Source organism: Contarinia nasturtii, unplaced genomic scaffold (assembly GCF_009176525.2).
Source record: "Contarinia nasturtii isolate CC-2019 unplaced genomic scaffold, AAFC_CNas_1.1 Cnas_scaffold_220, whole genome shotgun sequence".
Classification (NCBI taxonomy): domain Eukaryota; kingdom Metazoa; phylum Arthropoda; class Insecta; order Diptera; family Cecidomyiidae; genus Contarinia; species Contarinia nasturtii.
The window spans coordinates 3,303,653-3,446,960 of NW_022197577.1; the positions used below are offsets into that span (position 1 = coordinate 3,303,653).

The following is a 143,308-nucleotide window of genomic DNA, read 5'->3' on the forward strand; positions in this document are numbered from 1 at the left end:
TTACATTTCATATTTTTCCGACAATAGGTTAACACCTGAAAACAAACAAAGAATTCAATTAGAATTGTGTTAATAACATATTATTTTTGTTCTCAATGTTTTTAGATTGATTGAAAAACGATAAAATTTTGCGAAAATAAGATTTAATTTTCAGTACCGATCTTCCCCATGCAATAAATGCTCTATTACTACTTTTTTGTGTGTAGATACTACAATATCTTCCATCTATGGAAAGCATTATTAATTGATAGAAATTAATAAACACTTTTACTCATTTTAAATTGAGCACTTTCTATTTTGTTCGGTTTGCATTGCTCTATTGACACATGCGGGGGAGCGACGTATGGTTGTCTATTTTTTCTTTTTGAATTGTTTATGACGCCAACATGTGTGATCTCGTTGGCTCAGCATTTAAAATGCGGGGTCAAAAACACCGATACACACACACAAATCCAATGGAAGCATATCACAGAGAGAAAATTTACACTAATACACTTACAGAATCTGTATATTTTTTGACATTTTACAAATTCTGTAGAATCAACACAGAAACACTATACATAATCTGTATAATTTACTATTGTTGTCAGCGCAACTCAGATAATTGCCAGATGCGTTGACAGATGAAACAATAGCGAATTATACAGATTCTGTATAGTGTCTCTGTATTGATTCTACAGAATTTGTAAAATGTCAAAAATTGTACAGATTCTGTAAGTGTATTAGTGTAAATTTTCTCTCTGTGATGAATTTTCTATTACAGAATTCATTTATCAGGTCTTTAGATTTTATAAAAGAAATTCAGTTCCTCTTGAACCACCAAAGCGAATTGTTCTCAATTTTCGTGGAGAGTATTTTTAAATTTTCGAATTCAAATTTTCAATTTTGAGTGATCTAAATCCATTCGAGTCGATCCAGTTTTATTTTGATATCATTGAATCCGTGCGATATGAATTCCGAAAGATTAATTAATTGTGGTGTTGAGTTGTGTGAAAAGGAGAAAAATTACTGGTATGTTTGCCATCGGGAAACTGGTGATCGGTGCGCAACGAAGCTATTTCGCGTGGTTGGACCCATTGCTGACCGAGGTAAGTAATTTCAATAATTTAACCAGTGTAAAAAATGTTATTTGTATTGAAAATTCGGTATATTGGTGCATAGTGTATTTTCACATATAAAAAATGCGTAATTTCGATACATAACATTTTCATAAAAAATAAAAAAAAAAATTGAAAAAATTGCTTGACCAATCGTGAAATAATATCGAAAAAATAAAATATTTATAGATTGATTTTTTACTTTTTAATTAATTACTCGGGTAATTTCTGACCGATTTTGATGATTTAATTTTTATTTTTATTGGAAAAATAAAAAATGCGCCCAAAATGACATATTTGACAGCAGCCATGTTCCCTATGTGGCAATTGTTCAAAGTTTTTTTCTGATATCTTCCCAAATTTTGCACGAATTGAAGTCGTTTTCATGTCTTTGTGATTAGAAAAATATTATAAATCGATTAAAGAAGAAATTTTACCTCAGTTTGGTCTTTTAAATTTGAAAAACTATTTTATTTGATCTTGTATGTTATAGCGTATGGAGTCTATGTGTTTACGTAGTTAAGTATGAAAAATATCTTTAGGGCCACGATTTTTTGGTTGTGTACTCATAATTTTGCTACATAATTTTTTTTCAAAATTTATTGTTTCAATTAAGTGTAGATGAAGTGTAGATAAGCGTACAACATTTTGTTTCAAAGTATACCTGGAATTTTTTTTCAAAAAAACGACCTCTTTTTTGGGGTCTTCATAATTTTGCCCGAGGTAGCAATTTTCTAAATCCAACATTTTATGTAACGTATTATGGTCTTAAAAAAGTGTACATTAAATTTTGTCTTCATATACGATATAAGTATAAAACACTTCTTTCGAAGTTCTCACTGTGACGCAATACTGTAAATCTGGAAATGTTCTGATATGAATTTTCAGTGACGCGTTCGTTCATATACATACAAAATATTAATATTGCGTTCAGATTCGGTTTTCTCGTGCCAAAAATGAAATTTTTTGTTTGTTATTCCTTTTTAAATTTGGTCATATTTTCCCCAAGAAAAATATTTAATTTTCGGGAAATTATGGCCAAAAACCCCAAAAACCCGAGGAGACTATTTCCAATTCGGTTTGGACGTAGTTTCCCGGGGAAAATATTACCAAACTGATGGAGAATTTATATCCAAAACTGAATGGATATAATTTCCCCAGACATTTTTTTAAAAATTTGGGAAATTATGACCGAAATTTGGGGAAATTGTAACCGGGGAAGATATGCCCTGTAGCCGTTACTTACCAGTAAATATCCCCAGTGGACAATTTTTTTTTCAAAATTCCTATTGAGTGTGGTAGAGGGGTCCAAAATAACACGTTTTTGGGTGTTAAATGCGATGAACTATATTTCGTAAACAACTCAAAATATTCGATCACTCTCTTCGGCAAAGTTATAGCCCATAATGAGACGGAAAAAAATGTCACCACAGTGGAGGTCAATGACTCCACCTTCAGGGGTTAAAATGACCTCAAAGGTTTATTTAAAACATACCAAGTGGATTTTGACCCTCTAAAGGTCAAATGGGGTCATATGTTAGTTCCCATGAAAGTTGCGCCTATCCATGTGCTATCCACTGACATATTGCTTTGACCCCCCAGGAAGCCCCAATTCGGAGAGCACGGGTCGACATTTTTGAAAAAAAAAAAAAATAAAAATCCTCAAAATGGGGACACATGCCCCCCGATCCCAAAATTGACCCCATATTTGGATTCTCCATAAAAAATTACCCTTGGGACACCTTACCTTCGACCACCCTCCGACCAACCCTTGTACCCCCAATCGGGTCGAAAAGTGAAAAAAATCGATTTTTCAAGTTTCAACCCCGATTTTGACCATAATTCTGGTCGACAAGACAGCAACAGAATGAAAATATTTTTTGGCTTTGGATGTGTCAATATTAAAATGAAAATTTTGAGATTTTGTATGAAACCCGATGCTCTGATTGACAAATGAGTTCTGAAAGTTTTGCGGCGATTCATGGTGCTTTAGTAAATTGGGCATGCGGAATTCAAAAATACATGAATTTTGAACAAATATATTGACGGAAGCATATGTTTTGGATGACTTGTTTGAAAATCGATGGGCGAAAAAAAATTTCGTTGCAACTTTTTTTTCTAAAAAATCAAAAGTGCATTTTTGTGATGGGCCTATCTTATAGAGCTCCTCTAATACTATCTACAACAATACTAAAACCAATTCACTTTCATACAAATTTATTGGAAAAAATTCATTCGAAAAATTCCGAACTTTAAATCGAGCGGGGTGAAAATGAGAAGGGTGTCGGCCAAAGTGCCAGAACAAAAGTTGCTACTCTCGACCAGGTCTACAAAAGCCGCACTAGCCGTTTTTTTAATTTTCAAAAACTAAAAATCGATACACCCTAATGTGCAGTATTGTGTCACATTGGGAACTTCGAAAGAAGTGTTTTGTACGTATTTTTCACAAAGGAAAGAGATTTGAATAATATTGTTTTACGAAACGAAAATTATTAAAGAATTATTTTTGGCTTTCGTATTTATAATAGACACCAGGTGGACCCACTTTCTGTGTGTGTTCCAAAAATTGAAGTTTAATATATAGTTTCAGGCGATATAATGATGGTGTTTATAGAGATTTCTCGATATTTATTCTATTTTATTTTATTCCAACACTTTATTGATAAATATTAATGAGATCCTTTTGGAAAAATTGACAAAATTCTTTAGAAAAATTTAGTTTTTCATATTTTTTCCAGGATTTCTATAGAAAATAATGGTTTTAAGTATAAAAACGTTTTGACAATTGGGGTAAAGATTAATCGATTGCACTCCCACGGTCAATATATTTGTAGGGTGAAATTGAATCGATTATTTGCTCTAACTCGATGTTTTTATACCCCCAGTGGTGACGATAAACGAGGATTTTGTGTTGAATGTACGCATATCGAACGGAAAGGCGTATTGTTATCGCTGCACGGAGAAATTGGGCCACTATGGACCCAATAATATGATAACATTCAACGATGTGCGTAACGTGCTGTTTTACCCCGTCCAATTTGCAAATGCAGGGGATGTATTGGCCAACGCATGGCGTGATTTATATTTGCACGAGTATAAGTCAGTTGAAGAGATGAATTTGTTAGCCGTAACAGACGGCGAAGAGAAATGTGAGGAGAGTAATGAAGCTGAAGTTGGTCCAGCATGCGAAGAGGGACAGACCACGATGGAATTCGATGCACCACTTGATCTGAGCGTCGGAAAGGAAGTCGGGAACGAAGAGATGATTGATTTTGTGCAAAAATGGGTCGTCGAGGTTAACAACTCAGTATTTGGGCAAACCGTATCCCCAGGTGTAACTGGGAAGATTAATGAAGAGGCAGGTACTTCGACTGAAGTTGCTATTGGAAGAGGAGGTACTCCCGAAGATTCTTTGTGTCAGGAAATAGATGAAATTTTTAATGATTGCTCAACATTGCTGCCAATATTAGACGATTCAGTTCCCATTTTGACTCTAACCCAATATTGGACTTCTGATAACTTCTCGAATCGAGCATTAAGTCCCCCAAGTTACAGTCCAAGCACTCCAGGATATATCAGATGCCCGACTCCATGGCTTCCAGGAGAAACGGATCCTCAAAACTATCCGACAAATTCCGAAACTTCTCCGGATTCCAACCAGGCTGTAAAGGGGTCTGATAATGAGGGGGATCTACTGAACCCAATGAACGAGATTGAAACGGTTGATCTAGAGGACTATGAGGAGGAAACTGATTCCGTCATTATCATTTATGATAGTGACGTTGCCACATCCAAGGCGGCATCTGTCTGTTCTCAAAATTCTCAGGAAAATGAGAAGTCGGAATTGGCAAACGGGGCCCAATTGAATCGTGTTCTGGACACCCTAGGGAATACTTTCTCTGATAATAGTCTCATAATTTCTACCATCCCCAAAGGCTATACTAGAGAAATTCCAAGTATTGTGACGAAAGAATCGCAACAAGTTTATGAGGCATTTGGCATGTATTTGATTCCTGAGTATCAATTCGAAGATGAGTATGCCACCATGGGTATCTCACCCGTATTGGCTGCTAAGCGTCGTTTGAATTTTAATAATATTTTTATTCATTAATCGAAACAGATTTGTCATTTTTCTTCTCTTTATTTAAGAAAAAATACTCATGTTCTTTTTATGGTGAATGGTTTTAATAAAGAAAATTTTGTCAAAAGAATCTCGTATGTGTGTATTTTTTTTCTTTTTTTTTGAATTTTCTGTAGGTTTTTCTTTTAGCGATATGTTAGGTTATACCTTAAGGTACGTTGTCCGTAGAATCATAATGATAGGCTATTTCGCCGTAGATAGTTCATGTAGTAGAGTAATGTACTCGACCTGACATGGAGCAAGGGTATGGCATGCTATGTAAAATGATGGCGAACTAAAACCTTTCAAATTTGTCGGAATAAACCTTATAATTCTATGAACAAAATTGCACAAATATGAGATAGTCAATACGAAATTTGTATTTCAGATTCTATCCGATAGATGGCGTTACGGTTTGGCACGTCGCCATGTCTCTCATATACGTGCCATTCACTTGACATGGAGTCTTCGTATAGATTTGAAGAATTTTTCGATTGGAGACAGGAAGTGTTCCAAGAAAGGGCTATACGAATTAGAAGACTCCATGGGCCGAAATCGAAATTTCTATATAAGGCTTGAATAGCCAAATTTTGTTTTTCCTTGTGATTCTCAATTTCGTCATCAGTTATAATTACTAAGTTTGATTTAAAATAACGTAGTTATTCGCCATAATGGCTTTTAACCTGAAATTAAACCAAAGTAACTATGAGAGCTTATAATTTATTACTATCCTTTAAATATAACTAAAATATTATTTCTCATAGTACGTGTTCTTGTTTTAAATGAGGGGATTCTGTAATTCCCTGCTGATAATAATTAATATTGGGACTAAAACTTAATAACGGGATTTTTTAAAATGAAAAATGAAGGTTTATTTAAAGGAAAATGTAAAATATATTTTATTCAAAGTACTGTCCATCACTACTTAGCCACTACTTTTTCCCATCTTTCTGGTAGCATACGGATTCCGCGTCGAAAGAACTCCTCGTCTTTTGAGGCTATCCATCCATCGACCCAATTTTTGACTTCTTCGAAAGAACGGAAGTGCTGCTCAGCCAGGCCATGCGTCATCGATCGAAACAGGTGGGCTATATGGGCTTTGTACATTATTCAAAAGGGTAGGAAACGGTGTCGGTTTTCTCCCATTTGGATTTTAATTTAATGTTTGTTTTATAAGCACAGGTTATAATGATATGACCGGTTCACCTTTCTCTTTTACATTAAACGAAACCAAAAAAGGTGTGTTTTGAATGTACTGCGGAAGAAGCTGAATGTGTTCAAATTAGGTGCGAATTTTTTTTCTCCTCATTTGTGCAGCAAAAAAACGGTGTAACATTTACGCTTCGTAAAATCAGTTGAAAGACTTTTATGAGAGCTTTTTGTTTTGGCCAATGGGCTCCAAGTCCATTGTGATTCGTATTTAAACGATTTGCAACATTTGAAAAGAATGTCGATTTAATTACTGTTTGAATTTGCGTCACTGAAATGTTTGACAAAAAGATGATTGAATTAAAAAGCGGATTGTGACGACCACAAACATATTTCAACATTCTCATAAAGACGTCTCTTCAGTCAACCGTTAAAAGTTAAGGTTTCATGAAAAATGGTTCAGTTGGCGAAAGGTTTTTTTTGTCCGATAAATATGTGAACTTTGATGCGTCAATGGTATGAAAATTTAATTTGATTTTTTCCACATCACACGTATTTGCTACAAAATTCAGTCACACGTGAAAAAGTGATTTAATTTCACGAGAAATTCGGTAGAATATTCAGATTATTTGATTAAGGTCACCCATTCAAAAAACACAAATATTCATGCTTCCAATGAACAATCAACAATTATCTTATAATACTTAAGCAATTGTTTTTGTTTTGTTTCTTTCGACAACACACACTTACAGTTACGTGGTGAAAAATTTAAAGCTGTCATCGATCGAATTAAAATTGACGCTTGTTTTTCTATACTTCGACATAAATACATTGTTTGAATAGACAATGTTTTCAATGTGTGAAACGGGGGCGGAAGAAAACAAAAATTCGATATGCCAAATTGAATTTTCATTCAATATTTTTGAGGATCAATTATATCATTTTCCAATAAAGATTATTATAAATAAATTAGAGAATTTTTCAATCTTTTTTCCCTCTCAATAATGATCAACGCACATTGAATTTCATCCGATTAATTTTATGTGACACAAATGTTATTAAATTAAAAGTGCTTACCTTTCTGCCAATTTTTTTGCTGCTGCTATGAAAGTTAACTTAATATTATTTCGTTTGGTGTTTGATGAGTCGTTTATCGAGTTTGACTCCTTTTTGGATCACACGCAATAAATGTCACTTTCAAAATATGTACCAAACGTTTTGAAACGAAAATTTGCTCACAAGAAATCAAATGGAAAAGTTAAGTAATCAAACGGAAAATAATACGTTTGAAAAGAAAAAATCTCAATTTCGATTAACTTTTTGTTTTCGTTCTTAAATTGTATTTGTTTATACAAGTCACTAGTTCTAATGAAATTTGGTATGAATTTGAATTCACGTGCGAAATTCGGTAAATTCAAACAAAAAAAACGAGGACGAACAATTTAGAGTTGTTGGTTTTTTCAAGGCGCTGTTGATATACTGAATGCTGAACATCAGTCGCTCGAAAAGCTTGCCGCTCACGCAATAGCCTTTTTCATCCACGCTCACCCACATGCGGTGTGTGTTACACGTTTAAGGGGAAAATGCTTTCACTTGCGTTTTTTTTGTTATCATTTTTGTAGTCTGCACCGAACATACCAAACAGAAATGTTAAACGTTAAGCTCTCGGTTTCATGGTGTATCGCGACGAAATCGGAGATTTACAAACTCTTAACGATTGAATCAACAGATGCCTTTTGCACATGAACACGGTCGGACGCACGAATCGTTACGCTCTTCAGGATACCTAATGTTATACAATATGATTATTATTTGAATATTTGACGACACGTCATTTTGCGAGACGTATGTTCAGTTTGAATGCGAAAATTCAGTGAGTTTTAATTAAATTGAAACTAGCTAATAGTCATCGATATTTATTTATTAAAATGTTTACATTGATTCATTATAATACATTTCTTGTCCCACCGCTTTTTTCGGTATATTTAGTTTCTCAAGCGCACATTCTCAATAAATAAATAAATAAATAAATAAATAATAAATAATTTTTGCTTTCAAACTTGACTATAATTGCTCTTAAACAAAATTCTTACATATTAAATGACAAATCGATTTGGTCTTAGTTCATGTTCGTAGATATTATCTGGAATAACATTATGAAATTTTGACTCTGATGTTTCACGGTCCCAATCACTGCCGCCATACTTCTTCAACGGAACATGAACAATTTCAACTTTTGAATCATTGTTTTGGTGGCTGTTTGATAAAAAAAATTTCAATCCAAGTATGAGCGAGGCCAACAATGACATTTTACTAAACACAAATGCGGCACTCGACAATATAGTGACGACCTTGACGAACATCGGAAACATTATCATTTTCGTGATGAACAAACCAATTATGACCGGATACAACCATTTGTACTTCTTCTTTTTTCCGCCGCCAAACTTTGGAAACTTTCCCCCGACATACTTCTTCCGACCTGTATTAATAAACACATGTTGATTTTTTTTTTGTAAACGAAAAAAAAAGTATTTAATATATGAATTTTGTAACACACGGTGTACTTAATAACTGAAATCATCACAATCTGTTCATGAAAAGAGAAAACGGTAATCCAATGTTTACACCATATGCTGTAATGTTTCGGAAAATTTCCGAAAGAAAAATGTAAATTCGCATCGTTTTTTTGATATGTCATTAAACTCGAACGGCTCAATCAACGTTTTGTGCGCTTGATATTGATGACAACACATGAAAAATGAGCCAATTTGAATGAATCGCCACCTGACTTTGTCAATGATGTCTAGAAGATAGACCGATGGAATTTAATCTATACTTCACATATTCCGACATTTTCAACGTCAGACTTATATAGTCAATTCGAAGGCGACCCTGAACCAATTGAGCGAAAATGAAATCGAACAAAAAACACACACACACACATTTGCACAAACATCACGACCGAGAGATGCAGAAAAAGAGACATAAAAGGAGATAAGCTGGTTCACCTGTTTCCACCTCAGTTAATGCGTCACCACCCGAATCGCTGCTCGTTCGAAATGTTGAAACATCAATAGCATCGTTTGGTTTTGGCATTTTCATACCATTGTCAAATGCAGTCACATTTATCGCTGATGTTCGAATGTGATTACCGACCTCATTGACTTTGTTATTATTGTTGTTACTATCGAAATAAGCGGTTCGTCTGTCGTCTGTTTGTGATTTAACTTCATTTATCATTGACACACTATTGTCCACCACATAACAGTCAACATATTTTGTAAAAATCGAAATTGTCAATAGCAAATAAAGTGGCGAGAACATGGTATTTTTTTATTTTTTTATTTCACAAACGACCAAATTTGTGTGCATGCAGCACAGGCACGAACCGAAAACCAAATTCTATTGAATTTAATCAGTTTTATTATTTTATTTATGACCGTTGTTAATTCGAGAGTAATCCGATTCTATGGTTATCGCCAATCGAGATGGCACACACTCTTTGATAAATAAATAAAAAAAAGTTTCTTCTTTTTTCCTAATAATAAATTTATTAACAACGAACGGAATCACACACAAAATCGAAATTCATTCGATTAATTCACGAAGAGTTGATTTGAATGACACAAAGACTCCAAACTGAATGACAATGGAATACATAGATCAATGGCTTATATATCAGCTACTGGAGAGGAAAATGTGGGTGAAATGAGCGCATATATTGCAAAGAAAATTCAAAATGCATATCTAGAGTAATCAACGCTTCACTTGTGCCAATGAAAAATAACAAACGAACGCACAACGTATACCACAATTTCTTTGATGTGAATGGATACACTTACAATGGGACTAACATTTTCGCTACTTTCTTCCCCATTCGTTTGATAATGTGATATTTCTCTATTATTTTTCTCTTTTTTTTTTTTGTTTCTCTTTGTCAAATCGTTTTTGGATCACTAAGCAAACTAATTGATTGTCTTCTCCATCATAATTCCTATTTTTTTTTTCTGTTCGTTTGCTCGAATATTCTTGTGATTGCACATTTTTAGTTCAATTGATATACAAATACAATGGGCACATACAGTTATGAATTGATCGTGGTACGCATCGGGTTTCATTTGCTGCCGACACGAATGTCAACTACACATCGTTTCTATTTCGATGTTTTTTTTAATTAATTGCTTCGTTGCAGACCATAAGTTATTGTAACTGAACAACAACAACAATTCTTTTGAAAAATGATATTTTTGTTCTGTTTTATTCGCCATTGATCTGTGTGATTCAATACGAATTTTGTGCGACTCACGCTGCATTTCGAAGCCATTGTGTCTTTTTCTAACGGCAAAATCATGCATTTCTTTGCAAATTTTCTTTTATTGATTTCATCGAAGTCGTCGTCGTCTTTGTCGTCATCGTCATGTTATTCTACATTTCTCTTTTTGTAAATAGTGTGACGTCTATTTCAATTTCATTACTTTCGCCATATATTTGCAAGTGGTTTTTTCATTATACTAATTTTTGTGTGTGTGTTCACGGTGTTCACAAACTATAATCTCGGTTTTTGAATTAACTTCACCGATGTTCTCTTGCCTGTAATTTGTGGTAACTTGTTGAACATTATGATTTATAATATTACACACTTAATATGCTTCATTTAAAATAAATGGACGACATACGCCGCACCCCATTGTTTGACATCGCTTACATTAAAGTTTCTCGATTTTCATTATATGGAAGTTGAATGATGATGGTTTTCTTACCACCCACCATCAAACTTAAACATATTAATGGACGGAAAACGATGTAAATAGTTTATTGTTTGTGTTGATGCCAACAACGGCTGAATCTCAATGAGCAAACAAAGTATCGTCTTCATCTTATTCAAGCGAGTATATTCAACAAAGATTGAGCAGGTAAAGCCAAGAAGCATCAACATACGATTTGTGCTCAGCATTGTACTTGTTACGTCGTGCATGAATACAAATTGTAGTGCTTCTTTATTTCAGAGAGAACTTCATTTATTTTGTGAACATTAGGATGTTGATGAAAATCATTTGGCTCAATAGCGATATAGTCAATGCTTTTAATGTTGTCAAATATGAACAGGCAACATCAGCAATGCTATTGTTTTTGTCAGTTTTTCTAGGCATTTCTGTTGCAAACAGCAGAAACAAGCCAAATGATACAAATATGGTGATGAAGCGAATTTTCTTTTCAGATGCAATTTTGCACAAGAATCAAGAAAAGTCGGAAAATAGCAGATTCATTTGGTTGCTTTGCAATTCGAAAACAGAAGATTCATTAATGGCCACTGAATGAACAACGCACATCTCAGGTCCGTGTCCGTGATGAATGGTGGAGGTATGTTGAAGTGCAAAACAAACTCTCTTTTCAAGACAAAAGTTTCAAGTGTCGTATGACAAGTGTATGCTAGGATGCTGATGTTCACTTCCCCAATGGGAGACTGAAGCATGAAAACAAATAGTTTGAGCACCCCTCTCCCAAGCAGAAATTTGTTACCTCCTTCCCCCAACCAGAACATATTGCGGTTCTGATGTACCATGTGAATGACTTGTTTTCAAATACTTTTCCAAAAACCAAGAAGTGGAATCATTCCATCGAATGATAATAATAACAATAATCGATATGAAACTCTTACGCGGAGAAATTCTACCGCATAGCGTTAAACTTTGAGTCAGCTTTTTTGTTATTTATTATTCAAGCAGATCATTTATCTTTTTAATAAATTATATAAAATAATATTTAGGTACACAAAAATTATTTTTCTTTAAATCTACTTCTTAAATATGATGGAAAGGCATGGAAACTTGTCGACTTGAAATGTGTGTGTGTGGGGATAAAGTGTCCTAATTTCCTTTCGTTGAATATGATTTCTTCGTGTATGCTTTGTTGAAAAATCCGTAAAACATGTAGAATATCAAAACCACATTTGGCACGTATATCGCCATCAATAGCTTTGGCACTTCACAGCCGCGTACCAATGCGAGCGCGCATTGTATGAGGATAATTGTAAATTGAATCTATCACAATTGAAAGAGAGAGAGAGAGAGAGAGAGAGAGAGAGAGAGAGAGAGAGAATTAAATTGAACCGAACCAAAAATGATGAAAAAAGTACAAACCATTTGAATGAGTGTAATGTTTTTCTTTATGCCTTCCAATTTTCGTTGAACTTCCGGTCCAAACAAAGCGGCGAAATAATAACTATACATGATAACATGCACCTAAAAAGAAACAAAGAACTTATCATCATAAGCCGAAAACAAAATGAAAATCATAATTTACCGATGAATTGATGACCACACTGAATAAGACCATGCCACCTGTGCAAAAAGGAAATAAAAAAAAAACGAATGAATGCCATTGACATAATGCAAATAGCATATCTTTTGCATTGTATTATCATTTCATTTTCATAATAAGAAACCGACCTGCTGTGTATTTGACGAGAATCCATGCTAATGTTGCTGTGCTGACATGATGATATACCTAATAATATATAAATAATTTATATCGGATTTACCAACAAATATGTATTTGTTTTTTTTAAAATGATTTACATGCAATTTTGAGACTTGATTTTGTTTCTTTCGCAATACAAAGAATACAGTTTCCACAAGTTCGGCCAATTTTAGCAAGAATGTTTGGTATGTATATGTCAGCGCTGTGGTTGCTTTCAGACTGTTTTTATAGTCGACACTTTGACATTTCCAGAATTTTATGACATTAAATTCATTGGATACTAGGCCGATTATTATATAACAACAAACCGCAACTTGAGCCAAGTTATAGCAAGCCAATAGCCATTTCAGGTTGTATGCCTTTCGATTTTCCATGTAACTGTAATGATGAACAAAAAGGAGAAGAAGAAAAAAAAGGAACAGAATTACAAAGTCATTCGCTGAGGAAACAATAATCATATGACCTCTAGAAATGACCTAAAAATGAATATGTGGAATGTCGAATTTCGGAATTCCGAGCGGGCCATTTATATTATTCCCACTTGGAAACAAATATTGATCAAGATGACAGTTAACTATTTCAATGCACGCAAATTTCCGATCGAATACAAATGAATTTAATCGAAATGAAAGAATGCCTTTTCAAAGGCAGACAAAAAATTATTCGCTATTTTTTTTTGTCTTTCAATGTGCCGGTTTCTATTTTTAGACATAATATAATCGAAATCGACATCAAATTTTAATAGATATCGCAAAACAAATTAATGCCCTTTTCCCGGTCACTTTTTTTTCTTCGTATCAACTTGAAATATATAGTGCATTGGCATTATACGATTAATTATTGGTCACATTAACCATGACTACGTTCCCATTGAACCAAATGCATAAATCAATTTAAATCAGCCAATCGTATGAAGTTCATTACTTGTGTCCGAATACATTTTCAACGGCCCAAGTTCGGAAATAGTCAGTCATTTTATTTTTGTTCGTTTTGATACGATATGGTTTGACTAATTTATTTTATACATTCAAAACATGACAAAGAATACAAAAGTAAGAAATAATTAATCTTTTTTTTTGTCGTAATTTGTATACAATAGCAACTCATTTAAATATATTACCAATATAGACGAAGTTAAATGTTTGTATGCAGTGGTCACACAATTTCAAAAGTTCATCCGTTCACCGAAAAAAAAATCAATAGTGATGAGCTGACCCAACGGAAAACGTAACTGTTTCGTACACATTTCACTCATGTTGTTGATATTATGATTAATTTGTAATTTGACTGTTAAATCGATTTAATTGACCATTTATTTGATTGTTTGCATATAATTTTTTTTTCGCCAGGGTTTCGAAGACCAATTGACAAACTCATCGAGAAAAATGCTCATTCAGAACAATCGTACCCTTGTCTCTTGTCAAAAAACATATTCAAAACAAAAATCAACCTCATACCAGACTGACTCCATTTTAAAATAACATGCAAGCTATTCCATAATATGCAGTAACGATGTATGCTTATAATGTGAATCTCACATTTGCTTGAAAAAGTTTTGAAAAACGTGCCTCAATTCATTTTTGATATACCACCCATACAAAAAAAACTTCATTTGTTGCCACACGATGAATGGCTTCGTATTCGTATTTGCAGTTCTTTATCAAAATTATAAATTCTCCATTAACGACACCCTAGAGGGGTCTTGGCCTGAACCACTAATTTTGAGATTTTTTTTTTTGAAGTGAAAACTTATTTCAAGTCTTCGATTTTCCTGGGATTTGTTCATGATTTATATTTTCCATGATCTAGATCTCTGAATTGTATTTGCTTAAATGAATTCTTCAGAAAAGGAAGGAATGTCCCAAAAAAATGTATATGAGGATGCCCTTAATGAATTTATTGGATTAATTTTGTAGGAAAACTGCACGTTGGGCAGGAGAAGAAGATATTTTATATTTATATATTTTGAATTTTCTTTATTGAGATACGTCATCATTTTTAGTACTTATTTTCCTATCGTATTGAGAATCAAACGTAATGCCTCGTGCATTCATGCCAATTGCATTGCATGTTAAATGTCACAAGTTCACCGTTCAAATGAACCTATTATCCGAAATAATGTTATGTGGTTGAGTGTATCCACACCGTGATGCATAAATGAATTAATAATAAACGAATAAAACCATCACACTCTTCCATGGCTAAATTTAACGAAATGAAAATACATTGTAACTTACGCCGGTCCAAATCTGTATATAATTAATAAGTATGTTGTTAAAATGGCAATCAAAGGTAACGGACTACTCATCAGCGGCCAATTGGTGACCCGTGAATCTGTTTTATTTTTTGTAAAAGTATTTATCCTTTGTTTTAAATAAATCCTGTTACATACTTCAATGCTACTATAAATGTGTGTATATAAAAAATGGACATTAATCACCTCCGTTCCATAAAAAATCATAGTTAACGCCACTCATAGTTTGCTGCTCCATTTTTCAAACTAGTTGAACACAGTATTTTCACGAAAAAAAAAAATGAAAGAAAAATAAACAAAATACGTAGTCGTAAGGAATATGTGTCAAGAAAATGAGGAAAAATTGTTCGATATGAAAACGATTTCAGTGTTGGTTTTGGTTGTCGAAGAGAATCACATACTCCAACTGTAAAATGATAACTGAAATATTTAAACGGCTTTAATACATTTCCTAAACACTTTCCTTTTTGTTTTGTGGAAACTTATCGCACCAATTCTCTTGACACCCAATCACAAACTACCGAGTATTGTTCTTGAAACGGCGATATTTAATTTATTTTTAATTTACCGCTGCCCCTTCGACGTGTGTAGTTTGCATTTGTTGAATGTAATTTGCGGTGTATACAATGAATTTTCGAATGATTACAAAGTACACACATTTGTATGTATTTTATGGAAAATAAAAAAATACGAATCACATGATAATTGAGTGATACTCGTACTGTGTGTGTGTGTTTTGCAGTTGACGTTTGATAAGCTTTGGATTAGGCAATTTGAATTTGAAAATCAGTTTTATATTCGGACGAACTTTGGAAAAAAAAGGTCTAGCTCAAGCGAGCGCAACGCACTCAAAAATTGTGCACATATTGCCACACATGACATTCAATGCATTCGCGATATGAATTAATATTTTGAATTCGATTATTTTCGCAATGAAATTACCACACAAATAAATTGGAATGAATAAAATTTGTTATTTGAAACCAGAAATTGGTAACTTTATACCACCAACGCCCAGAGTGCATACATTTTTGATCACCAGTATTTTTGATTAATCACATTTGGCATCAATGTTGATATGATTATCGATTGCCGTAACTAAAAAGTGATAATTCCATTCGAGTTCTGTGGAACAAAAAATGTCACCCATCACAATTAGAATCGATACTTATCTATTTCAATGATTGAATTTATATTTAAAACGTTTGAAAAATAATTTATATATAAATATCGGATTAATTAAATATGCACGAAGTCAATTATTGGTAAAAAAAATCACGCAACATAAATTAGTATAATGCTATTTTATTATCATGCAATGTTCAACCAATGGTTCGTATCTTGGATAATCCATCTAACGCTGGTTTTTCGAATTAATATCTGGAATAAAGTACACAGACGAAAGCATTGAAACCTTCACAATTCACCCATATGTGGCGCTAGTTATGGTTATATTTTCAATTTAAACTTCGAAATCTGTTGGATTTTTTGTACAGAAAAATACTGTCCAACTTGCGCAGGAGTTGCAGCTGAATAAACAGAAGCAAGAAAGCGGATTTCAATCGAATCTTTGTGGAGATTATCGAATTAATTTATAACGAATTGCTTGCCTGTTTGTTTCGAGATTTACCTGAAAATGAATCGAATTTGTTTCCCAAAGAAAACGAAAACCAGTAGAATCTTATCTCAATGGAATCTTTATTTCAATTTTATTTACACTTTATTTTCTACCTAGTTTAAGACTTTGATTGGCGCCCGGAAAATAATGGCTAGCTAATGAAGGTTTTTTTATTTGCAAAATTTTCATATATTATATTATTATTATAATTGAAAAATAAAAATCAAATTTTTTATGGGCTTTGTTTTAGTTTGCATTTGGTTTTTACTGCACCTTGAAGATGACGAAGAATGCGGAATGAATTTTTATCTCTTTTAATTTCTAAAACATTTATTACGTCGATTTGTTTGTTTAAATGATTTTGAAAATTCCAAAATTCACGTAAATTGGGTCGTATTGTAAGAAATTTCCATGCCGTTGGTACGACGTGCGAACAGTCGAACTTTTGTAACATTGTACACTGTACAGACTTTGTGCAATCCAAAGATAAATAAACAAATTGTTTTAACTACGATGTATTCATTGTAGGTTTGCCGTTTGAATGTGTTTTTGTTGGATTTAAGGAATGTGAATGAGATACACACACACGCACACTATTTGTTCAAATAAAAAAAGCAAAACAAAAGAAAGAGCAAGTGATTAAAAAGCGAGGAAAAAAACATAGTATGTATTGCTAGATGCTCGGTAATAACTGCGTATTAAAAAAAGCGAAAATCATTCATTAATGATAAGTGGTGTGCTCAAAGAAAGATACCAATACGCACAGTAACCATATCGATTAACTCGATTAATTTTATTGGTGAAAATACACAAAAATGAAATAGAAAAAGAAAATGCATTTCATTTTGAAATTGTTTGGTTTTTCATTTGTTGTGTGTAGTATCATTTCTTTTTCTCTCTTTCCTCCATTCAAGTGTTTTCAGCCAAACGGTATTGGCTTAAAATTCCAATTTGTATGATAGTTTGTACGATTCTCATCATATATATATTTTTTTTCGTTTTGTTTTTGCTACATGCTCATTTCTCTCAAGTACGTGTGTTTTCATTTAATTTACATCTATGGGTGAGTTTAGGGAATGAGGAGATGTATGCGCAAGCGAAAAGATAAATAAAAACGGAAAACGCGTTCACTTTCTAACCAAACAACAACAACAAAAAATTGTATATGAATCCGACACGCACAAAAAGTCTATTGATTATTGTGATTATTATTGTTATTATGCAGACTTGAATTTATTTGGAAGTAAATGAAAAATGAAAATATGCACTCGTTAAAAATGTTTTACATTAAATAAACATTGATCGAAATGGGAATAAGTGATCGATTACTTTTGGCTAACTTGACCCAATTTTAAAGACGTGCTCGCGACATTTTTCTTTTTACTCAACAATTTATTTGGGGTCAATGTAAAACATTTCTCGTATGATTGCGATTGAATATGACGATTTTTTCAGCGAAAATCAACTCGAATGTAGAGAGAAAAAAAATCACGGTTCTGGCGAAATAACTCTAGCAAAAGAGTTATTTTTATAGAAAAAAAGAAGCGAAAAATCGAACAAATAATGACGAAGCGTGACAATATGTCATTGTAATTCAATTGACTCAGGCAGTATTAGAAACTATTGTGTATTTATTTCATGTCAACTTTCGTTGAACATTCACACCAATGAAGAGAAACAGAAATTTGGGCTTCCAGCCGATACATTGTATAAATACACATAAATTTGACTCGAATCAATTACGGACGCATCACAAGCTAAACGAAGTGCAAAATAAGGAGAAGAAGAAAACTATGAAGATGTGTAACAGATAATGATTTCAAAAGTTATTGAAGCTGAGAACCAGACACACTTAACGGAAAAAGTATACACACACCTAACACAGCTGAACAAGCAATTTAATTTTGTTGATGTGCGAAAAATAAGAATAAAATAAACTCAAAAATAAACACCGAAGATCGTACATCAAATATTTATAGAAAATGAATTCCGAAAAAAATTGGTCGATTAAATATCTAAACTTTTTTTATATGCTATTTTATGCACGCAAAAATCAAGTAAGATGGAATTTCGAAAATCTACACAGCCATGATTAGCACGCATATGTTCAATGAAATCGATGAAATATCGATTTTTATTGATATCGAACTCATTTCATATAAGATAAATGAACTTTGTTCATATCCGGTGTAAAATACGTAGAATGATTCATCGACAAGTAGCAATTATACTCGCATAAATTATGTTATTAATAGTCGATTGAAATTGAGCGCAATATATTCATTTTCCTAGTAGTTTTTGATTTGCACAATGGTAAATCAATAAACTGATTGAAAATGCATTTAAATCGGCACCTTTCATTATATTCGGACCAATAATCGGGTGTATCCGTCCGAATTACGTTTTTTTTTATTCAAATGTCATAATCAATCAAACGGCACGTACAAATAATGATATAATTAAGATTAATATTCCGTGTTTGTATGAGACATCGCCAAATCACATTCAGAGTTATGGCATACAAAGTATGAAAATGACAAGAGAGTAAGAGAAGAAAAAAAATGATTGTTGAAGACAATGCAGAGAAATGTGAGCGCTTGGATTATTTCATTCACTATAATATGGAGTCTTAAGAGGTTAGTTGAATGAATAATAACATTGACGTCCGTTCGGTTTTAAGTAATAGCTGTGTACGCAGCATCATGTATCATGCAGAAAAAGCGATAATGTCATTCGCCTTTAATTCCAATAGCTCACGCATTGGCTTTCTTTTGAATGTTGTGGCACTTTTTTCTTCACTTCGTCTCATTTTGGGATTTTTTTTTATTTCAGAAATAAAATCTCTTTTGTTTGCGTACGTATGTTGGGCATTTGTGTAATCATTACTTTTGCTTTCAATTGAACTTTACATTAAAATATGTATATGTATTTCTTTCATTGGGTTTGTTACTTTCTTCATGTAAATCATTCAGCGCGTCCAAAGTAGTGAATTTCTCGGCGCTTGTTGTTTTTTTTCTTCTTCTTTCTTTCTCTGCTATGTGAAGTTCATCGAAGTGCTTTATATTTCGATAGACATACTCGCAATTCACGTACACTTCATACAAATGCGTGCTCAATAAACGCACAAAATATAACAAATGGCCAACAATAACATACAATAAAAAAAAATTCGATTAATTTATTTTTTATTTTTTTTTATTTCTCTCTTCATTTTGTGCCCTTTATCTGCCTAAGCATTCCACAGTAAAACTCAAAACTTACCTCACCAAAATCAGTAACAAGCTGAATGATGGCTATGCATTTAAATGGTGCCGACCAAAAAAACATACAGAACTCGCGCGAAAAATTACACGCATATTAACGCGTTTGCCCATTTCATTTGATCGATCATTCGCTCTCTTTTTCTCTCTAACATTCAACGGAGCTCAATCACGTTTAACAGGCAACACTTATGAATTGCACCGTAAAATTACATGTTTTTTTGTTATTTTCTATTGTAGATGTGTTATTTGAATCGAATCAATCATAGCGCCTGACGTTTTGTACAAAAGTGTACCCAAGATCTGGTCATTTTTTTATCTTTATCACTTACACTTTCGTCTTTGGTCGATGATCTGAATTTAAACAATGTCCGAATAGATGTAATTGAATTTGATAAGCGTCTAATATCGGAATCGCCAAATCACGCGGAATCAACAGCGATTTAACTGCATTTTAACATGAAACCATCATTTTTGGTTTGAGGTGAAAAATCGATAAAAAAAATGGTTTATGAGAGCTTACAAAGGAGGGACCATTGAAAAAAATCATCGCATTTTTGCGGCCAAAATTCCATTGTGATACCAAACGTGTCAATGACTTGCAATAACAAAAACATAATTTCAATTTATTTGTAATCATAAAATGTAATTTTCTCTACGGCTAATAAAGTGGCAAGCGCTAAAAAAAGGTGTAAATCGTCACTTTAAAGCCATTGAAGATACTTTGTATCATCAGAAGGATTTATTGATTAGAAAGTTAGAAATGAAAGAAATAGAACGCTTGTGGCACACGTTTCACGCCCACGCATTCCGATATGCCAACGCATTGTGAATACCATTTTCGAAAAAAAATATCAAAATGTAGAACCACATTGTCATCAATCCAAATGGGCTTTTTCCATCACCACAATCTCGATGACCATTCGAAAATCATGTTCACAGTGCAAGCACCACACAACAATGGACCCAAACCATTTTCAAACGCACGAACCAAATGATAATTTATGGAAATGCGGAATTGTGATAATTACAAAGCGATGCCTCTTTGACGTCATTTCAATTTCGAAATTGAAAGCAACACAATGTTTGGAGTCTGAGCGGTTCCACCATCCATTTTATTGTTGACTTAATGTGCGCGTGATACGAACAACACGGATAACTGTGTGTAATTCACCGAATTCGTGAATATTAACTAAGCAATCAACAACAAAACCATTGCACTCTGGGATTTTTCGTTTTGAAATGTGGCGCTATGCCTTTCATACAATTTTCTCGCTTATGAATGAAATCCGTGATTGTAACCTTTTAAATAAAATACTTTCATAGAATAAGTCATGACAGAGAAAAAACAAAATAAAATTTCCCGCACTTAAGCTTAACCTTGTCCACAAATTGGCGCGGAAATTCCAATTGGCAAGTTGGCATTTTCACAAAATTCATTTTTATTAGCGTTTAATCGAGCCTGAGCTCGATTCCGAATGAAAACAAAATGAAATTCAAATGTAATATAATTTCATAGTTGTTGATGCTTTGATACTATTATTTCAAATAGAAACGGCCGTCTTTCAAAGAAGAAGAAGAAAAGAAATTGAATTGTTGGCAAAACAAATTTAACACACGGATCATCGTTGGATCCCATACGCTCATGAGAGACAAGAGACAAAAAGTGTTTTGCAATCAATCGTGAATTTGACGCATTCACACATATCCGGTTCGGCTGTTCGAGGGCTGTATATAGTGTTTGTATGTGAAAAGGTGTGTTATTCGCATATATTTTGAATTTACCGCTATTACATTATTCACTCATTGCCTTTTCAGTACATAACTATAACGCACAATGCGCAAAACCACAGTCATTATTACTGTCTGGATGTTGAATTTCTATTACGCGATTTCATTTTCTCTTATTCTTCTTCATGTGAGAGACTACCTGAATTTTACCTTTTAGTCATAAAAAAATTTATACCCGCGAGTAGACAAATTCCGTTTGCTATTGTCGATTCGCTTTTCATGCGACCAAAACAAAAAAAAACTGCGTCGCCAATCATAAGCCTATGTTAAGCGAATTGAACTGAATGACCCGCCAAAAGTGAAACACATGAACGGAATTATTAAAAAAAAAAAATGAGAAACTGTACCTTATAATTTCAATTGTGTTGCACATTTTCTCTACATAGAGCAGCCGATAATTGTTTTTCAAAGAAACAATCGTTGTCTTGCTTTACATTTTGTCGTCGTATCGCATCGAAAATTACCAGTCTGCATCGAATTATATTTTAACATATATTGAATCTGTTGTAAAGTAACGATAATTCGCTTGATGTTAGTGTTAAACGGAAGAGTCAACAATTGAACCAAAAGTGTTTTATGATGCATAAACTTTCGTTTTTTTGGTAAATTTTTATCGCTTTAAGATTACATTGAACCGAGATTTTACGTACATGTTTTCTTTTAACGTACGTGCTATTCTAACCGTTATTTAAATCAAAGTTTGTGGTTTTTCGCCGGGTTCGCTTTATGCTTTTCAATATAAATTTTCAATATTCATATTGACACATTTCACTCTGGAAGTGCGAAAAAAAAGACAGACTCAACCATCCAATCTGATTTGACGTCTGTGTCGCGGCGTATCTTACATTTCTCTAGATTTATTGCACGTATATACAAAGTGACTGAATGATTGTAGCACAATTGTAATCTCTTTGCATTGTACTGAATGGTTTATGCCAACACATCGTGCGCACATCGTGCTGTTTATTGTACGAATAAGGAGATGAGAGAAAGTCGACTTATTGAGCAAGTAGACAAAGACTACATCGTGATCGAAACAAGTGAGCCGAAATTATTACCGCAGACTTGCATCGGGTGCGGTATTACGCAATGCAGAGGCGATGACGCACAAACGAACTCATTAAGGAAATCGGCTTTATTTATTTATTTTTCTTATAAAAATAAAATATATATATATCTACGATATAAATAACATATTATGCATGTGAAATCATGAATATTTTTTCCATAACATTCGAGAATGAGATCTAAAAATAGAAAGTAAATTCTTCATTTCCATAAATGTACATTATAATGTGTGTCTTTTTTTTCTCGAATTTTTTTCTTCTTTTATTTAAATTGGTCATTTTTACGCACTCAAATGCCGATCCGGATTGAAAAATTTAAATACTAAATAGCCATAGTGTATGCACATGCACGCACAACCCATCTTCTGCGAAACATGTCGTTAAAATGTTTGTTAGCGTACGGTGAGTATGCCATTGTGTCAATCCGTCTTGCTTGAACGATTACAACGAACGAGAGAAAAAAAGCACACAAACTCAACAATAACAAAGCAAACGAAATGAAACTTGAAACGACGAAAGAGAGAAGAGCGAAAAAAAGCGTATTTGGAATAAGTAGAAGAAAAGAAAAAGAATATGACCAATGGATATAGCCCTGACCTAAATAGAATTTCTCTCATTTAACTATCTTCTGTGGTTAAATTCAAACTGTGATAGGTGTCTATCGCTTTGTTTGTTTGGAATTGAGTACATATCTAGTTTATTTATTGGTTTGTTTTTCCGCGTTTTTCTTTTCTATTTTTGGACAAAAAAAATAAAATCTCTTTCACTGTGTGTGTGTGTGTGTGTGTGTGTGTGTGTGTCATTGAAAAGCAATAAAAAAATGAATGGGCAGCCAAGAACCAAAGAGTGTGAGAAAATGAGAAAATGCATTCGAAACTGGTTCTAATTTCAAGATGAATGCGCAGGCCAGATTGTTTTGCTGATGGTTTTATGTTTCTTTCATATTTTTTTTCTATTTCAAATGACGTCCAAAACCTTTCGACAGCGATAAAGTTAATTGGTATCGCGTTATAAATATATACATTGTGAAATGTATGAAGTAAAATTAAGTTCTTCTCCTTCTTCCTCGAAAATTGCTTTGCATCTATTATCTAGAGATTATTGGACTTCGATCATTACGAGATCTTATGAAATTAAAATTCAATGGCATCTATCAGAAACAGACAGTAAATTTATCACCCAAAAAAACAACAGAAAAAAAACTTTCACCTTAAGAGTTCTTTCCTGCCCATGAAATGTGATGAGAAAGTGTTCGGTGTGTGGTTTTTTTTGAAAATCATCGTTTTACGTAAAAAAGACACGAGGCGGGTTACCTATATTTATTATGAATATATGATTATAATATGGCAAGCGCATCGTCATGTATGCATGATCCATCGAAATGACTTGAATAACTTCTCGAAAAATATAATGTATAGCATTTCATTATGTAATACGATTGAGTGAATCATCATTATCGGGCGTTGTGAACGATATACCATGGGTCTTTAACCGTAAATACTTTTCAGATCTATTTCCGTTTGGTGTTGCAAAAAAAAGAAGCAAAACGACGCGCAATTAAGAACAAACGAAAAAAAACAGCACACAACCAATTCGCTGTGGTTATTCCGTTCGAAAAAATTTTTAGCAACAAAATATAAAGCAAACCATTCATCATGCATTTTCTCTCACCAAGTCTCTGTATATCTCTGTATCACGAATTTCCAGTTGTGTGATTTATGAATTTTTCTAACACACAAAATCCACATCAAAAATTCTTAATGATTAATGAAATTGTGCCGTTGCGTTTCATAAAGTGCACACTGCACACCATCATTGTGTGTAATCGGTTTTTATTTCATATACACATTGTTGTTGTGGAAAATGAATTCTATACTCGCAATCGAAATTGGTGCAGTTTACTGTTTTTTTTTTTGTTTGGTTCTGAATTGAGACCGAACACACGATCAAAATGGAATTGGCCAAATTAATAGGAGAGCTACCATTATTTGTGTGGTCCAACTTAGAAAAGTAAGGTCAATTTGGCCAGCATGTAATTACGCAGAAGCGTATACCGTTGTCTGGGCTCGTTTCATTTTAATTGTTTGCAAGCAATTCAATTCTTCTAATGAATATGTGTCGACATGTGATTAAAGTTTGCATGTTTATCATATGCGCTGAAGAAAAACAAAATGCCAACACAAAAACAAAAGAATCCATTTCGTTTTGTTTTTATCTAAACACTGCACCATATAAAAATGCCAGAAGATAAAAAAAACTGTAGTAATATTATAAAATAAAATTACTTTCTCGTTATTCTTCTTTTATTCGGTATTATAGTTTTTTGTTGTTTGCTGCTTATGCATTGGAAATTGTTCCGAAATGGGGAAAAATTATTGGGATTTGGCGCTGAGAGTGCAAAGATAAAAAGCAAAACAGAGATGAACACAAACGATGAAAAAAAATTAATATACAAATTGCTCGATGATGATTACATATGTTGAATTGAAATGCTTTGCCTTTTGTGCCATTAACATTCGTGGTGCAATGATGTACTGGGCTTAAACTTACGCACAATGCATGTATTAAATTGCGCTCGTGCCTTAAATGTGTATCATGACACGATTTTAAATGTTTATCTTTGCTTTTTTTTCGAACGTTCGTTCGATGGATTTTTAACGCGATTTTTACACACAATTGATTTGCCGAAGAGTTGTACGATTTAATATTTCGTCGGATATAATTGGCCTACGTATCTCGTCTATGGGCAAAGAAAGAGAGTTAATAAAATAGTTTCCGAATGAGTAACAGGTGTGTGACTCAATTCGCATCCAGTAATGGAATTGCCAAAGTAATCTATATGATACTTGTGAAGGAAAAAGAAGAAAAAAATACCAAGTACAATAACAATAATTTCTCAAAGGTGGTTTTTCGGTTTTGACTTAATGGCGTATGACTCGTTGATTTTGTCACCTTCGTTACATTATAATTTAAAGGAGAAATCCAATTGTTGTTTAATCTGTATGTTTGATTTTACTTTCTTTGTGTAATTAAATAAAGAAAATAGTAGCCGCAATCACACACAATAACTCTAACAACAACAACAACGAAAATCCAATGACATTGGGATTGAATCAGATTGGTGTGGCCAACGAACAAGCGCACGTGTACACACCGACCGATCGTCCACGGTTTACACAATTCGAATAAATTTGTTTGCACTGGCCTATGAATGTGAATACGATCGTGTCAACGTAAAAGCGGCAGCGACTGAAGAAATGGAAGATAGCGAAAGAAAGAACGAACGAAAGAAATGCTTGCTTGATGGAGAGATGGTATCATGGAGATGGTGTAGGCCCATTGATGGTATGAAAAATGAATCGTGCGTGATCAGTATAAAAGCCTCAGCAACACCGATCAGTGATCAGAGCATTTGCAAACGTTTAAACGTACAGTTTAACTGAAAATCACACCGTTAACATTTTAAAATCGCCGACCAAGTCGTGTACAATATCTATCTCAACAAAAAAGCAACATAAACAAAAAATCCAAAATCAAAATGAAAGTGTTTGTGGTATTATCAGCTGTTTTGGCTATCGCTTGCGCCGCTCCAGGTGCTAACAGTGTTAACGATGAATCATCATCGTTCCGTAAAATGTTTGCCAATTGTTTGGGAAGTGAAGATACAGTGACATGTTTATCAGTCAAAGGAATTACAGCTTTGAATCGTGCCGCTCGTAGTGCAAGCATCGAAATTTTGCCAGGAGTTTCTTTCAATAGGTAGCGAACAATTTGCTTTCAGAATAAACGACGCTTTAACATTTGTGTTGTCAAAAAAAAAAAAAAAAAAAAACTGAGAAAAAAAATTGTCATTCCATATTTTTTTTTGGTGTGCCTTTTCAAAAGTGTTTAATTTTGTTAATTGCTGAAAATTTTCTATTTCTTCTATTCAGAGATCCAACCGTTTCGGCTCGCAATGCTAAAGCAATTTCGGAAAATGAAATCGTCGACTCACTACCAGCTGAAGAATCGGAACGCAGTGGTCGTCTCTTCGATTTGGCCATGGATTCATTGTCGAACTTTGCTCAATCACATTCGTTGGAAGTGAAATTCCCAAAAGAGACCACACAACATGTTGCACGTGCCATCGAAGAAGGACGTGGTAAATTGAAGAAAGTTGCCGGACCATTGTTGTTGGCTTTTGGTGCAAAATTGATTGCTCTCGTTCCATTGTTCTTGGGTGGTTTGATTTTCTTGGCAATTAAGGCTTTGGTCGTCTCAAAGATTGCATTCATTTTGGCCGCTATTCTTGGTTTCCAAAAATTCGGTGCCGCTGGCAATGGCTTGCTCAGTAAAGTAACCAACGGTGTCAATGGATGGGGACAAGGTGCACAAACAAGTGGATGGTCATCGGGATCAGGTATTTCACAACAATACCCATATGCCAGAAACTATGAAAACGCACAAGATTTGGCCTACAATGCACACGCCGGCGAAATTCCAGCCGCTGAACAATAAACTGTATCGTTGACACACACACGCACAAAATTCCCATTTCATCGTTAGATCATAACAACCGTTTTTATTCACATACAAAAAACGATATGAAGCACGTTGTGAGTAACGAGAAATGGCGAACGAGGAAAAAAACAAAATCTAGTATTTATTTAGATAATCGAGAAAAAAAAAACTACAACAAATACTACAACGACATCAACAAGAAGAAAATACGCAGAAAATAGAATCAATTTTTTTTAGTTTCAAATCATGAAGTAGAAGAAGGTATCCAACTATATCCAAATATGAGGTAAAATACTAGCGTTGCATGTGGATCGCAGCACAACCGATATTTTGAGGTACTGTACATAAACAATCAATATTCGCCGATCCAACGATGCAACGCAAAAACAGTCAAATACCAAAATAATAGAGTTAATAATTTAATTGAATGCAGCTTAAAATGAGAACAAAACTTAATTGGTGTAAAAAAACACATTTACAACAATTCGAAGTAATTTTTCACAGAACTTTTTTTTTCTACAAAATTTGTATTGTTTTAACGTCATCTGAATCTTCTTTTTTTTTTCGTCTAAACAAAAATGTATTTTGAATCGATTATTGTTTTTTTTTACCATAAATTTATTTATTAATTTATTTTAATTATGTGTCATTAAATTATTCAATTATTATTTAAAACGAACCAATATAAAAAAGAGAAAGAAAAAACTAAAAAAATACGCATTTTCATTTAAATACAATTTTCTATACACTTTTCCTCGTCTAGACTGGCTTGAGTGTGGAAAAAAAAAAGGTTCAAGTCTTTGGAAGGAAAATTTTTTGTTGTATTCGGGGTCAGTTCAAGTAAAAGTTTGTTTAATACATTTGGTATTTACATGTCGGTCGACGCATTGTTGGTTTTCATTTGTATTTCTTTGAAATGGTTGGTTTTCATTGTTGTTGGGCGATTCTTCAAGAGAACGCGTGCACAAGTACGTGTATTCAAGATATAAAAGTTTAATGAAGAAAACCAAACTATTAAGCAATGTCCGAAATAAACAGTATAAGCGCAAACAATAGCAAATAAATAACATCGCACATCTTTTGTATGAAAAGTGATCAATGTTGTCTATGCACGACGTGTTGGCTTTTTTTAGGTCTTCAGGTTTTCGAAAAAAAAAAAAAAATAAATAAAACAAACCATTTGAGCGAGAGTAGCGATGAAAAAATCATCCGAGATATGAGCGAATATTGTAAAGTGTCAGAGAGAAAAAATTTAGATACGGTACTGAGCATACAATTGTGGCCACATGAGTCTATAATTGAGTTAACCGACATTTCTCAACGGTAACACACACGAACACACACAAAATGTGATCCAAAACAAACGAGAACAATGTTGAAGAATGCTTTTAATTCACCAAAAACTATGCTATTTATGGATAAAATGTTGAAAATGATGCGGCGCTTACACCACAATTACATCGGACATAATCATTCATTTAAAGTCGTCAATTTTCTCAGGCAGGTCCGGGAAATTTTTGCCGCATATGCCTGCTCATTCATCATTTCATTGCGGAGAATTCGTTGTTTTGTTTCACACACACATATATGTGTGTGTAGTGTGTACGCTTTTTTTCCCATTAGGAAAAGTAATTTTCGAATTGCTTTCGAATGGGCTGGCGCAAGAATACGAAACGGCATACATGCCAAGCCTTATTGTTGACTCACACTCGACTAACAATTAAAATGATAAACAACGGCATTGTGTACAATATTGGCCGCACAATGAATGAATACACACAGCTTGTGCATAAAAGTAATTTTATGGCAGCATAAGTAGAGTATCCGAAGTGATGCATAACAAGTGTAACGTGCATTTAATAAAGTCGCTGCTGCTTAAGAAACAAACAATAAACACATTGGTGGCTCGTTGTTACAGCGCCCGAAAGTTATCATTGAACGACTTTTCTAATACGTGCATTTCTTCGTCGTATGAATTTGAGTCACTGCATGGAATAATGGAATGCATGAAGACAAAAATGAAAAGAGATAGAAAAAAAACGCAATTTCAAACGCAAACCTAACTGCACATACAAACATCAAGTTCGTCACACTGTCTTTGCACCAATAATAACAAGTTGAAATGACATTGAATGTCTGCCGTGGTGGTGCTCATCGCATTGCTTTGCATCGACCATTGTGTCGATTTAAATGCCTTTTATGTAAATAACAGAGTCAGATGCAAAACACGTGACAGACTTTAGCAATTGAATACTGTCTGCAACCACTATCGGTGCACGGTAGTTCAATCAATCCAAATGTTTCATGTGCGAGCGATTTCTGGCTGACACATATATTTGTCTATTGCAAAATTTCAGCACACTATTTTTTTATGCGTGTGCTGGAAATTCTAATCGCATGACAACATTCTAGCCATTGTTTACTTTTATTCAACAAAAATATTGTCGCTATCTTCAAATCCATTCTTCTTCATCGCCGTTTTTTCTTGCAAAACGTAAATTTCTTTTCATTTCTTGTCTGCCAATTTTTTTTATACTTTTTTTTTCGTTCGATTTGCACTAGAGCCCAACAACAGCTTGACTAGTATTGCACGTTTTATTGTATTGTGTTCGTGGAATACTAAAAATCTGATTCAAAAGACAATTAGTTCGCTAATTGGATCACTCATTTTTTTCAATGCTTTGACGCTTTTCGATTCCGGAATATGGAACTCGAAGAAAAACGCGCGTGTTCAATAGCTTAAAGTTCTAATCCCAAACACTCAGGTATATTTTAATGAAACCGAAATCGAATAGGTTTCTAGGTCACAACGTACGTAAACATGTCATCCAACCACGCTTTTATGCAATTTAAAAGAAAGCCACCATTTAAATCAGTCAACTCAAATAGCTTGAAACTTGTTTGGATTTTGGATTTTCTTCTTTTATATTTGGTCGTTAAATTTACATTTTAATGCTATGTTACGTGTATGTATTTAAATTAATCGGAAGCTGAGAGCTTGAGATGAATCGAATCGGATTCAATTTGGGCATGACCGTTTTTCAATTTCCGTAGCATTTGAAACGGTCACACGTGTATGGGTATTATCTGATGTGTCACGTGTATATATGAGCTCATATGAGCTGTTCTAATGATGTAAATGCATTTTGGTATTTATAGCCATTTGGATTTGGTTACATTCGGTTAAATTCGTTTGATATCGAGTTTTGAGATTTGAACTCTCACGGCCTTTCCATATCTCCCGATATACATGAGTAATGTAATTAAAAAAATTCAAATCAATGCCAGATAATGGATTTGGGATGTCAAAGAAAATACAACGGCCCATGAGCCACACTAATTTATGAGAAACAAAACAAAAAATTATACGAAAAGTTGAATTTGTAGAATTTGATAGTCAATATACAAAACGACAACGCACAATTAAAGAGAAATTTGTGCGAATGAGCCAACAAGCCCGAAAAAAGTACACACACCAAATGTGTGTGTGTGTCGATTTTCATGATTATGTCCCGTCATTTTGTGCACATTCACGATTTTTTCTGTAGTTTTTGCTTGTACTTTACGATTTCGTCTCAATTGACTGAATAAGTTACTCTTATAAACAAACAAAACTGTTGTTGGAATCATAGCTGGCTTTGTGCGTTGCCAATAAATAAAACAACCGCCACTTATCTTCTCAGAACTTTCTTTTTCAGTTGCATTGTGTGTGTTGGCATTGGGCGACAATAACGCACGACTCGCGTAACTAATGAACTGTTTTGTTCCATGAATCGGCATTTAATTTTACTGGTGTGTACACTTTTTTATTTCTTCTTTACTTTATCGAGGCATTTGCAATAGAGTTCTCTTCAGTTGTGCATAGTTTTTGGTTTTGTTGACAGCCATCCGTCAATACACCATTTCGATTTGACGCATCCACTTTGCGGTATTTTGAATATATTTGTTTACCGATCCATTGTTTTAAACCACAAAAAAAAAAGAACTCAGCAGCAAAATACAAAAAAAGAAGACCAAAATATATTTTCAATTTCCAAAGCGCGAGATGATATTCATTGCTTTTTATTTCTTTCTTGTGTTAATGTGAGTCTTGAAAATGAAAATGAGTAAACTTTCGCACCTCAAAGAGTAATTGACTTTTGCGTTTGATTGGGTTTTCAAAACTTCGGTTTTGAATTGCTTTGAAACGATGAAAAACTAAAAACAAACGATTCATCACTTTTCAATTTCAGTTTGGGTAAGCTGAATAACAATCGAACGAAATGAGATGAGATTGAAAGTCTAATGATGGTTTGATTAAAAGAATTGGCAGCGACTTGATTTAGGATCTCATTCATTTGATCAAACAAAACTTTTTTGTCGTTTCTTTCTTTCTATCGTTCAATGAAAAACCTATCGACGTCAAAAATCCACTTCAGTATATACGATCGATCAAGAAAACAAGAGCATCACAAATAGAACAACAAGTGTGAAAAAGACGAAGAAGAGAGCAGAAAAAAAATACAACAAAATACAAATATTTTGCAATTGATCAAAGTAAAAGTTTTGCGTGTACCAATTTACACGTATCGAATACAGATCGAAATGAAACATCGCTATGCAATTGAGAGCAACAAACAAAATGGAAGAAACCGTCTTTTTTTGGGGCGGAATATATGCTACATATGTAAATTCAATCGGGCGAACAACAAAAATAGACGGCTCGATATTTAGGTAATGTTGACACTAGATATAACATCGAATTTTAACAAGTGCTCGCTGAATGTGCGTGCACATTTGTGCTCATACATTTACGAAATTTCATGAGATCATTCATTTGTCTTGACACCTTCGGAGCGCGTTTTAGGCTGCGCATCAAGTTTCACTTTAAGTCAATTTTACATTATATATTGCCGTCATTTAGTTTTGTTGCCGATAAATTTTTTTCTGCGCCCATTACTTCTTCCGGATTGACATACCGCGATTTATGTTTATCATGGGAAAGTTCGCGCAAATAGTAGCACATACCAAATGGAATTTTTGCGTCATCACAAGTACACACCTTAACGATTCGTATGTTAAAAAAAATAATGCACATTCCTACAACAATTGAATAGAAAATGAAATTTGGGTTGGTTGCATTTCATCTAAAAGCGATAATGACCCAAGCACGACCAACAAATGTTCCTCGAAAAAAAAAGTGAAAACTTTCTTTGTTACATCATTAGAATGTCCAAATGTGTGGCGGTCAATAAATGCGTTCATCGATTTGAGAAATTTTTTTGTTAATTAATTATCGTATGATTTCATAATTTACATAATCATATGTCGGTGACCACGAACTATGGAGAGATATCAATTTGAATAAAGTAAATAATAAAAATATTTCACATATCTTCAGGCGTCGCACACACGATATAACTTTTTCAAACGAAAGTTTTGGCCGGCATACATTCAGGCGAATTAAACAAAAAAAATTCCAAGAAAATTTATTTCGAATTTGAAAGTCGCCAATTGCGTTTCGCCTGAGAAAGTTCGAAACCATCATTCAAACTTTAAGTTTGAATAACATGTGGAAAACTTCGAAATTGTTACTAGTATCGAAACTACAGCAAATGGTAATTTTTTTTTTAAATTGGGTCTTGAACTGAAGTAGATTATGTAATTCCGACAATGGAAAAAAAGTCCGAAAATTCGAACTGAATAATTGAAGCATTTGTAATTACAAGAGACTTTTAAATGTTCATTGATTTAAATGGAAATGGACTATATATAGCGTAGTTAATAGCATGTAGTCGTGTGTACTGAATAATTGGCCTTGTTTCGTAGTAATCGTAATTCTTTTTGTTTCGACTTTAGTTCTTCTCACAATTACATAGAGTCGTCCACATTTGACTTCATTTGTGAGTTTTGATTGCAAATCAAAAGAAACGTTGAATTATTACTGCCGAATGGTACGACAAGTAATTTGCCAGTCTTTGTGATGTTACTTGTCGATGAGAATTTTTTCTATGAAATTACCAGTCATTCTTCAGAGAAATTATTCGGACAAGCATATGTTTTGAATTCTGAACAAAACGAGTATGATAAATTTAAATAAACGTGAAGGATACAAAAATGGATTAGATGGATCGATTATCAAGAACCAAACAACTTAATTGCGAGAGTCGAGCGCTATCCATATAAATACATTGTGACGTCACACATCTTACACAGAAACGACATCTTTGTAAAACCGACTAACTACAATGTAAAAGTATAGCGAGAGGGGAAGGGAGTAAATAAAAAGGGGAAACAGATACGTTTGATTTACATTGTAGTTAGTCGGTTATTAATAGATGGCGTTTATATAGTGTGCCCTTATTGCGCTTGACTCTCGCTTAATTGCTTCACTTCAAATAGAAAATCGTGTAATTATCATCCTTAATCTGTCAATTGGAATGGAAGCAATACGATAAACCAAATATAATATCAAAGAAAATAGCGATTGCTCAAATCAACCGCAGCTGAATATCCCTGTCAGAGCACATAAATCCATCGCATTCAATTTCCGTAAAAATATTTGAATTGGATTTGTCACAACGTGTCATCATACAAGGATGTGAATAGTCTAGAAGAAAAATAGTCACTGCAAATATCATCGAAAGCGTCAACAGAGCGCCATCTATATAATTGGTTCGGATGTTAAATTTCTTTCTGGGTAGAAGAAGAAAAGGAGCCAAATTCGTTTTGAATTACCCATCGTAACCATTGGACCCAATTCCCCTGAGATGGTGCTCGTTTGAATAGTTTTGAATATTGTCGCCGCCCTTCGATTTAATTAAATGTACTATCTCAAACCGCAAATCATTCGATACACAAACTTATCCGATGCATCAGAATGTGAATTGTAATTGTGATGCGAGTAAATCAAAGAATTGAATGTCATTCGCTATAATTAATTTATGAATACAATCACACATGGTCGCACATAAAATCAATAAACATGCGGTTCGATTTGAAGTGATGGAAAGCATTCAGTTTGTGTTAAGGAATTCATATATGAAACGAGGCTGCATTCTAAAAATCGACTAAATATTCAAGGAGTCACATCAATTATTCAATTCCATTGTTTGTTAGTCTCAAGTTTTGTCCACTCTCTTTCACAAACATGGTCACTTGCATTATTTAATGCAGTTTACTTCAACTTTTTCTTGATAAAACAGTCATATTTTGTCTTTGTCTTTTATAAATATGCCACAAACTATATTTGTGATGACATCATTCGATACATTCAAAATCGCACAACTCATGAACAGTAGAACTCTTTATTGAGATCAACCAATTTATTTCATTTTCATTCCTTTTTCTTCCTTTCATTCGCTAGAAAGTTTCGAAAGTGCATTGGACACATTCATCACATTGTTTGTGCAATGAGAGATTTTATTGGCAAATATTTGCCCACAATCGTTTGATTTATGAATTTTAGAATTCTTAGACATTTCATTTTTATCGAAATGTTCATCTTGCAACGCATTTTAGATTTCTACGTTTCTCTTCCTCTCTATCCGACGAGTCTGTCGTTAGTCAGCAAAGAATAACAAATAAAGCATTTTATAAATATAAATCAGTTTGAGCTGTATGTTTAATATGGTACATAGACAAAACCAAACGAATTGCGGTTAATTAGCATGTGAATATGAAATCTTCACTTTTTACATTTTACAGATCCCAATTAATACTAAACGCATTCTCGGCCCCAATGGAATATAATTATTGTAACTAAATTGAATCGGCGAGAAAATTTATGCAGTCAGATAAATGCATAAGTCAAAACAATTACGTCTTGGTAATCTGAGAAATTTACTTACTCAATGCAATGAAAAGAATGCTCATTTTAGCTTGATATCTGAACTTGGTAATGTACAATTTTATTTAAATAGCGAAACGTTTTAATCGAAAAAGTACTAAATGACTCTCACTGGCTCACGAGAGAGTCATCGATGTATCTAACCAAATTCTGTCATTACTCCTGAAATTATTTGTGGTTGAATCAAGCAGTCTTGCCACAAGTGCAACTAATGCATTCATGAGCGACAACAAAACTTTGAATCGAAAACTGTACCGCAAACCTATGTGCACACACACATACACGCAAACACGATAATTTTCAATACAAAATATTCAATTGCTGTTAATTAACAAAATTTATGGTGCTAGTGAATCAGTCCCAAGTCAGTATAATACGCTTTTCGAAGAGTGTACACGCTCTTCTCACACTCTTCGTATAGTTTTATTCGACTCCCTTCTCACACTCTTCTCACACTCTTCTCACACTTTTGCATGAAACACGTTTATTGCTCCGTAGCTTCAATTTTTTTCTCTAAAAAATTTTCTTTTTTTTCCTTTATAATAAATTTTTCCACTGATGGATAGTTTTTGATTTTGTTTATTTTTGACATTTTGAAAAAAATGAACGTATACAAAAAAAATGAATTTGTAGTTCTGTTGTATTTTGACACAGCTGACGAATGCTATAAACGTCAAAAACGTTCAAATATCAAAATACAAACATTACTTCCACTAGAATGCAGTGACAGCACTGATAGCATTACCAATACCATTACACACTCTCTTCTCACTCAATATACGTGTTTTATGCAAAAGTGTGAGAGGAGAGTGAGAAGAGTGTGAGAAGGGAGTCGAATAAAACTATACGAAGAGTGTGAGAAGAGCGTGTACACTCTTCGAAAAGCGTATTATACTGACTTGGGGTTTAACATTGTTCATACAGCGTTGGTAATAATAATCAGTTTTCGCATCCTTTTAGTTGTTTTTTGTTTTCGAATTTCTAATCGAACATTGGCCTTAGCCGGAAACGAATAATCATATTGACTCGCCAATAAACGTTTATTACGAATAAGATACGATTTCTCCTACTAAACATCAACTCATCAATCAGTCACCACGACTTTGTTGATAAGAAATAATTATAATAACCAAAGATATCATTCCCTTGTGGAAAATTACTGACTGACTAAACAGTTGACTGACTGAACATTTTTGGCTTAAGCCAACTGAGATTGAAGTTATTTTAAGTTGATTTGACTGATTTTTCAATCAATCCTAGTAGAGAAAAATATAACTTCATTCAACTTCAATCGCAGTTGACTATAGAGAAAAAGTCAGTAACCTTTTTTCCAGTTTCCACACGGGTTTGCATTGAACAAAAATTCCATGATAAACATCATCTAATTCATTTAATTCATTCAGATAAACATGATAAGTAAATTCTCCGAATTAGATTTCAACAATTCTGGTAAAAAACCACAAAATTCAGTCTGAATTTCTAAATTTTTCATCCGAAATTCGTCAAAAATAAAACAATGCGGGATTCATTGGAAATTCCCCAAATTAACTCGATTTTCAAAAATGTATTAATCACAAACCCAGAATGTCAAACACTCAAAGTTGCGGAGAATTCCAATCATTATAGAAAAGTTATCATTTATCGTTGATAATTCAATCTCTTGGGGAATTTCAATAAAGATTATTTAGAAGAAAGAAATTTCTCGAGACAATAAAATAATAATACGTTCAAGTACGTTGAAAAAAAAAATATTTATTTCCGACTTCTGTTTTGTCGTTTGTCATTTAATTCCATCATAACAGCAAAAATGTTTACTGATAATATAGCTAATTACAGGCCAAAACCTTAATGAGTTTCATTTCAAATCGAAAATAACAAGCGCTGATGTGACGCAAATGTAAAAATTTATTGCAAAACGAATTCTCTCGATACATAATGTACTACATACACATTCAAATATTAGCTATTTATTTTTAGCACATATTCCACATTCCACATATATGTGTGTGTTTTTGCCATTTACTTTTATCGATTCGATTTAATTATCGATTATTATTAGCTGAGAGAAAACAGCAACTTCGCGTACGTATCCTCCACTCTTTCATTTCGCTGATGGAATTTAAGATTGAAGTGTGGCAAGTGCAAAGGTTTTGTTCATTTGCCATTATCCTTAGCTCGGTGAAGTCGTTAATCATATATTTGCTTGGGCGGAAATGTTATGCCATTTAACGTAGAAACGTGTCATTTCTATCATATTTGAATCATATTCCGATATCACTCAACAAACAAATATAAATAGATGTAATAAACGAAATGATACGTTCCCCGTTTAATTACAATTTGCTCACGAAAATTGTTAAATCCTTTAAGAAGCAAGGTTTTTACGTTGCCCATAAAATCGATTTTCGTTCTGTTCAATGCATATTGGCCAATAGATTTTGAATATGAAAAAATCCTTCATACATTTTTTTTGTGACCCGTTTATCCTTGACGGTATTTACATATATCAGATAATAAAAATAATGGCCGTAAAAATTTACAAACAACAAAAAACAATAATAATCCGTATGGGCGTAAAATTAAAAAAGGTCACACGAAAATACCATTAAAATAAAATTACACGTGTGTCGTTTGCAAATGTGTGTGTAAATGTTTTGATAGTCGAAAAGAAAATGTGTGTCTTTTTTTATTTTCTTTTTACAAAGCACACGAAGCGCAAACGTGTTAAACAGCGTCAAGTAATTTTAATGTGATGTAAATAATTTATATTACATGTGCGTATTAAGATCAGTTCAAGGCTTCACAAATGGGATAAATATCGAATCGATTATTTTAATAACTTTTTTTTCTCTTGACTACATTTAATTAAATGGAATTTTTTTTTGTTAAATGGAATTATCCATGCTCTATTTTTCCATACTTGCTTTTGGTCATTCCGTTGAGAATAAAAATCATTTCTCATTCGATTAACAATATGAATCGTTAAAATAATGCAATAATTGTCCATATTGGTTCATTTCTCTTTCGATGGTTTGTGTCACCGAAAAAATTTATCGTCAATGTTTTTGAAACAAGTAATAAAACAGCAGGCGCATTCTTGGAGCATTTCCTAATTAAATTACGATTGGATTCGTTCGTACCACGCCGTCGTCTGCATGAAATACATTGTATGTTCTTCTTATATAGCGTGATGAAGCGAAAATGAAATGAATCGCTCCAAATTAATCGGACTATGTAATCGATAAGCTATAAAATGAAAATGGTAAAATATCGGGTTCTGGGTGAAAATGCCATGTATAAGAAATTTTTCTTGTTAATGTCTATCTGGTTTGTTATTTCCGTGTGTAAAACGGAGGCAAGAGATTGTCAATGTTTGTTAGTTTTTCGCAATAAAACCTTGCCAAACATTACAACTTCATAGCGAAAAAAAAGAAAGTTTGTTAAGCTTGTAAGCATATTTATCGAAAAATTTCTTTCCGGTTTTTCGTTGGTCGGCAAGTTTACATGTTTTTCAAGAGGAAAATGGTTTTAACGATGGTGAAGAAGAAACCCATTACAAACATGCATGTCTTTGGAATGGTTGTTTTTTTTTTTCGTCTTCTTTGTTGGTTTGTCTTCGTTATCCTTTTACATGTTCCACCGCTCACAGTCGGTCCATTGTGATTCGGTACAATATTTTATTCGAGAAAATATGTGCATGTATATCGGCAGTCGTTGAACGTTAAGACAGTATAAAAGTAATAGGAAAACAGTCAAAGAATGAACAAAAGTAGTAAAAAAAGCAGCGATGAGATAGGGCGCATGCGTGAAATCGCATGACGTCGACCTCTCCGGGTCACACAACATACAAATGCTGCAAACACACACACACACACACACACATACACTAACTATCGTACCAAGTTAACTCAAAGGCATCGAAAAAATCGATATTATTCGTCAAAATACAAATTTTCTACAATGCGGTTGTGTTTTTGTACATTTTGATCCGAGCATTATGTGTATAAATATATACACACATCTGGACTTTAATTTTTCCGTCTTTTTGCGTTTCTGTTGCTGTCATAAAGAAAACTTTACGGACAATTCGAACACCGAAGATAGATGGATGGAAATATTTTATACATTAATATATCGCAGTTTTTTTATACCCTGCGCTATGACGTGGCATTTTTTTTGGATCAATATGAGACATTATTTGACAATTTTTCAATTTCGCAGCAGATAAAAACTTTTTCAACTTCAAACATAAAATCATACAATCAGACTTTGAAATGAAGAATTTGTATTCAGAATATCCGTATTTCACACCATTCATGATTTCAGATAAGATTTTTACAGGGATCGAAAGAAAAATTCTAGTTACATGTTTCGATTTATGCCCATAATTTCCCATTAGAAATTATCCAAAAGACCATTTCCATAAATATTCGGTAGCATCCAGAATATTCTCGATTTGGGCGGCTTGATGAAGTGAAAACAGATAACTGATTATTATTTCCGATTCTGAATCGTGTAGATCGACTTTTGGATGGATAATAATGATGATATTGATTGATAGATATTAGTTTTCATTTGCCGACGTTTTACGCGCTATGCAATCTCAACGCTTAATGGCCATTATTGGAATAAAGTGCTCTCAACATGTAAAACATACGTATTTGTATGTTTTATCATCGTAAACTTAAATATATAGTGGGAACATCACAAGTGGTAGTTTAAGGAAACATACTAGTAGTATACTACTATATTTGAGAGGAATTTATTGCATTCGGGCAGGAAGGGATCGCATTTTGGTTCAGTCATAACAACAGTAATTTTTAATGTACTTAGCTGCTTCTCAACGATGAAATTGATTTTCGCTTTTATCGCTCAAACCGCACACACACAAAATGCTTCGATTTTTTCTTTGAACAAATACTACATAGTTCATAAATTTTGAATGTGCTACCCATAAAGGTACTTATATTCGAATTTCTTATAACCTTTTTTACGTATTTCGAAATGACTTTTTTCGCCTTGTTCCAATTCATTTTGTTTAATTTTAGATAGTAATTTCAATCAGTAGATTACATGTAAACGAAAGAAGAACTTTCATTTAATATGTAGAATGAGGATATTTTTCAAGATGAAGGACTGAAGGTAGATCATAATTAATAAAAAATGAAGAGTCGACATGAAAACATCGAATATCAAAATAATAAGTGTTCCATTCATAAATTCATCATTCCCAACATTGATTTTAAAATCATATTTGGAATGATTCGATTTTAAGACATTCAAATATTTAATAGATGGTTTGTTTTGTTGTGATTTGAGATCTCAAATCTGAAAACCATGACAACTTCCCACATATTGACATAAATAAATCGCTGATATTTTAAACACTGTCCATGGTAAAAATATATCTATTCCTGTTTCTAATTGAATCGAGACATATAATACGAGTTTTAAAATAGATTATTTTATAATTTACTTGTGGGTTGACGACAAACACACGTTTTTGATTCTTCTCAAACCATTTATACCTAAGCAAATTGCATGACTAAGCCCCGATGAATCATTTATTGCGATAATTGAGTTTTTCGTCGCTTATTCACGTCATTATATCATTGACTTGGTATACTTACCCGCTGATAATGCATCAATTCCCAAATGAGCGTTCCGAATCGGCTAATTCATAATTGATTAAAACAATGTCTGGTCATTTTCATATTAATCTTCTTTTATTTTTCGATTTTTGTGTTTATTATATATAAACGAAGATATAAACTAATAAATAAACATGTGGAAATGAGAAAATTATTATTATTTTAATATTCATAGAGAGTTTATTCCATTTGTTTTGATTTAATTTGTTGTTGTTTTAATTTTTTTTATAAAATTTTGCAGAATTTCAAATAAAATTAGTCCATATACAGTAACTTCATCCTATTTTTGTCTAATATTATACAATATTGATCTAGTTTGTTGCAGATACTTGCAATAAATCTATGAGGCTATCAATATTTTTTTCAGTATGTTTACATCAATATGTTGTTGCTGCTGAGGAACTTTATACACATAGCGTTTTGCCGATTTTTTTTTGTTTTCTTAAGTGACGGTTTGAATTTCTTTCGCCTTTTTTGATATTGTATCAAGTAACAAGAGTATAGTAGAACTGTGTTCGTTTTTGTTGTTGTCGAATTGCTTATCGAGTTTGTGTATTTTTTTTAGAGTTCCATTTAGTTATTTGGGACTGACATAAGCATTTCTTTATGCTTGGCAATGTATTCAATCGATAAATTATAATTAGTCTGAAAGATGATAATGAAACAATTTTTGTCTTCTAAAAACTTATTGCAACTTTAATTGTCTCTCTGGTGATAATTTTCAATCCAGAGATATTTAGCCTGTTTATTTTTACGTTGAGTAGCACTCAACCATAGTTTATCAATAGTGGGTTTTTTTAAATAGAAAAAACATAATTTTGAGTTTGTCTCAAAAAATTGTCAATAATAAATTCATATTTGTAAAGCATTTTCTTCTTTTATACACGCATTCAATCACTTATACAATATCGTATCAATTAAATATCAATTTCAAGTTACAATTAGTACAATAAATTATTTCTAGACTAGCATAGACAACATACACAGAATGGGGGAGGACAGAGCTGGGGAGAGGTTTTGGAAACGATAATAAGTCATCGTATTATTATTAATTATTTCTCAATTGCATGTCATAAATAGCAATTTTGTCATCAATTCAATGTTACATCAAAGTGGCTTGAAGGAACCCTTTTCTTGACATTTTTTCTATTTATTTATCGTCATCATCATTACGGTGATTCTTGTGGTCGAATTCTGAAAAAATCCCTTTTCAACAGAATGATGTCAATTTTTTTTATCAATACGAAACAATATGGAATCCAAATCTTATAAGATACGTTATCTACAATGATGATTATTGAAAATTACACTTTTCTCTTTTTGTTTTCAATTTTTTTTCATCAATTTTTTTGTTGTTTCACTATGCCTCTCAAAAACTACTACAATAATGCAAATATGTCAGTTCTCTAATCTCAATTTCTATTATGTAATAATTAAACACTTAAATAAATGTGAATAAAAAAAAATGTTTTCGGTTTATGTGTTTGTTTGTTGATGTTTGTTGTTTTTGTGAATGCTTAGAAGTTGCGGTGATAATTATTGAGATTACTGTACGGAAATGGAAGATGTCTGGTTGGTGAAAGCATGGGATTGTGTTGTTGTGTTGAACTTTGATCCGTTGAATTTGATTGGTTTGATGTTTGATTGTTGCTTGATTCCAAATTTGTGCCAGATGGTCGATCCACTGGGAATGCATTGCGTGCATTGGCCATCGGTGATTGTTGTGCGACCATCGTATGCGATTGATTTACCATTGGAGCCGGCGGTAGCATCGATGAATTAGCGCTGGGCGATAAGGGATTTTGAGCGGTCATCGCTTGGCTTTGTGGCGGCGGCAAAAATGGATATCCACCGCCACCACCACCGCCATTCACAAGATTCACATTTTGCATTCGATTTTTTGGCGATACATTGCTATTGCTGACAATAGTTGCATTGTTATTATTATTATTATTCATCAATTGCTGAAAGTTGTGGAAATCATTGTTGCCTGGAAGATATGTTGACAAATCGGATGTTGGTATCGTTGTCTCCTTGCGACCATCAGCCGTATGTCATTCGCCTGTTGCTGTCACCTTTGTCCAATGCCATGGACTTGTGTATGACGATTGCGAACTACATCGATTTCAAAGAAAAAGAGAGAAAAAAATGCAATTATAAACAACTGAATGTATACACATTTTTGCTACTACTAAAAGTTCGAAAGGTTGTTCCGTTTTATTTTGTTGTTGTGTCCAAACAAATCTTTATTATCGTAAAAAAGAAACAACAAGGTAAAATGCAAATCAAAACTCTTTTGTTTTCATTGAAAATTGAGCCCAAATGCATAGAAAATTGGTGCGGCTTACAATTTCAATATAATAATCGTTTATACCATTGTTATATTTCCGTCCTCAATACATTTCTTTTTCGTCAAAAAGAAGAGAAAAAAAGTTTCGGAGTTGCACCCCAGCAAATGAAATTCTATCATTTGGAAGGTAAAAGGAACATATAGGCAAGTGAGCAATTGTGAGGCAATGAATTGTAGTCGCCCCTCTTTCTTTTCATTTCTCAGCGTTTCCCTTGAATGTTTTGTTTTTGTTCCGAAAAAGGGTAAAGTAGTTTCAACTTTCATATCACGCAACAATTCCTCGTGGTCTGATTAATTACAACCTATTTTCTTTTATTTTTATACTCAAATGTACAGTTACTGACATGCATACAAGTGCACACACAAACAATCATCATTAAGTATTGTTGTGGCGAAAAAAAGATGTATTGATTTCAACATATTCATTTATTAAATGGCGCTTAATTCAAAAATGTGGTTTCGATCCAATTTTACTTTTTTTCCTTATTGAATTTTTATGAATCTTTGGCCAGAAACTCCACGTAATTCGAACGATTTTTAAAATTAAAGACCAAGTGTAGTAAACAATAAATTTCTCTCATATATTTAGTTTGACCTTTGAGTCTAATTGAAGTGTTTATTTCAAAAGAATATCAAATCAAAGATTGTCCTCGAAAACATCTTTTTTTTCCCTTTCAAAAAAACATTGAATTGAACTCATTCTCATAATAAGGAATCCATAATTATGGGATAAACATATGGTTCGATGAATGCACATATTCACATCAATTATAAATGAGTTTGAAACCACGACGTACGGTATTTACTGTTTGTTTTTTTCTTTAACTTGAATATTACCATTAGAATGAGTGACAACGTGACAAAAGGCGACTCCCTGCTGCAGCTAGGTCTATAAATATACATGGCATATTCGTCGATGAATAAGTGCGCATTTGCTAATTAGCAAAGCGTTATGCACCCAGAGGCATATATAAACAATGTTATAAAAATCGAAAATCAACTCGAAATTCGGTTCGCTCGATATATCACTCGATTTTCAATTGAACTATTGACACTATTCGATATTATTTCGTTTCCTTTTTTTTCTATTTTCAAAACATTAAAACAACATTTTATTTTTTCTTCGGTTTTGTCAAGGTCTTGACGTGTGCCAACGATATATACATCTACGTGCGTTTACACGATATTTTCGATCCACCTAATTTATTTTCATGTGTGTGATAATAAAAATAAATGTGTGTGTGTGCAAAATGGGACAGAAAACAGACTGAATAATATTTATGGTGCGGCAAATCAAGGAAAATTTATCGTCTTTGACGGCAAAAAGATTAAAACCATTTCTCGATATTAGTCTGAAGCATTCCAAAACAATGTCATAATTGAATTATTTCTCACGCATTGGTACAAACGAATCTACGTTCAAAGAATAGAAAAAAAATACTTCTCTGCACTATTTGAATCTTCTTTTTTTTCTAGCTATATTGACACAACGATAAAGCATGACGTAGAATGGAATTACATCAATGTAAATGCAAATGCGAAAAACAACTGTTAAATGTAATCGATTGGTATTTTTGTTCATCCGTCACGTCAATTTGTCGACGACAAACAAAGACTAAAAACGCAACCACATCGATATCATTTTATCTAATCTCTCGTACAAGAGCAATTAATAACAATTACCGATAAGTTAAGTCTTAACTGGAGAAACTTTAAATTTGATTCGAAAATTGCGGTGAAATTCATTATTTCATTATGATACGTGAAATTAAAGTAAAATATTGCCGTTGACTTGAAACGATATACATCTTTGAAAATGATTGTCCTTCAATGTCGATTCAATCCTACTTATACATATGCATCGAGGCATGTGCACATACGATTTATATGCAATATTTTTTTTGTCGAACCACAACAATACGCAAGCAATGAGTCAAGAATACGACGACGCATTTCATCTGATTAAAATCTGTGCGCCTTAGACATTTCGCGTATAAATATTAGTGTTTAGCAGTGACGACCTCATAAAAAATGATTCCTTGAATAATTTTCAATGCGCACACGAATGGTTTATGTGGCTGCAATTCGTTGTCGACGTTTTAGCAACAAAAAACAAACAAAACCTTTATTGAAACCACTTCAAAAATAACATACAGCAGCCATGACTATGTGTGAAATGTGTGTACTTGCATCTCTTTCGTCATCGCACACATTGTTGCCTATAAATTAGTTTAAACAACAACAATAACATCATCTCAACTAGTATAATGACATAAACGTCACAACCATTTAATCGATTTCAACATGAAATTCCGAAAAATTTATTACAAAACTCTTCTCTCTCTCCCCCTTTTCGAATTTATTGCATTTATCGATTGTAATGAGCGTTTTTCATAAGTTGGAACTGAAATTTTCACAAAATTATTTTCGTTTGTTTGGCATTGTCTTTATTGTAAATTTCAATTCAAGGACGAAATAAATATAACTAAAAAAATTGCAAGTCATTATATCTATTTCGTATTAAAAATATTTGCCAATATACTACAGTCAAATAGCAAAGCGTACATTAAAAATTGCACGCAATAAGATAGACAAATAGCAAAAATAAAAATATAATGATTTTTGGTAGAAACACCCTCAAATAAAGAAAAGCCCTACACAAAAGAAGATTGTGTGACAATGAAAACCAATGCATAAAAACGGTCAGCTTATACTTTTATCCAATTTACCTACAAAGCGTCCCCCCACTTATCTAGAAATCACTTGAGCACTCAAGTCCCAATGGGATTAGAAAACAAAGAGACTGGATTTCTCAATCTAGCGGAAGAAATACGATGCGTATGTGAATTGTTTTGTTGATTTCTTTGTACAGGTGTTTTTCTCTATATAGCACAGCGTAGCACAGAACCAAGTGTGCGTTTGAATGACGTTCTATTTTTTTCTATTTTTCAAATTGCGAAATCACACGTTTTTCTTTATTTTTCTGCAAGTATATAAAAATATCATGAATTCACTTCATATTCCAATCGAAATGATCAAAAACGCATTTCACAATGTGTAAATTACTTGTGGCGGTTGGAAATCCCATGTGTGAATGTGCACAACTAAATTGAACACTTTTGGGATTTTAATTGGTTTTTTCACTGATTTATCTGCTGTACGAATAGCAACCAATTGCGCGTAAAAGCGTAAACAAGCGAATCACAAAAAAAGTATTATTTTTTTCCGGGTTTTTACTGAAAATAAAGTATAAATTGTCGTTTCTGTTCATAATTTATGATTCGTTAATTATTTTCAACAAATGCAATTCGTCGACAATGGCACGAGCTGAAAAGATGAACTCATTTTCGTGTCTGTGTGTGCGGTTGTTGGTTTTTTTTGCAACTCGTGGCACGTGTGTGTCAAGCGGGAGATAAAAAGAAATCATTCGGATCCGACCATATGTTTCAACATTCAGAACTATAATTTTAATCTTAAATAGAATGTTTCTTCGGAAAAATATCTTCCGTCAGCTATTTTTATACTGATTTTTTTCATTTGTTTTAGAGCGCGTTTAATATTAAATTAAAATACAGATTCAACATTTTTCACGTTGTCTGTTATGGTTTTGTTGTGTGTTTTTAGTGTTTCATTCAAAATAGGTTTGCCGCACTATATTAACATAATTTACATGAGTGTACACATTTTTAGCTCGCGCGAAATAACAGAATCGAAGTGAGATATATGCGGAGATAAATTATTGAGTGAAATCAATCAAAATGGCGCACGAGAGAAAGTCAATCAATCATATACACATGAATTCAGCTTTAAAATTCAGATTTTACGATATGATTTGTTTGAATGCTCTCTCTCTTTCTCTCTCTTCATTCATTTCTCTCTCTTTCTCTCTCTTCATTCCATGACGTTATGGCATTAAGTACGCAAAAAAGCGTAATATTGTTTTCATGCACCATTGCTTAAATATAATAGTTTTGATTCAGCAAATTAATTTCGAATTTTCTAAATTTAAATGACATTTCAAATCGTAAATCTTCTTCATCTGCTCGAAATGTTTAAAAGGTTCGTTCAAAATTAAAAATGACGTAATCGAATTTCGTATGCCTTGACTCTTTGGCAAAAAAAAGTATGCTCTCTTAAATTTGAAGTCATGCTATTTGGAAATTGAAGAATGAAAGAAGTAAAGTTCAATCTTCACGCTAATACTAAAACTTCCCGAAATGAGAAGTATAAAAACGATGAAATAAAGGCCATAGCCAAAACGAATTACAAAACTAAAGACCACTATTAATTAAAGTAAGGAAAAAGTAGAGTGTGCGTGCGCGCTCTCGTACAAGTCGTGAGAAATAATCTTCTAACCTAGCTGTTCTATCTCATCGTTGCTGTTGTTGTTTTATTATAATGTTGGTTCTGTTTGAACGAACAATTTAAACCCATTTTGTTTGCTTTTTTTCACCGAGTTTGACTGTGTACCGCATACTTTCATCATTATCTATGTTCCTTCCATCGCTTTCATTCCAAGATATTTCGTGTTTTATACCAGAATAACCAAGTTTTACTCGAATACCGAGTTACACTATACAATTAATATTTCGGCCAAAAAATGTGCGCTGCCGTATAGTGTTGCTATTTTCTATGTTCAATTTATGGATATCCGATCGTTGGTACAGCCATATCTCAAGCATCGATGCTTTTGTTCACAGTATATACATTTTTTCAATAGTCATTGAAATTTAATGAGGAAGCCGAGAAGCACTTACTAAATGCAAATGTGTATGTATATGAGCTGAATAAAAATCGTTTAAATGGTTTATATGTATTGGTGTGTGTATTGGCGGGTCTTTGATTAATCTACAGTGAGACTTTCAACAAAGGTCAAATGCTAATGCCATTGTATTTGCCTTTTTTTCGTGGCTTTTTTTTTTCTTTGCGCAGCAATCTTTCGGAATGGATTAGAAAATGTTAATGAGAGATAGCAAACCACATGTATTGAACTCCACTAAGAAACACAGAATATTATTATTTATGGATTAACATTTTGAAAAATTTCACAAGCTCATTTTCATTTCAGATGGAAAACGCGCAAAATAATGTATTTTAATACACACTCTCTTGCTCTGTCATCTAGATAAGAACGTTGTGACGTGATCGCTTCTCGTGGAATTGAACACTTTTTGTTTGAAAAATGTTGTAAAGATTCTTATACTATGGAGGAAACAATAAAATTGTATTTATCGGACCATGAATGGGTCTGTGATTGAACTGTTTTTTACGATCGATAATAATTTTAAATCGAAAAGTAGTGTAAGTAGCAATCTATATGGCATCGTTTATGCTGAGCTCCTGGAAGAAAATTAATAATTTATGAAGACATGCTTTGAATATTAAGAGAGGGAAAGAGAGAGAGAGAGAAAAATAGTTATTGTAATAATTCAATCAGATAACCCAATATCACATCCAGATAACAAGAAAAGAACTAATCTCTTTCCACGTGAATGCATCGCAAGATTTATTTTTGTTTTCAACTTCTTTGTCTTCGTATTTTCTCTTCCTCAGCGCGCTTTTGAATTTCATTTCCGCTAGATTATGTCATTTAGCCTTCATTCCGTTCGGTTCTCAACATTCTACATCATTTTGTCATGTTCATTATTTATACGTCGTTCTTTCACACTATTTATTCTTCTCCATATTATTTTCAACCGATAGACGTGTAAGTCTACGGCATTTTCAATGTTCATTTAAATATCTTGTAATATATTTATTCATGAGCAACGCGTCTTCATGAAACAATGTTTCGTTGACATTAATATCAATGTGGCGGAATAATAATATTTGAAAAATGCAACTTTTCAAATTATTCGATTGAAGTAAAAATTTAATTTGACAGAAGTGGAAGGGAGCGACCGAGAATGGTTGGTTTTTTATATTTAATTTTCAATATTTAATCGAAAAAATGTGCCTTTGAGCACCTTTTGAACTCGTTTTCGTTCATTTTCATTTTCGTATCCATTAAGTATGTGTTGAAAACTATGTTCAAATGCATTGACCGCTTAAGAGCAAAGATATTGCCATATGGAAGAGTCACTCTTTAATGTTCAAGTGAATTATTTGCGACTGTCGTCGTATTTCCAACACACTTTGTATTGAATATGAATGTGAAAAAAAAAAATTAAATCAAAATTAGAAAGTCGCCGTGAATTCGCATTTATTTCTATTCGTATATAAACACACATAGACAACTTAAATTACTTTACCGAACACAAACGTGGACAGACAGATAAACAGACATACACAGTGTATAAAACCGCTTGTAATGCAATTCAACTCGAAGGAAGTGCATTAGTGTATCGTAAACAGATTATAATCTGAAACCATTGTTTCAATTAAACCAGAATTTGTTGTGTCTCTTTGAGGTTCATACAGTTGCTTACGTTTTTAATTTTATTTTTTATTATTGCGTAGTTGCGAGTGTGCTGTGTGTAAACTTTAACAAGCTATGCTCATTCGGTGCCTTTTTTCCTCTCTCTCTCTCTCTCTCTCTCTCTCTCTCTCTCTCTCTCGATCACCTCTCTCGCTTTCTATCTCCTTCTATCATGATGTGTCTCTTTCTTTTCTCCCTGTCTGTCTTTGATGTTCATCAGTTTTATATCAATGAATTGCAGTCTGTTGCTGCTTGGGCGTTGTTCATCCCGAAAGATATTTTAATCATCACTGACGGCAAATGGAAGTGAACGGAAAATGTATACTTCAGCAAGATCAGTCTATCTCATCAAACTGTCTTTCTCTTTATCTCCATTCATGCTAAATCACATCAAAAAAATTATCATTTTATGTAAAATGAATCACTGGGATTTTTTGTTTTAATTAAAATTTCCATCGTCTTTTTTATTCCATATTCTCGTTAAGGACAAAACGAAAATGCAGATAAATTTGTGATTGTAATGAAGAATTTCCCAGTTTGTTAAAAAAAATAAAATCTAATGTTGGGATGATTCAAGTGTATCCACATGGAATAAAAATTCACAAAAAAAAAAGTCAGAGCAAACGAATCTGAATTCATTGCATGTAAAAGTTAAATCATTAATACGAACTCTCATTTCCGCTTTAAACAAAATCATGGGATGAAACGATGCTGAAAACGGAGACAATGTGTAATGAGAAAAAAAAACCACACTCACAAAATATAAACAGCATTATCCATTTATGATGTATCAGCTAAAGTGCCTGGAGACGATGACCTCAATCAAGAGAATTAAAAATGCGTGACTTATTTTATCTGATGTGATACAATATGTGTGTGTACCGAGCAACGAAATGAGAACAACTGATTAAAAGTAGTGGCATTAGCCAGAAACTATGCCAAATACTGGCTAATGTAATGATGAAAATAGTGATCGATGTTGTTTTGCACAAAATGTTTGACATCATTATCTACATTTGAGCATTTTTTTGTTTTGTTTTGGTTTGATGTTTCATTCTGTGTGCGGTGTGTCACTTTAAGGTTTTAACGAAAAAACATTCTCAGACTGAAGTATTTTCTTTATTCATAGATATGCCAGCGCCCAACATACTTATTCGAATGCTATTGATTTAACGAAGGCAATTCTAAAAATATATAAAGTGCAATGTGATCGAATTGAAAATCCATTTCATTGACGTCTCTCTTTCATTTGATATTGAATCGAATAAATTTGTGTTGTGTTAAAAAAAAAGAAAAAAAAAAACAAATTCGTGCATCGATTGCGTGCACTCATTCACTCAATCTGCAGCTGTGACACATTTAATACACACGTGCGATTGATATTAAATTTCTTATATAACAAAATACATTAGACAAACACATCAGAGCACGGGTACATGACGAACATAGCACTAAAACTGCCACTAAATCTCATTTTTCATTTATTCACAACAATTTATGAAATTAGTTTTTCATTTAAAGTGCGGTTTCTACATTTTCTATAATTCTAATTTCATTTTCATGATTTATGCATCGCAACATCATCATGACTTCGCATGAACTTTAATAGAATCTCTCTCTTCCACTCACACACACACCGAGAAAGAGAGAGACCATAATTGAATCAAAACACCGTAGATGCATAATTGTGTTAAATTGGATTGAAAGTATCAAACATGTGGACATCCACATATTTTATATAGAAAACCCTGCCCTAGAGGTAGTCGAACCGCATAAGAGACGAAATGAACGTCCTTAATGGAATGTTACTATTTTATACATCGAAATGATTTCGAAATAAAAAAAATTATTGATTTTATACGTATTTTAATAACCATTTAACAATGTTCGGTGAAAATATAATCCATCATTGGCAAGTTTTTCTGAACTTTATTTAAACTGTGTTTTTTTTTAATAAATAACAACATTTGCGCGATTATTGTGCGCTCAAAAGAGAGTACATGAATAAAAATGATTGCCTGTCTGTTGGAATGGACAGTGATAATCATTGCTGAATGAGATTTTGGTGCCGGGTAAAATCCACGCCCAATAATGTATTCGCCTTTAATTACACTCTCTATCTGCAAATGATTCGAACACATTATTGAAAAGATCATTACAATCGTAGATGACCTAATTGGAACCAGAAGACGTAAGAAAGGCTTAAACTGAACATCATTCAGAGTCAATGTGTGCAATTTGCCACTTGACGAAAAAAAGAGTTGTAAATGATGCTTCGCGTATGAGACGCACTTCAGCGAGTGTTGAAATGCAAATGCACATTTCAAATTTATATACATGCGGACTATCAAACGTTATGATTCGATATAAATCACATCAGAGATTCCCTACTTTACGTTTATTCTTTATAGTACAATAGACAAAGAAGGAGAGAAGCAGAGAGAGAGGTAGATCAAACGAATGTTGCATTGACGTTTGTGAGGATTACTGTTGCTGGTTCATGAAAGAAATGTTGAGTTGCACAGTCATTTAATGATCAACCATTTCATTGCAAAAACAATTGCAAGTTACATTGTAGCACACGTTAAACGTTTTATAGTCATTAAACTCCAGCAAATGAATGCGTTTAAGCAAAAAAAGAGTTGATATGTGATTTCAGACACATTTTGACACGGAATACATCAAACGTTTAGCAAAAAACATGCATCGTTTAGTTGGTCATATATTTTCTTTGTTTGTCATTTATTCCTTTTTCTTTCTGCTTCATTCATCATTTTAAAGACACCATATTTTGGACCATATTTGAAAAGATCATTGAAAAAATCAAAAGAAACATTTTAACAAACTAATTTCCATGATAATTCGAAGATTTTACAGTTGAAAACATATATATATATCACTTATTGACCGGAATATTGAATAAATAATTTTTATTGACCCTATTAAGAAGATATACTATTGAAATAAATACGTTGTAATGCGATACTGTCACCACAAACGAAAAAAAACGCACCAGTCAAAAAAAACATGCGAGTTATTATCATGTTAATCGTAAAATTCCCACGTGCTATGACATGGTGAAGCGCGGCAACAATGCAATTAACACCGATCGAACATTTTTACAGTGCGTCATTTGATAACACAAAAATTACCGCAGTCATAAAAATTTGAAACTGGCTTTGACGAGAACCCTTGACGTTTTGATTTTACGTAATCGGTTCCGGGCAACTTCGAATTGCGATATAACAATGGCAAAAAGAGGAGAGCAACAACAACAAATCATAAGCAACGACCAAAATCTCATTTCAATTCGCATGAATTTTTTCGATTTAACTGACACACAACAAATTTATATGCAAATATTTACCAAATTGGTTTAACCTTGCACTGCCGTGAATGAATTTAACAAAGAGAATATATTATATAAAAAAAAATGTCAACATTATTTGAAGTTGATATTGTGTCGCCAATGAAATCAGACAACCGATAAATAGTAAATCATAAATTTGTGCGAGCAAATATTTTGCACCTTAAATCATCGAGTTTCAGTTTGTTTGTTTGTTTTTTGCAATGCGCTTTCAATTACGATTAAAGTACACTTTCAAAAAGTGTGAGTAAAGAATTGTTCATGCATACAGAAATAATAATTGGAAATTTAATTGAATCGATGGAATGTTCATGTTCGTATACATGTTTTAATTTTCAAACAATATTATTTTAGCCATAATTCCATAAAATGAACCGTTAATTTACTAAAAACACTGTACTTTGAATCGATATTTTTTTTCTCGATTTTATTGGAGTGCTGCTGTGTTTGTACACTTAAAAAAAATCAAAATCAAAGCTCTGCTCACCGAATCGTTGACTTCTTTTCGTGTTGCTTGCGATTAAATGCTATCTGAACGCAATATAAATCGAAAACAAAACACAAAATAAAATTGTCACCTATAAAATTATGGAAAGCAGCGCATGAACATTTTGTACTATTGAAATTCATTCAAAAATGTTCTACATTTTTTTTCTACTCTCTTTCTCTCTCTCGCTCTCTATCAACCGTTTCCATTGTTTCATTAAATGAAATTGAGTAAATGTGACTCCGTATCAACAAAAGCAAACGAAATGAATAAAAAAAGCATGTTAACGTACGGCAGTTCGTTTCGATGTAGGTCAAAGTAAATTTGATTTACTCTTTTGTATTATGTGTGTGTGTGTGCATATTGAAAATTTCAAATGTATATGTGCACTAGCTATTCCGAATGAAATTGCATTAGATAAAGTACTGCACTCTCAAAACATATACACACTCTTATTTTCAATGAATTTCATCATGATGACGAGTATCTAAAATATCTAACGGTCATCTTGCTTTAATAAAAAAAAATGAATGATATTTCTCTAAATAGATATTCCAAAGGTAGACTTTTTACTTACTTCAAAACACCGGAATTCATCATCATTTCATCAATTCCATTTGTGGTGCTGCCAATTTCCGGGCTATCATTGCATCGTGCAGCATTACCGGAAAGGAAACGTCTTTGAGCGGCGAGTGGATCGAGTAAATGTAAACCATTTTTAACACGAAGCTTTGGTCGATTTGTATTGCTATTGCTGGTTTGCTGTTGCGAATTCGGTGAGGTAAGATCAAATGATGGAATCGTTGATAACATTTTATTGCTGTTTGCCATTGTTTCATTGCGTTGTGAACGCATTTGTTCCAAGTTTGATTGTTGTAATAAATTCATTAGCGATTTGTTTGACGATTCATTTGATTGATGATGATGGTGCACAGGTAAATTGAGTTGTGAATGTTGGGCGGCATTTTGAAGAAGCAATGTTTGTAGTTGTTGCTGTTGTAAAAGTTGTTCTTTGCGAGCTTTTCTCAATGCGTTTTGGGATGTTGCCGTATTGTTTGCATTGTCCGATGTATTGCCACCACTGCTGCCAGCGCCACCTCCACTACCGCCCATACCAAATTTGTGATGTAAATTGGCCATATTTGAGAAATTGTTGGTCGATGGGAAAAATGGACTTTGGTTCATTGCATTTGCCAATCGTTTTGGTAATGTTGGTGACGGTAAATTGCATGCCGTTCGTTGTTGTTGTTGTGATGCTTCATTTTGGCTGTCTTTTCCAAATGCCGACGATAAAAATGGTTGTGCCGGACTCTTTTGCTGGGTTTGTTGTGTACGATTTTGAAAATTTTGAAAAAATGCACTGGCCGATTTTTGCATTTGTGCTTGCTGCAATAGAGTTTGCTGTTGTCGCAATGCGGCCGCAATATTATCTTGACTTCGTTGCTGCATTTTAGCATCATTGATTGCTTTGCGTTGCACTTCACGAATATTTTGCGCATTCATTTCCATAAGGCGTTGAAATGCGACTTTATTTGCCGTTGCCTCTTGCCACATTGCCAACTCAAGTGGATTATTCAAATTTGGCAATGCATTTGATAAACCAAATTGAGTGGCGGCCGCTGCACCGGCAGCAGCAAATGCATTTGGTTGCATTGGTAAATTTGACATTGACATTGCTTTCAGTAGTTCGGGTGTTATTTGACCCATTTGTGAGAGTTGGCTCAAGTATGGTAGCCAAATCATTTGATTTAAAGCTTCTAGTGTGGCGGAATTTATGTCATTTGCTAACGTGGTTGGATTTCCGGCCGGTGAAACAGCAGTCGTCTCGGTTCGTGCACTAGTTGCTTTCATCGTATTTTTATCATGACTTGATTGAATTGTTTCCGGTAATTTTTCGGTGTGTTTACGATCTTTATGGTGTTGATTTGAATGTTGATGGTCTCTTTGATTTGATGTAGATTTTGTTTGTTGTGATGATGATGTTGCAGCCGTGCTATGTTTATTATTATTCGATGTTAAATTTCGATTTGGATCGGCGTCTTTCATAAATTCACTTTGTTTGCGAATGATGGTCTCCAGTTGGGCAAACGATATCACAAGTATGTCAGGATCTTGTAGTATTGACGGATATGCAAATGCTTCGGGTAGTCGAAGTTCAGGTCTTGTGGTCAATAACAATGGAATTTCACGTGCTGGCGATGCCAATACAGCGTTTAATCGATTTTTTGGCACTAAAATTGGATCGGGCAATTTCCATTCAGGATTATTTATCAATAAACGCAATTGCGTTAGAGGATCTGGATCTTTAGCCGAAGCTGATGATTGACTAGTGTCTTTTGATGTTGCTGTTGCCGCTGCAGCGGCCAATAAACTATTGTTATCAGTACGATGTTCAGTCTTTATGCGTCTTGCCAGCGGTTCACCATTGGCCATCGCCGACAAACGTTGCACTTCTTCCGAACAACTTATGGTTGGACTTGCCGATTTACGATGTTTATGGCCCAAATCAAGCGGTTCCCTTTGTAGCGTTCGCTTTAAAATGCTACGTGAATTATTATTATTATTATTATTAATATTAGTGTTACTATTTGACGTGATATTTGTATTGGATGAACTGTTATTGTCATTGTCATCCTTTGGTATTGGTGATGATAAATCGAAAAAGTCCGATTTAGAATGTAAAACATTTGCCTCGGATGGTTTTGGTGACGGTGATGAAATGTCTAAAAATAGTGAATTTTGTTTTCTATGTTGATGCAATGCCATTATAATGTCTGGTGATGGAGGCACAGCTGGCAGGCCAGAGGGTTGAGGGGATTGAATTGCATCGGAACCTCGTGAAATTGTTCGCGGCGATGCAATGCGCAGGCCTGCTGAAATCTCCTTTGTTTTTTTGAAGCTCAAATCTTTTGGCAATTCATCTTCGCACGAATCAGGAGAAACGACTGTGCAAACGACATCTTTTCCATTTGTATTTTGATTTGATTGCTTTTCAAGTCCTTTCAGTGTCATTGATAATTCTTCGAATGCACTTTGATTGAATGGCACCAAACTATCGCCTTTTGCATTTGAAAATAATGCATCGCTCAATCCTTCAATTTCTCCCGCCTCATTGAATGACAAGCATTTGGTTGACGACGATGATGACGAAGCCATTGTTTCGTTATTCAAACGCGTTAAAATATCGACAACGGGCTGTGAGCTCAGCAATAAATTTGTGTCCACATCATTGTAATCGTCCGATAAACAAATTGAATTTTTCAGATCGTTGTGTTGATTTTCTTCGTCTTCGCCCGATATATTGTTGTCTTTGCAACCACGTTCAACCAGCGAATCAATAAGTTCGGTTCCGCTCATAGTATTATCACCGTTCAAAAGATCGTCGTCGCCACTTTGAATGCGAGCAATTAATTCATGGTACTCACCCAGATCGTGATGCAATTGATTCGAATGTGATTCGTTATCAACGCCAATTTCATGTGGTTCACTCACTTGTATATTTTCAATGTCGTATGAACTCTCATCGAGCAAATCAACACAATCTTCTAAATGTTTTTCAATGCTTAAATTTTCATCAATACTGTTATTATTGTCACTGCACTGAAATTGTGTGGGAGCTGCTGTTGGTGCTGTTGATGCTGCATTTGCAGAATTTCGAGACGCAACACACTGTTTCACTGATAGTTTTGAATCAAATGTCTCAACTGGTGCACTATCTGGGCTCGCAAACGTTTCAATATCGTTGTTTCTGCAACTTGAGATTGTTTCGCTTGTAGTTGATGGCTGCTGCTGTTGCTGTTGCGTGCCTCTCGTCGATTTTATGAATGTATTTGAGAGTTCCACTGCATCATTCGATTGCATTTGTATTGGTCGATGACGATGATGATGGTGATGTGGCTGCAACGATGATGGAGACAGAGAAGGATATTCGACTTGGCTGTAAGGAGACTCTGCTGGCGTTACAATTTCCTTCTTCGTATCAATTTTCTCACAATCGATAGTTGCGGCCAACTCAACATTGCTCACACTTGCGCTCAACGCATCCAAATTCATTTTAGTTTCTGCATCAATTCCATCGTACATCTCACCACTATCACAATCTACTTCTGTGGCTTGTTGTTGTTGTTGTTCAACTGCCACCGAATGCATTTCGGCAACGCTATTGCTCTCCTGTTCGTCGCTAAAATGGTCTCGTTCGGTAAGGAATTGTTGCCGTTGTTCCGCAACGATTTTTAGCCTCAGCCCGTTGCTCTTTTCGTTGGATGTGTTGAATTCGGGTTTTGGCGATCGGGACGACGACGACAACGACGACGATGGTATGGATGATATAGTTGAGAATTTTTTCGTTGCAACGAACGACGATTCCCCATTTTTGCTCAGTCGAATCGTAAATTTGCATTCATTGGCATTTGCATTTCCAGATGCATTTCGTTTCGATGCTACAACCATAGATTTTGGTATTAGTGTCACATGCGCCCTTTGTCCATCCTCACTTATAGCATCATTTTGAGTAGTTTGTTTTGATGATACATCCGAATGTGAACCGAATTGTTCGGTCGTCGTTAACAGCATTTTATCCAATTTCGATTTGTGCTTTTCTTTTTTCTTCTTCTTTTTCTTCTTGTGCTTTTTTCGCGTTGCCAGCGACGACGACGATTCATTTAACAAATGCACTTTGTCGGATGCGGATGTATCCATGCCACTACTATGTTCAGCATTGCTGCTATTATTGCCATCATGCGATTGACGATTTTCATACATGCTATTGAATTTACAATCATTGTTATTCAATGCGGTGCACACATCTTTCTTGATAAAAATTCGATTTTGTGAAAATGGATTCACACGCCAGGTTGAATTTTTATCGCTATCATTTTCTATGTTATTCGCATTTTGATTTAAAATTTTTGTATCCGAATCTTCAAGCCTTTTGACCATGACCTTTGGTAACATTGTCGCCGAAACATTTGTGGCATTTTCATTTGAAACGTCCGTCCTTGGTGTGGCCCGCCATCCGCTGGCCGTTTTTGTTAAACGAATTCGATTCCGTTTGTCATAGTCTTCACATCGAACCTCAACGATTCGCGTATTATCACGTTTAACAAACAAAAAAATCGGATTAATCCTTGATGGCATTTGTGGTGTGGCGGTTGTTGATGATGTTGTTGTTTTTTCTGTAACACTTTCCAGTGCAAGTGATGCATTTTTTGTTGTATTTGATTTTGTTTTCGGTTTTCGGCCAACTTTTGTAACACCACCGCGTCCCTTACCTTTAAGCACTTTTCGTTTTGGTTTTCGTGCGGCTCGTGCATATTGAACACTATAGTAATGTGCCGGTAATGGTGTATAAAGTCTTGCTTTGCATTCATATGTATCTAATGCACTTCGTGTTGTACGTTTTGGCATATCTGAAATGTAATTATTTTGACTTTTTTTATTGCCGGCTTTCCCATTCTGTGGCCGTTGACCAACATTGTTGGTCGATTTTTGACTGTCATTTCGGCTATCTGCACTTTTTTGTTCGACATTTTGGTCGTCAAACGAACCAAAATCGGTGTTATTGCATTGACTATTGGTACTATTCATTAAATCACCACTGTTTTGACACTTTTCATTTTTTATCAAAGACGTATTATTTATGTGCTTTAACTGTCCACCATCCACATTTCTGTCACACTGAACCGTATTACCGTTTGCATTTGTAAAATAACTGCCACCGATACTAACACAAACAGTAGCCATTGCATCGGCGCTGTATGCATTTGCACACTTGCGAAATGCATCGCCATCGTCATCATTCGAACAACGACGATGATGTTCTTGTTTTATCGACATCGACAATTTTGCTGCTGCTTTGCCTTCAATGTGTTGGTCATTTTCTTCTTCTTCTTCATCATCATCGTCGTTGTCGTTGTCGTCGTCATTGTACTCTTCATCGTCTTCACGTTCAGTGCCATTTCGATTCCCATCATAAGTTTTGTACAAAGATAATTCTGTGGCATTTGGTTTAATGTCTGTCAATTGTTCTTCAAATTGACTATCATCATTTGCAATATTCCCGTTTTGATCACTATTCGGATGACTGTTCATCGTTTCAATGTTATTTGTAGCATTTGTGCACGCAGATCCATTGTTTGTTGGATTGGCATGTTTAAGATTGGCTTTAATAAGCGTATTATTGTTGCTCTTTCGTATTGGAATCAAATCAGGAAGTGGAGGTAATGATGACAACGATGGAGATCTCGATTCACCGCTGCATACAGCCGATGATCGCCATGGAACGCCAATGTCGGCGCTCATGTTTCTATTCACCACATCGCACACTTGCTCACTTACAACACGAATACCATACAATGTTCTTGGTAATTCGATTTTTTTTTCTCCAATTAATTTCTTTTGGTTTTCTTTCTTGTTACAAATCACTGAGGTTTTTTCGGAATTTTTTTTTTTCTTTTAAACTTAATTCACGTATGCCGAACGAAATTTTCACCATTCACTCGATATAATTCTTATTGTTTTATATATTTTTTTAGAGCGTGTTCTTTTGTCCACTTTTTTATAAACAGTTTCATGGAATTCTGTTTACCATTCAGTTCGTTTTTGATTTTATCTGAAAGAAATGAAGAGAAAAAAACAATAATTAATTTTCTTGTTTCAAAATAAAAGTCATAAAAACCATTTTACATGATAAAAACAAAGTGTGTTTTGCACTGATTGCGAATTGAGTGTATGGCATTCGTATACATATATCTCATATGATGCTGTTATACATGGGGAAAATCAAGTCGAAATTAAACGACAACCTAGTTGACCTTGTCGCAAAATGATTGAAAATTAGGCTTTTGATTGTTTTTGGATTGATTTTGTGTTACGATGAAACACTCGAAGATAAAAAAAAAGAGCTTGGAGATTGAACAAGGGAAAATGTACATTTCGAAAAAAACCAAATATATTCATTTCACGATAAAAAGCGAAAAATCACAACGACATTGATATGCACAACATTATACATAGACTCTCGCTGGATTAAGTTGTTCCACTATGAATTTTAACTGAATTTTTGTGAACAAAATTGTAAAAGAGCTGTGCATTGCAAATACATACGCGCATAAATGCGTTGAGTACACATTGTAGTTGTAGTTGTAGCCGAGACTTGAATTTACTCGAATCTACTAGCGAGTAAAAAATTAAAAAATTGATTTAGATACTATATAGAGAAAATCGAATCATGTATACGTATTCATACAAATCAACATCAACTGTGCATCGTATGTACTTATATGTATCTCTCTTGTTTACTAAAAACAACCGTCAAAACCGTACAGCGTAAACAACATTCGTGCGCTCACATTCACAATAGCATGTAGCGCGCATCGCGACACAAATAAGAGCCTATCATATGCACAAACACATATTCGATACAATGCTAGTAGAAAAAAAAAACAGCAATCACAAGCGCACGAGATTCTCTCTCTTACACACACACACTCATGCATACACATTTACCCACACACATCCATCGTTGAGCCGAGATCGACATTTAAATCGTTTTTTAATGCTACTACTTTGCTACTGTCAATTTAATATTTCTTTCTATATCTAGATATTTATTATTTTCATGGAACTTTGAGCAAATGTCTGTTCGAAGCAGACATTTGAAAATCAAATAATAGTCCAAACGACACAGCGACTTCGAATGATTTAAAATTGTTTTTGAATTGTTTCTTTTTTCCTTCTCTTCTTCTTCTTCTTCTTCTTCTTCTTATTCGTTGTAAACTTAAAATGGTTAAATTGACGCGATATTTATTTAATTTTTCTTCTCAAATATATTTGGATTTTGTCAACATTAGTATATATACATTTCCAGATGAATTCCTATCAGTGGTACTTGCAATCAATTTGCTTTTTAATTAAAAAAAAATATTCCATTTCAATCGATTGTGGAATTCAATAAAGATAGAAGAAAAAACAATACTCAGCTAGGGTTCTAAGACGATTAATTAAAAAAATACAAAAAACATCCACTCCACTCAGTTGAGTATTGAGAGGAGTCAAAGTCTACGAATGTAATCCAATTGTGTAAATAAGAAAGTATGTATATATTTTTTCTTAGTTTATTGAAAACCATTCGAACAGCCAGCGACTCAATTCAAAAACTTTTAATTTATATTTACATTCGGTTGTGTTCTTCACCATTACATTAAACAACATGTAACTATACGTATGCTCTTTATACGATATTGGAATCACACCTACTCACACTGACGCATATCGAATTGCCCCCGATTTTCAATATTTCTTCTTGCCTTACTCTATAGACATGATATCTATTCACACACACATACACACGTACGGCTAGCATAAAACACCAGCAGAACATCCATAACATTGAAAACATTTAAGCATTGAAATTTCATAGATTGTGCACTCGAAATTGAATCAAATGAAGTAAATACACGTAGGAAGATAGAGGGAAAGGAGAGATAGAGAGAGAGAACAAAATCATTGATTTGTGCATTTTCTAGTTGGATCTTTCTTATTAGACTTATTCGCCCATTTTACTCAAATACAAATAATAACACAGATGAGAAGAAAACAACAACTCATGCATTTCGCTAACAGCAATGACATTGGATATTTGAAAATTGCTTTTCAATTCGAATTGCCAAACATTTAAGCCAAAACAAAAGCAAACACACTGTAAAACTTTGTTACGAAGCAAATATAATGTTTTGTTTCATATATTTTTACAGAAAAAAATTGAGGCCGAAAATGTTTCCGAAAGCATATAGTGAATTGATTCGCAAGTAGCAACTGTCATTCGTTTGATATAGAATACTATATCTATACCTATATGTGTTATAAAGGTATGTATAAAGCTATGCCACATATAACGCCGATTCTGGTTGTTTTCCGCTTCGGTGCCTTGATGAACTGCAGCTTGTTCGTCGAATAAAAATGGTATTTTTTTCTTCTCTTCTTACTTCTTTCATTGTATTTTTATTGTATGTCAAGACTTGGAACGCCTTTGACGCCAATTCGTAAATGTACAACGGCAGAAAAACTTTTTTGTTAAAATCATTGTGACGTGACAACACATAAGAAACACTTGATATCGATTTTTTATTTCTGCTTCTCATTCTGAAGAGAATAATAACGTCGAGTGCCAAGTTTTCGTTACATTTTTATCTCCAAAGAAACAATGTAGCCGCAACGATTAGTGAACTTTCAAACATCCTTCAAATGAAACAAACTACATACGAAAAATATGCACGATACCATTTAGATTTTCATCGAAAACATTCAAAGCATATAAGCTTTACACATCATATCAGCCTGAGTTAATGTCATGAAATATGAAAATGACAGCATTTTCCAGTACATGGCTTATTGAACGAACATCGAGAAATGTCAATCGCAATACGTATCAAATAGTGTAATAGTAAATGGATAGAAAGAGAAAGAGAGAGAGAGCGAACATTAAAAACAAATAAGTAAAAAATGTGTAGAATCGCGCACATAACGAGAAAAACCAGCGCATGGTGAATACAGAGAGAAACAGAGTGTAGATTTTGAAATTGTCGTGAGAAACACCGAAAAAGTGCACACAAAACGCGAATGACAGCAGCGACCACTTATATATATATATATATATATATATATATATACAACAAAAATATATAATATATCAACGCGATTGTGATGTAGATACTAGTCGATATATGCATATATACGAAAATGAACACACAAAAGCCAACAAGAAATCATTTAACATCAGCAGCAGCAACAACAGCAACCAAATTTACAATTAAAGCCACTGAATGCAAGACATTCATTAATTTGTATGTACCTAAAACGCACAATTGTTTCTTCACTTCTCGCTCTTTTCGGCGTTTTTTTTTTTTTCATTCGTTGTTGCTTTGTTCTTCTTCAACTATTACATTTTCTTCAATTCGAAATTGAATAAGCACACTTTTATATGCGGGATACAATAATAAATTAAATGCACTACACAAATTTTCATCTTTTCTTCATTCAATTTGGATCAATGGAAAAACGATACACACCGTTTTCGTATATGCGTTTATTGGGTTCACTGCCTAGCGGACCGAATTGTACTAACCTCCAATGTGAATGTTTTCAAATGCCGAAGCAATATATAAATTTTTTTCTTTCCCGATTTGTGTGTGAAAATTCTCGATGTTGCCTTATTGTTGTCACTTTGCTACCCAATTCGGTCGGTGTGTATGGTGTATTACACTGTCAATGTGTGTGAGTCGGTATGTGCGCAAACGAACCATATGTGTGCTATTATTCGAATGGGATACAAGTGTGTGTTCGTATTTAGTTTCTGTGTCGATGTATTTGTATCACATCGTCTTTCATGTGAACATATATCCTCGTGTGTCTGTGTCAAAATGAATATATTTTGATGATTGTGTCGTACACAAACGTTGAATACACACGAAACCAAAACATATGAGCGTTTGTATTTGTGAGTGTTTGCATACCGCGCGCACATACACATCTACACTTGGTGCGATTTTATTGTTTGCGTATTGCTCACATCGAAATGTACGGCTGTATTTAATTGTGTTCTACGCGATGAGCGTTGAATTTTCAACGATTTTGATGTTCGGAGATGTTCGGCTATGCACACAATTTACATGTGTATTGTTTTGATTTTATATTCAGTAATTTATACGCGAACGCATACACACATACATTCGCTTGTTCGCGCATTCCCCGTTGTTCATGTTGTTGTTCGCGTACAAATTTTCGTTTAAATTTCGGCTCACACTACATACACAAAAAAGAAAGAAAAATGAATAAATATTATAAAGTCGTCTTTGTACGGCCGCAAACAATAGTTTTGAACTGGCATTTCGATGCAAGGTTTCCAATACACTTGCAAATGATACATCATGAAGTAATTTTTTTTTTCCTCTGAACTATACAATTACGATTCCAATTCTGGATGTGTAGTTGTCTATTTTTTTATTCTTTTTCTTTTTTTGCTTTCACAATATTCAATTTTTTTTGTTTGTCTTTGTGTAATTTTTCATTATAGACATTCTATAACATAAATATACACTCACATCAATACATTTATGTTCGATCGTTCTAGAAAAAAGTAAATTTATGATTTCTTTCCTCTGAATATGGCTATGGTTTTGTTTTAGGTTAATAAAACTAAAGCGTCCATTGAAATTGAATGCTTACTTCGATGAAACCCATAACTCAGATTATTGCGCGTTTTCAATTAAATTTATATATATGAAGTAGTGATAAATTATTTGGAACTAAATTTTCTACATCATAGCATTTATTCATATACGAAATCCAAGCCACATTTGCTGCTCTCTCATAATTAATTGCAAATGTTTTTCGAAACAAATACATTCATTTGATGATTTGCAATTAAGCGTGGCTAGCTAAGTAGTGATCACTACTTCATGAACATGGTTTGTGTTCGTTTTGCTATTACTTGCCCAAGAGACTTAAGATTTCATTAAAAATTCATTAAAACATTGTCATGGAATTTTCCAGAACTCGTTTCAGATGGCCTTTTAATGTAATTATTCCGTATTTTGGATTTAATGACTAGGTTTTTTCTCTTTCTGCTCAACCACCCCGATTGCGTTGCGTAGTAAATATCGAGTGGGGGAAAAAGGAAGTAGGGAAATATACCCTCAAAAAAAATCGAATCATATCTTTGAAAAATCCTAGCATCACAGCAAAATAAGAATGTTACCGAATGGCAAATGCCTATACTCTATCTGAAAATGAATGCATAAAAAACCAACAATTTTACGTTGATAAAAGAAAAAAACAACAACGCATGGAGGGGAATTGTTTTCTCTGTGATGCGTTGACTGCACCTATAAATTGGCTCTCACTCTCTTTGAGTCTCTCCCACCTCTTGCGGCTCTCTTACTTCGCATACGAATTTCCATTTGTTTTCATGTTGTATGTGCATCGCAGATGACCACGCCCATTCGTGCGGCGCAATCAAATTAGAGATCCTTCTATACGAACAGGCACACGAGCCAGACAAGCAAACAGGAAATGCAGCCACACACAATCAACCGATAGCACACGAAGAGACGAAAAACTATACCAATTGCTAAAATCCAGATATGATATATGAGAAAATGTTATGAATAATGTCAGAACCATGTCATAAAATCACATTAACAACCACGAAGTGTCTTGGACGCTTTTTTTATAACAGAAATATATCGATTGAACAATGCACACAAAAGCACATAAAACTACTCTCATCAAATATCAATTAAGAAAATCTCCGTTATATCTATATTAATGGTATGGAATTAAAAATTTAATGCATATGCGTATACAACAGTTTTATTGCCAATTTTTTTAAATGGTGTTTCCGTTCAATTTTACATGAATGAGATATTGACTCACTCATTGATCTTTATCACACATCAACGACAATCTTTCTTCCGCACAACCACAAAAATAATACATAATATTTGTAAAAAAAAATTATGAGGAACTGATGTTAGTCTTTATCATAACGGTCTCTTTTCGATACATTCCGCTTGGCATTACAACGATAGAACAAAATGAGCGGACACAAGTTATAAAAAAACAACACACATGAGTTTTTGGTACTAAAAAGTTTTGTTACAGTTTTTAAACAGTTTAAGTAATATATTTCTTCAAATTTTTATTTTCGTACTTCATAGCGATATTTATTTCCATTGGTCCTTAAGTATCCTTAGTAAACTTTCAATCAGATCTTTTTTTCTAAAAATTTCATGAAAGTCGACTTTTGTGATCACAAAATATACAATGAAATAACCAGTTTCTTTATTATCACGTGAAGAGATGTACTTCATTCGCTAAGGAGATTGAAAGTGTTTTTTTAGAATAGAAATCATTCGTACGAAAACTCGCTCTTTTTCTCTACAATATTTTACTATAAGTGATTCCATTTATCCAATGCGCATTTGAATCTCAAAAACAGCATATCACTCTTTTTTTTGTTGTTGGCTCGACCAGTTCAGGACTTTTCACCAACCAAAAAAACCAACCATTCCAAATCGTACAATAGAATTTCTTTTCATTTAAATCTACCACATATGGCAATCTGAAAATATGCGTAATTCATTGTTTCGGCGCATCAAAAAAATAATACTGAATACGTAACACTTTTGACCTTGACTAAACAATGAGCTTGTAATCGGCTAAAGAATACAATGTCTGCTCATACAATGTACACATTACACGTACTTTTTAGTATTTATTTATTTCGCTGCTAAGAACGATTTTTTGTGCTTTCGAATAATAAAAACATTCTCTGGTATCGTAAAATGCATATCGCGCTCGTTTGTTCTTAAACCACAAAGATAAAATAAAGGTATATATGTAAATAAAGGCATATGTCTGTTTTTTTAAAAATTCTCTTTTAATGATTTTAACCGCAGTTTTACAAGAATCATCCTTCTCTTGTCGGACAATAAAATAAATAAATGAAGAACGCCGTTTTAGACTAATTTCGAGATAGATAAGAAGAGACAAGATACCAGTAAGATATCATTTCAAGTGGCAAAATATTTGGCTATGTAATATTTTATTACCTGTAATGCTGATAATCTCTTAATTCTTTGTTTATTTGGGCGCTGGGGTCAAAAATTCACTGCGACATTTCGGTTGAATGGAACAAAAGATTGAAAAAATGCATTTAAACGCAAAAGCGATTTCATCACAAATTTGATAACAGATGAAATCGGAATTGTCATTCAATAATAACCAAGTAAAACATCTGAGCATATGGAACATTTTTTAACAATTGTTAACCGAGAAAAGTGTGTCTAATTTTCGTCATAAAGCGAACTCTGTACGCACATTGTGTAATGGATTTCTTTTTCTTCGATACTTTTACGTAATAGACAACCTATTTTTGGAAATATGGTTGAAGAAGAAAATGTTTTTTTTTTGTATTTAAGAATGATATTTTGAAAATGGCAGGTTTGAATGTGAATTCTGTATAATTAAGTTTCAAAAATGAACTTTGGGATGGCTGTTTCAATTTGCCTGAATTTCCGGAATGTTGAGTCAGTAGGAAGTAGACAATATTCATTAGATCATTTATCATTTCCGCAAGCGAAAGGGTAAGATTCGAATTGAACTTATATAGCAGTACATTGAAAATACATTCAGGATTAAATCGAATGACATTTGCTCAATAGAAATAATCAATTATAATTCCTATAAATCAAATGATTTAATTAGAATTCGTTAATGCTGCAACAAAAATTATCATAATTTCCCATTTAACATGTTAAAAAGTCAAAAAGACTATATAATTCGTATGCTTAGTAGTTTAAAGTGTGTTTTTCGTTAGAAAATGCTGATTTCTAACGAATTGTAGAAAAAATTTAATTACAAAATATTTGTTAAACCTAAATTCTAATGAATACACGTGCGAATATCAATTGTTTTTTCACAAGTGTCGCAGCAGAAGTCTGGTCAATAAATTTGCTGTGAGAAAATTAACAAATGAAATTACATTCACAACCAAGAATACATCAGAGATCAATTTACTGCGTTTTAGTGTGTCGCAAATAAATAACCGGGCTGAAAAAAGAAGATCGTAAAATATTTTAAATTCAAATTTTTACATAAAATCTAGTTGACAGAAAAAAATGCGGAAACAATTCAAAGCCGGTATATCATTCGCACATTGTAAATATGGATTGAAATAAATAAAAAGCAGCGCATATGTTTCGCTTATATAATTTGTTAATTGTGCTTTTTTTCACCTAGTCAAACGTATGGGTGGCTTTGTACTTTGTATTTCAAAAGTGCTAATTTCGAAGGGTCAACGACTTTCGGAACAACCACACTATCATTCGCAATACAACGGAACAGTACAATCAATTATTCCATACTTCTTTGTGCACAATCAGAGCAATTGCTATTGAAACGCCCAAAGTTATGCAATTAAAATTCAATTTTGTTCAAATGTAATGCTCGTTAATGTGAACGAGTATGGTGTGCTGGTTCGAGTAGGTTTCTTCAGAAATTGGCCAATTTTGATAAAAAAAACAATCACCGTTTAATGTGAAGTCATCAATATTTTTCTTTATTTTCAATAAAATTCAATCCATAATCATGTTTTATTTCGATTCATCGTAAATGGTGCAAGCAAAATAGTTTCTCTTATTCTACATATTAATACAATCACTGTTTTATCAACAATATAAAGCTTTTATCATGTTACTTTATACATTTTGAAGCAAAATTTCAATTAAATACAATTGTCGCACATGGTCGGATGCGATTGATTTTGCATCATCTGCATGATCTTATAAATTAATGTTAAAAGTTTATAAATTTAAAGTACTCTTTTGTACGAGATTTAATTTTAGTTTTGTTTTTGAATATCGATCACAAAATTAGGCCCCTTGAGTTTGTGAGAAGAAAATGCTTTGATTTACAGCAAATGCACGTATATCATTTGCTTTGTGCGAGTGAATCTTTCAACGAGCAACAAAAAAAATGTGTATGCTATGCTATGTTTGTGCTTTACGAATTTGGTTCAATGTAAGATATTCGATTGATTCCGTCGCCTTTTGAATTTGTTAATTGTTCGATCAAAGCCTCTGCATCGACAGCACCGCCGGTTTGTTGACTCACCGATCGTGCAATTTTCTGTTTTTGTCGCTCTAATCGTTCCTTTTCACGCGCCAATCGTAATTGTTCAAAATCATCTTCGGTGGTGTTCAAATCTGGTGTTTTCCTTGTGCAATCAACATCTTCTTCAGTAGCTATATTCAAAACAAAAAAAAATGTTGTTTAATAAAATCGATAATTTTGAGAGAGAAAAGGTCTTGTTTTAATATACCGTCTTTGTTGGCTTCATCGATGCTGTCTTTGAATTCAACGGCTTTGTCCACTTTGATGCTTGGCGTTTGTAAATGGATCATATTCTCTTCGGGCGCTGATGAACTGAACACAGCATTATTTGGAAATAAATATGGTTGATGCTCTGGTTGCATGACTGATTGAACGTATTCATAGCTGTTGCTATGATGTGAATTTGATGTGACTGGCACTGGTATTGGTGCACTTCTTGTCGGCAGTTTTTCATTACTCGATGCAAACAGGCTTTGAGCAGTTGGTCGTTTTTCATGTCCACGATTCGATTGTATTGTTAATTGTTCATCAACTTCTTCGATCACTTGGTCAGCAATTCGCATTGTTCCCTGTGGAATGTGCGGATATTTTGGTCCCGCTAAACTTACTGAACTAGATGATTGATTGAGTGTTGGTGTTGGCAAAGAACCTGTATAATAGAAATGAGAATGAGATTGGCTCACATTTTTTTCAAATTTTAATGTGTACCTTCAGGTGTAATTGGGGTGCGGGGATCCTCACGACTGAAGAACCGACGTAGAACATTGGTAACGGTATTAACTCGCGGAACACTTCCAACTGTACTTTGAATGCTATTTGTTGAGCCCAAGCGATTTCTGGACATTCGGCGGTCGTGAACGGTAAAATGAATACCACTTGCATTGTCATCCGCCTGGAATAAGGATTCGTTTTCATTAGTTTTCTTCTTTCTTCGATCAAGTCCGAGCAATTTACATAGTGTGTATCAGTGTGTCTAAATATAAATATCCCAAAACCAAAATAAAAACGCGGTAAAATAATAATATAATAGTGCTACCGATCAATAATCTAAAACTACTTTTTAGAGTCAGAAGAATGCATTTTTGCAGTGAACGTCACGAGTTTCGAAGATACGTGAAAAATTGATGGAATCGTGCTGATACTAGAATTAAAGTTGCATTCAATCTTAGTGTGATTCCAATTTTAAAATACCTAAAACCATACAAAACTCATGATGAGCTCCACCTTTTCAGGTTTAAAGTTTATAAAGAAAGGATTTAAAATTAACTACAGATATTCAACATGCAAAAGCAAAAAGCAAATAAAATCCAGTCATTTTGCCAGTAGTGTCTAAAATCGTGCAATAAGCAAATGAATTCAAAGTTCATCCTAACCTCGATATCGATTTCGGGAAACTTATAATTATTTATTGACAATGCGCTTTTACCGACCATTTCATCGACTTTTGCGCTTGACGAGAGACCAGTAAACATCGCCGACGTAAACACTCGTTTCGGCACTTCGATATTTGCTGTGGACGGTTGTGGATGTTGTTCACGAAGATTCTCTTCCGTATACGGTAGATCGTCGGAGGGTAAGATTGTGTCCCAATATTGATCTTTTATGAGTTCAGGATGCTCGTGATGCATTTCATCGACAATCATATAAGATACCTGTAGATTTCTATCAATGATCCAGTTCACCTGAGAGAAGTCCAAGAGAAAGATATTTATATGGAAAATTTATAAAAGAAAAATGTGCACATACTTCGAAATCGTCGTCATCTTCACCGAATGGATTGATCAGTGACTCGGCCACCTTCAGCCATCCCATATAGAAGAAAAATTGAAGCATCGTAAAAATGGGAAAATACAAATCGATTCGATTAAGTACTCCATCTGAAACGGTCTTATTTTCAAACCATTGTGAACCCATTATTGATGTTAAACAGAACGAATAAACGGCGAGCGTTACGACCTGCGTGTATACCAAAGGAATACTAATCGTATCATATGCAATCAAAATTCCAGTTTGACCACGGAATTTATTCAGTTCATCGATCAACGTTTTCACAGCGAAATCATCGCGAATTCGTCCCTCTTTGCGGGCCCGAGTTATAATCGAAGAAGCCCATACAATTGGCATCCAATGTTTTGAATACTTTGTGAATTTTGAATTGAAGGATTCCATGATGAACTTTTCATTTTCCTCAAGGAGTCCTACGTGGAGATACAAGATACAATTTGAAAAGATCATTTGTTTGACTCATTACGTATTATTATTTACCTGCTTCAACCAAATGTTGGAGCGATGGGAATCGCTTTTTCACTTTCGGTGATACATTTGATAAAACCATCGTCAAACATAGGCACACATATCGCATAATAATCCGTCGCATAAGACGACCTCGTTCATCCTGTAAATGAATAAAGCACAAGTATAAGATTCAAGTGAATTTTTGCGAATTAAATTTAAAGTGTAAAATATTCGAATTTCTTATGAGATGACGATTTTAAATTTTGCATATTTCGTCAAGTAAAATTGACCATCTTTTGGTCTTTTACACATTCAATTTGGTGGAAATTATTTGTTGGAATAAGGCACGACTAATCCAATAAATTTAACGATCCGTTTATGTATTTTGTTTTATTGAAGCTGTTAATAATTGTGAGCAAGACTGACCGGCACCAATACAATTACATTGCTGGCTAGACAAAATGTGTGCGCCATTAAATTGTCGCTGAGAAACGCTTTTTTCTGTATTATTTTGTAAATGTAAGAAATTCGTAAGAAAATTCTACAGTCAAAATCAAATAAAATTGTTTGTATTTTTAATTTTCGTTTTAAAGCAAAACAACAAATACGATTTATTATCAGCCAAAGGCAATTTGGAATGAATGGTTTTCATTTTATATTTTGAATTATATGCAATAATACTTATTAAGTCTGAGAGAAATAACAGGGCCACAAGACTCAATTTTCACTATGCCACGTTAATTACATTGTATCGGTGACAATAAAATGTGTGCGATAATTATACGTTATTTTTTTGTAATATTCAATAATTTCATGATAATAGCCGCAGCCGCTTACCTGACCGTGAATGTTTGCGCTTACGAATACTGCAAATGTGTCAGGCCATGGGATCGACGTCTGGTGGAAAAATGAAATTTTCAAAAATCAAATATTTCGATTAAGATAAAAAAAAACGTTTAAGCAGATATTGGAACATTATCTACAGATATTTCGAAAATAGTGGCTAATTGGTTTTGTGACAAATTGAAGGTTTGTGCGTGTCCGTATCTGTCCGTTGCCATCTCTACTGACTCTTATTAAAGTCACAACTGAATTTCTGAATTTATTGTAGTATTTGCGAAATATCTTTAGATATACACTATATCCATTGTTGAAGACAATGTTTGCAATTTTAAATGAATTTTATCTGTTTTTGAACTCATTGTTGATAACTCACATATTGAGTCCACCAACGCGTCATAACAATCGTCACATAAAAACCTAGCACAAATGATAATGGAATCAAGTTGCTATATGTGCTACAATACTTTACAATGTCTTCGAAAATTCTGCAAATAAATCAATTTAATGGTATTTATTTAAATCAATGTGATGCAAACAATTGAACTTTACCTCTTTTGATCTTCGTCTAATGCTGTACGGTAGATTATGTTTAATGTGTAGTATAAAAATAGAAAACATACTAGATCTAACCAAACTAATTTGTAAATGCTTCCACGCCATCTGAAATATACACAAAATATTAAATTAGCATAAGAATTAACAGCTAAACTGAACATTTATATCAATTTGAATATCATTACAGTTAAATTATCATTGTTGAGTCAATTGAGTGAACGAGTGCCAGTTCATGCCGAATAAGATTCAATAGTCAAAATCCGATTGAATGTAAACAAAAACTCATTGCTAAGGATGAGAATAAATTTTGGCTTTTGAATAATAACGCATGTAAATCTTTGTTAACATATTGATTTGTTCAGCTTTGTTTAATGAGTTCAGGTCATCCTTGATATTTATGTTGAACTTTACACATGCATGTCATATTTTCAGATAAGACATTTGAGTCAGTTTTTACATCTCTTTAAATGCATTTCAGTTCGAAGTCATTAAAAAATGGAGTAAACTTTAATCTATATCAAAACGGAAGTCCGCTGATATTGCCTTCAATGTTATGACAATCGATGTTTACGTTGTTTGTTTTCATCAAAGTTATAGATTAGAAAAAAATGTATTTCATTGAAATAAAATATCTAAATTATTAGACGAAATATTGGGCTTTCTCGCCATTTAAAAAAATTACAATTATTATTATTTAAACTAACATATAAATCGTTGCATAAATCTTCGGAATAAATTCAGACGTTAAAGGGCCATTGTCTTCGATTTTTCTCAGTATGCGACGAACCTTCGAAATTATGTTCTGGAGAATCGATCTGTCGATTTCTATCAACTTACTCTCAATCCATCCAACCAATTGTTGCACGTTTCAAATATTTTGGATCCAAATCAAAAATGGTAGAAATTTGTGCCACCCAACATAAAGAGTGACAACCATAATGAAGTTGCTGCGTTGTCCAGCTGTCATTGTCGTCGTGCTTTGGAAAAATATCAGGAGAAAAACTTAAAAACGAGCAAGAGAGACTGGTAATTTTGACGAATACAATGTCATCACGGATTCGTTGCCATAAATAGCAATAGCCTAATTGCATGTTCGCACCTTTAAATAATTTCAGTTTTTAAGATGTGGAAAAATGTGTATCCCAATTATACATGCATGCAATGATGCATGTAAATTAACTTTGATGCATTTTAACATCGATTTGTTGCGCCTGTAGAAAAATTATCGAATAGAACATAAAATTATAGAGCGCTTCAAATGACTCGAATCCTGTGTAATACTGCTAACAATTTGCAAACCACAATCAAGGTTGAATCATTGAGAGGAGGGAGAGAGAAAAAAACAATTGCTGGCTTCAATCTTATATGCAAAATTATAATCTTTGGTATGAGATACGGGAATGTAATTGCAGTCGCAAATAAATTGCATGCTTGGCAGACAGAACAAAAATTTTCACGCTTTGCGTTTTGCCGAATGAACGAAAGAAAGAAAGAAAGAGAAAAATACTAAATTCAAATAGAACATAAATGACGTGATTATATTGTCATTTTGTTGGCAATTGCTTCAAAATCTTACTTTAGATTGGGCTATAAATGCGATAGAGATGAACAAATACATCAAAAATTGAATCGTTGCGGCGAAACAGTAGCTCTTATTTTTCTCCAAATAATACTGCAACATGAAGTTTTTTTCACACGGTTTATTTGTTGTAATACAACAAATAAACTATTCATAAAAAACTTTATGTTGCATTATTATTTGGAGAAGAATAAGAGCTACTGTTTCGCCGCAACGATTCAATTCATTCCGCATGTACAACGAAAAATCTATTCAAAAGATCATGCATGATAGTTGTGATGACATTACTCATTTTCTCTGATCAATGCTTGGAAAAAATGTCTGGAATGTCGACTCGACATATTTTGCGCTTTGTTTTCAGTATTTCATGGAAAATTCATATTCTGAATCATACAGTTCGGTGAATATTTATATGTTACAATTCCTTATATCAAAAGATTGTGATAAGATAATAATAATAAATGAATCATTGCGTAGTTTTGCGAAATAAAAAGCGAAAGATGTGCGCATGTACGTTTTATTTTGACGTTAATATGTGAATTATGTGCTGATCGCAATTTTATTTCAACCCATGTGACTTGATGATGTAGATCACCAAACAAACAAAAGACAAAAAAAACAATTGAAAGGTAAATATAAGAAACTGTATAAATGAGTGGAGACTGTATATAAGGAACTTATTGACACGTTGGACAAGTGTCCATTGTTTTTTCCTTTCTTGATATCTAATGCAATTGAAGGTAAAGTTCAAAAGATTTCTGTCCGCACTTGACGCAATTTATTCACGTTGAGTTTATTGAAGTTCTATACACTAAAAAAACAGCGCTTTACTGCTGTCAATATGACATCATAGGACATATGTTTTATTAATGATGATTAATTCATATACGGTTCTCTTTGCACACTCTCAACAGCGATCTTGACAAAGAATAACTCTTTTTTTTGAGTGAAACAATCTGATAAAACATTGGCTCGTGTAAAACCGGAATAAAATCGTATTGCAGAAATTCATCATAAAAAAACGAAAAAAAACCGGTTTAAAAACATTTAAATTGACATTTTCCTGAACTTTTTTTCTTGAGCGAAAAAACAAACATCCAGATTCTATTAATTGACTCAATTGACTTTGGTTCATTCACACTCAGAATATATGAGATCGATTGACTAGTTTGTAACGATTATAAAATGTTTAAAGAATCAAGTTTCAATGTTACCCCACATTGTGCAGTCACCGCCGCAGTTGATTTACAGGTATAATTAACGCCTTTTTGTTTATTTAAGAAATGCTAATTGAAAAATGCTTGCAAAAAAAGTTTCGGATTTTTTTCTTTGGTAAAATACATGCGAATTTTAGACAAACAATTTATCGATGAAATTCAATCGAACATTTCACACAAACTTTTTTTGGATTAACGCGCTTATTGAAGTGTAAACATGCTCAATGTGATCGGAGTAAAACGATTGCTTATTTATTGCACTGCCGGAATGCCGGCCGGTAAACTGAAAGCATTGAAACTTTGATCTTTAAGTTAACAAAAAATTCCAGTAGTTTTACGATCATGCAACTAAGCTTGATCATGCTTTGTTGAGATTCTTGATCATTTACAGATTTCATATATGAAATGCACGGAGTGTGACAGAACAATTAGATACCAATCTCTCAAAAATGATAGAACTTCCATTGAATTTTTCATGGAAAATCGTTGCTCGACATTTTAAGGCCAAGCATTTATTTGCATTTTATCCCGAAACAATTGGGTCTCCGTTCAAAACAAATCTATCCATCACACTATCTTTCATACTCGTGCCGATAAAATAGCGTAATCTTATCGAGTACAGCGTACCTTCGGTGCCAAAATCGTCTACCTTGAGAGAGGCGAATGCCCTATTTTTTCGATCGAATAAACAGACGAAAAAACTAATACACCGAACTTAAACAGTTTCATACACAATTACACTGGAGAACAACACAATGATGATTCATTCTATTTCCAGTGAATTTTTGTGTTCAGAATTTACATATGATTCATGGATAAATTTACCTGAAGAGTAATTTTAAAAAGCATCCGAATCCCCTACATGTCGCCACTTCAGCTGTATATGTTACTGTCATTTTGTATGATTCTTGATTTGTTTTATGTCGCTTCAAACACTCACTAACTCAGCGGCTATCACTTGTTTGTAAAAAAAAATAATTTGCTCTCTCTCTCTCTTGTTTCACTTTTGGTTTCACATAAATTCAGCTAAAGCCAACTTTTTCGTCAACACTAAACTTTTCATCGATATTTTTAGTTATTTTCTTTTCGTTCAGTGAATAATATATGTACAATTTATTTTAAATGTGCGTATATCATAAAATTTGTTGTGTGTCGCCGTAATCTTAATGTGTGCACCGCGGTTTTCTTTATACAACCAAGGTTATTCATTGATTAAATAAAACCGTTTTATTTGCCGCTGTTTTACTTATTTTATTTGCCGTTGCTGTCATCACATGTTGTACACGAAAATTTTAATTGCATAATTGTTGAGCATACTCTCTCTATCTCTCGCTGACTCTGTGTGTGTGTTTGTCTCCCTCGATTACGTACACATATAATAAATAATTATTATCTATCGTTGTTATTATACTACTCGATCAAACAACATCGGAAGCGAACCAGCGTTGAATCGCATGTCATGAAATCAAAAAATGAAACAGAAAGAAAATATGAAATAAAAAATCCAATTAAAGAATCGGCTTTTCAGAAATGAGTATGTTGTTATTATCATACAATATAAATAAATACCACAGATAATTATATGAAGTGCATTTTTTACAATTTATCTTTTCATATTGAATGTGAGAGGAAGAAAAAAGTCATTTGTTCATGCCGCAGCAAATGATGGTGGACCCTAAACGACATTGGAATATGTATCAAACAAGCTCATTGTTTTCTGAGCCATTTTTATACATGCAATGATTGTATTGCAAAGTCCTTGAATGAAAATTTCAACGAAAAGAACACTTTGTATTTTTACATTCCAAGGCGTGGTGAAATGGAGAAATAGTGTTAAAAAAATTCCCCAGAATGACTCAGAAGAAAACAAACATAGTTATTATCACGTCGTTAAATGTTTAAAAACCAAGACATTCTTTACAAACGACTCGATTGTGTATTCAATCCGTAATGAGATTGCCTCAAATGAATTATCGCCGTTGACCCAAAACAAGAATCGAGTCATTTTGTCTACTTTATAGTCGCTGTCCATTTATTGACGCAATATTCAAATAAACTGGCAAAATATGATTCATTTGTCTGATATACAAAGGTCCCATGTGATGCAATACATAAGCACATACATTTGCGTTTCCGCATCGTGTTGTCGCATCGGTAAACATGCAGCAAAATTCATATGCACCATACATGAACATACATATAGTCAGCAAGCAAGCGCCTCGTGAAAGGTGAACAAAACGATAATAATCGAATTGTGCATGCATGTATCGTTGATCGAAAAAAAAGAAAAACAAATCGAAAGTGGCAATAAATCGAGCACATTCAACCTATCCTATATGAATGAATGTGCATTTATGTTTATAACTATCTCGAATTGGTGGCCTGGGATGGATAAAATATTGCACAAAGGCGCAAAGACCTGAATTCATGAAAATTGTGTCATCGCAATGAAAAATTGTTTGAATAATTTAAACGTAAATATTGATTTTATTCGGCATTACGGTAGATTTTAGAATTGAAATATGCACAATGCCTAATACCTCTGCAAACGAACACATAAAAAATTAATCAACATTCACTACACGTTCAATATGAATCTAGCACATAATTCGAAATTATTATTCTATCTATTGCGATGATTTGAATTGGGTTCAATAAAGTTTATAATACACAAACACAGATCTATGTTCAAATAAAATTCATTTGCTATTACTCTTACAGCGCGTTTATCATTCAAAAAAAAAAAAGCCCTACCAAAACTCGCTAATTTTTATGTAAAAACAATTGTTATCAAGTCAGTCATTTAGCTTCATGTTATTTTCAAATAGAAGCACGAAATTATGAATATAGATAATTGAATCGTTAATTTTTCTGGATCGGCAACACAATAAGTTACGCATTTTTTTCGAATGGTTTTTATCGCATCGGATTATCATAGTCATAAAGTAACAATTTAATTTAATATGCGCACAAAATTACGCTGTTTGCTGTGTGTGTGTGTGTGTGTATTATTCTTTTTTGTGTGAATATTTGGAATCTGTTTTTTTCTCTACAGTGCAATAGAACCACCAAAATTGAAATAAGAAACAACAAAAAACAAAACAGACAAAAATGAACGAACAAAGAATGGAATCGAAAACTAGCGAACCAATGTGTTTCAACAAATATTTTATCGCTGATACTAGCTGTTTGCATATAATTTTACAGATTTTTAAAACAAAAAGCACTTCATTGTTTGACCACCTTTGTTTGCTTTGCTATTATTTTGTAGAACTATGTAGTTAAATCGATTTACAAGAAATGGCTCTTACTTAACACAAAAAGGCACTTAATTTTAGGCAGTGAAGAATGAAAAACAAAACTCTGTTTTTCGATCAGATTATATTGAATGCACTTTGACTTTTTCAGTCAAAAAGTCGGCTCCGATTTTATGTTCTCATTACAACAAAATCACTCAAGAAGAACGAAAAAAAAATTTGAACAACTGAAGCGACTATATGAATTATACTAAATTCACTTCATATATGTACTACACACACAGAGTTTGTGTATCGCACAAAGCACGGCGTCTGTAAGCAACGACTATTTTGCAAATACTGAAATCTGTTCCGTATGATGCCCACTCTATATATCGCCGTTTAAAGATACACTGCATACGGATCGCACCACGTTTGACAACAAATTTCAGTTTAAACGCTGTTTCACACGTTTATGTATTTACAGTGTATGGCGTACTGATCGTATCGTTCTGTAGCACTTAAGATTGTATGCATTACATATGCCGAATACAAACAACAGCAACGGATGAATGAATGAAAACAACAGTCGAATTTGTTTTGAAAACACATATTTTTTAAATGGAATTTGTTCAATTTTTTTAAATGATTCAGTGTTTTTGGTAATTATTCATCTTCACATTCCATTTTAGAATTGATTTCATTCAGATTTTTCATATTTGCGTTGAGTTTTATCGTTGTACGAAGAAAGTACACAATAAAACACGTTTTATTGTATTATATTTTCAATTGTACGCCATATGACTGGAGTCAATAAATGCGAGCTCTGTACTGCGGAATGCATGCATGCATCTATACGCAGTGACGCGTCTACTGCATTGCGTTTCTTTTATTTGTTCGTAAACATACAACAAAATTGTTTCACACAGACACAAAACAAAAAGTTTTACCGAATAAAATTCGATCATTTTGAAATAAAAACAATAAAAATGTGAACTTTTGATATTTTATATGCAACAGGTTTTATTAATCACCACTTTTTTTGAAACTTGCACCGAAAGAACACAAGACATAGAAGAAGAATACACCACCGAAAACGAAGACATGAGACCGAGTAAATAACAACATTGGTGACATTGGTTTGTCAGTTAACATTTGACAGTGGTGAATTCAGACATTTGACATTCGGATGCGGAGATTTGTCAAATTTCGTCAGTTCGAACAAAATATTCAACATAATTCTGTTTTGATAAAAATCATGTTATGAATCGAAACAAAATACATGTACTGGTTTCTTTTTGAACTGGTTGGGTTTTGAACCGTTTGATTTGTTACTGCTTTTGATTTTTAATGATTATTTGAAAATTACATATGACCGTCACCCAAAAAGCCGCTTTACAATTTGCATATAAAACTTCCTTAATCAGAACATTTCCAATCCAATCTTTAAAAAAATGTATGCTGCAATAAAATGTCATCGTAATGAAACCATAAATGAATAAAAATGCAGAGATTTTTTTTTCGATTTTTTTTTTTTTGTTGTGTTTCAATCTATATAATTTTATTTCAAAAAACGTTTTTATTCCTGTGTTGTTTTCTTTAGTATTTGTCTTTTTTTTTACCTTTTATTTAAGTCAATCAATCGATTTGCTGTTGTTACATTGAATTTCATTGTTTTCATTTTTTTGTTTAGTATTTGTTCTTATTCAATTCAAGTGGAAAATGTTTGTGTGTTGATGTTTCCGTTTCCGTGTTCTTAATAATTTATGCAAAAAAATTGTTTTATTATGTCGATTCGTTTGCAAATGTATGTGTCTTTTTATGTTGACGGTCGTTATATTATCGAATGGGTCACGATGAACATGCAACATGATGTTTGTTCTTCGCAAATGCATGAATATAGCCATAAGAGTTTTGTTTTTTTGAATGTCGATTCGAAATTAACGTTACATTAGAAAATGTAGTTTGGTTCTTGTTTAATGTGGTGTTATTGAGTTGCTGCTGTATGATGTTATAAAAAATTAGTTGCTGTTCGAATGATGATTATTTTTAATGATTATTTCAGCTGTTATAGTGTTTCGTATTCGCGAGGATGTTTGAATTTGATTTTATTGCGATCGATTTGAAATGTAGCGTTACTTATACATCAAATGTTTGTTACTAATGCGTACATTGAAACGAATTCCTCACTCAATTGTGATGATCTCGTGAGTGTGTGTTTTTAGCAAAAATGAGAATAAAATAATAAACTTAAAGTTAATAAGGGAGCGCGATTGCCGTCGAAAGGTTGCAATTGTCGAAATTTTAATTAAATTTATTATCAAATTTTAAAACAAAAAAGAACATAAAATTAACATCAATTTCATCGGGGCAAACACTGGACTGAAAAACCAAAACGTCAATGAAAATAAAAACCAAAAATTAATTGTCTAAAAATAAAAAATAGTAATAATAATTTTGATCACAATAATAAATGGAATGAAATAATTTCGAATCACAAAAACAATGAAATGTGTTTTTTTGTTTTAAATAAACGCGACAGAGCTGCCCTTATGAGTGAAATTATATTAATAACATTTCACACAATTTTATTAGTCACTGGGTGAGATTTTTTTGAAGATACCATTCTGTTAAGATGGTTCAAGGAGGTGTCTTAAACTAGAGAATATCTTGAAATTCATTGAATGCAATTGAGTTGGATATTTTAGCACACACACTTCACACTCTAATCAATCTTTTTTTTGTTCATTTTTTTGTTGGTTTTGCTTCAGTATTGCATTCATTGAAATGAGAAGAAATTGGAATCTGGTTTGGATCGTTGACCAGAATGCGATTTTGATGCAGTTTTTGTTTGTCATCAAATCGATTTCTCTCGATTTTTGTTTATTCATTCATTTTGTTGAGCCTCTCCACCGTTCTGGAATGAATCAAATATTTCGGTTATGATTTTGCATTTTATGAATGTTTTTTGTTTTGTTTATTACCTGATCGCCGCTGCGATTTTTATTTGGTCGATTGCGTGGGCGATCACGGAAACGTGTCTTTCTTGGCCGACGGGCAGCATTGCCGTTCGAACCATTTTCGCCGTCTTTTTGATCGCCATCACCGGCATTCTCGTTGCCGGGCTTACGTTGACGGAAATTACGCTTGAAAAAACGTCTACGTCTTCCAACCGAATTTCCACTCCGTGGACCACCATCATCACCGGTCGTTTCACCACCTTCACCCGACTCTTCAGCATCTTGTCCTTGTGATCGTTGACCTCTGTTACGACCAAAACGATTGCGACGTGGTCTGAAGCGTCGCTTCTTTTACGAAACCAAAAATAGACAGAAATCAAACCAAATCCATTGAGTATTTTCTCATTTGTATTGATAGTAATTGTTGTTATTGATATTAAGTACCTTTCCTTCTTCACCATTTCCTTCCGGATTCTCGTCATTTGTGCCATTTTCGTTGGCACTACCTTCGGACTTTTGTGTGCGACGACGTGCTCTTTGTCGCCACAAACGGAATCCACGTCGTTTATCCGCAGCAAATGGGCTACCTTGAACTGGTTCGCCGCCGACACCAGTTACATTGGCCGCTTCATTCCCTTTGTCGCCCAAGACGACGTCGAATTCAACCACCTCACCGTCACCAACCGATCGAACCGCTTTCTTTGGATTGTTTTTTATGATAGCCGTTTGATGTACGAATACATCTTCTTTGGTATCATTGCGGTTAATGAAACCATAGCCACTTTTTACATTGAACCATTTGACAGTTCCGGTGACTTTTTCGGCTATTTAAAAAAAAAGAGAACAAACGCAAAAAAATAAATTAATTAAATGAAATGCACCCCATCAAATGAGTCGAACGATGCTTTTTATTAAAACAAAAAAATATTTGCCGGCAAACAAGCAACATATTACGGCGAACGAATGACGCGAAAACATAAACAAAATATACTAGCCGCTGTTATAGTGGTTTGTTGTTTATTTTATTCTCATTCCTTACTCAGCAGTATATAAATGGAATAAGAAGAAGCGTTTAACATTGAAAACCCGTTTATATTGAAAACAAAGAGAGCATGTAAGCCGTGCGCAATACCGCTCATGCGTACATACACAGACAATGAACGCGTACTTCGCGTTCACTATGTATATCTGCTGTGTTGTTTTTTTTCACTTTGCTTGGTTGTTTGACTCGAATCTCTTTTTTTATTCGCTTGCTCCACACATATATGGTATTAATTATACAAACAAAATGGCTTCGATACTTTTATGCATGTTCTATTCTTGCCAATTATTTTTATTCATCAATGCATTTGTAAAATTTATGAAGAAAACAAAAATGCAACCATTACGACTATCAGTTATGATGTATAAAATATCTTGTTTGCATTTCATAATCCATCGGAAGCTTGGATGAGTTGAAAGCATTAAAAATGGCATGATAGCAAATGATTCGCGAAAAAGGTGAATGAAATCTAGTCACAAACACAGACATTGCCAGTTGTCACAGACATTGCCAATTACATGTATGTAGTGCAAGCATACCGGAGACGCATTCGGCAAAACAATGAATATTTCTTTTTTAATTTAATTAGATTTTTCACTCGGCGCTTATCGATTGTGTACAATTTTTTTTGCGGCGACATAATTTTGTCAAAAAAAAAATTGTTTTAAAGACAAAAAAATGACTTTTACAAGTATCCAGTCAAAACAAAAGTAAATAAATCATTTGATAGACAACGTGTCTGTGATTCTGTTTTTTTAACACTTACCGATCGTTTGTTTTTGTTGAATAACGGAGTCTGGTGTTGATTCGCCATTAACTCCATCCGAGTGGTTTTGGATTTTTTGCTTCAACGGTTGTTGGTCTTGGACTTTTTCGGAGTCAGCCATTGATGTTATTATGTAGACTCAATTACAACGAGTGATGTTCGATGGTAAAAGAAAAAGATGGTAAAAATCACTCACTCACAAATAGTGTGACCTCTTATTTCCCAGATGTTTCTCTATTGAGAACGAATTCCAACTGAAACGCTATTAGAAGTTTACAAATTCTCATAGCACTTTGATTCCGTACAATGTGTGTGTATGCGTGCAATCTTATACGTATATTGTATCTGTTGTTGCTGCGTACAACAATGCAAACCAATACACTATTATATATTATCACCGTTCATGCGATGAACTGAGAGAAGCGTACGCGTCACTCTTGCTGCAAATCAAATTAGTCATTCAAACATTGCACAAACACATTTATCGTCGGTGTACATCAACATCGGAAATTCATTTGTAGTTGTATGTTATGTTCTGCTCCATAGTATACTGAGTTATTTGGAAACGCATTCTAAAAAACTTGATGGAAATATTATTGTGGAGAACGCCAATCCATTTTTCATTCAGTTGTTTATTTTTTGGTTTGTAATTTAATTAATTTGATTTCTTTTCGAATCACTTTGGCGATTACATTTATTTCGTTAGCATAATTTTATAGAAAACTCATTTTCCTTGCGAATATTTTGATCAAAGTCTCTCTGAAAAGAAAGAGTCTACAAACGTGTAATTAAAAAGTGTTCATTTGAATGTTATTCGCAGAAGTTGTTGTTCGCACACATTTTTCTATGAAAATCAATTTTAAAAAAATGTAAAACAATTTTTTGTTGGTTTGTTTTTCATTGGATCTTCAGAAAAGTATCGAATATTGATGCCAAAATGTAATTTTTACGACATTGGCATAAAAAAAAGAATTCGCTGCGAACAGGATTTGAACCTGTGCGGGCAGAGCCCAATGGATTTCAAGTCCATCTCCTTAACCACTCGGACATCGCAGCTCTGTAGTTTTACTTGGAATATTGTTTTATTTTCTGATGTTTTTTGGATTTTAATCATATTTTTACATAACCAATAATAAGTTTTGGTTTAGAAAAAATGTTTTAATTGAAGAAAAAATCGTAAATAAATCAACGCTACTTCATTCAAAAGAATAATCACGTACTTCATTCAAAAGAAAGGTTACATTTTTCTATACATTTCTCCAAAAAAAAGAATTCGCTGCGAACAGGATTTGAACCTGTGCGGGCAGAGCCCAATGGATTTCAAGAATTTGAATTTATTCGAGTCCATCTCCTTAACCACTCGGACATCGCAGCTCTTGATAGACGATATCTCAAAATGGAAAACCTTCTTTCTCATTTGCATCAGTTTCGAAAACGACAACAAAATCAACATTGGTTAAATTCGCTTGGATTTGTTGTTATGGTTTGTGAAATTAGTTTCGTTTTCTAACTCAATAAAAAATATTTAAGGCGAGTCATTTGTTCATAAATTTTCAGGCATTCACAATGTTGTAAGACAAACAAACACAATTCGGTTTTATATTAAATTAAATGAGAATTTTTCAAAAATTATGGAATTTAGCTACAGAGTGAGATATAAACAATAGATCTTTTGTTTATGTATAACAAACCAACATTATAAACAGATATTGAAAGGCATAATTGCAATATAATTTTTTAAATTTATGTCAAACGTATTTATTTTGAATGGATAAATTGAAGCAGTTTTCAAAACTGAAAACAACACTTTTATTCGTTTTTTCGTCAGAAAATATTTTGAGAGCAAGTCATTATGAATGAGGGAATTATGTTCTTTGAAGGAACAATTTCAAATTGAAGTTCTTTCACTGATGGAGTTCACATCACATGGACTTTTTAAGGATCTCTTTACAAAGTCATGGCCTGCTGCTACTCAATGAACAATTTGTAATACAAATTCACCCATTACCAGGCACAAATTCACGGTAAAATTTGGACCCGAATTAGTGGGTAGTTTCAGTTATTTTTACGGTTGCCATAGCGTAACATTCAGGCGTGAATACATGGAAAAGAGAAACGACAATCATTAGTATCAATTGAATTGTATATGAAATATCATTTTTTTAAATTAAAAACTTTACTCACCTACGGACTCCTTCCCTCCATACTACCGTTGTACTGTTCTTATGAACGCACAACAAGGCCACAAGATTTGTGTAACACAAATGGTGTCAAGCCTACCTAAGCTAACTAATCGTTATATTATTTGTTTTATTTGATAATTTATGGATTCAATGCTGCTGCTTGTCAGTTGACATTGTTTGGTGGTCTTCTCAACGAATCAGGCACTAGTACGCCAAACACCCGACAAAGTTCTGTGTAATTAGAAGCAAAAACATTAAACAATGAATAGACTCTATTTTCAATTGATTCATACCTTTGAGCATAATACATTTAGCAGCAACAATATCGCGGTGCCAAACAACGGTCTGTGGAGCAGCAACATCACCCTGAACATTTAATGGCCAATTTTTGTAGGTAACATTAACCTTTGACATTAAACGCCCAATCCGAAGTATTCTCGCCACATCCTGAAAATTGCCATTGCGAATTCGAAGCTTAATTTCCTTTCGTCCCTTTCTTTCCTTTAGCCGTTGCTACAATTATATCTGGTAGACTATCCAAGTCAGTATAATACACTTTTCGAAGAGTGTACACACTCTTCTCACACTCTTCGTATAGTTTTATTCGACTCCCTTCTCACACTCTTCTCATATAATAAATTTTTCCACTGATGGATAGTTTTCGATTTTATTTACTTTTGACATTTTGAAAAAAATGAACGTATACAAAAAAAAATGAATTAGCTGTTGCAACAGCAATTGTTGTTCTGTTGTATTTTGACACAACTGACGAATGCTATAAACGTCAAAAACGTTCAAATATCAAAATACAAACATTACTTCCACTGGAATGCAATGACAGCAGTGATAGCATTACCAATACCATTACACACTCTCTTCTCACTCAATATACAGTCTGTTCCATAGTAGAGGCCGGTTGATTTAACCACAAAAAGTTTCAAATATCTTGAAAATATTTTTGGTGTCGCCAGATGGCACTCTAAGCTAATGCGCCAATTAACATTGACAGTTCTCAAATCACTACAGTGTTTGTTGTGCAACGAAAATATGGATTCGGAATATTTTCATAAGCGTTTTGAAGCGGTGTTTTTGCATTTACATCCAAAAGGACCAAGAATGTCAATCGCATCAATTGCTAAATACATTAAAAAGTCAGAACGGTTCGTCAAGCACTGGATTGACCATTATAACAGTGAAAGAAATGTGAACGATCAGCCCAATGTGAAGCCAAACCGAGCCACCTCGCCAAAGCAAGATAAACGGATAGTCAAGTTGTTCGATGAAAATCCAGGTATGACGTTGCGCCAAGGCGTTAAAAGGCTACGGCGTCTTAAAATAGACGTCTCGAAGACCACGCTCAAAAGAAGATTGGATGTTGCCGGTGTTCATTATCGCAGTACAGTGAAGAAATCACTTTCGACAGAAAACCAGAAGAAAAACGCATTGACTGCGCAAACCAAAATTCAACAAGAGATTGGATCGAAGTTATATACACTGACGAGTCATTCTTTTGGCTGGTGAATAGCACTACCCATGCCTAGTCTAGAGCCGAAAAGAGAGTGGTCGTTCGCACTGTAAAGCATCCGAAAAAGGTGCATGTTTATGGTTGCTTCTGTGAAGCTGGTTTTGGAAAGTTGACCCTATTCACACACAGTAAGAAAATATCAGCCGACGCTATACGCAAAACCGACTGGTACGTGCGCTCATACGTTTTTACATCTTTTACATCTAGTGACCATACGATTTTTCGACTGATTCGTTACTCTTTGTGCGTATCTTTGCACAGTCGAAAAATCGTATGGTAATAGATGTAAAAGATGTAAAAACGTATAAGCGCACGTACCAGTCGGTTTTGCGTATAGCGTCGGCTGATATTTTCTTTCTGTGCAGGCATTCTAAACGCCATGAGGATGAACCAACTTTATTCGTCGACACTGTTACCCACTGCCAAGAAGTTCTATAGATTCGAATTGGCTTCTATTAGAAGACAACGATCCAAAACACAAAAGTCGTCTCTGCACCGCTTGGAAAGAGGAAAATGGGATAAAACAAATGATCTGGCCACCACAGTCACCCGATTGCAATCCGATCGAAAATGTTTGGGCTATTATTAAGGCAAGGCTTCGTGGTAAATCACACCACAATTTGAAGTAGCTCAGTGCGTTCATACAACGGCAGGGGAAGGGTTTTCAACGTGAATATGCTGAAAATTTGAGCAAAAGTATGCCGAAAAGATTTGCCCGTGTGATCGAAAAGGATGGTGAATGGATTAAATATTGATTATTGGCGCCGTAGCTTAGAACTCGAATAAAATGAATATAAAATAATTTTGTAAAACTTTTGAGTTTTAATATGAAAAATCAACCGGCCTCTACTATGGAACAGACTGTAAGTGTAAAACCCATCATTGCGCTGAGTCTACTTGCCACGCCCTCTAGCCATGTTCGTGCAAAAGCATCGTCGCAAATAACCTTTACGACTCCGCTAGTGTGAAAGGTTTTGTAGCCCGGAAGCTTTACGCTGAGTATGCCAGCATCCATGTCCTCGAACATCAGGTCATTTAGGAATGTGAATTTCTTCCGTGTTTTCTGGTATACCAGTCCTCGTCGATTTTTCCAATTCGAGCTCTAATTTTTTCATTTCGAACTCTAATTTTTTCTCCTTGTCTTCGATTTCACCAATTTTTTTTTTTATTTGTGTCAATTTTCAGTTCTGGACCACGAATAGCTTCATTGGCATCATACTGCAAATAAGTTAATTCGCCCTTCAATTTGTTCAGTTTGTCTGCATGTTTTTTCACAATTGCTTGTATTTTTTCCTTTCGTCGTTTAGAAGATTCAACTCTAGGGGACATTCATACTAGAAAAACTAGTGAAACTAGCAGCAATTAGCAGCGACTAGCAAGCACTAGCGTATTATAGTCCAAAGCAAATAGTAAGCGATTAGCGAATACGTAAATAAAACTAGCTTACTAGAGTTGCTACGAATATCCCCTAGATTCAACTGTATCTCCTTGTTTTCTGATTCGAACTTGGAGATACTCCAATGAATCGCGGTTGGACATTTTTACATAAATTTATAAAAAATTAACAAATGAAAACAAATGAATATATGAATATAACGAAAACGAGTGGCAAAGTCAAACATACAACGCTGACATTGCAAGAAATGGTTTAGTTAACCGATGCAATTATTTTCAGACGACTTGAATCATGCAACTTTATTTATTAGCATTGCAGATTTGGTTAAATTGAAAACAAAAAAAATGGTATATATGTGGGCGAAAAATATACTTTTTGATTTTTCTTGCTTTTTCGATTGGAAAATCGCAAAAATAACGAAATTTGAAGAAGTGCACCGCAAGCGGGCCGTATTATGAAGAGACAAAATGCGAACACCGCTGATCAGCGCCATCATAGACTTTACATGGCACGGGGACATTTGAAACGAAAGAGGAGAAAAAACAACAACAATAACACCACTACACAGAACTGTTGACCAGTGAGATACGTATAAGAGGGGAATGAAAGAATGAAGAGAGCGTATATGTGTATGCGTGTATCAGCACGCACAGATGTACAGCTCTGTGCGACCGTGCAATTTTTGTTGTTTTTTGCTCTTTTTCATTTCAATGCTTCAGAAATAAATTGAGTTTTTCGATCTAATTCTAACTAATGTCAGATGGCGCTTATCAGCGGCGTTTCGCAACAAAAAGTCTCCGAACTCATATATGTGTCATCCGCTTGGTGCACCGTAAAGGTAGGATCCTTTAATTTCTGGTGAAACAATTTCTACTTAGAAATTTAGAAAAAAATTCTGTTGCTAGAAACAGATTCCGAATTAATTCCTAGGATTTATTTTTACAATTATACATTTTTAGTGAAATTAATTTCTGTGTAAATAATTTTTATATAAAAATTTCTAGAAATTAATTCTTAGAATTTATTTTTAAAAATGTTTAAATTTGTTTTTAAAATTGTCGCAAAACAATAATTTTAATACGTATGCGCATATTTTACACATAACATATGTCCCACTGAAATTTGCACAAATTCATAAGCATGTCATTTGAACAACAAACACACAATATTAATTACCGCTATAGCGACTGAGTCCGGTAGTCCAGCAATCGGTTTCGCTTTGCAACCGTAGCACACTTTGAATCGATGGGGTTTTGTGTTCGCTGGAAATCGTTCTTGGCAATTCGCGCATGTTTGTGATGTTCCCCATTCATCTTCCATTTTCACCACCAACCGGCTAAGCCTATGAAGAGACAGAATGCGTAATCTCCTCATTTATGCCATCTTGTTTTCCATAGTTGAACTCAATTTTGTTGCACTGCATTGAATCGAAAAAAAGAAAGAAAACAACAACAGTAACATGGCTACATAGATCTGTTGACTAGTGAGATACGTATAACAATGGAATGAAAGAATGAAGGAAGCGTATATGTGTATGTATGCATCAGCATGCATAGATGTACAGCTCTGTGTGGCCGTACTATTGTTGTTGTTTTTTCTCTTTTTCATTTCAATGCTGCAGAATTAAATTCAGTTTTCCGATCTAATTCCGACTAATGTGAGGTGGCGCTGATCAGCTGCGTTCGCATAAAAAAGTTCCCAATCTCATATACGCCAACCCCGCTTGTTCACCACTGAATGGCCAAGTTTCTTGACGCTCACCAAAAATTTCCGAGATCCTGGACATCTTTTCCATCTCTTCAAACCAAATGGCCGATTGGGTGGCATCTCCGATGCACCAAATATAATTATTGACGGCTCGTTGTTGGTCACTGTCACGGCGATGTTATCATTTACTTGGTTCGACTTCATGTAATGATCAAAATCCAGTCGTGAATATTTGCGCGTTGCATATGCTGACATTCCTTTTCGTAGCATTTTGATGCGATACTCAATGTATCATTTCCATGTTGAATAGAACGCGGTGATAGTGGACCGAATGGGTATGTCTTCAGATGATTCTTTTCCTCGATATCAAACCATCCCGCCAATTTTTTCGCCTCTTTTTCTCTTTGTTTCTGCCGAGTTTATCGAGTTTGTTTTGTATACAAATTGTGATGATCTTAATCATGAAAAGTTTCATAGTTCGCAGCAAAACCACGATGTTCATGTTCTGTTTGATTTGAAACATATATGATGAACATGTGATTTTCACTTGAAGCAATATGTCCTGGGATTTCAGCACCACAGAAACGAGCTAAAAGCGGCGACTTATGCCAATAACCGTCATAAATTTCTAAATAATCGTTTAGGCAATTACTTGAGTCGAATGTATCTAAATCAGTAATATCAAGTAGAATCCGTTCTCCTTTAATGGCTTTAATTCGCCATTCACAATAGTATTTGCGATTTATTGAATTATTATTGTAGTATTGGGGCGAAGTGAATGCACCTGTTTTATCCGAATATGTTTTTCCGCATTCAGGGCATTTATACAATTTCTTCGTTTTCCTGATGTCAATTGCACTCAATCGTTCATTTCGACCCATTTTCGGCACAATGCCATTTTTCCTTTCCTTCGGCTGAACGGTAAATGTTTCAATATACTCATGCATTATCGAGTCAAAATCGTATGGTTCGCCAAGCGTATCGAACTCACCTGGTGACAATTTTTTGGAAGGACTGTCGAAAAAAAGACTAAGAAAAAGATCTTCGTAGGAAGGTTCATCTTCTATGATTTCAATATACTCATCACGATCAGGCCGTTGAAATTCATGATGAAATCCAATTACATGCCCTATCTCATGAATAATACCACCAACGCCACCGCAATTGGTGACCCCTACAACTTGACGATCACCTATATTGCCAATATCTGAACAACAAGTACATTCTAAAATTTTTGTAAATCGTATGTAGTCCAAATTCTCAATTTGATGTCTTTCAACAAAAATGATACATGTAAGAACTTCCCAATGCTTCATTGCCGCCTTGATGTCGTCAATTTGATTGAAATCAAATCCAGCTGTCATGTCGATCTCGTATGGGATAACGCCAAATTTCCATAACTTTTTCTTATTCATTATCGTCCGCTTCGAACGCACATTTTCGACTTGTGGTGTTTGAACACTTCCTACAGATGATTCGTCCATTTTGTCGCCTTCAATCAGCACATACGATGCGTTCTCCTGCATCAACACTCCAAAAAACACAATCAGAACACATTTTACCCAAAAACTATTATAAACTTGTGACATTTTGTTGAACCAACACAGAACTTCTTTGATGTATCTTACACGTATGCTAAGTTTGAACTGATTTTGTTCATGTAAAATTTATCTATTTATACTGGTGCAGTTAAGAATTAAAATTGCTTTTGCTTAAATTGTAAGAATCAATTAATATTGATTTACCTAGGAAAATAGTTTAAACTTGTAGAAAAGATGTCCTTAATTTAAGCCTGCCAGATCGCCCGGATTTTCTAGGCCAAACCCGGATGAAAAATCTCCCGGAGATTGAATCATATACACACTTAATTAGTCTTTGTTTGTATTTTTTATTATTATTGAACTCTGAACAGTTGAAAAGATACATCATCAAGTGTAATAAACAGGTCTATTCTTTTGAAAATTATTATTAATAAGTATTCTTGAAAATTCATTGGAACCAACCGATTTCCACACATTTTTTCAGTTTTTACCTGCGATCGCCTGTACTTTGGCCCAAATGCAATCGCATCACATTATGAAAACAACTATGCAAGACACCATGGTGTCATTATGAAATATTCCCAATAAATTTGGCAGTTTTTTTTCACTTTTATGGCGCCAGAAATGTTAAATTGCATGTGTGTGTGTATTTAATGGGGGAGCCTTATTGGGGCCCTGAACAAAAGTTATATATATGTTTGTTCAGTGATTTTAGACAAAACCAGAAAAGATAGAGAGTTCGGGTTTTCGGCATTCGATAGGGCATGAAAAAACCTCCAGACGTATTTTTTATTTTCCCCATAAGTGCTCCCCATTTAATTTTTTCATTCATGGACCCTTTTTTTGGATTCCACTTTGAAAAATATTTCGATTCCACTCACCACTTATTGAGTGGATAACGAATGGATTCGGGTGGAATTACGTTTTTCTGCAACTAGATACAAAAGCAAGTGCATTTTGTAAGATTTATTCGGATTTATTTCATGTCAATTCAAGTAAATCGTTTTTATTTTTAAAAAAATACATACAAATGTAATGGAGATAGTTGACCTAAATGCTAAAATACTTTTGTTCACTTGAAAAAAGTGAGTTAAAGTTTCAATAAATTTACAATGCTCAGCATGTTTTTGAAATTATTAATTCTAACGCTATTGTGATATAAACAATAAAAAATTTATCATCTTGAATCGGGCACTTATTTTTCAGCGTGTCCATTTCGACTTTCGCGTAGTTTCGCTAGATTTTTTGCAGCAACAAATGTGTTACGCATCAACATGGTAACTGTCATCGGACCAACACCTCCCGGAACTGGTGTTATGTGGCCAGCCACTTTGCTTACTCCTGTAATTAGAAAATAGAGATATAATAACACGGGAATATTTCAATAAAAATCTAAAATCCAAAAGGCATCAAAATGTTACCTTCAAAATCGACATCACCGACAAGTTTTGATTTGCCAGTTGTTGGGTCTATGACACGTGTAATGCCAACGTCAATAACAGCAGCTCCCTCCTTCACCATATCGGCTGTAATGAGATTTGGAACACCAGTGGCCGAAACAATGATATCAGCGTGACGACAAAATACTTTCAATTGTTCTGGTGGTGTGAATCGATGGCACATTGTCACTGTGGCATCCATTGCTGCGGTTTCATTTCTTTAATTAAAATTATAATAAAAAGAAATTCAGGGAATTACTCAAATAAATTTATTTAAAAAATTTATCGACTAAATTGTACTCATACCTTCCATCCGCATGTAACAACATGAATATCGGCAATCCAACATTCTTTGAACGACCAACAACAACCGCATTTTTGCCAAATGTGTCAATGTTTGATCGTTTAATCAGCTCTTGTACACCCAATGCAGTGCATGGAATCAATGAATTTATGTCCAAACACAAACGGCCAACATTTTTCTCATTGAAACCGTCAACATCTTTGTTACAACAAACGGCATCACAAATTACACGCTCGTTGATGTGGGTTGGCAACGGTAATTGCACCAAAATACCATCGACATGATCATCTTCGTTCAATGCGGTAATCAAGTTCAACAGTTCTGCTTCAGTGATTGTAGAAGGAAAACGTTTTGTCTCACTCGTAATGCCCACCTCAGCTGCAGCCTATTAGTAAATAATGAATATATCAATTTGATTAATTTGTGTGAAGCACAGAATAAATGACAATTTTCAATATTAAATTCACTGAATAACAAACCTTAATCTTATTGTTGACATACGTATGACTGGCTGGATCGTCACCAATCAAAACAGCTGTTAGATGTGGTGCTCGGTGGCCTTCATTTTCCCATTCGATGATGTGTTGTTTGAGCTCCTGTCTGATTTCTTTTGCAATCTCCACGCCACTGATTAATTTTGCCATTTTTGTTTTACTGTAAAATGTAAATTTAACACAAAATCAAATACGAACATTTTCTATTGAAAAAAATTGCAAATATTTTTATTTTTTTTTCAATAACTCAATTGAAGCCAAAAATTGAATCACACCACTCGATAGCCAATTCATATCAATTACCTGCTGCCATTGCTGTATGAAATTTTTTGATCTAAAATCAATTCGCTTTTATTTTCGATTAATTTATTTCCGTTGACTAAATCTTTCATTTTGCTATAAATTGATCGCTTTAAAGCACTAAATTTAAAAATATGACTATTCCTCGAACGCAATAAATTATTATAATTGGAAGACAAATTGTGGAAAAGTCGCTTGTACTGTTTTAAGTAAAATTGTTCTTTGGTGTGTTTTTCGATGAATTGTGAATTGATTTTATTTAGTTGATCCTCGTTTAGTAGCGATGTCGACGACTGGAGACGTTCGAATAGACTGATAATATTCGTATTGGTGGCTGTGCTTTTTACTCTCTGCTCGTGCCGTACGCTCACCACAATTGACTATTTAAATGTGGCAAAATTCAACGAATGTAGCACATTTGCGGTGAGATGCAAGGAAGATAACCCAGACAATCCATGAATTAACGCAAAATCAATGAGGAAAGAATATAAAAGATTACAAACAACGTCACATAAATCAAATCACAAATAAGAATGTTAAGTCGTCATGTTGTTATTTTTTTTTTTTTGCTATTTCGGACAATATAATTCGTCAATCAATCGGCCAATTTCTTCGTCTAAGTGTGCCTCGTGTTAGTTTCAAACACGTTTTTGTCGATTTTTATATCAAATTTGATGAAACCGAACGAATTACCATGACACATATGAACAGAAATTCGTTTCGAAAAAAGTCAGTCATGGAAAACTTATGAGAAAAATTTACAAGAAAAATTATTTTCGAGACATTATATGTCGATTAAAAATTAGGTTACAATTACCTCCAGTGAATGGAATTTTTTTTAATGACTATCAATAAATCAATCAATCAAAATGGAGCAAAAACATGAATGGAAAATTCTTTTTATTTTATTTTTCAAAATTGAAAAAAATTGAACCGTTTTAAAATGAAAATTCAAAATTGAATAGAGATCAATAATATTTCTGGCGAATCCAATATTATTGTTGGCTTAAAATTTCATGTGATTTATTACATCACATGAACGAACCAATTATCGTCATTTTTCCTTCAAACAAATAATTGATTTGTTGAGCACAACAATAACATCAATAATGGTGCACAAGTCATCAAAGGTTAGATTTATTTTATTTTTAAAATAAAGTAAAAACAAAATCTGTGGAAAATATTGCTGAATGATTGATAACACGTCTGAATCTCGAGTCAATGCACATGCTACAATACACTTATCGCTGGACTGGGGGTATTTTGAATTATTCGACGGTACGATGTAATAGACCGTGAATAATGAATATTTAAACAGACGTTTCAAACAATCAGATGGAAATGTCAACAAAAGACATCATGTGAATTTTACCAGTTCGATAAAATGTTCAATTACCAGTTCGATATTGTTATATCATCTACAATGGGATTATTAAAAAACAAAAACGGCTTTGATTAAAATCATCTTTGCGTGTGAGCTGACGATAATAGAAAATATGTAAACACACAATCGCTAAATGTTATCAAGAGCTCGTGAAATTGAATAAATATTATTCAAATTTATGTATTTCATTTGCATTCTTTAAACCGTTTCCAATTGTGTCGACAATTCTACTTGAAATTGTTTTTATTATTGCTCTCAACTCAATGATGCGTTATCAAAACAAGAAAAAAATCAAACGTCAATCCAAATGAGCCTTGCTGGTGAGCATTCCATGTGAAAATATTGTTTAATTTAGGTACATCGTATCATGGTGTGATTGCTCCAAATCAATTCTCTCTCTTACGATATTTGCTTCTATATTTACATCTACTACATGTTTTGAATAAAATTCCGTGGACGAAATGACGCAAGAGATAATTCAAACGATGCAGAAAAAAAAAGTCGCAATATTGCCCCCCATCGAATACATTTTGGGATCGTGAACAAATTTCTATCGCAAAATTAATGATTACTTGATTTTGTAGTGCTAACAAGTGTTGCGTTATAACGACATTCTTTTTGCTTTGATTTGCATTTGCTTCGGCTGATATTTTCCATGAAACAAAAAAAATTGATAACACAATTTAAAACGTTCGTCTGATGATTCGATTTTTATGATTTGCATTTGCTTTCTCTATCTTAGAAACAAAATATTTGTCTTTCATGGCGTTCATTCTAAAAGACACTGGACTACGGTAATTAATGTCAAGAAAAGTAGATCTTTGAACTCAAAACGGCGACGTTCAGTTGTTGTAAAGAAAAATTTCGGTATTAAAAACTACGTTACATTTCCGATAGGCAACCTAATTAAAATTTACACATTTTTTGTTGTTTTCGCCACTAAATCCAGTGACCATTGGCCTTTCTGTAACATATTGAATATTAATTAAATTGAACGAACATCAAATCGCGATTACTATATCTGAGTATTGTCTTCAGTTTACGCACGTGTCGTAAAACCCGGCTCTTGGTAACAAATATGCCAAAACCAAGTATCAGCATTGTCAAGTTTCCAACACAAAACTCAATATTGCATGGTGTGGACGATGCGGAAATGTGAATTAATCAAATATAATGTTACCAACAAAAAATTGTTTGATTTCATAAAAAATTGGCTTCAATTCATTGCAGCGAAATTACTTTTGAATGCAAAAATTCAAGTGGCACTTCATTCACTCACCGTAGAATTCAATTCACACAATATGTCACATATAAAACACGATACCGATATATTTTATCGTCACGATGTAAGCAAGCTATCGCAACACACTGAAAAGTGATGTCAGAATAAATCAAAGTTTAGCGAAAAAACTGATCAAATAGCAGACATAGGCACAAAATGCACACCAGTTTTAGTGAATATCATTCAAACAACAATACCTAACAAGTGTTTGTTTTCGATGATTTGTGCCGCTGAGAGTGTATGTGTTTTCACACAAGCTGGACATGCGAGCACGTTTCAGCTATTGTTTTGGATACGAAATGGATAAATTAAGCATACATAGCATAAGAATGAGATAGAATATACATGAAATTTACGCATTACATTGACAAAAACGTGTTAACGAATAGTACTGTAATATTACAGTATTCGCATATTTCACCACTTTGAGTGGAATGTTTCGCTTATGATTTACATTTATCTATTTCAAATCCATTTCATTTTATAATTGTTTCTTTTCTAAAGATTGAGCACTATGCATGTTGTTCATTTTGATTAATTCGCCATTTGAGCGATAGATGGCATTTTAAATCCATTCATATATGGCACATAGTCAAGGTCAGAATGTAAATAATGTCATATGCGGTCTTTTCTCTTGTATTTTACTGAGTCAGTCGTCACTTTGTTTTATAAAAAAAACTCCTACCTTTTGCAATCCACTCAACCAATGCAATCGATTCATGGTTTTTCGGCATTAAATAAAACTGTATTCTTTAAAAAAAAATCGATTCGATGTTTATGTTTTGTAAATAGTTGTCTCACGTTATCGTATGTCAATCAAAATTATACAATCGGACCAAATGAATGCTATCATGTACAAAAGTTAAATTAGATCACAGTATTCAAATGCATCATTTCGATGAAATATCGAAAATATTATCTTTTATGTTAAATGCAATGGATGTATAAATACACGAATACAACTTGAAACACAGATGACATTTGACAGTTATTTGGTTTGTTTCAATTTGCGGATAAAGAAACTGTCATTTTGTGTAACATTCACAATGAAGCTTTTGACATTCACAACCGTGTAGAATTGAAATATGAATATGGTTGTTACGAAGTGGATTTTCGAGTGAATAATGTCTTCGAACATAAATAACTCTCTATTTTGGATATGCATGGTGGTATTAATAATTTAAAGAAAAAAACTGTTTTTGGGATGGATTTTTCTTTAAAATGAAAATACCAAAAATACTTTATAATAAATGGTTTTGAGGAGGAGCGTTGATGATATAGTTAAACCAAAAACATTATATATTCATAGTAAATGTCGGCGTTTGCTTGATAGAAGTATGTTATAATAACCATAGTTCCAATTTATTCCCGAAAGTTCGGTTTACATGCGAGACAGGTGGCTTGCGTAATTTTTTATCTTATTCATCTTATGCGTCTTTCATTTTTATTATATGCTTGCTAACTATGATAAGACTTTTGGCATCGACATGGCCGCAACCGGAGAAAACTGCTGCGAAGCAGTTAAAATGCTATAAACCAATAAATCTATCCTCAAAAGTAAACAAAATTAAAGAATATAAACCGAACATTCGGCAAAATATTTATCAGTTCATTTTCGTGTTAAGTTGATTGCAAAACAAGAAATAATTGAAAAAAAAAATCGAAAATGTTGAATTCACTTGTTTTCTGCATTATTTTTTTGGTGGCTGTAAATGGACAAAATTACGATGAACAATATCGTCTTCAAGTACATTATTCTGTCAAATCGGCCTGGTCAAACGATCCGAATGGTTTGATTTACGCTGGTGGATATTATCATCTATTTTATCAATTTTATCCAAATGACATTGTATGGGGTCCTATGCACTGGGGTCATGCTCGATCAAAAGATTTAATTCATTGGGAGAATATGCCAATAGCATTGGAACCCTACGACAAATGGATGATATTTAGTGGATGTTGCGTTATTGATAAAAGTAATGTTGCTGGATTTTTATCAGATAGAAGCAACAACACTGATCAAACAGAAGATACACTGATTGCAATATTCACACTAAAAGAATTAAACGGAACCGAACAATCAGAAGGAATGGCCTATTCATTCGACGCAGGAACAACATGGACACAATATGTTAACAATCCAATCATTCGAATTCCTGGAATTGTTGATTTTCGTGATCCGATGGTTTTTCAACGTAATGGCCAGTTTTACATGACCTTAGATCTAGGTGATCGAATCCGTTTTTACTCTAGTACCGATCTCAAAACATGGAAAGACGAATTTGATTTTGGTGTGAACCCGGACGAGGGCGATAAATCTGGTGTATGGGAATGTCCATCAATGGTAACATTGAAAGATGAACAAGGAAACGAACATGATGTATTGATTGTTTCTGTACTTGCACCTGAAGGATGTTTTGCTCAATATTTCGTAGGAAAGTTTACTGAAAGTCATTTCAATAGCTACAATCAATCAAAAGTGGCGTTACTTGACAATGGTTTTGATAACTATGCAAGTGTTCCTTATATTAATGATCCACTCGGCCGAATTATACTAATTGGCTGGATGTCAAATTGGTTGTATTCAGACAAGATACCAACATCAACGTGGCGTGGACAGTATACGATTCCACGTGAATTAACGCTTAAGACAATTCATGGACAAATTTATCTTGTTCAACAGCCGATTCGCGAGCTCAATAATTTAATTGATCCATTAAGAACTTGGTCATTGTCAAAACCAATGAAAGTAAGTGGCTTCAAAACTATTGATTTAACCGAAGAAATTCCATTTGTATTAGCATCAGCGTATATACTAGATTTTGAATACGACATTGGAAATGTCACGCAGGGAAATTTGAGTATAAGATTCAGCAATAGTTTTGATGAATTCATAGCGTTCCGTTACGATTTTAGTGACAATTCAATTGAATTCGACCGTACAAACTCTGGAAATTTTTCATTTAGTTCAAAATTGGTCAAAAAGGAACCACGAATTAGCAACAGCAATATATTTAGTGGAAAGGTGATTTTGGATACATCGTCTGTTGAAAAATTTGTGGACGGCGGTTTAAATGTATTTACTAATCTAGTTTTTCCGGCTGAGCCATACAATAAAATTCAATTATTCACCGCATTCGAGAATGCCGAGGAATCAGTTACCGTTTCAAAGTTAAACGTTACGTGTTTAAACAGTATTTGGAAATAAAATCAACTGAATTGTTTTCTTACGTCAAAATATGGAACTGATTAAAAGCTTTACTAAATGCGGACTTTTAATCCTATCAGAACAATACAGTAAAAAAAACAATAAAAATTAGTCTTCACTGCAAACATTTCAAATGAAATTCTGTCAACTTATGTTAATTGTAAATAAATTGAGCTGAAAAATGTACATATTGAATATTTAAAAAAATGTCTTCTTTTTTAAATAAACATTCACATAATTATATTTTAGCAAAGTAATGAGTAATTATTTGAATTAGGCAAAAAATATAATTATTTCAGAGTTTTTTCTACTTGAATGATGTCCATTGCATTGTTCTTAACACGTGCCATTTAAAACGTTTGATAACTGCTAATCTTGTTTAATATTTCAATTTACTCACATTTTGCTACCACTTATCGGCTATTATGAACGTATTTTTTATTACTGTTGATAACGCTTTGAATTTTTGACATTTTTAGATTATAAAAATTTATGTGATAATAAACAAAATTCGGCTTTTATAAATTTGCCAGCTGCTCTCGCTTCGCATGTCGCGATATGAACACACAATGAATTTTATAGGTGCAGATATGGATACTCATTTTCATTTGAAAACAAAGTAATAATAATCAGTTAACACCGGAACAAAAGTAGGAATCAGAATTATCAGAATTAAGCGGAGTGTACGTTGTGTGATGCCACGAGAAAAAGACTATTGTGTTATCGGGAGGAACATCTATGTTCGCATCGATTCACCCACCCTGTTGTGAAAAAATAAATAATTCACAAGACCTTTTTTGTAAAAGTATCAATACACTTTTATTTATTATTACAAATTTCGATTTAAATTATTCAAAACATTTTCACATTTTGCAATAAACTGTCTTTTAATCGAATTAAAGAAGAATACATATGGCATCGACAACTTAAATAATTTCAGACAATTTGATTTCACATAAATTTTCTTGTTGTTTGAAATATCTTAAAAAAATGAGCACATTTGAAAGTTCTTAACTAAATCTGAATGGTTTAAATGAAAGTGAAAATTTCACAATTTCATCCGACTCATCCAAAGTTTGACGCTTGACTCGATTCAATCTGGCATCTGGAAATGGTGGCAAATATCCTTCTGGCTTACGCGTGCTGAATGATGGCGGTTGTTGTGGACAACGGGGATCCTTCGATCCAGGATAACAAAATGATGGTGTCGTATACGTTTGTTTACATCCTTCAATTGTAGAACCTGAAATTAATTTTAGACACATTTATCACAAAGTAATCCAAATTGAAATACTTGATTCAATCACTTACCTGGATAGCATAAGATATTTTCTGTTGTCGTTGTTGATTTTGTCGTTATTCGTGTTGTGAATGGTCGCGGCGATGAAACTATTCGATTCGTTGAAAACGTTGGGAATGTCAACGGTGGTCTTGTTGTAGTTGGCCGTTGTGTACTTGTTGTTGTTATAAATCTTGTTGTTGTCTCGGGCGAGATAGTGGCAGTGATTCCTATTCGAAAATAAAGAATAAAATTTCACATAGTTCCTGCTATAATTTTTCAAAAAAATATTTTCAAGTACCTTCAGTTGGAATGATTTTGGGGGTTGTATACGTTTTGCATCGTGGATCCAACGAGTTGGGTGCACATTGAATTGGTGTGCTGACTGTTATTGGTGTCCGCGTTGTAAATGTTGAGAAACTAAATGGAGGTCTTGTCGTGTAGGTTGGCAGTTTTGTAGTCGATGGTGCAGGTCTGGTTGTCGTTTCTGGTGCAAAAGTGGCAGTTGTTCCTATTGAAAATTAGGAGATAGTTATTCAAATGAAAACTCATTGATTTTTCACTCATTCATTCATAAAATTCATATGTCAATTGCCTTTGATAGTCATACCTTCAGTTCGGATACTTGGAACATATTTAGTTGTTGCAAATGTTTTACATCGCGGATCTAATGAATTGGGAGTACATTGTGGAACGAATGTACTGACTGTTGGTGTCCGCGTTGTGAAAGTGAATGGAGGTCTTGTGGTGTACGGTGGCTGTTTCGTAGTCAACGGTAGTCTTGTTGTTGTTTCCGGTGCAAAAGTGGCAGTCGTTCCTTTTTAATGAAAAAGCAATGCAAAAAAATACAAAGTTGGTTTGATTTATAATTTCATCTCAATAATACCTTCGGATGTGGTGCTTGGAATGAATCTAGTTGTGGTGACTATTTTACATCTTGGATCCAATGAGTTTGGTGTACAAGTGAAAGGTGGAACTGGCGTTGTGGTTATCGGTGGTCTCTGCGTCTTGAAAGTTGTTGAAGCTTTCGGTGGCAAATATGTTGCTGGTTCAGCAGTTGGTGTTGGATTTGGACAACGTGGATCTAAATATCCTGGTCCACATTTTAAAGGAACAACCAATTGTTTCGATGCACAACTTGGGTCTGATGAACCTATGACATAAAATTCACAAAAAATGAACATTTTTTAAATAAACTAAATTTACTATGTTTAAAATTAACCAAAAAACTCAAACCTGGATAGCAGCGAACTGAAGATTTAATTGTGCTAAACGATGGTTTAATTGTTGTTGAAATCAAATTTACGATTGGTGGCTGTTTTGTTGTTGCTTGAATGCATCGAGGATCGAGAGAGCCTGGATAGCATCGAGGAGTACTAGCTGATGGTTGTTCAGTTGTCACCACTTTTGTGGAACTAACCGATGGAATAGTCGGTCTGGTGGTTTTCGATTTTTGACATCTTGGATCGATTGCACCCGGGTAGCAAATTGGAGCTCGTGTTGTACTTGATTCTTTATATGTGCTTGTTTCCGGAATTTCACCAACCTTTTGCTCAATTTGTGGAACAATTATGTTTGGTTTTACACATCTTGGATCGAGTGAGCCCGGATAGCATATGGGTGAACGTGGTGTGCTTGGTACCTTATAAGTTGTTGTTTCTGGAGTGCCAACCGTAGTTTCTGGCATAAATTTTGTTGTTGTTTGTTGTTGTTTTGGACATCGTGGATCGGGAGACCCTGGATAGCAAAGTAGTGCTCGAGTTGTGCTAATAAATGGCCTTTTCGATGTTGTTGACGGGATATCTGTGGAAATTGGTTTCGGGCATCGAGAGTCAAGGGAGCCTGGATAACAGATCGGTGCACGCGTTGTACTTGGAATAGAAGGAGTTGAAATTGGTGGTCTGGTAGATAAATTTGATGTCGTTCCAAATGTCGCAGGCACTTTTTTGCTTGTTAATTGGGCACAACGTGGATCTGGAGATCCCAAATAGCAAATTGGTAGTCGCGTTGTTTCCGGAACTTTATAGGTTGTTGTTACTGGAATATCAGTTGTAGTTTTTTCTGTGCTTTTTGGACATCGTGGATCGGGTGACCCTGGATAGCAAAGTGGTGCTCGAGTTGTGCTAATAAATGGCTTTTTCGTTGTTGATGACGGAATATCAGTGGAAATTGGCTTCGAGCATCGTGAGTCAAGGGAGCCTGGATAGCAGATCGGTGCACGCGTTGTACTTGGAATAGAGGGAGTTGAAATTGGTGGTCTTGTAGATAGATTCGATGTCGTTCCAAATGTCGCAGGCACTTTTTTGGTTGTTAATTGTATACAACGTGGATCTGGAGATCCTAAATAGCAAATTGGTAAACGTGTTGTGTCCGCTACTTTAGAAGTTGTAGTTTCTGTAATATCAGTTGTAGTTTTTTCTGTGCTTTTTGGACACCGTGAATCGGATGACCCTGGATAGCAAAGTGGTGCTCGAGTTGTGCTAATAAATGGTCTTTTCGTAGTTGTCGGGGGAATTGAAGTCGTACTCGGTCTTGGTTTGAATGTCAAAATATCCGTTGAAACTTTTTGGCATTCCGGATTCCTGGAGCCAAGGAAACAAATTGGCTTTTCAGGTTGTTTCGTTGTCGTGAATTGATTGCGTGGTGGAGTAAATGTGGTTCTAACTGGTGGCTCTTCTGTCGTTTTGGTCGATTCGATATCACAGTTTACGTCATTTGATCCCGGCACACAAATGAATAACTTTTTCGTCGTTTTTTGTGTAACTGGTGGTGGTCTCGTCCTTGGTATGACCACTGGAGGAGTTGAAATTTCAATTTCCTTACATCGTGGGTCAAGCGAACCCGGATAACATCGAGGTGCAACAGTTATTCTCTTTGTCGTACTAGGGGGTAAATAGGTGGGTGCTGTTGTACCAGTTGGATTCGGGCATCTGGGATCAATATTTGGCCCCTTACAATTCAGTTGTTGTTGCAATATTTCGGATGATTGTGTCGTTGGAATTAATTCCAAATTTTCGCTTGGAATCTCATTGCGTGAGTCGATCGATGGCTTTGACTTGACCGTGACAAATGGTGATGGTGGTTTGAATGTCAAAATTTCAATATTACTATTTAAATCATCGGTTACGCGTTGGCTGCAACGCTTATGCTTTGGATACTGACTACAGAAGGAATCAAGGCCTGCCTTAATTGTTGTGGTTTTGAATAAATTCGAATATGTTGTCGACTCTCTGTAAGTGGTTGAATCCACCTTTTCAGTTGTTTCAGGATATTGTTGTTGAATGCAGCGAATATCACGAGAATCAGATGTACATATTAATGGCTTCAAAGTAGTTGAGTCTTGTTCGAAAATTGTCGTTGACATGTAATCCGGCCGTTGTGTGGATGTATATACAAAATTTGGTCGTCGCGTAGTATCAATAAAAGGTAATCGTGTTGTTATTCTAGTAGTAGTTGTCGATTCATATATTCTGCTCGGCAACGTTGTAAATCCAAGCGGTGTTCTCTCAGTTAATTTATTTCGAACACAATTTTCATGACGTGGATCTGATGTACAATCAACTTTGCTTATTTCCTCTGCATCACAAATTGCTTCGGCACAATTTCCACGGCATATCTGAAGCGAAAATGTTTTTTATTTATTATTACACAAATAATTACATAAGACAGACACACTCACCTCTATGTCACACTTAAGATAAACTTGAGACTCATCAGGAAATTTGAATGCTCTTAAGGTGTTATGCAATAGTAAAGTAGCGCCCGATGAACCGGTTTCGCTTGTCTTATGCCAAGTACCGAAAAGCTTCCTTTTCCTGTATCACAAAACGTTCATTTTTGTTGTTGTTGAGTTAATGACAAAAAGCTTAACCGAATAAATTAAGTTACTTACATTGTACAACCAGATGCATCGGACAATTGAACTTTGCCCGTTTTCTTATCGTCAAAGTCGTCATCGTCATAAGCCCAACAATTTCGAACTGATAAATCATATTCATTTTTTGGATCACGTAAATAAACTAGGACAGAAAGTGCTTCGCCAATTTTAATCACTTCACCGACCGGCGCCAATTTTGGATATATTCCACGTTGAATGTCCATCCAACAATCGACACCACCATTCTTAGTTGGCACAGTGACAACATCTAAAAAAAATAGTTACATATAGCATTGAATATCAATGTAGGTTTTTGTAAGTCGATTGCGCGTGACAAAAATGCATTAGATTAACTTCTGTCAAATCTATACCTAACATATCAACAATGAATGGTTTAAAGTAGATTTTTTTCTCTTCTTCAATGCCCGTTCGGCTACATGATATTTTACGCGCTGCATCAAATTCGCCTTGCACCTCTTCGTCTTGTTGAATAATCAAAATGTTATCAACTGAATCACATATAGCACACGATGGCTTGCTTCCACATCCTTCATATGGTACAACAAAATTGTATGATTTTTCACCTTCACCAGCCGAAACGTATCTGTTTTTACAGATGAAATGTGTTGACATTTGGATTTAAATTCACATTATTAAACAATTGTTGAGAACATTTCTCCCGAACTGCATAACAAATAAGATATACCTGCATTTTGGGTCATTGAAATAACCCTGACTGTAAATGATGCCTTCGAATGGTTGTGAAAACATGATGGTCACTTGCATCGAATCTTCATTTTTGTCACATTTTACATCGATCAATTCAATTTTATTCCTATTCTCTGAATCCTTCAGAGCTAATGCATTGGGAAAATGGGAAGCACTGGTTAAAACCTTTTCACGGAATCAAAATAAACAAGAACATATGTTGACGAAATCTTTTGTGATAAAACCGCATAACACTCACACTAAAAAGGGCAGTAAAAGCAACCCAATTGGCTAGTATTGTAGCTAAGGACATTTTGATGTTAGTTGACTTTCATTCAAAATGAATGATCTAACGTCATTTAGTGCTAATGAAATTGTTCACTGAAAAGAGACAAAAAAATGCACTTTTCGTGTTAAATAAACTGTTGAATTACTATTCAATTAAATGAAAATTCCACAAAAAAAATCAATAATTGAGAAAAAAAACTTGTTTTTAATTAATAAAGAGTTTATAAATTTTCATGTTCATGTTAAATGGTGGATGTGATGCGAAAAATGAAGCAAACCGTCTTTGAATTACATAAGGTCAAAAGGCTAGACAAAAATATGAATAAATAAATTTATCCGACCAAATATAGTGACAATATTTTTTTTCTCACTGTGTAAATTTTACGCATTTGGTAATATTTGAAATGCATTCGAATGCATTGCATTGTTCAGTGAACAATGTTCACTCGCAAACCAGTTTCATTCCCATCCATTTTAATATTAATAATAATAAATATATGTTTGTTGGTCAATTGCGGTATAGTTCTTCTTCGCCATATATTTTATGGAATTGAACGGGCGCACGAATTAGAGAGAACATGCATCGAACAAACTTAAATGTCAAACAAAAAGTTGACCTCTTCGCATGCAAATTTTGATAGTTTTTTTCTTCTTCTTTTAATCCATGTATGTACAATTCATTTTCCACTTCTTTCACACTCAGACTTCGATCGATACGTCACGAATCTATTAGCGTGTATGAGTACTTTTCATATATTGTGAATAATAAAAAGATAACGTAATAGACACACAGCCGATGTTCGTGGTTATTATGTCACTTCATTGCAGAAAATTAATTAAAAGTTAAAGTTGAGGCGTTTAACACCAAATTATATTAAGTTAAAAGTGATTTGTTTTTGACGCCGATGACGAAGAATTGCACTTTTACTTTTTTTCTCCATTTTTATTTCCAGTTGAAGCGATTTTTATAAATCAACATTAATAAAAATGAATTGAGGAAATGTGGTTAGACAACGTAAACAAAGCGAATCCTTAGACTTTTTTGGTGTTTTGTGCAAATATTACACATATACACTACTTTGAAAAAGAATTATGTAATTTTTCACTATTTCGTAACATCTGCAGACCCATCATGGAGTCGGACGAACTTAAAATTTGGAATTAATTTAGAGTGTCTTTGAAGGATATGATAATTTGTAAATCCTTTTTATGTAACGCACACAATATTCTTATGGTGTATCTCAATTTTATTATGGTGTATTGAAAACTCTCCTAAAAATCCACTGGAAAATTCAAAGAAAAAATATGAATTTTTCGAACGATTTAAAATATGTCTCGAATCACAAAAATAAATATTTTACAGAACTTTAAGAACTTGAACAACACTTTTAAAACACATTTAACGGACTCTTATTTAATCAAACAAACAAAAAATGTTATGGATATACCTTTCGAATCGATTCGATAATTCGCGAATAATATGATCGGGAAACAAACGAAACCAAACTAAATTGTTAGAGTAACAAGCTGCCTCTTAAATAGGCTCTGGGTGTCTGTCGAAGCAATGTTACAACACACAAAACTGGCTGACAAAAAAAAAAAAAAAACAAAAATATCGCCGTCAACACATATACTCGGTTCAGACGTATCGATATGTTTTTTTTTTCTTTCGGTCGCATTGATTCATTGCCTCTCTCGGTTTATCTCAAATGGCATTGGTGAATCTAGTTGTATGCGCGATTGCACATACACACATATACAGGTCTGTATCACCCCATTCAAACCAAAAGAAACTCTTCCTGCGCTAATCTTCCACCATCATTGCAGCTTAGATTTTGTTGTTGTTTTTATTTTCGTTTCTATCTACAAAAGCACAAAGGCAGATGCGACAAAGCGAACAAATCAAAACAAATGAATGAAAAAAAAAATCAAAACCGATACTGAGACGGCGGGCGCAAGCACAATATTAGAAAGAACGAGAGAAAATAAGTAATTTCAAGAGTTCGATTTGGTAAAAAAGCAGAGATTGACTGATGACAGCCCCTCTCAACCTGTTTGAACGGCGGCGTTGATGATTATACAATTTACCAATAGCAACAAATAAATTGTGTTACAATTGCAAACAAATGAGTATGCACAATGGCAAGTCTGGCCAAATAATATTAATAATTTGTAATAAATTTTCTTGGGTTCAATTTAGTTGGCATATTGTTATTGGTTTGGATCATATGATCGGTAATCATTGAACATATGATCGGTGGCATAAAGATTTATGGTGCGTGTTCGGTATTTTATCGGCACTTGACCAGTGGATCAGAGTAGCCGACCGTTGTGTGGTGCGCAAAACAAAAGACTTGTATACACGAACGACAAACCGAATGTAGGTAAAGGTGAAGTGATTATCGTTTCTATTTTCAAATCGAATTGTCTGTCAATTTGTAATTCAGTGTCAGCTACTTTATGAGCGGTGTGGCCACATAGCAAATCGCATCTCTTTTGCTCGACTTAGCATGCTCATCGCGTGCAATACTCGCATCATAATCAATACGGTACAACATGGATTTTGGATTCGATTAAACAACATATGCGATTAATAGCTGTGTGGTCAAAGCCGATAATGTGAACAATATCGAAAAGTAAGCAATTCGATGAATAAGCCTTTAAGAAGAAGGCCATTGATATGGGTCTCTCTCTTTCTCTCCCTCTCACGGATTAAATTTCATTAATTTCTGATTTGGCAAACAATCAATTTAATTACGGCCATTTATTGCAAACAAATTTCAAATGCACAAGAGAAAAAAAAAGCAACACATACACACATCACCGTTTCGGCACGAAATCTTCATTCATTTCTTTATATTAACAGTGGATTCGGTAAAAAAAAATAGGAGAGAAAAAATTATCGAGTAATGAAACCAATAGCATAGACATTAATAGCTAAAACAGTAAAAATAATTCTGTTTTTTTCTTTGCAGTTTATTACTTTTGATGCACCTCTTGAGAATCCACCAATTAACACAATTTTCACAATGCTCTAAGGTTTCATACCTCTTTTTTGCCTCCCCTTTTTTTTGCAATGCATTCAAACAAACCATCTCAATTTTTATTTCGATGCTCGAATCAAATTCATTCATTTGAATTTTTATTGGTCTGTCAACATTCCGAGACACCGACAACGAGCTGTGTGCAATTGATGCAACTCGTATTTGAGTTATAGTCAAATTAATGTCTTGTTGGCGGTGGTGAAGATTTTTCTTACCAGAAATCATAAAACGTGAAATGATTAAGCACCGATTATTACTCCATCATTGAACACATTTCACATGACGAATGTAACCTTTTTTGGCCCGATATTATATTATTCGGCACCGAAGATATAACCGACGTGGTTTAATAGCAATAATAACTGTTTAACACATATTATGGCCATTGCCTTTAATTGGTTTAATTTTTTTTTTGTCTGACGAAGCATCATGTCATCGAAACCCATTTCGCATCTGATTTGAGTTTCATATACACAAATCTTGAAAATTATCTAACACCCGTCAACATCGTTTTTACTTCAATTGTGGATTCCACTTTGGTCGTACAAATAACGTTGATCATTTCGATGAATCTCATAATGCGAATATCGAACCCGTCAAATATTACATATACTTTGCGGGCGAATTAGTCATGCGAAATTATTGTTCATTAGACAATACGAAAGAACATTGAGTACATTATCAATCTCTCACATTTAGTCTCCCAACAAACGAAAATGAGTTAATTGAATCAATGAGGGATCGGTGATTTTCGGGTATATCAAACCTATAATTTTGGATACAAACAAAAAAAATGTTACATAATTTGAAAAGTTCCTATACATATTATTATGTGCTATGATTGACGTTAATTAACATGGTTCACTTGAACTTCTCGTGCACTCTAAAGTAGAAAATAATGACATTCGATAGTATTCGAATGGATGGCATTGTGATAAAACTGTTACATTCTTTGGATTTGGTATCATCTTTAAAAGCCATCGATTTTTTTCTGCCAAAAAAAAACATTAAATACGAAACGGAAAGTGATTTTTAAAATACCATTTATTACAAAGGTCATAGTTCGTACCTCGTTTTTAGTTATTATCTTGTTGGATTCAGTGATACATCAACCAATCGCATCCTTTTAATAAAACTTCAAATGAATCTGACTCTATAAATGCGCTTCAATCGCAAAACAAAACGATCAACGGAATTGGCGACGTATTTTTGTCAACACAAAAGAAATATATCTTTGACTTCATCATATTATAATAATAGATAACCGTTGTTGAATGTTAAAGTGCACAGCCAAACATTTTTTTATTACTGTCTCGGGCATCCTGTTTTGTTGGCTATTATTTATGCAATTTCTGGATGATACAACAATTCACACCCGTGAATGATTCAAAAAGAAACGAACAAAACCAAAGAATGCTTATAAGCATTAACGGGCTAATAACATCTTTATAATGACAGCGATTTATCAGAAGAAAAATTTGAATATATTTCGAAATCAACATAAAACGAAAACAAAGCTTACATCCATAAAAACCAAAAACAAAGCTTAAGCATTCATGATAAACATTCAAATCCCATTTTATTAATAAAAATATATTAAAATTAATCGATTAAGTCGTATTGAGACTCGATTAAATTGTTCAATGTATTATATTACCGATAAATATTTGCCAATTGGATGCGGTATTTAATTTTGTGCGTGTAAAAATATGATGAAGAGTGTGTTAGCTTTGCAATCAAATATGAACAATAGACATATATGACAACGAGAACATATTAGAACAAATAGGCAGTTGGAACGCTTCTCTCTGTCCATGACACACAATTTAATGGAGTGATGCATAACCTTTGACATTATAATTCAATATCATTGATTTCTGAAGAGTTCGTCTGTCACGAATCAAAATACTTCGAACCAAACACATTTATGTCAATAGGCATTTGGCGTCAAGTGAAAATACGGATCCGAAAACCATTGCATACTTCTTTTTTGGCGCACGTTTTTCACAGTTTTAATTCAATGGAACATATGGTGGCGATGACGCAATTTTCATCTTAATCTGTTTTTGCGAATGAAAAACAAAGCATTTGTGTGACCACAAATTTAGTAAAAAGACAAAGTGCATTCTGTGTATTGTTTGAGTTCAAGGCAAACGGGCGAAGCGCGTTCATTTCCAGTTGGGTTGCGTTCAAACATTATTCTATATAATTTATCTTGTTTTGATTTTCATACGTTTTTTACATTTCTTCTTTTTTGTAGACGTCGCATTTCTTCTTCGAATTGTTCTTTGTTAGCGTTCTATGTATAAACGTATATCCGAATGGCAGACAGTCTAGTTAGCTTAGAATTCAATCGTAAGTGTCAAGAAGAGAAATATGTTCATTGATTGAAGAAGAATGCTAAGTAGCTTTGGTGTTTGTCCTTCATCATTTAATGTTATGAGGCGGTAATGAACAACGATGCGCAAAAAAAATAATGGGTTTCAATTGAAAATTCTCGTTTTTCGCATTCAAGTTGATTTCTTCGCAAAAACTAGAATTTAATGTTGGTACGGTCAATGAAATGGACGTATAACAAATCAAACTTGAAAGTTCAAAGCAAATCAATAAAAAGTATCACACGGTGTTCATCACATAAAGAAAATTGCTTAATTAGTGTACATTCAAACTATAATTATTCCATTTATAGCTTCAGATTGATATCGATATCATTTTTTATATTTGATCAATTTGTGTAAATTTTCTATTTTTAGCCAGAAGTACTTCCCTATTTTGCTGAATCACAATTTCTTTGTTGGTGTTATTTCCACACTTTTTTCGAGATGATTATATTTTGCTATTGTTACCTGACAGAAAAATGTTAAAAGCTTGTGATTGCTTATAAGTGGGCCAATCAATTGGATTGATGAGATGATGACTTGATACAAAAGATCCACTGTAATCAATTGAGATTTCTACATTGCTTACAAACATGTTTCATTTCACGCATCTGCATTCTTTCTTACCTCTTTTACCCAATGGATCCAACGGTAGATAAAATCACATACCGATTTTGAAAGCGTTTATCGCAAACACTTTTGACGTAACCATCGACGAGTTTTGTTTCGAAATCCGTACTCAGTCATTTCTAAGCCGCTTCCTTGTTAACAGTATAGTCTCTCTATTTTAATTGCACACACCAAAGTGTATGTATATTCGCTTTTTATCAACACATAAACTCGAATGCATTATTGAAATGCTGCGTCAATTTCGATTAAAATGATTTATTCCTTGGTTTTTCTGATTTTCTTTGCGTTTTTCTTGCTTTACGCATCTTTATTTCATTATTTTGAAATCGAAGCCGCTGATATGTGCACTTCATTGTTTGAATACGAAATCGATCGTACGAAATGGAGATGTTTCAATGGAAATTCAGGATTTATATGAATTTCTCTTATGATTTTTGTCATTAGCAGAAAAAAACAACAACGGTTTTTTCAAAGAAATGGTAAACAATACTTTTATGTAAATCTGATCACCTGTGACTTTGGTTTATTTGATTCTTCCATTGTTTTGTTTATTTGATATTTTTATAGGTGATTCTGGCACCAAAACATCACATAATGATAAATTACTTTGGTTTCTTATTGGATTTAATGGGGTTAAAATAACTACTTCTTTCACTCGTTCATTGTTTGCTTAATTGAAGATTATGTTTTTTAGAAAGATCAACTCCAGTTTCAATCCAATTCAAACTGATTTTTACTCATAAATAGTGACAATTTGATTGGATTATTTCAAAAATTTCTCTCTCAATTTTGAGAGTAGTCTGAATTTTGGTCAAATCTATGAAAATTTGAAATTAAAAAAAAATCGATTCGATCGAAAAATATCGATCGTCAATCCTCATGCATATACAATTTCGAAAATATTTTATAATTTCATAACCATCGTCCATCGAATGGAAATGATCAACTCAAAAGTAGGTCAATTCAGATGGGAACTGAGACTTTCACGTTTTAATTCTGATATGTTTGTGTCTCATTTTATGAGTTATGTTTTACAGCTTGTGAAAAATAATTGCTTGTATCTTGCTGTATCACTTTAAACCGATTTGAACTACTGTGCGACACAAAGCTCATATTCCCGATGATATAATCGATCAATTTAATTTAAAGAAAAAAAATGAAAATCATTCATAAACAAAACTCAGTATGAGACACTTGATTTTCATTTGAAATAAAAAAACAAATTATATGTGGAACACTAAAAAAAAATGCTCAAAGAAAATCAGTGTAACATGTGGTATTGACATAATGTACACGTCTATATGCTAAACGGTCTGTTGAAATGTATGTCTACAAATCTTTTCACCGTATTCAACAAGTTCGAGTCAAGAATATGTGATTTATCCAAAGTGATGAAAACAAGATAAACACATTTTTGCCGCTAAATTCCTACCGAAAAAAATATGTAAAATGAATACAAAATCCGACAAAATGAAGATAGTTTTCGTTGAGGAAACCACAACAAACATTTTTCAATAGAGTTCGTGAAATTCATTTCAGCTCTCTGCCATTGTTATCAAGCGAATCACCAAGACTAGGTTAAATTATTTTATGTAGACGTTGGTGGTTCAAGTTGCCGAAAGACATTCTTCGTGTGCAAAGTATATTATAAACAATTTTGTGGTGAATTGCGTTGTGCACGAACTTTTCAATTGTTGTTCTACCAGACAAGAACGACGAGACATAAAATTTAATCTTGAATTTCCGTGCGCCAATCGCAAATGAAACCAGTTAAAGATTTACCGGATGATCATCTCTTGGATATTCAAATCCGATTACGTGCATCTTCCGTCTATGACAAGGCGGAAAACGAGAACGAAGAATAAGAAGCAAAACAATCTAGGCAACGGATCAAAAAGCGAACCAAAAATAATCTAAACAACCGTGGCTAAGCCAATAACAAATATTTTTGTTCATTTGTAAATCGAGAAATTCGATTTTTCAACTTCCAATCCAGGAACCTGTTTTCATCATTGGCAATTGAACTCTCGACCACAAAAGAAGAAAGTGGAATTTAAGCGCTTTTGCTTATCCATAATTCGTTGAACAACATAAAATGCAATAAATTGAAGACGCGTCGCACACAGCATACGAAAATACGGAACTAATTTTTGAAAAAGAAAAACGACTTTCGTACGATTTTCATTGATGAGCGACGATGACCGCAACCCAATGACTTTGCGACTTTACGACGTCGAAATGCACAATGCAGACCGAAAAGAATGCTTTGGTTTGGTTGAGATTGAATTTTAAATGTGTCATTTAAACTGGCCGATAAAGAAAGAGAAAAGTCGAGAATCATTAAATTTAAAGCGAAAGTATAAAAAAGCAGCCATTTATACACAAAAAAATATGGCACAAATGGAAATTTGTCGATAAAAATGCTCGTTTTCATGGTCTTTTGTTTCATGAAGAAAACACACGCGGTGTTGGTCATTTGTGTTTTTTTAAGATTCCTGTTGTTGGCCAATTGTTCGCATTGAATTCACAATAAATTGGCAAAACAAGCGGTCATTATGATTCAGTGATTCAAATATTCTTTATGTCATTAACCAAATCACACAGGTCAACAAACAACAACAGCAAAAACAAAAGCGCACATTACAATAAACTATCATTTAACAGATCACCGACGCTATTATTTTTACGTGTCTGGCTGTTTGAAGCCGGCTCTGTTTGCGCGATCCACATTCATGTCTATACTTAAGAAATCAAGTTGTTTTTCGTTCTAAATGTGCAAAAAAATGAAACTATACTTATCACGTTTATTCGATATATTTATCTCGCAATTCTCGATCTATGTTTTATCACACAATAGTCGAAAATGCGAAGAAAGAAATTAACGCCAGCACTTGTAGTGCAGTTTTTTTTTCGGAGACAATGAACAAGAGATGTATAATATTCATGTATACACTATCATTTAACAATAAACCGCACACTTCGTCGAATTGCGAATGTATGTATTTATAAATGGTGATAAAGCCGACAAACACATTGCCACAAATGGAGTACAATACATTTGGGCGAAAGAGAGAATTATGTGATGAAAGAGAATCGACGAAATGAATGAACGCATAGTGTTGGGCACAGCACAGCATAGCAGACACGCCGTGAGTAAGTGCAAAATGCTGAAGAAATGGAAAAGAAATGAGAAAGAAGAAAAGAGGTCTTTCTTCTTATAAAAGTGGTACATCGTTGTGAGTGCAGAAGCACATCAGCCACCACAAGACCAAAATCATTCGAAATGGCTCGTTAGTCGTATTTTAAAATCAGTGGTATACAGACGTGTGTGTTTTGCACAGTAAAGAATCGAGTACGCATGCGCGCGTGCTTCGCAACCAATTCTAAATTCACGATCACTGTAAGACGAAACAAAAAAATAATAATAATTCGAATCTGAAAGCCCATAAACTTGCATACCAATCATCAGAAAAACAATCGATTTACCAATTGAAAAAAACGAGACGAAACAAAAAACAACACCAAAAAAACGAACGACGAAATTCCATTTGATTCTTTCACTTCTTGCATATTTATTGGCTCGTTGCTTTGCCGTTTTTAAAACACGAAATCAAAAAATTCTCTTTCTACTTTCGGTCTGAAGCGTGCGCATCGCAAACAAAACATTTTACATTCGATTTATGTTGTGTGAGTGTATGTGTATGTGTTTATTTAATGTGCCGTAGCATACGAAAATTCTTTGATCCGATCACTAAAACTACAATCAATTGAGTGCAAATGAATTCTATAAATCCATTTATGGCAATGTGATATACTTGAGCGAAAAAAAAATACAAACAATTTCATAAATAAGTTTGAACAAGAAAAAAAAACGTCAGACGAAAGAAGAAAAACGGTAGTGGAAAAGTGCTTGCGTGCCACAGTCGATTTCGAGTGAATTAACGGCGTAAAGGCAATTGATCAACGAAACGGTTCTCACTTGCATGTTAATTTCTACACAATTTTGACATTTCTCTATATGAAACAAATTGAATGCCCGTTAAATTACCAAAGCGAAAGCTAAACAAACAATTCAATTGAATCGAAATTGAAGTCAGTCCTTTTTTTTCGATTATCGACTGCTTGTGTTTAAAGATCATCGGGAGAAATTTTATTTTCAGAAAGGTATGTGGTTTTGTTATAAATATATATATATATGATCTCAATGCATTCAAACGCAAAAGTATCGTCAGAAGTATCATTGCGATTGCAATCAAATCGGAAGACCGCACAACGCGCGACCGGCATTGTGCAATTTGAAGGTTTTCCGTCTCTCCATTCTTTTGCCAGCGATTACGGTTCTAGATGTCGTGCAATTTCTTCTCTATAAATAAACTCTTTTAGATTTCGCGATGCACTTTTTTTTAAAACGCCTTAATTGTATCGAGTCGACGGAGAGAAACAGATTTCTACTTGATGTGATTGTTGTTCGAGTTGTTTGCACTTTATTCATTCGGTTGAGTTTTGGTATGACAGTTAAAAGTAACAATAAACTTCATTTAATACGCACCAAAAACTTCTCTTTTATGTCAGCTGTCAGTTGAGTGCGCGTCGCTTATGTTGTTTTAAGCACAAACAGAGAAATAATCTACGTATTTGACACTGAAAAATACGATATAATTGACAAGAGAATAGAACAATCAAAATTGCTGAAGCAATTTTTTTCACATTGAAATTTGTCATATACAGAGAAGAATTCACATGGTTGTCGATTGAGTGGGTTTTTACTTAAAATAGAATTACTTTATTTTCAAATGAAAACCAAAAATGAATAAAAATTGTTCAACGAAATAAATCGCATCCATGAATATACACCGAAATGCAAAGCTTTTTAATTGGTCGCACTTTCTCATCCATGCTCATTTCGCCCATATATTTCTCAAAAATGATATCATGCGTGCATTCGGTTTTCTCTTTCGTCTGAGACCAGCGAAACATTTAACTTCTTGCGTTTTACGAAAAAATAATACCTTTTCACGCACTGGTGTAAATGGGCTCCTCGTTTGGCCATGAATCATTGATTCCACTGATGTCGCATGTTCTAAAAACAAAAATCATTTTACCGTTTCCTTTGTTTGTTTGAATTTAAATCCCATATTCCGGAAATCATTTGCGCACCTTTTCTGTCAAGTAATAAATTCAATCAATTGTGCTCTCATTGATTGTACAACGCAAATGTTGCTATCGCATGAGGAAGTGAAATGTGTGTGATTCATATTGAGTAAACTTTCTTGAATGCGTGTGCGACATTCTTAGTCTCTGGCCATTGGTTCTTTCTACTTCAGCTGGTATGATCGCAAGAAAATAACACACAAGCAACAACGACAGTGGCAGTATCAACACCATTTTTTCTTTCTGTACACGTGTGTGTATAATTACATACAAAGAACACAACAAGATGCTGGACAAAACCAAACCGACCGCTTTTACTCAATTCTGTCGTGTATGACTGTTCTGTCGGTCAGCTATTGCACATTGTACAGTGAAACCGATAAACAGCTCGCCCATAAATTACTCGCTTGCACTCAAAACAAGTGCCAGTATGTGATTTCCGAAATTGATACAGTAAGCCAATGTACGGTCCCAAAAGAGTGGCGAACGCATGTATTTCGTTGCGATCGTCGTCATCATAATCGATATTCCATATAAACTATACCATTTAAATGCAGAAAAAAGGCATAATAACAAACCAGTTCTTGATGCAACAAAAAAAAAAATGAGAATGTCGAGCGTGCGCACGATGCGATCGTTCCTTTTTCTTCGTTTTCTGTTTGAGACTCACCGACAATACATCGAATTCCAATATGACGCAAAGCGAAAACTAGGAAGTTGAAATCGAAGTCATCGATCTTGCGGCGTTCCGTTCGTTCACTGTTGCTGATGCAGCAGTAAAATGTAGGTCTAGGTTTTCGCGTCGATTGTGTGTGTGTGTGTGTGCATGTGAATCGACGATAGAATAGAGAGACAAATTCCAAATGACCCACTGATATCGTTCGAGAGCATAGAAAGAACCACTTACAACTGCTTTGTGTGTGCATCACATCTTCGAATGTCGTGCTTTTGATGTCGTTTGTCCAACAACAAATGCACATTATAATTTTGACGTGTAATTTAAGCATTTTTCAAATACTCTTTAATTAAGGTGGAGATTTGCGTAAATGAAGATGGCAATAAATGCACACGCCTTGATGCTTAAACTCGAATATCTTTTCCATCGTCGTCGTTTCTATGGTCTTCCGAACAATTTTAATTTGTAATAATATGTATGTCTGCGTGTGTTCGATATAATGTGCGTTTTCTCTGTTTCCAATGCACTTTCAGACCAGTTTAACGAGCAGCGAGAAATAAAAATCATTTTTTTTCTGAATTGTTTTGCTCAAGCATGATCTCATCTGAATAGCAGCCACACAGTGTACACACACAAATATATGCGAAAAGTGGAAGAGCTGTAGCACAAGAAAAGTTTACCGAGCAGATGAAATCAAATATATTTCAAGCATTATAATTATATTTATTAAAATTTAGAAACTTTTTTTTTCGATGCAAACAAGCAAGGAAATGAATCGATCGGAATTTGAGTAAAATCACCAAATAAATCGCGGTCATGCTTGTTCAAACTGAATCACTGATGAGTGAATTTATGCGTAACGTCTGTATATTCACTCTCAAAGTCAAAGGCATTTTCCACGGCAACCGCTTTCATATCTTCTTCTTATTCATGTGGATGGATAAAATTTCCATTTTTATGATCTCAACATACATAGATAGCTGAGACCGAAAAAAGGCCCAATAATTGAATTCGACAAATGAACCATTATGTTATTCAACGTGTGAAAACATAACAAGCGTAGTTAATGAACTTAAACATTGAACACGAAAATTGAAAGATTTGAAATGGTTCGATAAGTTTGCCAGCACTTTCATTTAGCTATTGATGAGAAGAAAACGGCCCTATTTGTGTCACTATTGGTACAAATCAAATAATGACCAACAGTTTATGAATGCCTAATTTACAAGCGAGAAATTGTAAGCCTTCAAAAGAAGATGAAGATTAATTTCACCCAAGAATCACGCGCGCGCGATAATTTTTTTTTGCTTCTGACCCCGAAAACACGTGTACATCTTTGAATACAAATGAAGAGGAAAATCCTCGTTTTTCGTTTGAATTTTATCATCTTTATAATTATTCATCGGCGCGCGACTGTCGTACAATGGCCATTTTTATCACATTTGATCTTTGTCAACAACAACAATAAACATTTACTCATATTGTTCAACATTGCGTGTTAATGTGTGATTTCTTAGAATATAGAAATCGGGCGTAAAATTTAGGTTGTGTCTGAATGGAGAGGAAACAAAAAATATTTCATTCGAAATTCAAATTCATTTTGGAATGTTATCTATCTGTTTTCACTCTTTTTCATTTTTTTTCTTCTTTTTTTCATTGTAATGAATAAAAAATAAATATTTTGCATACTCAACAAAAGACATATAGAAATCAAAAGACAAAAAAATGAGAAAAATCATTGAAAACTCGTGCTCTATCGTGCCACAATCAAATGCCATGATAGCAATGTTTCCGCATAAGATTGATCAATTTCAATTTTTTTTTATGTGAAAAAGAAAAGTTATTTTTACTAATGCCAAATGAAAAAAAAAACTGAATGGTTCATCTAACTTCCTTGTGTGATGTGAACTTGAAAAGATGAAAATGAGAAGAAATTAAGCGGTAAGCAGAAAAAAACTTTTGATTTGTCTTACGATAGCATGCCAACTTTCCGAAACGAAAAAAAAGATGATGTTTTTGTGAAAAAAAAAAAATAGAAATTGATTGTAGATTCTTCAGCCTACGGTTTTATGGCGTTCGTTCAATGCTCAGAGCGTGTAATATGATCGAGAGAAATGGGTCAAGTTGATGCACATTCATAATTCTGATATTTTGTTGTTTTTCTTTCATTCTCAACACTTTCATCAAAATGTTGTTGTTTTTGTGTGCGTGGATTTCTTTATCATACATTTTTTTGAGTGATTCGTGATGAGCTTTGTTTTGTTGTTATTGTTGCTACTGCTACTGACGGCTGATGCGTTGTCGATTTCGTTTTTCATTCATACATCATCGCACTCAAAACGCCGCCATTTTTCATTTGTTTCTGTTATTCACTCTTGAGTGTTAATGCATTCACGCCAATTCAACTGCTCGACTCAAGCGTAACAATACGTATAAATCCATTAGACTTTTCACCATAATCATCTATCTATTTGCACATCATGCACATCTCTTGCATCTTTACAGGCGTATGATTTTCATTTTCATTACCATTAATTTCTTGTATGCGAGCGCACTGATGCTAGCTTGTGAACACCGTACACACACACACACTCCACCAAATAACAATGCCAGAAATAAACTAATGATAACAATAATTTTCATTTCCGACCAGACAAAAGAATTAAGTGAAACTGTTGAGTGTGTTGCAATACTCGACAATCACACCATTTCACTTCAATTCCCAACCGTGTTATGCAGTGTCTACAGTTGATTAGAATCATTTGAAACGATCACGTTTGATCAATCAAATAATTATATTGGATTTGTCGGTTCAAGCGTTTTGTTGTATTTAAGACGAAAGTACGAATTTACCTTGAAATTCCCACGTCTTGTTCTAAGCGGTAAATAACACGATTCATCATATTGTTTCAATTCATTTTTTTTCACCAACAACCAAATTCCATACCAAGGAAATGAAGAAATCTTCCCGATCGATTTACCGCTTTTTTCGCGAGATAGACGAAGAGGAAGAGAATAAGAGAGAGAGAGAGAGAGAGAGAGAGGAGAAATTCATCTCGGAAATAAACACAACAAAAAATATTGTTGCTTTCTATGTTGAATAGCAAACATATCTGAATCATATGTGAGTCAAGGAAAAATATGACGAACATGAGATATACATTGATGAGCATCATTAAGTGTTAGATTTGTAAAATACTATTTTTATGTACATCGAATGTGCCTACTCTGCACATACATCATTCTCGCTCATCGCTCGGAATTCCGTTGTTTGTTTTCTCTTTTTTTTTTGCTCCCTTGTTTTTTCCGCATTGGCTGAATTCAGATGGAAAAATGCCGGTATCATTAATTGAACACGAATATGATTTCCCAATTGCTGCAACTGTTGAACTTGAAATGCACACAAAACACTTTGATACAACTTAATCAAAAAAATATGAATAAAATTTTGCTAATTAACATTTCAATTGGATGTGAAAGATGAATTGCTAACTCACATCCGACAGAAATGCTTCCGAAAAAAATATATGAAAAGATCATCTCTCCGATATACGACGTGACTTTATATTACAATTTAAGAATAATGCTGGAGAAAATAAGATTCTTTCGATGCAAAACGGCCGATAAAATGCACAGAAAAATGCATTAACTTTCTACCGCATGTGAGAACTGAGCCAAAGTGCGAATGGAAAGATGAGTTTTTGTGATTATTTGTTGGTGTTAAAAAGTAAAACGCTTAATTATATGCCTATTTAATTCAACGTATGTTCTTATACCGATTTTGCTCGTGGCTATAAAGACAAGTGGTCTATTGCACGCAAGTTTAAACACAGAACAGGTACTAAGAATACGTCCAATTGCCCACACATTCTCTGTGTGTTCGTGTCTTGACATTTAAACGACAGCGACGACTTCACTTATGTGCTTATGATTGTCTTCCGAAAAAGAACCGTTAGAAAACTTTCCTCTCTATTCTTCGCATTGAATAAATTAGTCAATCCATTTATATTATAATAAACAAATGCCGATAAGCTCTGGACTGCACACGCGAGATGAAAGTGATCGGTTTTTTAGTCGATTGACGACCACATTTTAATCTCATTCATTGAGCCACTTGTGCTAATTCCCAATCTTACTTCGAGACTTATGCCAGTTCACAGTCACAGAAAATATTGAGATTTATCGGTTTTACCTGACTATTTTCTGTCATTAAATTCGATTTCAAACTGTTTGATTTAAATTATTCATTATGATGAATAGAAAGTGCGGTTCCATTCATAATAATTCAATCATTTTTTACATTCTTTCGAATTGGAATATTAGTTTGAATTAATTTACATCACCTTGGTTTTATATGTGTCGATCTCATAATGCTTTAAGAATTGGCTTTTGACTTGTGCTACTCTATGCTAATCGCATAAGATTCCTAGTAAAACTAAATTTCTAAATAAGAAGTCAATTCGCATCCGCACACATAATTGTCCATAACCGATACACACAGTGTGTACAATAGACACTCCTCTTTTCTTCTGTTATTATTCCCACAGACAGTCGCTTCGATTTCAATGAGAAAATGGAAACAATTTCATTTGCACAGTTAATTCAGGTTGATGTCGTCACTGGCTCAAACGAATATACAGAATAACGATTCAGAACACACAGAGAAATTATTGTCATATATTTGCGGCATCATCGCATCGAGATGCAGACGTGATTACATAGACATCAGTACACAAACGATCATAATAATTGTCTAATTGATATTGACACACTGCCCGATTTACTAAAATGATCACTTGCAGCAATCATTTCTCCGATTTCTGCTTGTTTTCTCTTCCCGCGCTCGCTCAATTTCATATTTCACATCGCAGCACTTTGATTTTATTTGAATAGCCTCGTTGACGATGACAACGATCCGTATTCACAATTCGTGTTTCTATCCGGTCATTGCTCAGCTTGTTCAGCTATGACTTTTAAAACGAGTTGAAATCAAGATGCTATGCAAAGTGAATTTTTTAATTTTCTGTTTTCATTTCGTGATGCAGTGTGTCTTCGTTCTGTCAATTTAAAAAGAGAGAGAGAAACGAATTGTCAGAGAAACCATTGACCCACAGGCAAGTTATCACAACAACAACAAAACAGAGGAAAAACGATGGTCAAAAGAAGACTGCATGCTGATTTGAATCTTGCGGCTGTTATTGTCGCTTTCGTTTATTGTGTACTATATTTTTGAAAATTTTCTTTGTACAAAAGAAAACAAGTTTTTTTTCTCGCTCGACAGTGACAAAAATCGTTTTCATTTTCGTCATGAATTTACTTGTCACTAAAATTCACATTGTTGTTGGTAATTAAAGAGGAAGGTAAACAGTGTTTATTAAACACTAACTAGAGCTCAATACAAACAGAAAATAATGAAAGTTCTTTTCGGGAGAGTGAAAAAAACGTCATCAAATTTAAATACACTCTTTTGTGGATTTTTTCCCGTTTGGTTGGCTTTCAGTGTGCGTTTTTAGACAGAAAAAAAAACACACACACTTGAATCACTTAATTTGAATTTGACGGTTACCTTTGTTTACTTTCGTTAATCGTTTCGGTCGCTTTTGAAACGATGTGCGTTCTGTGTTCCCTTTAATAAATCATTAAGATGACGACAACAAGAAGAGTCGACACCGTTACATTTTTTTTCATCTAAATATACAAATAATGGTCGTGCTTTTTATTCTTTGCGTGCTGTATGCATGAATTTTGTCAACAATCACTGCCATTCATTGCAAACACGAAAAAAATGTCTTTAACATTTAGCTTCATTTGATTGATGAGCCCAATGAGTCTTTCAGCCTTCAATCACATTTTTTGTTGCTTTCGCTTTTCACCAATCTTATTTGCGATCTTTGAAATGGTTTTGTTGCCAAATCATTTTTTTTTACAGAAATGATTGCTTTGCGATAGAGTTCAAGATGTCGCACACGATTTTTTTTGCATGTTCAATATTTTTCATTTGTCCAGGTGAAATGACAGTGAAATTTCACGAAATTGATGATTTTAGCACATTTTTCCTTTTTTCAAAAAAATCGATTAACATCGACAATGACGGTGCACGTGCTAATTGGACGGACTTGGTCTTTGACGGACCACACGCACACGCATACATCAAATTGGATTTTCGCTTCAGTTTTTATTTGTATAAGTAAATAGAAAAGAGCTCACAAGTCTAAAAAAAATCGTGCTTTTAATTTGTCCATAACATTCGTAACTCTCATACTCATTTCGCATTCTTAATCATTTAAAGGCGGCTCTGAATTTCGTGGACAAATATGCGTTATGGGCAAGCACTTAAACGCTGTTTTAAATTGGGCGCTTAGTTTTAATCGATGTTTTATTTTCACTTTTAAAATTATTTTTCGCAATATATTGGAGAAATAGAATAAATTTGATGGCGTGATTACTTTAGGCTTAATGGAAGAGTCGATTAAAATGAAGTGCACGAGAAATTATTCGGAAGCTAGAAATGAAAATCGTGATGCTTTTCCCGATTTTCATGATATTTTCACTTTAATTTGAATGTGATTTTATGCTTTCATTCCAATTGTTGACAAAATATTCTCAACGAAACTCATCTTCACATAAAAAGTGAAAATTACACGATCGCACCTCGATCGAGATCTTTCTGTGACGGGCGTGTAATTTTTCTGGAATAATTCGATTTAAATTCCATCGAAATGTATGTATAATTGATGGTCAAACGACAATCAAATTGATTGATACACATGCTGTGCAATCGGATCAGTGTTTGTATAGCAATTTTGTTGTTCATGCGTGTGAAACACCCAACGAAGTTCAATCGAAATTTCCATTTTCAATGCAAACAAGCAAAGAGAAAAAAAATGTAAATTATATTAATAAAATTGATCATTTTTATCGTGCGCGAAAATACAACAACCGTAAATTGTTGTTTTGTGTGTTAAAATATCAAACGAAAGTGAATCATCCGAGATAATTTGTCGAAAACCAAAACGAAATACGAATTTCAAAAGTACACAAATTTTTTTGTGTTGTATACGAAAAACTTTCCAAAATTCTGTATATTTATCTCTAAGACGCTCACACGCTCGTTATTATGATTTTATTATTATATTCAACTGTGGTTTTCGCCGTCTTTTTTCGGCAATCTCTTTTCGGATTCTGTTGCACGCATCAATGAATATACCGCATAAAGACAGGCAGCGCAGATACAGTGTACACAATGCCAACACGAAAGAAGAAACGAGCAAACAGCAACAACATGGTATATGCAAATATTGGGAGAGATAACGAACGGGCGACCGGTAATATCGTCAGCAAACACGAATGCGAACGAAGAAGAGAGCCATACAATGCTTCTTTTCATTCTTTTCGTTTGCATTTTGTGTAAAAGTGTATCACTGTACCACAAGACACAAACAAAAGTGAGAATAAGTCTTGGGCGAGAAATGGTAATAAATCAGATTTTTTTTCTATCTCTCTCGAAGTGGTCAGTTCACTCTCATACCATTCACTGGCATTAAACTATTTTGCTGGTTTATTGTGCAAATCATTCATTGGTAAATTGGGTGGATGCCCGTGGCGCCTCGTATTTAACTGCGAGAATCATAAAAGAGAACATCATTGGGGAAAAAAACAACATGAACATTGATCTTTTTAAAGCACACACAGGTATACACATGTTACAAATTGTTCGAACAGAAGGCGCATTGTCGGTAACAATATTATTATGGTAGCAATAAAAATGTAAAAATAATTTTGTTTCGCTATTTTGTTAAGCCATTCTAATGAGAAACAAATGAAGCACCGCGCACACTCATGTTCAATTGCATGAATAACCATTTTACGTGACGTGATGGTGTTTGAATCAAGTTCAAATTGAAAGAAAGCAAAAAAACAAACAAGCAATGTTTGAACGAAAAACAAAGATTCGCCACATGTTACGATGGAATGAATCATTTGATTGAAATGAAAAAGTTACCAATTTGGATTTTCGTTGCATGTTTACGATGCGTGATGTTAAGGTATTTGTATTTCTATCAAACAAATGGCGGGTACGGCTGTGTATTATTTATTTGAATCAATCTTCTCGAGAACATAAAACGTGCATTCGATATGGTGCGTACACTTTTGACAAGAATACATAACACCTCTAACAGTTTATGGAATTACGACAAAAACTCACACATTTGAACGATTACAGTTTGATGAAAAATCGTACTTGTGTTTATGATTCTCTTGTAAACCTAACCGCATTTTTCGCAGATCAACACTACATTTGTTCGAAGACACTGGCAAGAACTTTTAATTCAACTTAAAGCAACCATTAATGCGGTATTTATGGTGAAAAATTGTTGTCTCATGATTTTCTACACGCCTTCTCATAAATTTTCAACCGATAAATCTCAAACGATTTTCTATTTCAAGTGTGAAAATGACTTCTTCTCACTTAACGTCATTGTTTGAGGAAAAACGTGTAAACCCATCTGATAATAAAATAATAAAAGTAGCTGTGTTTTCAAAGAACATTCGGGTTATAAATAATTCAGGAATTTTGAACGTCGACAAGAAAATACACAGACATTAAGATTCGTGCATATCGTGGACCAATCAACGACCAGCGATGATGAAATGTGACCTCAATATCATCAACGGCGAATTTTTGTACATGCAAATTTTTGTCTCTTTTTGAGATTTTCTGCTCGTTTTTTTCTTCTTCAATTGACATTTATTTATATATGCATGCGTACAGAATGACGACACGTATTGCTTGCAGCTATCAAATCTGCATATTCTGCATGACGGTATTCGATGTCTGAACAACTCAACACAGTTATGTTGAAATTAAATAATATCAACGAACTTTTAACGGTCACACATATAAGAATACGAGTATGAAGTAGAACACGAAAAAAATGTCAATTTTATACATTTTTAAATCTATGGAGAAGAGATTCGCGAATAATTTGACACTAAACCGGTACCTGTTATCTGAATCCAGAAGTTAGATTAACCTATTTTGATGTAATCAAAATCAAATTTCGGGTGCAATCTACCGAGACAAAAAGCTAGAAAAAGAATGGTCATTCTGTTGAATTTAGTTATTATCTTTCAATCTGCTAATGTTAAATTGAAAGAATCACTTAAATGCCAAGCGAAAGGCAGACTTTTTCTTTCTTATTTAATAAGCAGACACAGTCACTTGCTTCACATCTCACATTTTTTATTGAAGTTTTTTTTTTTAAATACAAAAGTCACATTTCTTTTCGAACTTACAAAAGATGTATTACAAAAATGAATCGATTTCAAATTGTATTCAAATTTTCTTTTCGGAAAAGCCATTCAGATGCCAACGTATTCAAAGTAGGCTAGAATATCTTAATTATTATTATTTTCATGTTCACATTGAATGATGTGAATGAGTGTCAACACATTTCAATGAAATTAGAATCATTTAGAAATTGCATTCAGTTAAGATGTCAAGTGATCAAAAGTATGCCTTTATATATTTAATTCATGACTCATCATCTTCATTTTTCAAATCATTTGATCGGTTTAATAAAATATGTTAGCATATACAACGGTAATTTCAATATTCACAATCTTTAGTACGCGTTTATATCAATGAATTACAGGTGGTGATCACTTTTTTTCACGTGTAAATGATAGCTTTGATTCTACAGATTTGCCTCATCACATAAACAATGATTGAAGTCTCAATTATTGAAATATGTACGCAAAGAATTTCGATGTTGATGAATTATCATAATTGTATGGTGTGTTTGATTGATTCGTTTCTAAGCCCACTGAAATTGCTGTGCGTACAATTATTTCCGATTTTCTAACACCTTGAAATAATAATTGTGTATGTTATGCTAAGAGAAAGAGCAAGCACTTGTACAAATCGATTGTGAAAATTATACATACACTCCGTGTAGTAAAACAACAATTAAATTCAATTAGAGCAATTGAAATTGTGGAACAATAAGGTACACCATCGTCGAGATAATCTCCATTCCGCATTTCATATTGAAATCATTAATTTGAATGTCAATTGGAGCAAGCGTTCTTTTTAGTTTGTAATTTGACAGATTTGCTGATTTTTGTGTGTAGTCACAATGTACGTACCAAAATGATTTTGAATTTATCATTTATTTCATTGTGTCTTGGCGCGTATTGACGATGTCGATTTCAAACTGGTTAATTAGGTCAAAATGATTTAGTTTGTACACATCGCCATACGTGAAAGTTTGCAATGAAGCAAACACATTCTTCTAGCCAGTTAATTTCAAATGATTGCTTACATTGTTCACAAATTAAGTTATGACAGCTGAGCAATCTGAGTTTGACAGATTCATTCATACTTTGCTACTATTATTCCATCGTTGAAAATCATGTTTATTGCTCTTTTTTTGTAACAAAACGTTTTTTTTTAGCTAATGTTTTCATTTGCAGTTGCATTGAATGATCAAAATATTTGTCTCAATTTATCATCTCTTTACAACGAGAATGGCACTTGGCGCATGCACAATGTAGCCGAACAGCATCGGTACGCTGATCGTGTTTGCATACAAAAGAAAAACATAATGCAGTCACAAATAGAATGAATTGCAATTAAAGTGATTTATTGTATTGGTAATTGACACTTCAATTTGTTTCTGTCATTTGCTCTGATGAAAGTTTTAATATTTTTTTTTTTAAAGAAAGAAAGAAGAAAAAGGGTCATTGACAAACAAAAGAGTTTTGCTCAATTGTATTTGCTTGAGAAGCGTTGAAATGCAATTGAATTGTTTTCGGGGTGTACGTACGTGTGCCAGTGTATCAAAACAAATTTGTCAAATGGGTTTGCGATGGTGCCGTGTACTTACCTTTTATTTTGACCCAAATGCATTGTAATGAAGAAAAAAAAATGCCACAGGGAAATGCGACATCAGGCTCATTGAAACTAGTTTCATCTCAGATTTGCTCTGTGCTTTAATAAATAATTCTACTGACATGAATATACAGATTCAATCACGTACGTGTTTTAATCGATTTTTATTGTTGTTATGCGTCGAACAGAGTGAACAGCCTCAACAATTATCTATTTCTCTTAATTGAAGATGAGCAAAGTGAACGCAATTATATCTATGAAATGCGTACATTTGCCTTATGTGCAATGGCCGTGGCTCGTGTGTCGTCGAACCGGCGAATGTAAAATAAGTAGAAAATAACACGATACAAATATATAGAGAAGATGCACATTGATGACCCAAATTTCGTCTATTTCATTGATTCTTTTCGACTCACTTGATTCGTATTCATAAAAACGATTATAGATTCTTTTGTTGGGCGTCTTCGATTTCTATTCACAAGTGATCTTCACCACTTGCCATTTTTCACCTTAAAAACATATTTACATTAGTTAGAATAAGGTTGACTCATCGTCATCGCGTATACATCTTTTACTCTCGTAGAACATTTCCGCAGTGAAATTCTACGTACTGATTTCCAACTTTTGAATTGGTCGTCCGTCGTTTGAAAAAAAAAATAAAGAGTCTTACGGGAGTAAGACGAACTTTTCCGCACGGTGGTAGTTGCGTATTTTATTAAGAAAGTTCAAAATAATATTTTTTCGATTTTTCAAGCCTTTCAAGCGGCGTAAAGTTCGAGACCAAAAAATATGTTTCAACTTTGGCAACAAAATATTCTTTAATTTAATAGCAGAAGTACCCGAGAAAAGATTTTTCACACTTTCATGATGAAACCATTTGTACGACATTTGAAAGTATTCTATTTTCTAACAAAATACTATAAAAATATATCTGACGTTAATTTTGCCATAAAAATTATTTTTGAAACACTTTTCATAACTAAAGTCACAAAAAATTTGGATTTTTGTATGGGAGCCATGTCTGTATACTACCTTAATGGCGTTAAACTTTGCGCAGGTTATTTTTTTTACAAATAACATTCGGAGGGTTTGGAGAAATTTCAACTAAAATTAAGAGTACCTCCCATACAAAATATTCGTTTTTGAGCCAATTGAAAATTTTGTATGGGAGGTACCCCTAATTTTAATTGAAATCTCTTCAAATTTTCAGAATGTTATACTTTTGTGTAAAAAATAGTCTGTGCAAAGTTTCACGTCATTAAGGTAGCATACAGGCATGGCTCCCATACTAAAATTCAATTTTTTTGTGGTTTTTCAAGGAAACTGTATTAAAAATTGATTGTATCTCAAAACTAACGTCGGATTCGGTTTTTTCGTGACAAAAAACCCCCCAATACATATTTTTGAGTGTTTAAGTCTACATTAAGTATGACTTTTGGACGAAAATTGGACTCTTTTTCATAGGTATCACTCCAGGCATGGAATTTTTTTCCATCAACCAAAGTCGCTCAAAATCTGATGATTTCTATTCATGGGGACCCCCAATCATCTCGTGAAGTCAGATTTCAAATAACTTTTCTGGGTGGTGAGAAAATCGATGGACAAATTTTGCGTACGGCGGACAACGGACGACGTACGATGTACGACGTGGAACAGACCCACAACAACCATGCTCAAAACGGCCTGATTCGGGTTCTCTGACCTCAGAAACGTCCAGAAAACATGTTTTTGAGGTTTCGTAAATTTTGACCTATTGCAATACTTTCCCCTTTCACACTAGGTGTGTGCGGAAATGTAAAACGTGTATATTGATACTATTAAAGTCTCTTTCTATTCGTTCTTTCTCATAGCTCGTTTGTTGTTAGATCATCGAAATATAATAGTCGCTTTTTTAATGGTCTTTTCTCATTTAATGATGACTTTTTATGTTTGTAAGTGAATGTAATGCTTATTTTTTCCTGTTTTTTCATTTCAATAAAGACAGGAAGACATCGATTGGAATAAAGAGCACCGCACCGAAGTGAACGAAAGCATAGCAAGCGCCATAGCATTATCATCGGCCACATTCGATACAAATCGATCCAAAATTAAGCAACTGGATTCCTCAAGCATACACTGTGGCCTCAAAATGCGCAGAAAAAAAGGCCGTTCAACGTATTCATTTCAAATGATGATACCAATTGAAGCGACCACCATACTATACTGGGCATCAATAGTTTCAATCACATTTTTTGCATACTGTTCGTGCGATGATGCAGCATTTAACACTAAACTAAGTACAATCAGTGGCCATGTCGAATCAGCAACACCGGCTATGCAGCCGAACATTTTTACAAATCATTCAATAACTAGAAAGAAAATCTCAAATCATCAAATTCATAGCAATCAAACGGCATCGTCACAACGCAGTTTTCAATCAATAATCAAACCATCTGGCAACGAACTGTGGGACGGTATTATAAATGATTGTTTATACAAGCCATCGTTTTCATGCTTTCAAAAGAATATTTATACATATTTGGACAATACCTTGAAATTGTCGGATGTGAATGTGACCGATCGAATTCTGTTCAAGAAAATCGACATCGATCCCAATTTATTGGCACAATTACAAAACAACACCGAAGAGGAACGTGACAATGAAATTTCGGAAGAAGAAACTCGTGAATTCAAATCAGGTTTGTTCAAATGGCAACGTGTGAAAGTCATGTTGTTTTATTCCATTTCGTTTTATAGAATCACCAATCGAAGAAGTGACCGATGCGCTGTATGGAAAATGGAGAAATTTTATGATGACACATAATCTGGAATTGAAAATGCCCGAAGTGCTATTCGATGGTGCAACATTTCGTATAACTCCACGTGCATTCGATGGTGACGGTGCACTCGTTAAATTTGAAATGATTCCAAAAGCTTTAGAAGAAAGAGAATCAGATGTTGGCCGACTTTTTGGTCTTAAGAAACATATTAGTAAGTTTTTAAAAAGTAAGTGCACAGAATCCCGTTCCAAAATCGTCCTGGTAATTGGCCCTTTGTCATGCTCCTGCAAGCACTCATAATTGAACAATGCACATGCACAAGCACAATGGCCGTTAAATAATCATAAATTTAAACAAATGAATAAAATTCGTATGTTACCTTATTTGTTTAGAAAAATTCCTCAAAAACAAAATACTATTATCATTTTTGGCCATCGTATTGGTCATCAAACTCATCAAGATAAAAATATTCTGGATTTTACCGTTGATTGTTGGTGTGACGGCAGCGAAAAAACTTCTCTTGAAATTCGTTTTGTTCCTGTTCCCGGCACTTTCACATCTATTCAAATTGTGCTCATACTATCACAAGAACTATCATGACACGAAATACCATCACCATCATCATCAAATCAATCATTTGCATACGGTTTGTATATTCGCCTTTTTTTGACTCGCAACAAAAAAAAGTGAAGTAAATTGTGATTAATCGATGAAATTGACGTAACATTTGACATACAGGTTGTACCAGCATGGTACAAAGACTTACATGAACGTCCACCACCACATCAACATCGGCCAGAAATTATTTACACTGCGCCGCCAAGAGGTCATCCAGTTGAATACATTCATAGTCTTCCAGCTCCACCGCCACCACACCAGCATTATCCAAGCGATTGGGAACATTCCGGACCCGGGCTTGGCTCAGAGTAATTACTCATTTAGAAATTGTATATTTATCTTTTGTTAATGCATGCCATACTCAACAGGTACATATCTGATATACATCGGAATATAAATGTGAATCCACACTCGAAATCGGAAACATTCAAACCAAAATTAGAAGACGATGAGACTATCAACAGTTGGGGCCTTGAGCAAGCTGTAAAACCGGTCGAAAGCACTTTAGATACATATCCAGCCAATCCGCAATCCAGGTGAAATCCGCTTGTATAAACAGACTGACGGCGTATAAATTTAAGCCAAAAGCCAAGAATTGCTTATCATCAATTCTTTTGTAACATTTTAAAGAAGCTTTTATTAACTATTTTTTCGATTTTTTTGACAAAATATTTAGTTTAAGCCCATTCCCGCCGCCCAGATCGACGATAGAAACATCAATCGGTCGGGCACCATTTGTAGATGATTCAGTAGGATCGCAATCGAAAATATACAGCACATATGAACCAACTAGTCAAGTCAAATATTCACCCGACAAATATTTAATAGCCGAAAAGATCCAAAACGCAATACATCAACAGCCAGCTTATGCTCAGGTATGCAATTTGAATTTCATTAGAAAAAATATGAACTTTTTACTTTTTTTACATTTTTGAAACAATTATTTAATTGAAATTGATCGTTGACAATCTTTTTATTTATGTCATTTGGTGGTAATTACTTTGATTCGATTCAAGGTTATTTCAAATGTTTGCAGCGCGTTAATGTATCGTCAAGGTTAAAAAGAGATGATTTTAACTTTTACTGGGAAATTTTGCGATCGTAATATCCAAATTGGATAATGTTAATTGATAGCTCCCAATTGTTCACGTTGTTTATTTTTGAATGGATGTGCAATTTTGTAGTGAAAAAACATCAATCGTTGATGATTCAATACTTATGGAATTAGCATAGATTATAATGATTCGCTATTATTTAACGTCGTAAATAGCATCGATTTTTGCGTCCGTAGACTAAAAAAACCAGTTTCCAATTCGATTCCTATTATTTATAGTCAAGACAATATAGTAATAAAGATTTTTAACTCTTTTCCGTCTAATTTTAGAGTATGATAGCAATTGATCCATTTTATGGTCCGATCGTCGCTCGAATTGATAGCATATTGAATCAATACAGTACATACGTGAGTGAACATTGCAAAGAATGGCTCGTGTGTAATATGTACAAGAGCCCAGCCCAGTTTAGTCCGCACAGTAATTTCTTGTCGGCTGAATTGAGCAGGTTTGTAGTGATGCTATTTTGATTCAATCGAAATTTTAATGCAACTCATTCAAACTTTTTTCTTTCTATCTATCACTCTTTCAGAGATTCATCGGAATTACAAAAACCGGCCACACTGAATGCAGCTGTACTCACATTCTACAAATACGTAAAAGCTGCGAGAGATGGACAAGATCAAAAGAGTTGCTTATCGCTAAACCCAAAGTGTACAATGTAACAAGCATATGTGCACATTTGAATTGTGGAATTTGATTCAAAAACCCTAAGTTTAATTCAAGCCTAATTTATTTATTTATTTTGTTGCATAATTTTAAAAAAAACTGAGAATCTAAATATTAGTGCATGTGTAGATAGCTGTTCTTTTTTGCGATTAGAGAGAATGAAAGGAATTAATATAATATATTAAGAATGTGTGCTTGAATCGTTATAATTAATTAAGGGTAAATGGATTTTTTGACCAAAGCAAATTAAAAAAAAATTATCTTTTTAAAGCATAGCCAAATGCTAATAAACAAAACTTAGGCCACACATCCACAAGAATACAGTAATAATTTATTCAAAGCATCGACTCTGATCACATTTTGCTTGCAAATAGTCGCAAATACATGAACAAACAAACAAAAAATTAGTACAGTATGTTTGCATAAGATTATTTAGATGACACCTGACATTTGCCTTTGTGAAGGTAACATTTGTATAAATAAAATGATAAATAAAATAATGATAATTATAACAAATAATAAAAAATAAATGAAAGCGAAGATTTTTCATTTTATACCAGAATCACAAATATAATTAATGTTGGTTTTGATAAAATCAGGGATTGTTACTCTGATGAGGGGGAATGCTGAGGAGGCTTTTTTATTACAAAAATATCTTTTTGTGATGTTTCTTCTCTGCGCTCTCCTCCCCCTCGCCATTCCTTCTCCCCAGAGGAACCATCCTTGGATAAAATATGGGCTTCTGAAAATGTAATTAATTGCATATGAGTTTCGGGCAAGTTTGATTCATTTTTCATCATAACTATAGATGATGCGTTAGCAAAAACCGTTTTCATTTGATTATCGCCGAAAACCTGCTTAGAATTTAAACTCGTCTGATATTCTAGTTTTAAAAAAAACTCTCGCTTGTATAGGTCATGACATTCTATCTGTGATTCATAGAATTCTCCAAATTGAAAACTCAGACTAACATTTGCATCAAAAGTAAATAAAAACGCAACAATTCAAAATGGGAAATAAATTAATTTTGATTTTAATAAATAGATTTTTCGATTCATACAAATAAATTAAATAAATAAATATTAAATATATTTGTTGAGTTGATCAGCATCTGGAACGCTACAATTATTGGTTAACAGACTTAATGCCTTATAAATGAGCTGGATAGGCAATGTCGTGTGCAGCCAAATGTGCGTCAAGATGAGCATGTGGTCCCAAATGGTCAATGTGAGCATGTGGTCCCAAATGGTCAATGTGAGCATGTGGTCCCAAATGGTCGATGTGAGCATGTGGAACTGGATGAACATCTAAATGTTCCAAGTGATGGTGATGAGGAACATCCAAATGATGGTCCAAATGGTGATCATAGTGGTGATGGTGTGGATAATGTACAACTTCATAGTTGATAACCTGCATCACACACGAAAGAAGTGTCATTCTCAGCTTTTAAATGGATAGATTTTTAAAATTTTACCTTTGGTTTGGCTAATTTGAAGACAACAACAGCGGTTGAAACGACCAAAGAGATGAGTCCGAGTGTGAGTGCTTTCCAGGCTTTCAATGCGATAAGAGCGAAGGCCAATGGAAGCAAAACGGTTGTTTTGAATTTCAAACCGAGCAAAAATGGGATCAAAACTTTCTTAACGAGACCTCGACCTAAGTTATAAGAATAATGATAAATGAATAAAAATGCTGTAAATTGTATGAAATTTATTGAAAAAGTACCTTCATTTGGGTTTCCTTCTTCCAATGGAATGTTCAAACTGTCTGGGATCATGTGGTTCAATGTTGACACCATGAATGATGGCACATTTTCATTGATGACTGCCTTTGGATAACGGATATTGAGGTAATGTGTTGACAAAAATTGATCAACTTTGCTGACCAAATTGACTTCATTGCTGCGTGCACCTTCTTCTTGTGTTTCTGGCTCATCAGCAACGCTAACCGAATCATTTTTCAAGATGCTCAAATCGTTGGTGATGTGAATTTCACGTTTTTCAATCACTTTGTTGAACCATTCCAATGCTTTTGGTTGAATGCAATCCGTATTCAAATTCACCAAACATGTTGAGTAAATATCGTTGAATGTATCCAACAATGTATCTTGACCGCGTGAACTGTGCACCAAACACAAAACAACGACGCTCAATTGAATGAAATTTGTAACCTTCATATTGAATGCAAGTGATAAAACGAAACAAAACCGAAATCACTTGAACACTTGAAATTTAATTGAAGCCACTATTCTATTCGAGTGTTAAGCAACGACTGTCATAAAATCCATTCAATTCATTTGTTTTTATATCAACCACTTTAATTGGACGAAGTAATTTTCGATTATGGTTTTCGAATTTTAATTTTGTCTAGTCGATGACACCCAGCCGATGCGACCGTAAACATACCTTTAATAGAGTAGGAGAAGTCTGGTGCGTGCGAGCACAAAAATGGTTTATGCTTCTTGTTTACACAAGTGCGTTCAATTTCATTGAGTAAGACGCAGTTTGTAAGACACAAACCGGATGGAAAGAAAGAAAAATTGGGTTGGAACGTGATTTGATTTTATTATCGACGGATGATACAAATGTTTAGCTCAATTCTACTCCTTGTTTGCGTGAAAGTCATTAAAATATTTTTTTTCTCGTCTAATTTAGCATTTTAATGCATTTTTTTCTGCATTAGACCATTGTACTTGGTTTTACATGATCGTCGTTCATTGATGAATTTTGAAATTATTTACTAAAAACAAATTCGTGACCATAGAATCATAAATTTTTAGTCATTTAAAGTGAAATTATTTTAATATTCCAACTGAATTTACAATTAGTCGATTTTTATCAATGAAAGTAGTTAACGATCTTTTGTAACCAAATTTTTCCATGGATAATGTAAGTGGCCACATTTTTTTGGTAACTTCATCACAAAATTGCAAACAAATTCAATAGTTGAACCACTTTTGTAATATCATCGTACTTTCAGTTTCATTGAGATGATCGCTGAGATTATTGCACTGAAATGAAGAATTCTCAATGAAACAGCATAATAATAGGAGAATTAAAAACATAACATTGTTGCTATACAATCCTCTATTGTTATCCAATTATATAGAATGGTTAATAAAAATGTACGTGCCTGGGAAATATCCTCATCATTTTCACAGCATGAGTGTAGATAGACTTGATGTTTATAGATGAATCAATAGTTTCTACAGCAGATTATTGAACTATGATTTGAGTTAAATTATTTTGCACAGTTTGAGAATATTACTTGTATGATAACATCGTTGTACCATTGAAACTGAAAAATTGTGTTTCAGCTTGAGCATGAAGAACATTATATTTTTTTATAAAATATAATAATCAGATGCTGGTAAAACAAAGGGAAACATCATTTCTGATAATTATGAGCATTTTTGATAATTACTATTCGTAGTGTGAAAACCTACTAGTGCTTTCTGATAGGTTTTAATAGCAAACACTCTGGAGGGCACATGCTTTTTCAGTGGAAGTTGTTTTGGGTTCAATTTGATTTGATTTTTTTTTTGCTGTCATTTTTAGACGAAAATATTTCCAAATCTTGGAATATTTTGCATGTTTGATAATAAACTTTAATCAAAGTAAATTCCAAAGCGTGCAAATGACATTTTCTTTCGTTATCGATTCGATAATATAGAATTGTAAACAACTTTAAGTGATTTTTTTCAATTAAAAAAGCGATTTGCTGAATAACCCAAATCCAAACATAAAAACGGAAAGTTTGTATACAGATCATACCATTCAAATAATTATTTAAAAAAAATCGACAAATAAAAAAGAAATATTTGAAAAAAATCAACAAATTTGTTTAATTAAAAAAGGTGCAAATGCAGATTATTTAAGTTAAGATAGTCGGAGAATATTTCTAGTACTATGTGTCTGTTTCATTCTGTCATCGATTTATTCCATTAGTAACAAGGGAAGTCCAAATATAAACTTTGGTGACGAATATTTTATGAAAGAATTTGTTCCATTAACACATTTCGGTTGAGAATGTGTAAAATGTAGGATATAGTTTCTCTAATATCCAACTGATTTATATTATATGCAACAAGTGATGTATATGTGTCTATTTCTGTTTGAACTGCAAAAAGTTTCATTTTCACTCGAATTTGAATGTTGTTAAAAAATAATGAATGTGCGTCACAAAAATTGATTTCACATAACACGAAGAATTCAAATGTTTTTTTTTTTTAAATGAAAATTCATATAATGAAGATATCGCAACTTACTTTGTATGTTATCCATCAAAACTAACGGAAATGCGAACGGATTTCTAAGTGCACAAGTGGAAAGAATGCGACCAATAACAAATATTCTCACATAATCGATTAATTTGAACATTCGTTTCATGTACATTTCGCGCACCCAGTGAAAATGGTAAACTGGGTACTATAGCAAAAATTTGACATAAATCGAACAATAAAAAAACATTTAAATGCTGCATTAGCTGGGTCGATAATCGACAACGTGAGACCAATTCTAAAAACTCACCAAAAATTATACACGCGACTAAATTATTTAGTTATTGACATGAGCATACAATGTCGTGGTATTGTTTTACGCAGTTTTTTTTATCGTGGTAATATGTTACTCAAAATGCAAAACCAATTTGGTGTCCGGCGTGTCGTTGTTCCGTTTCTTTTCTTCAGCTTATGTCTATGCGTCTTGGCAATTCTCAATTTTCTTTTTTTTATTGTGTTACCTGGTAAAAGTATGAATACTTGTATATGCTTTGGCCGTACAACTGAGGTGTTGCTTATGTTTTTAACAATTGGTTTGTTTTGCACTTTATTTGGTTCGAAATATTGTGACGTATGTCAGTTTGATAAAGCTTACGCCCCACACTTTATTGTCTTAATTGAATAGCTAATTAATCGTATAAAAGCCGGAGCACGATAATCAATTAACATCAGAGCCTAGTTTACTTCTGGCAAAGCCACATCGCAACCAGTGAAATTCACTTCAATTCTTTTTTTTATCAAAATGATTTCCCGATCAGTTATCCTTGCTTCAGCTATATTCGCTGTTTTGGCCTGCAGTGCATTCGCTAGTCCGGTGAGCTTTGTTGACCTTTTTTGTAAAATTGAAAAAATTGACAAGAATTTTGAATAATTTGGATTTTTTCTATCGTTTTAATTTCCAATAGAGAGTTGGAGAGGCCCGTTCAACTTCAGACATTTTAGACGCACTCACAAACTACGTTCAACGCAACGATGTTTCATTGGATTTGCCAGTTGCCGATAGCAAAATCACCATTTCAGCACGTAACTTGGAAAATGATGAAGTTGACTTCAAAGTTAAATTCAACAATGCTCCAGTTGAATCGCGTAAATCGAAATTGAAGAAGGTCGCCATTCCAATTTTGACTTTCATCCTTTTGAAAGTCATCACACTTGTTCCATTGGGTCTTGGCATCTTGGGAATTAAGGCATTCAACGCACTTCAATTATCATTCTTCTCATTTGTCATCTCGGTCGGTTTGGCTGTTTTCCAACTCTGCAGAAAGGTAAGGCATTTTAGAGCTTCCATTTGATATGAAAAACAATTTTTAATTTCAAATACATTTGAATTGATCAATTTTCTGTTTTTTATCAGCTCTCTGACCAACATCCAACCACCATCGCTGCTCCAGATGTTTACACCCGCAACTTTGCTCAAGAAGTAAACGAACCAGCCCAAGATATTGCGTACAATGCCTACTTGTAAATTATGAACGTGCTTAAATGTTAAGCATCGATTTGAAACCCCAACAAGAAAATTAAACACATAATTTATTGTATTTATTTTAATTTATTGAAACGAGGGCAGAATAAAGAGAACAATTGCATCAAAAGCATGAAATGAACCGAATGATTTTTTTCATTTTTTTAATATTTAGTCATTTTTTCTGATTTTGTATTGATCAAATACAATATGCTCGAAAAATCTTATTAATCAAGAATTAAAGGAATTTCTGTGCAAAAAATGCATAAAATTTGATACTTTTTGTTTCTTTTACACTTAAAAATCTGTTAAAATAAATAACAAGAGACGTTTGGATGCAAGTATTTTTCTTTTGTTTTCAATGAAAGTTGCAGAGGATTTTCTCTCATTTAATAAACCAAATGATCCAAACTAAATTGTATGCATATTTTGGTACGATATAGATTCTATTAGTATCAACAACGAGGCTCTCAAGCTCGACTTGTGTTATTGATACTTCAGCCACATATTCTGCGAAAGTGACTCGCGCAATGTTTTTGTCTGAAAAAGCCTTTATTTATGTTGAATCCTAGCAATGTTTTTAACAGATGAAATCAGTGCCCATTTCTACTACAGACATCATTGAGTTTTGAAATCGTTTCCAAAAAATCCGGCACTCAATTTATAATTAAAAAAATGGGACTTCAATAAATTGATTAAAATTCATCATGAGTAGCATCTTGGTAGAAATTAGAAATCAAAATGAAAATCGAAATGAAAGTGAAACACTTTCTATGTATACGTCGCAAGTACTGGTCTCATTTAAATGCCACGTGAGTTGGGACAGTTATTCGTTGGTGTCATACGTGCTTGCAACTAAAACGACACAATTAACGGAAATAAATTCTATCATAAAATTGAATTATCGTGATTTAAATTTAAATAGTCAACGTCTGTAATGAATTCAACCTGTCATTTGCATTTTGGAAAATTGCCAACTTCTCTTTATGTCTTCAGGTACTAAAGCAACACTGTTAACAAGCAATAAAGTATATTTTTGTATTGATGATTTTTGAACAATTGAATTGCTTCCCCATAAAAATTTGAAATTATGTTGACCACCTATCTATGGTCCAAACGAAATTAAGCTGCAATTTTTTTTTGATTCAAATATCAAAGTTTTTCCGGTTTTTCGAAAAAACAGAAAGTATAAAAAAGATTATTGGAAGGTACATTTGCGTAGGAAAGTTTGTGCACAGTTTTATCGGAAAATGAATGATTGATATTTTTGTTATGACAAAATAAGGCAGATTGTTGTTGTTTAATTTTTCACGCTTTATTTGTAATAATTTATGATTTGATAAATAAATAATTTCATTTGAATAAGTTACATAATTCTTTGCTTCGTATCTCTTATTGCTAAGAAATAAATAGAATTGTTTTTTTTCTTTCTTCTTTCTTTAAAATGTACAATGCATTTTTTATACAAACAAATAAATTAAGCGGAAACATTCAACTTAGATGGTTGAGTATGAGGATGGTTTTGAAGTGGCTGTGGCTGATGATGAGCTACCACTGTTGGCAACGGCTGAGCTGCCCGAGTAGTAGGCACTGTAGGCCAAGTTTTGTGCTGATGGGTCCCAGATGCGTGCATACGGACCGCCGCTGGTGGCACTTGGTTCCCAGCTATTTGGGTCGTATGACGACGGTGCAGCGGTGGATGTGTCAACTGGTGCGGCCGGTGCAGCTGGTTTCTTGAACAAATTATAAGCGATGAATCCAACAACCAAAGACAAGGCCAATTTTGAGATGATCAATGCTTTCACAGCTTTTATTCCGATGATGCCAACAAACAATGGAAGAATGGCTTTCAATTTCAATTTCAAAAGCAAAAGTGCTGGCAACAAAAGTTTCTTCTTCAAATCGTCATCTTTGTGTTTACGAGCTGTGAATAATTTTTTGATAGATTAATAATAGATTTGTTTGGCTTAAATTGATTATCATTCAAAACGAAAAATTCGTTCACACAAATATTATTCATTTTTGATTTTACACATACGCTGGATTTTTTTTTTTGTTATTAGTTTTAGTTGATTTGAAAGAAACAACAACAAAACCAAATATTTGCGCGAAACGAATTTGAAATAAATCACACTAGATTTTTAAATTTGTTTTGCTGTACCTTCGGTGGCTGCTTCTTCGGATACTTTCACATCGAAGCCACGATCGGCACGGAAAGTGATTTCCGATTTACGGAAAAATGTTTCGGGCAATTCAAAATGGAGTTCGTTGGTTTTCAAGTATTTTGCAACACGATCGAAGATTTGTTCGTCAACTGATGATGCCATTGAACGAGCTGATCTGTCTTCAACACCCAAAATTGTATTCAAATAAGTCAACACATTACTTTTCATACAACCCATGTCGTAGCAATTGTTTAGAATTGTTGAGACCAATTCATTTCCACTGTTGATTTGAGCACGTCCGCTATACACTGAATTATCCACAACGCCGGCAATAGCGCTTTGCACAATGCACAACAAAGCAGCAATTTTACAGATATTCGATACACTTTTATTCATCATTTTGAACGAAAAAAATGAGTTTTTCTTTTCTTTTCCAATTGATTCAAAAAAACAAATAAAAAATAACTAAACAGTTCGATGTGTACGGTATTCCGATCCGATGCGATCAGTTGACTGAATAACAAATGAATGATATCGTCAGTTGAAAAGACAATTTATTTTATACTACTGCTCCCAGACAATCGACCAACCAATTGTGTCACATGCCAGTACTCAACGCACTTACCGTTCCACACATGACCACACATTCATTTGTTGTTGCAATTGTATTCTTTTGCTTGATATTCCCTCTACGTTGAACTCGTAAGTGAAATGAAATTCCAATATATTCGAACGACGAAAAAAAAAAACATTTCTTCATTTTTGGCTTTGTGCTACCGGATCGGCTAGCGCATTTGGCCCGTTGTTTTCCTATAGATCGTGTGCATTGTTTTGGTTGTGCTAGAAATAATGAAAAAAGAGAAGCACGACTATCGCATAAAATATGTGAATTAGTGACGTGAATATGATGATTTTTTCGGTAATAGCATAGACAATGTGATGTATTTTAATTAAAGTAGGTGATTCAAACACACTACTTCAATCAACAGTGACAATGATATGGTTTTCGCA

At 33.8% G+C, this 143,308-nt stretch overlaps 14 protein-coding genes, 1 long non-coding RNA gene and 2 other non-coding genes across 27 annotated transcripts; 4 read left to right on the forward strand and 13 right to left on the reverse strand.

The window, feature by feature from the left end:
• Window positions 1–8,369: 8,369 nt before the first annotated feature.
• LOC116337201 lies at window positions 8,370–9,928 on the reverse strand. Its single transcript, XM_031761586.1, has 2 exons — window positions 9,378–9,928; window positions 8,370–8,848 (listed from the first exon to the last, which is right to left on the reverse strand). The coding sequence occupies exons 1-2, from the start codon at window positions 9,691–9,693 to the stop codon at window positions 8,463–8,465; spliced, it is 702 nt and encodes a 233-aa protein (XP_031617446.1). The 5' UTR covers window positions 9,694–9,928; the 3' UTR covers window positions 8,370–8,462.
• A 2,139-nt stretch (window positions 9,929–12,067) lies between these two features.
• LOC116336979 (elongation of very long chain fatty acids protein 4-like) lies at window positions 12,068–15,615 on the reverse strand. Of its 2 annotated transcripts, XM_031761232.1 has the most exons (8): window positions 15,505–15,613; window positions 15,290–15,349; window positions 15,087–15,183; window positions 12,948–13,227; window positions 12,819–12,876; window positions 12,673–12,710; window positions 12,510–12,611; window positions 12,068–12,410 (listed from the first exon to the last, which is right to left on the reverse strand). In XM_031761232.1, the coding sequence occupies exons 2-8, from the start codon at window positions 15,339–15,341 to the stop codon at window positions 12,237–12,239; spliced, it is 801 nt and encodes a 266-aa protein (XP_031617092.1). In that variant the 5' UTR covers window positions 15,342–15,349; window positions 15,505–15,613; the 3' UTR covers window positions 12,068–12,236. The 2 variants fall into 2 exon arrangements, with proteins under 2 accessions (XP_031617092.1, XP_031617091.1); XM_031761231.1 differs by having other exon boundaries at window positions 15,290–15,615.
• Window positions 15,616–26,234: 10,619 nt separating this feature from the next.
• On the forward strand, window positions 26,235–27,518 carry LOC116337191. The gene is made up of 2 exons (XM_031761572.1): window positions 26,235–26,598; window positions 26,772–27,518. The coding sequence occupies exons 1-2, from the start codon at window positions 26,378–26,380 to the stop codon at window positions 27,334–27,336; spliced, it is 786 nt and encodes a 261-aa protein (XP_031617432.1). The 5' UTR covers window positions 26,235–26,377; the 3' UTR covers window positions 27,337–27,518.
• A 13,727-nt stretch (window positions 27,519–41,245) lies between these two features.
• On the reverse strand, window positions 41,246–63,539 carry LOC116336879 (probable serine/threonine-protein kinase DDB_G0282963). Of its 2 annotated transcripts, none has more exons than XM_031761073.1 (3): window positions 63,302–63,539; window positions 54,018–60,050; window positions 41,246–42,933 (listed from the first exon to the last, which is right to left on the reverse strand). In XM_031761073.1, the coding sequence occupies exons 2-3, from the start codon at window positions 59,738–59,740 to the stop codon at window positions 42,873–42,875; spliced, it is 5,784 nt and encodes a 1,927-aa protein (XP_031616933.1). In that variant the 5' UTR covers window positions 59,741–60,050; window positions 63,302–63,539; the 3' UTR covers window positions 41,246–42,872. The 2 variants fall into 2 exon arrangements, with proteins under 2 accessions (XP_031616933.1, XP_031616932.1); XM_031761072.1 differs by having other exon boundaries at window positions 63,291–63,539.
• Window positions 63,540–68,530: 4,991 nt separating this feature from the next.
• On the reverse strand, window positions 68,531–79,156 carry LOC116336996 (bestrophin-4). 3 transcript variants are annotated; one of them, XM_031761265.1, is made up of 11 exons: window positions 78,853–79,156; window positions 76,367–76,951; window positions 72,740–72,850; window positions 72,564–72,675; window positions 72,185–72,244; window positions 71,378–71,507; window positions 70,859–71,310; window positions 70,486–70,794; window positions 69,821–70,004; window positions 69,321–69,761; window positions 68,531–69,243 (listed from the first exon to the last, which is right to left on the reverse strand). In XM_031761265.1, the coding sequence occupies exons 2-11, from the start codon at window positions 76,435–76,437 to the stop codon at window positions 69,002–69,004; spliced, it is 2,112 nt and encodes a 703-aa protein (XP_031617125.1). In that variant the 5' UTR covers window positions 76,438–76,951; window positions 78,853–79,156; the 3' UTR covers window positions 68,531–69,001. The 3 variants fall into 3 exon arrangements, with proteins under 3 accessions (XP_031617125.1, XP_031617127.1, XP_031617126.1); XM_031761267.1 differs by having other exon boundaries at window positions 70,543–70,794; window positions 78,853–79,155; XM_031761266.1 differs by lacking the exon at window positions 78,853–79,156 and having other exon boundaries at window positions 76,367–77,058.
• A 2,115-nt stretch (window positions 79,157–81,271) lies between these two features.
• On the reverse strand, window positions 81,272–83,818 carry LOC116337139 (Y-box-binding protein 1-like). 2 transcript variants are annotated; one of them, XM_031761484.1, is made up of 4 exons: window positions 83,546–83,818; window positions 82,182–82,561; window positions 81,762–82,082; window positions 81,272–81,694 (listed from the first exon to the last, which is right to left on the reverse strand). In XM_031761484.1, exons 1-4 carry the CDS (start codon window positions 83,664–83,666, stop codon window positions 81,665–81,667), a joined length of 852 nt encoding a protein of 283 aa, XP_031617344.1. In that variant the 5' UTR covers window positions 83,667–83,818; the 3' UTR covers window positions 81,272–81,664. The 2 variants fall into 2 exon arrangements, with proteins under 2 accessions (XP_031617344.1, XP_031617343.1); XM_031761483.1 differs by having other exon boundaries at window positions 81,762–82,085.
• A 701-nt stretch (window positions 83,819–84,519) lies between these two features.
• On the reverse strand, window positions 84,520–84,601 carry Trnas-uga. Its single transcript has one exon. It is a non-coding gene; the product is annotated as a tRNA-Ser (tRNA).
• A 218-nt stretch (window positions 84,602–84,819) lies between these two features.
• On the reverse strand, window positions 84,820–84,919 carry Trnas-cga. Its single transcript is given in 2 exon segments — window positions 84,820–84,864; window positions 84,883–84,919. It is a non-coding gene; the product is annotated as a tRNA-Ser (tRNA).
• Window positions 84,920–85,371: 452 nt separating this feature from the next.
• On the reverse strand, window positions 85,372–86,481 carry LOC116337199. The gene is made up of 3 exons (XR_004200790.1): window positions 86,022–86,481; window positions 85,730–85,959; window positions 85,372–85,513 (listed from the first exon to the last, which is right to left on the reverse strand). It is a non-coding gene; the product is annotated as an uncharacterized LOC116337199 (long non-coding RNA).
• Window positions 86,482–90,811: 4,330 nt separating this feature from the next.
• LOC116337230 (dorsal-ventral patterning tolloid-like protein 1) lies at window positions 90,812–91,945 on the reverse strand. Its single transcript, XM_031761626.1, has one exon. The coding sequence runs from the start codon at window positions 91,943–91,945 to the stop codon at window positions 90,812–90,814; it is 1,134 nt and encodes a 377-aa protein (XP_031617486.1).
• Window positions 91,946–92,852: 907 nt separating this feature from the next.
• LOC116337070 (bifunctional methylenetetrahydrofolate dehydrogenase/cyclohydrolase, mitochondrial) lies at window positions 92,853–97,979 on the reverse strand. 3 transcript variants are annotated; one of them, XM_031761370.1, is made up of 6 exons: window positions 97,786–97,975; window positions 94,438–94,814; window positions 94,120–94,294; window positions 93,643–94,025; window positions 93,319–93,554; window positions 92,853–93,238 (listed from the first exon to the last, which is right to left on the reverse strand). In XM_031761370.1, the coding sequence occupies exons 1-6, from the start codon at window positions 97,819–97,821 to the stop codon at window positions 93,093–93,095; spliced, it is 1,353 nt and encodes a 450-aa protein (XP_031617230.1). In that variant the 5' UTR covers window positions 97,822–97,975; the 3' UTR covers window positions 92,853–93,092. The 3 variants fall into 3 exon arrangements, with proteins under 3 accessions (XP_031617230.1, XP_031617232.1, XP_031617231.1); XM_031761372.1 differs by lacking the exon at window positions 94,438–94,814 and having other exon boundaries at window positions 97,786–97,979; XM_031761371.1 differs by lacking the exons at window positions 94,438–94,814; window positions 97,786–97,975 and adding an exon at window positions 97,098–97,214.
• A 746-nt stretch (window positions 97,980–98,725) lies between these two features.
• LOC116337167 (levanase-like) lies at window positions 98,726–100,388 on the forward strand. The gene has a single exon (XM_031761537.1). The coding sequence runs from the start codon at window positions 98,767–98,769 to the stop codon at window positions 100,306–100,308; it is 1,542 nt and encodes a 513-aa protein (XP_031617397.1). The 5' UTR covers window positions 98,726–98,766; the 3' UTR covers window positions 100,309–100,388.
• Window positions 100,389–101,168: 780 nt separating this feature from the next.
• Window positions 101,169–107,958, reverse strand: LOC116337084 (mucin-2-like). 2 transcript variants are annotated; one of them, XM_031761393.1, is made up of 12 exons: window positions 107,909–107,958; window positions 106,432–106,553; window positions 106,171–106,358; window positions 105,836–106,068; window positions 105,480–105,732; window positions 105,267–105,402; window positions 102,824–105,203; window positions 102,474–102,740; window positions 102,198–102,404; window positions 101,889–102,098; window positions 101,620–101,817; window positions 101,169–101,551 (listed from the first exon to the last, which is right to left on the reverse strand). In XM_031761393.1, the coding sequence occupies exons 2-12, from the start codon at window positions 106,483–106,485 to the stop codon at window positions 101,319–101,321; spliced, it is 4,359 nt and encodes a 1,452-aa protein (XP_031617253.1). In that variant the 5' UTR covers window positions 106,486–106,553; window positions 107,909–107,958; the 3' UTR covers window positions 101,169–101,318. The 2 variants fall into 2 exon arrangements, with proteins under 2 accessions (XP_031617253.1, XP_031617254.1); XM_031761394.1 differs by lacking the exon at window positions 107,909–107,958 and adding an exon at window positions 107,681–107,715.
• A 7,791-nt stretch (window positions 107,959–115,749) lies between these two features.
• Window positions 115,750–135,396, forward strand: LOC116337090. Of its 3 annotated transcripts, none has more exons than XM_031761403.1 (9): window positions 115,750–116,676; window positions 131,214–131,911; window positions 131,970–132,218; window positions 132,385–132,638; window positions 132,731–132,918; window positions 132,979–133,146; window positions 133,287–133,485; window positions 133,995–134,170; window positions 134,255–135,396. In XM_031761403.1, the coding sequence occupies exons 2-9, from the start codon at window positions 131,362–131,364 to the stop codon at window positions 134,385–134,387; spliced, it is 1,917 nt and encodes a 638-aa protein (XP_031617263.1). In that variant the 5' UTR covers window positions 115,750–116,676; window positions 131,214–131,361; the 3' UTR covers window positions 134,388–135,396. The 3 variants fall into 3 exon arrangements, with proteins under 3 accessions (XP_031617263.1, XP_031617265.1, XP_031617264.1); XM_031761405.1 differs by having other exon boundaries at window positions 131,970–132,203; XM_031761404.1 differs by having other exon boundaries at window positions 131,218–131,911.
• On the reverse strand, window positions 135,395–136,674 carry LOC116337091. The gene is made up of 3 exons (XM_031761406.1): window positions 136,117–136,674; window positions 135,866–136,047; window positions 135,395–135,801 (listed from the first exon to the last, which is right to left on the reverse strand). Exons 1-3 carry the CDS (start codon window positions 136,565–136,567, stop codon window positions 135,541–135,543), a joined length of 894 nt encoding a protein of 297 aa, XP_031617266.1. The 5' UTR covers window positions 136,568–136,674; the 3' UTR covers window positions 135,395–135,540.
• Window positions 136,675–139,328: 2,654 nt separating this feature from the next.
• LOC116337025 lies at window positions 139,329–140,274 on the forward strand. The gene is made up of 3 exons (XM_031761303.1): window positions 139,329–139,484; window positions 139,576–139,935; window positions 140,025–140,274. The coding sequence occupies exons 1-3, from the start codon at window positions 139,413–139,415 to the stop codon at window positions 140,133–140,135; spliced, it is 543 nt and encodes a 180-aa protein (XP_031617163.1). The 5' UTR covers window positions 139,329–139,412; the 3' UTR covers window positions 140,136–140,274.
• Window positions 140,275–141,459: 1,185 nt separating this feature from the next.
• LOC116336995 lies at window positions 141,460–142,833 on the reverse strand. Its single transcript, XM_031761264.1, has 2 exons — window positions 142,294–142,833; window positions 141,460–142,056 (listed from the first exon to the last, which is right to left on the reverse strand). Exons 1-2 carry the CDS (start codon window positions 142,694–142,696, stop codon window positions 141,629–141,631), a joined length of 831 nt encoding a protein of 276 aa, XP_031617124.1. The 5' UTR covers window positions 142,697–142,833; the 3' UTR covers window positions 141,460–141,628.
• Window positions 142,834–143,308: the final 475 nt, after the last annotated feature.

Coding starts and splice junctions, on each gene's coding strand:
- LOC116336979 (XM_031761231.1), bottom strand. CDS start 15,341: ATGGAGCAGCAAACTATGAGTGGCGTTAACTATGATTTTTTATGGAAC. Junction 12,711..12,818: donor TCTCGTCAAATACACAGCAG/GTCGGTTTCTTA, acceptor CTTTTTGCACAG/GTGGCATGGTCTTATTCAGT. Junction 12,411..12,509: donor ACATTACACTCATTCAAATG/GTTTGTACTTTT, acceptor CAATTGTGATAG/ATTCAATTTACAATTATCCT.
- LOC116337191 (XM_031761572.1), top strand. CDS start 26,378: ATGAAAGTGTTTGTGGTATTATCAGCTGTTTTGGCTATCGCTTGCGCC. Junction 26,599..26,771: donor CCAGGAGTTTCTTTCAATAG/GTAGCGAACAAT, acceptor TCTTCTATTCAG/AGATCCAACCGTTTCGGCTC.
- LOC116337091 (XM_031761406.1), bottom strand. CDS start 136,567: ATGAAGGTTACAAATTTCATTCAATTGAGCGTCGTTGTTTTGTGTTTG. Junction 136,048..136,116: donor AGAAGGAAACCCAAATGAAG/GTACTTTTTCAA, acceptor CTTATAACTTAG/GTCGAGGTCTCGTTAAGAAA. Junction 135,802..135,865: donor TCAAATTAGCCAAACCAAAG/GTAAAATTTTAA, acceptor TGTGTGATGCAG/GTTATCAACTATGAAGTTGT.
- LOC116336995 (XM_031761264.1), bottom strand. CDS start 142,696: ATGATGAATAAAAGTGTATCGAATATCTGTAAAATTGCTGCTTTGTTG. Junction 142,057..142,293: donor CGAAGAAGCAGCCACCGAAG/GTACAGCAAAAC, acceptor AATTATTCACAG/CTCGTAAACACAAAGATGAC.
- LOC116337230 (XM_031761626.1), bottom strand. CDS start 91,945: ATGTCACAAGTTTATAATAGTTTTTGGGTAAAATGTGTTCTGATTGTG.
- LOC116337070 (XM_031761370.1), bottom strand. CDS start 97,821: ATGAATCGATTGCATTGGTTGAGTGGATTGCAAAAG. Junction 94,026..94,119: donor ATGTCAACAATAAGATTAAG/GTTTGTTATTCA, acceptor ATTTACTAATAG/GCTGCAGCTGAGGTGGGCAT. Junction 93,239..93,318: donor CGGTGATGTCGATTTTGAAG/GTAACATTTTGA, acceptor TTCTAATTACAG/GAGTAAGCAAAGTGGCTGGC.
- LOC116337084 (XM_031761393.1), bottom strand. CDS start 106,485: ATGTCCTTAGCTACAATACTAGCCAATTGGGTTGCTTTTACTGCCCTT. Junction 105,204..105,266: donor ATCTTAAGTGTGACATAGAG/GTGAGTGTGTCT, acceptor TTTTCGCTTCAG/ATATGCCGTGGAAATTGTGC. Junction 102,099..102,197: donor TCCAAGTATCCGAACTGAAG/GTATGACTATCA, acceptor AATTTTCAATAG/GAACAACTGCCACTTTTGCA.
- LOC116337090 (XM_031761403.1), top strand. CDS start 131,362: ATGCGCAGAAAAAAAGGCCGTTCAACGTATTCATTTCAAATGATGATA. Junction 133,147..133,286: donor CCAGCCAATCCGCAATCCAG/GTGAAATCCGCT, acceptor CAAAATATTTAG/TTTAAGCCCATTCCCGCCGC. Junction 133,486..133,994: donor AACAGCCAGCTTATGCTCAG/GTATGCAATTTG, acceptor GTCTAATTTTAG/AGTATGATAGCAATTGATCC.
- LOC116337025 (XM_031761303.1), top strand. CDS start 139,413: ATGATTTCCCGATCAGTTATCCTTGCTTCAGCTATATTCGCTGTTTTG. Junction 139,485..139,575: donor GCAGTGCATTCGCTAGTCCG/GTGAGCTTTGTT, acceptor AATTTCCAATAG/AGAGTTGGAGAGGCCCGTTC. Junction 139,936..140,024: donor TTTTCCAACTCTGCAGAAAG/GTAAGGCATTTT, acceptor GTTTTTTATCAG/CTCTCTGACCAACATCCAAC.
- LOC116336996 (XM_031761265.1), bottom strand. CDS start 76,437: ATGACAGTAACATATACAGCTGAAGTGGCGACATGTAGGGGATTCGGA. Junction 72,851..76,366: donor TTTTTAAAATTACTCTTCAG/GTAAATTTATCC, acceptor TGTATATTTCAG/ATGGCGTGGAAGCATTTACA. Junction 69,762..69,820: donor CACCCCAATTACACCTGAAG/GTACACATTAAA, acceptor TCTATTATACAG/GTTCTTTGCCAACACCAACA.
- LOC116337167 (XM_031761537.1), top strand. CDS start 98,767: ATGTTGAATTCACTTGTTTTCTGCATTATTTTTTTGGTGGCTGTAAAT.
- LOC116337201 (XM_031761586.1), bottom strand. CDS start 9,693: ATGTTCTCGCCACTTTATTTGCTATTGACAATTTCGATTTTTACAAAA. Junction 8,849..9,377: donor ATTAACTGAGGTGGAAACAG/GTGAACCAGCTT, acceptor TTATTAATACAG/GTCGGAAGAAGTATGTCGGG.
- LOC116337139 (XM_031761483.1), bottom strand. CDS start 83,666: ATGGCTGACTCCGAAAAAGTCCAAGACCAACAACCGTTGAAGCAAAAA. Junction 82,562..83,545: donor TCAACAAAAACAAACGATCG/GTAAGTGTTAAA, acceptor TTTTTTAAATAG/CCGAAAAAGTCACCGGAACT. Junction 81,695..81,761: donor AAAATCGCAGCGGCGATCAG/GTAATAAACAAA, acceptor GATTCATTCCAG/AACGGTGGAGAGGCTCAACA.
- LOC116336879 (XM_031761073.1), bottom strand. CDS start 59,740: ATGAGCGCCGACATTGGCGTTCCATGGCGATCATCGGCTGTATGCAGC. Junction 42,934..54,017: donor ATGAATTCCGGTGTTTTGAA/GTAAGTAAAAAG, acceptor AAATCGATGTAG/TTCGCAATCGTCATACACAA.